Below are 144,179 nucleotides of genomic sequence, written 5' to 3'. Positions count from 1 at the left end.
GAGACCTGAGATGTGACAACTAGGCTTGTAAGGTGTCTGCCAAGTCCCAGGGATGCTTCTATCTGCACTTTTCAGTATGGGGATTACCAGTGCGTGCCACCACTTTTTCTGTGAATGTTGGAACGTGAACTCAGGCCTTCCTGATTGTATAACAGGCATTTTACTAACAAATCTACCTCTCTGACCCAAGTGAAGGCTTTTGATGAGACAGTATAAAGATGTAGGACCCCTGACCCCATAGATCTTATCCTATCGGGAAAGTACTCTTTTCCCTTGTTCCTACTCTGTCCCAGTGGGCGCTTTCAGAGCACCTGCTCACTCACAGTTAACAGTAAAGAACACATTTCCGGTTAAGGAGATGCACTTCAATCCCTAATTAGTAATCTGTAGCAGAGCCCTTCTGTGACCTTCTGGCCAGGCATTACACTCCGCACTATAGATCCTGCCATTCTTACTTGTCCCCCAACAGTCCTTTAGGTAGTAGAGGGCTCCCCTGGGTAGTTCCAGGCTGAAAAGTCTTCAAGTCCTCTGGATATATGTTTCAGGGTTTCCATTAAATCAGTATCCCATTAAATATTAACCTGTGGTATTTGCATTCTAAACTATGCTAAGTATATGTAAAAGTTGACATTTGTAGCAGAAGACCTGTGGGGCTGAAAGTAATTTGTTTTCTCCTAAACATTATAAGAACAATGGATACTAATTGGTTATTGAGATAAGTTCTAATTCTAAGAAACCCATCGTGTTATACATATTAACCCTGAAAATCAGGGCCAGTTTCTAGCGTAAAAATGAAATTGAGGGACAAAAGAAGCTATAGATTCTAGAACTTTCTAATTAATGAAATGTCATATAGGATATCTTTTGGCTGCCTTTAGGGCTAACCTGAAAGTGTTTTGCATTGCTTTGTCACTGACCCCTATGGTAGCACACAAACTCATTCTCCGTAAGGTCATGCTGCAAGAATCAAGCACACACATTCTCAGTACACCAAGGAGCTCCTGCAATCTCTCTAATCTCAGCCTTTGCTTTATTTAAAATAATTTATTGATTTTTAAAATAGCACAGATCTTTAGAAACTCTCTGTCCAGAGACAGATCAAACAGCTCCTTTGTTCTCACTCTGTCTGCCAGGAGTTCTGTGGCTGCTCAAATTTTGTTCAGTCAGATCAGAGTGGAATCACTGGTCTCAACCGTGTTTTAAAATCACCCATGCTGAATGTTATGAATTTCTAATGCAGCTAACTTCATCTTCTAGATGGTGACTAAGAGTGATTCATTGGCCACCTCTTAGTTGTCATCCTTCCCGATTGAAAGAACCTTGAACATGAGCACAGCTCCTTTCGACAACAAGAGCCATTGAGAGTGACATATCAGGTTCCTAACAGACTATCATACCACTTAGATGTTTGAGGCCACATGTACTTTTTCACCCTTAAGCTTAGTTGGGCAGGGCCAATTAGAGATGCTGTTGGGGTCAGTTGGACAACACCAATTGGAGATGCTCTTGGGGTCAGAAGATAGATGTTTACTCACCAGAGAAGGGAAATTGACAACAGACCAAAGCAATGATTCTACCTTAACAAGCCCAACCTAGTGGACCAGTGAGACTACTTATAGTGCTACTTATTGAGACTACTTACAGTGCTACTTAGGAGCATGGGTGATTCAAATGAAGTTACATCGTTAAAACGTCAACCCTACATGGACCATCTGACAGAGCAGAAAATGTTACCTGCTAAACTATCTCTCCAGCCCAGAAGTTTCTATCTTGACTGATATGATTCAATGATCTATCTACTTAGATGAGAAAATAAAAATTTCCTTCTGTAATTGTAATTTGCTTATTTGCTTTAGGGTTCAGTTAATTTTTTTATTTTTTTAAGATAGGATCTCATGTGCACTAAGCTGGTCTTGAACTCTCTATGTAGCCATAAAGGTGACCTAAACTTCTGATCTTTTTATTAAAAAAAAAAATCACACCTGAATTTTTATGGTGCTGAGAATAGAACCCAGGGCTTTGTGCATGCTCGGCAAACCTAGCCACCAGGGTGCAACCTGCAAGAGACTTAGTCATTTAGCTTGATGAATACTACAATCCTATTACTGGTTATTTTGGTTTGAAAGATAAATGTTCCCAATAGGCTCCTGTATTTGAACACTTCAAGGAGGTTTTGACACCTTCAGCAGGTGCAGCCACACTGTTGAAAATCTAACACTAGAGTTAGGTTTTGGGATTTTGCTCAATTTCTTGTACTTTCTCTACTTCCTGTACATCATTCAAGAGGTCCAGAAAGAAATGGTGGGGAAGACAGGAGCAGGAATGTCCACCATTTTGGACATCTAGCCCTCTTAAATGATAAAACAAAATAAGTATTCCTTAAGGTGTTTGTTGGTTGTTGTTTTTTGTTTCTGTTTTTGTTTTGGTTTTGGTATTGCTGTTCATGGTATTTTTATCACATTAACAGGAAACTAATACACTAGTAAATAGGCTTTCAGGATTTTGGTATATATTTGAAAAAACATAAAATGACATTCCTTTTACTCTCACAAGTGTTTTATATTTAGAAACCGCTCATTTAAAAATTCTATTATTTTTGAGCATTTCATACAATGTGTTTGATGATATTTAACCCTCTCCATCAACTCTTCTTCCCAGACTTACTCCCTTTTCCTTCCACTAAACTTTGTGTCCTTTTGAGTTTTAAAAATAGTCCTTCAAGATCAATTTGTGTTACCCAAACATGCTAGGATGTACAGTGTTCTACTGGAGTATAGTCAACTTAGCTAGGGCCTCCACATTTTAGTAGCTAACAATTGTCAGTATGTCCACAGGTTGGAGATTGATGTGGGGTTATGTGATCAATTCCTTTACCTATCTTGAGATGCTGTCTGGTTTGGGCTTTTTCAGGTTTTCTGTGTGCTTTTGCAACTTCTATAAGGTCGTATGTGAAGCTAGCCTATTGTGTCCAGAAGATAATGTTCCCTTGAATTCATCCACTGCCTTTGTATCTTACAATCTGTCTTCCCACTAGTCTTCAATGATTATCATGTAGCATTATAGTGAGACCCTATTGCTGATATAATATTGCTGAAAATATTATACTTACATCATAAAACTTGAAAAAAAAATCAATATGGTACTGACCTGGAAGCTTCATCTTTACTGGATAGTTTTCAGTAAACAGAACACTCTGAAGTCTCTTGTTCTCTGCACTTTGACTCTAGTTCTAAGTCCCTGTGTTGTCATCTGCTAAAAATAGAAGCTTCTCAAATGAGGTTTGATAGATGCACTAATCTATAAGTATGATGTTAAGTCATTAGGGGGTCTGTTTAGTACTAGATATGTGTAGCACCACAACAGTAATAGGTTCTACTCTAGGGGCAAATCTGTCTATCCATATGTTCTTGACCCAATGATGGTACCAGCTATGGGTTTCATCTTGTGAAATGGGCTTTAAATCTAATCAAGAAGTTTTTGACTACTCCAAAAAGTGGTGGCTCCTAACATGGTGTACACACCACTACACACTGTTAGGAGTGTCTTTCCAGGACAGAAATTATTGTAGATAGTAAGATTCAGAGCTGCATAGGATTGATGAGGACTTTCCTCTTCTAGTAGCTTGCACATCACCTTCCCGTTCTATGAAAACTATCTAGTAACGATGAAGCTTCCAGGTCAGTACCATATTGATTTTTTTTCAAGTTTTATGATGTAAGTGTAATATTTTCAGCAATATAATATCAGCAATAGGGTCTCACTATCAAGTTCTGAACAGTAACCAATAGTATTGGTATAAGCAATATACTTTATGTTGCTTTTCTATTGCTATGATAAGACCATGACCAAGGCTCCTTATGGAAGAAAGACTTCTTTGTGCCTCACAGTTGCAGAAGGCTCATGGACTTTGTTTTGGGGAGCATAGCCTCAAGCAGGCAGGCATGGTGCTGGAACAATAATTGAGACCTTACTTCTTGATCCACAAGCATGGGGCAGAGAGAGGCACTGGGGATGGTATAGGATTTTTGACATGTCAACCCCTTCCCTTAGGGATACACCACCTCCAACAAGGTCACTCCTCTAATTCTCCCCAAGCAATTCTACCAGCTGCAGACCAATTATTCAAATATATGAGTTTATGAGGATCATTATCATTCAAAATGCCACAATTGATAACAGTCTAAAGGGTTGAGGGTCTTTGGGACTCTACTAACCAACACTCTCTAAAGAGGAAACTCTTGGCACTAGAATGTGTATTCATTATTTCCTAATGTCTAATATTGCCATCCATGTCCAGTTACAAGGTAATTCCCTTTTAAGAATCATCAGCTGTTCATTCTAGTTTTCTCTTGCTCTATGGTTCAGTCATATGCATTTGGTACCTGTCTACAGTCAATGTCAGTTGCCTTTATATTTAAGGTGTGTGTGTATTTCTTCGGAGTGTATTTTGATCTAAACTGTTTTTTGATCATCTTTCTTTACTGTGACTGCTGATGCAGTCAGGTTTAAAGCTACTGCCTTCCTGTTTGTTCCACAGTGTCTAATACTTGTTCTTTTCCCCCTTTCTCTTCTTGTATGCCTTCCTTTGAATTGATTAAATATGATTCATTTCTTTTCTCTTATAGACTTATTTGTTGTATTTATTTCACTGCTGAAGGCATAGCACTCTGCAATTGAACTGTCTAGAGATTGATATCAGCAAGATTACATAGCAGGGAACATCAACCTTCACTCCCCTACAAAGACAATTATTCTTCTCTTTACCACCAAATTTCGATCAGGGCAGTCTCAAGAGCCCAGTTCAAAACTTTAACAATACAGTGGAGGTAAATGTAGAGACTGCACATACAAAGGATCACACAGAAGATTGCTATTCCTCAGACTCCTGTCCACAGCCAGCAGAAGGGAAGGCATGAGTAGTGTGGCAACTTTATCAGGCAGCAGGCACTACCATGGTCCCTCATGAACCTTTTGGCAAAGTTCCCCATCAACTTTGGTTATTGAGAACCTCAATGCCAGTGATTTAATAGTGGTTGGATACTTCAATAGCCCATTCTCAACAATGAGTACATCACTTAGAAGGGAAATCAATGAGGAAACATTGGATTTAAGATTCACTTGAAGACTCCTGGGACAATCAGACATCTAGACCATTTTATCTTACAGCAGCAGTACATTATGCATCCTCCCCAAGTACCTGTGGACTTTTGTACAGGACAGAGCACAGACAGGTGAGAAAGAAAATATCCAAGCAAGACTTAGGAGATTGAAACACATTAAATATTTCTTTGGGCCACAGTTCTATGAAATTTGAAATCAATAACAAGACGAATATTCAAAGATGTGTGGAAATGTTGACACATTCTTTAGTAACTAGTTAGCTAAATCAAAAGGAAATTCATAAGATTACATTTTCAACCTAACTTTATGTTTGAACTGACATGTAAAATATAAAATTGTATATATAATGATAAAGTGACCTATGCATGTATGTATTACATGATATCTAAATCAGGTTAAGCATATGCATCTTCTCAGTAGTTTATTGTTTATGAAAAATTTAAAACCACTTTCACAGTTTTGAAATGTTCAGTATAAGGAAATCCTCTATTAGATCATGAGTGTGAAATATTCCCAAGGAACTATGGGTTACACACTTGGTTCTGGCTAGTTGCAATATGTAAGAACATGGTGTAAACTTTGGAATTTGAAATACAGGAAGTGGGACACTGGGCTATGCATTTGAAGGCTACACCTAGAGCCCTGAGTGATCAGCCTTTGCCACATGTTCCCACCACCATGATATCTATACCTTACCATGAACCTACATGTTGTATCTGAATACTGTGCGCCAAAACCTCAGGAACTCTGAGATAAAATAAATATATTTCAATCTTAGGATATTTGTGTCAGGTAATTTATCAGAGCAATGCAATGTCCCAATATCTCATTGTGGTTTTGCGTTGCATTTCTCTGGTGATAACTTAGCTTAAGTATTGTGTACAGAAAGTTTATTTTAATGGTTGTGTGTGTGCTTCTGTTTGAGTGTAACCCACGTCGGTAGGGGGGGTGTCATGATGTCACAATACATAACTGGGGGTTAGAGCCTCTGCAGCTAGAATTAAAGGTGGCTGTAAGCTTTCTGAGGGGGTGCTGAGAACCACACTTGGTTTCTGTGAAGGGATAGCAAGTGTTCTTACCCACTGAGCCACATTGCCAGCCTCTGTGCATTTTTCACACACCCATTTGTCATTTGTAAATCTCCTTTGAGAATCCTCTCTTTAGGTCTCTTGCCCGTTTTCTTATTCAGCTATCTAATGCGTGTACTGTTGACTCTGTGAAGCTGTCCCTACATTTAGGAGGCCACCCCCTCACGGATGTATAATTTACATTTTCTCCCACTCTGTAGGTTTCCTCTTGACTGTGTTTATTGCTTCCTCTGCTGTGTTTAAGCTTTTTAGTTTAATGAAATTCTGTTACTATTTTTGCTTTTGTTTCTTTTTTAAGTCTTTTCTAATGTACCTCTGCACAGCTCAGCATCATAAAGCTGTCCCCCTGATTTCTTCTCGCTACAACCAAGTTTTCAGTTTTTAATCTGTTAAGGTGATTTTTTTTTTTTTGTAACTTAGCCAATAGGGGTTCTTGTCTGCATGTGGATATTTAATTTTGCCAGGGATATTTGTTGAAAAGATGATATTTTCTTCACTATATACTCTTAACATCTTTTTTTTTTGAAATCAAATGGCTACTGATACGTGTATTGACTTCCCAGTTGTCTATTAAGGTACATGATTCCATTAGTGTATGTGTCTATTATATGCCACTAATATGCTATGTTTTTTCTTTTATTATATGCCACTAATATGCTATGTTTTTTCTTTTCTTTTTACAATAATTTTCTTTGAGAATTCTGTAGATGTCTGAAACGATAGGTAATCATATCCACATCATATCACCCCATACCTTTTCATAAATTCCTCTCAACACCTTCCTCTCCCAACTTCATGTCATTTTCTTTGACCTGAAGTCAGAAAATGTACTGTCTCCTTTTTTTTGTCTTTTCCTCCCTCAAAATAGCCTCAGGAATTTTTTGGATTTGTTTTTGTCTTTGTTTGGGGGGGGGGGTGTTTTGGCAATTCCATATTGTTTAGAATTGATTTCTCTGGTTGTTTTTTGTTGTTGTAGAGATAGGCCAGTGACTATGACCACATGCTGCTCTTCTCCAGGACCCAAGTTCAGTTCTCAGCATCCCTATTGGGGTGGCTCAAATTTCCTTCTAATTCTAGCCTCTGGCATCCTCCATCTTCGTTCACATGCACAGGCACAGAAACACAGTCACACACACACACACACACACACACACACACACACACACACACACACACCACACTTTAAAATAATAAGAATAGATATTTTATTTAAAAGAGTATCACTGGTGTATGGGAAAGCCAACACCGAATGCATGGATCTTCCAGTTCAGGGCACAAGATAGCTTTCTTTTTTGTAATGTTTGCATCAATTTATTGTGGTTTTTTTTTTCCATTTTATTCAGAGATCTTTCTCTCTTCTTTGGTTAAATTTGTGAGTCTTTTCTCTTTTTCTTCGTCAGGTTAAGAATTATCTGCTTACTTCCCCTTTGCTAAGAACTAGTTCTTAGATTTGTTGATCTCTTATTTGGTTTGGTTTTGTTTTGGGGTGTGGGTGAGAGAGAGAGAGAGAGAGAGAGAGAGAGAGAGAGAGCACTGTGGGTTGCTTTTGTCATGCTAAGCACATGCTAGGGAATGTTACCCTGAGCTACAGTCTCAACCCTTTTCCATGCTTTGATTTTGAATCTAGTCTCACTGATATCATCCAGGTCAAGGTTGAAATCGCTCTAATACACAGAAAGGTCTTGAATGTGTAACTTTTCTGCTTCTGTCTTCAACCTTGGGAGCAGCTGGGACTACAGGCCCACAACATTCACTCCAGCTTATATTCTGTTTTCTAAATTTTCATCTTCACCCCACTTACTTCTGCATTGATCTTTATTTCTCTCTTGACTAAGACTAATCATTTCACATGCCATTTGTTTGCTCTTATTTTATACTACTTTAGGAGGAAATAATCATTTGTGTGACAATTTCCTGATGCTAGATTTATGCATTGATTTCTAAAGTCTCCCTTTTAGTACTTTCTGCTGTATTCTATAAACTTTGGAATGTTACATCTCAATTAACACTCATTTTAATATGGTTTTCAGGTTTTTATTCTGTTAACTCTGTCCCCTAGTTACTCTAAAGACAGTTGTTTAATTGCCACATGCCTATAAAAGGTTTATTTTTCATTATTGATAGATACTTTCATTGGTTTGCTTTTTGATAAGGCAATATGATTTCAATTTGTTTGTATTTGTTGGTTTGTCTTGTGGTCCATCATGTGACCTATCATAACAATATGAAATGTACTAGCAGGATGACAGGTGACAGGTGGTAGTCTGCTCTGTCCATTTGGTCTGGGATATGTTACTCCTGGTGCTCACTTTTTGATGATTCCCTTTCTCTATTATTTGTGTTTGAAAATGGGGCATTGCAATATGTAGCTCACTCTTCAATGGGATCTTTCCTCCTTTAGGTCTATTTTTTTTCCATTTTTTATTAGGTATTTAGCTCATTTACATTTCCAATGCTATACCAAAAGTCCCCCATACCCACCCACCCCCACTCCCCTACCCACCCACTCCCCCTTTTTGGCCCTGGCGTTCCCCTGTACTGGGGCATATAAAGTTTGCAAGTCCAATGGGCCTCTCTTTCCAGTGATGGCCGACTAGGCCATCTTTTGATACATATTCCCTTCATTTACCAGATTGCTTTTAGGGTGGGGAGACTGACTATATAATTAGAATCATGTCTTCTTGCTGATTCATTCACTTTTTCATTATTAAGACCACATACTTTTATGGGTTTTAATTGAAGTATACTTTATATTATATGAATTTGCTACATGTGTACATTAGTATTCATTGTCAATTGGACAGTGTTTACAACCATCTGACCCCTGGGCATAATTATACGTGGAATTATCTTGATTATGTTAATCAGTGGGTAAAGACTCATCATATTTGTGGCCAGGCAGTGGATCCTGAACTGTATAAAATAGAGAAACCATACTGAGTAGAAGAATATATTCATTCCTCCCTACCTTGTTGCTGATATGATGCTGCCACCTGCTTTAAGTTCTTGCCACATACCATGCTCCACAGTGAATAGCACACACTTGTGTCTTAAAATTAACAACAAATATACCACCGACACAACAAATTATTGAGTCCTTTTGTCTTTTAGTTGTAGATTTCCTTCTATTTCTATTAGTGCCACTTTGTAACTTGTTTTCTGGTTTTTGTGTTTGTTTGCTTTTGCTTTTGTTTATTTATTAATTTTGGAGTCCCATTTTTTCCACCTCTTGCTGCTCTACCTTGATTGCTGTGTAATTTACTCTAATCATGTGCTTCTTTTGTGGGGTGTGTTTATTATAGACTTTTTGGTGCCCATGAAACAATTATAATAAGCTATTTTTAGATTATAGACACTTAACATAAAGATAAGAACAGAAAGCAAAAGCTGTGGTGATACATTTCTTTTATATAAATCTTGCCTTCATAGAGACTAAATAGTGGCCAGATGTTGCAACCAATTTACTAATGTGCCTTGAAACCATTTACATGTCTTTAACCTGTTATTCTACTGTGTACTCAGCCTGCTTAAGTTTAACCTGGGTTTAAAAAAGAATATATTCAACCTTCCTATGCCTCGAATTGCCTATGTCACTTACTTTTTTTTTTATTATGTATTTTCCTCAATGACATTTCCAATGCTATCCCAAAAGTCCCCCATACCCTCCCCCCCACTTCCCTACCCACCCATTCTCATTTTTTTGGCCCTGGCGGTCCCCTGTACTGAGGCATATAAAGTTTGTGTGTCGGATGGGCCTCTCTTTCCAGTGATGGCCGACTAGGCCATCTTTTGATACATATGTAGCTAGAGTCAAGAGCTCTGGGGTACTGGTTAGTTCATAATGTTGTTGCACCTACAGGGTTGCAGATCTCTTTAGCTCCTTGGATACTTTCTCTAGCTCCTCCATTGGGGGCCCTGTGATCCATCCAATAGCTGACTGTGAGCATCCACTTATGTGTTTGCTAGGCCCCTGCCTAGTCTCACAAGAGACAGCTACATCTTGGTCCTTTCAGCAAAATCTTGCTAGTGTATGCAGTGGTGTCAGCGTTTGGAAGCTGATTATGGGGTGGATCCCTACTTTTACAGCTTAAGGTAAATTGGTAGCTTTCATCTTCAGTTGTATATTCTTCCATGTTCCTGACTCAGAGTAATATACATGTATATGTTTTAGTCATAATTTCTTAAAAGCAGTCAACCAGTGGAAAGCAACCTCAAACAAAAAAGTTTGCCATAAATGTTGAGAGTAACTTACAGATATATGTTATTTGTGCATTTTTTTTTATGTTCTTCTGAGTCTATAAAGTAACTTCTTTCCCTGTAAAAACTCTGATAAGATCTCTGTAAAAAACATTCTGGAATCATGATTTAAGTTAACAAAGGGCAAAGCCTTGGTTAGAGCCACCCAGACATGTTGATGGGGGACAGAGGATGGCAGATCAAATGCATACAACAGACAGGAAATAGGCCAAAAACTACAGTCAGGAGGAAGACAGGGAGAGGAGTGGAGAGGTCAAGTTTGGGTTTATTCTGTCTATACTCCAAGAGGAAGGCTCTTTCTTTAATTCTATGCGTGAAGTTGATGAAAGAATTCAAATAAAAAAGATACATACATTTGAACATCTTGCATTTTGAATGATTCATTTTATATCTTTGTATATTTTCCATATCATAACATGTCAATATAGTTATTATTTTAAATTACTATAGTCCTCATGCAGAAAATAGAAACAAGTTGTACCATATTTATAATATGAGAACATTTTGAACTTGTCTCTATAATTACCATTTCAGGCCTTTTCATAGTCTCTGGGTGGTCATTAATATCCCCTTTTGAGTTTAAAGAACTCTTAACACTTCTTCTATGACAGATGTTGTGGGCCTACATTCTTGTAGTTTCTATTTGTCTGGGAGTGCCTTTATGGTTTTTGCTAAAGGATAGCTTTGCTGGATACAGTATTCCTTTGTGGCATTTTTGCTTTTCATACCTTTTTAATCATTGAACATAATTGCTTTTTATTTAATGATTAGCTTTAAAGTGCTTCCTGCTTGCCCCTTCTATCCTTCCTTATTTCTAATCTTCCAATGAACTCTAACTCTGTACTCTAAATCTTATATAATACCTGTTTACAAAAATTTACTTCTGCATGTGCCAAATACAGTACAAAAGATGTTAAATTCATTAATGTCTAATCCATGGAATAACCGCACATTTAGTTAAACACTTTTCTAGATATGTTAGTGATAGCCTTTATGAATAATCATAGACTTTTAGATCTATAGATAAAGTACATTATTTTCCTTAATGTGTGTAGCTTGTTTCCAGTCAACTTAATACCTGAGGAGATCAGAAAAGCTGAGTTTGAGGCAGCAATTGCTGTCTGACAGGTTAGCCTAGGTCTTTTAGCATCAAACTGAAACCACAACCATGGTTCTTCTGGGTCACCAGCTTCCTGGCTATAAATTTTGAGTTTTACAGCCCCTGCTAGCAAAGGGCTAACTCTTCATAACAAATCGTAGAATTCTAATTTCTTTGTATAACTGAAACTGTCACAATAATTTATTTAGCCTTTGCGAAATGTATTAATAAAGTCTTAGGATTCTGATTTTAAGACTAACAGAGAGAACATGTTCTAGGGTATACAGAGAAGAGATAACATGCAAGCATATTGCTCAGAACACAAGTTCTGCTTTAACCTACTATAAGATACAGCACCCAGTGCTGTTACAAGTATAGTCAACAATGAGATTCAAGAGGTTCAGTGTGAGGTGTTGAGGCATCTTTGCACAACTCCATTTTATGCTATAACACACAACACAGCGAGATACCTTGGACTACATAAGAGTGTGATCTTATCGGCCTGCTCTGAAATGATGTTTGAGGATGCCTTGGTTTGGCAAGAAATAAAGGACTTATAGGGCATAGCAACAGGCTAACTGAAAACTCCAGAGGGGACTTTCCAGAACTGCTACAAAACATATGTCATTTTCCCCTGACCTGTGAAATACTTTCTAAAGAGTCTACTATCAGATGAACTGAGACTCCCTTTGTGTAACTTGTTATACTTTACCCCCTTGGCAATCTTTTTTTCCCATTAATTAATTAATTAATTAATTAATTTATTCACTTTACATCCAGATTGCAGTGACCCCTTTCCTCCCAGTTCCCCTCTCCCCATCCTCCCTCCTCTTCACCTCTGAGAATGGAAAGGTTCCACCCCCTCCCCCAGGTACCAACCCACTCTGGCACCTCAAGTCACTGTGGGCTCTAGGTATATCCTCTCCCAGTGAGGCCAGACAAAACAGCTCAGACGAAGGAACAGGATCCACAGGCAGGCATAGAGTCATGATAATCCCCATTTCAGTTGTTGGGAGAGCTACATGGGAGATCAAGCTACATATGTGTGTGAGGCTTAGATCCAGCCCATGTATGCTTATTGGTTTGTGGTTCAGTCTCTGGGAGTCCCCAAGTGTCTAAGTTAATTTACTTTGTTGATCTTCTTGTGGAAACTCCATCTCCTCCAGATTCCTCAATTCTTCCCCCAACTCTTCCACAAGACTTTTTGAGCTCCATCTAATGTTTGCCTGTGGATGTCTGCATCTGTTTAAGTCAGCTTCTGGGTGGAGCCTCTCAGAGGACAGTTATGCTCGGCTCCTGTCTGCAAGTATAACAGAGTATTATTAATAGTATCAGGGATTGGTTCTTGCTCATGGGATAGATCACAATTTGGGCCAGTCATTGGTTTGTCATTTCCTCAATCTCCGATCCATTTTTGTCCCTGCATTTCTTGTAGGCTGGACAAATTTTGGGTGGAAGGTTTTGAAGAAGAGTTGGCAACCTTATCCCTACACTAGGCAGGAGTCCTGCCTAATTACAGGAGGTGGCCACTTCAGGCTCCATATCTCAGCTAGAGTCAACCTTAATAGTTCTACCTCAAGATCCATCTTTACCACTCCTGGGTATATACCCAAAAGATGGTCCATCATCCTACAAGGACACTTGCTCTACTATGATTATAGTATCTTTATTTGTAATAGTTAGAAACTTGAAACAACACATATAACCCTCAAATGAAGAATGGATAAAGAAAATGTGATTCATTCACCCAATGAAATATTACTAAGATATTAAAAACAGAAACATCCTGACTTTTGCAGGCAAATGGATGGAAGTAGAAAATATCATCCCAAGTGAGGTAACCCAGACCCAAAGGGCATGCATGGTATGTACTCACAAGTGGATATCAGCTATAAATTATAGGATAAACATGCTACAATCCACAGACCCAAATAAACTAAATAACAACGTGGTCTCAAGGAAGGATGCTTGAATTCATTCAGAAGTAGAAACAAAATAGTCATTGGAGGTGGATAGATGGAGGAAACTTGGTAAGAGAGAGGATATGGAGGAAAATGGGGAAGAGAGATCAGGTGTAGTGAGAGTAGGGGAGAGTGAGCAGAAACCTGCAGGGGTGGTATCTCAGGACATGCCAGAGACTAGGGATGGGGGTGGCTCTTGGTAACCTTAGTTACCTTCTTTTTGTTCTTTCTTTGTGAGATTACTTGGTTGGGTTAAGTCTCATTGGTGAGGTCAAAGGACCTCTATTTACCTACGCAGTTATGTGCATTATATACTTTTCTGGACTTGGAGATTTTGATCAGGTTTTTTTTTTTTTCAAGGTGGTGTTGTTAATTGAGAATATTTTTAGCTCCTTGGCATTCTAAGATCCCTCACAAAAGAATACTCAGTATTTGCTCCTTTACTATTGTCTAAAAGGTCCCAAACGTTTTTCTCCTTTATTTTAAATTATTTTCAATTCCTTTTTTCTGATGAATACACTATCCTTCCCTTCCTTCATTTTAAAACATTTATTACTTCTATGAGAATTTCGTATAGTGTTTACTGATTGTATTCACCTCCCAATTCCTCCCATGCAGCTTAGTGTCATCTCATTTTTTTTAAGACTCCTAGTCCAGTTTGTGCCTCTCCAACCTTATATTTGTGGACATATCTAGAGTAGGATCAGTGTACCATGTGCTACACATTTAAAGAAATCTAACTTTCCTTCTTCCAGAAGCTGTCAATTGCCAATGACTTCTTTATCCAGGACTGGGACGTTGTGACCACTGTTCCTCTTCATGCTAGGATTTGGTCTGGTTGGGGCTTGCACAGGCTATGTGCATGTTGTCACAGCTACTGAGCATTCTCGTGCACATCTGCCCTGCTGTTTCCTTGTAGTCGTTCACCACCTCTGGCTCTTACTCTCTTTCCATCCCATCTTCACCAATGATCCCTGAGTTTTAGGAGAAGGGTATGTGATATAGATGCTCTATTTATGGCTAAGAATTCTGCAGTCTCTTATTTTGGCCAGCAGTAGGTCTCTGTAATAATCACCATCTACTGCAAATAGAAACTTCTCTGATAATGGTCGTTAAATTATGAGTATACTGATAAGTCATTGTAAATGGGTTTAATACCATGACCACTTAGTAGAATACTAGATTCTATCACAAGGTCTATGGCCTGTCTAGCTACAAGTTCTTGGCCAATGATACTAGGTATAGGTTTCATCTTGTGGAGTAAGACTTATACAGAAAAGCAGTTGGTTACCCCAATAATGCCTGTGTCACTATCGCACCAATGGGCATATCTTGCTAGGCTGGCAATTATTATAATTTACAGTGCTCACAGCTGGGTAAGATGACATTTTAGCTTCACTGTTTTCACCATCCAAAAAAATATCTGCCTGGTTTCTTTTTAATTCCTTGCTTGTCTTTGTTAAGTGTCTCTGTTGGAGTGCTGAAAAATTTCTGTGTTTTCTTCAAGCTCTTTGTGTCTCTTTGAAATAACTATTTGAAATTCTATGTCTGAGACTTTTTCTATGCCAATCAATATCTGTTGAATTTATGAAACCTTATTTGACTTCACTGAAATCATGATCTCCTGTAAACACTGTATACTTGCTGGCATGCAGTGGCATCAGGATATTGAAGAGTCAGGTTTGGATTCTAGTCTTACTATCTCCCTAATATGGCAATGTGTCTGTCTATTCAGAATTCTAAGCAAGTCCCTTATTTTCTCAGAGGTGCAGTCACTTCTTCAGTTTCAGCATTAGAAATAACTCATGTAGAATATTCATAGGTGGGTCAGTTGTTGTTTTCTATGCCTCATCTTTGGTCTTAAACACTGCCAACCTATGTCATAGCATGAAGCAATAGCCTTTCATGACCAGCACTCCACTAGAGAAAGAACAAAACTCAGGCTGCTATGGGCTGCATACTTCTTTTGAAGTAAACTTGTGGTCCAATACTTGTAGAACTAGATTTGAATTGAAAAGCCATGGATGGAATTTGCGAACCTTATTCTCAAGATGGCCATAGCCATACAAATGTTACTATATACACAGCAAGAAACCCCTGACACAGAAAGACAACTACTACACCATTTCTCCTATATAAAGTCTATAGACAGAGAACTCAGGCATAGCAAGTGGGTGGTTATTTGGGGACAGGTATTGAAGATGTGGGAAGACCTTAGTCATAGCTACATCATTGCAATTATAGGTTCTAGAGACCAATGTCAGTGTGATGAATATACTTAATAATTATATATGATTAAATTTCTATATACATCAAATATTCTCAGCATACTCACAAAAGATCATGCTGTGGTGGCATGATTATGCTAATTAGCTTGACTGTGGAAATGTGAACATGCATAAATATGTTCAGCACTAAAAAGGGGAGCCCTGGGGAAGAGGGGGGAGGAAAGACCCACACCCCACCAGAGTTCCACCTATTCTCTGGTCAGTAAGGCATGGGAGGGCTGCCATACACTTTCTACTCATCCCCAGGTGGGCATCTAGTCCTCTGACCCACTCTTCTGGGGTTGGCCAAGGGGCAACCTTACCTGGGGGCCCTGGAGCTATTTTGCTAAAGCCACTGGGGTTATGGGAGAGAGGGATGAGGGAAGAGAGGTTCCCAACACTGATGAGAGTGAGCGCAGCAGATCTTGACTGGAGCAGAGACTGTCTATGGTTTTAAGCTTTATTGTAGAAAGGCGGGGGAAAGAGAGAAGGGAGAGAGAGAGAGAGAGAGAGAGAGAGAGAGAGAGAGAGAGAGAGAGAGAAGGCTAGAGAGAAAGTGAGTAAGAGAGAGAGAGAGGAGAGGAGAGAGGGTGAGAGTGAGGAGTAAGAAGTAAGAGAGTGAGAAGTAAGAGAGCAAGCAGGGGCTGAACAGCCCTTTTTATGGTCTTTACTGTTGCTAGGTAACTGGGAAGGAGTTTAGTCTGAAGGTCAGAAGCTTGGGCCATTGCCTACCTGACTTCTAGCCATGCTTCTTTTGTGGCGGGTGTGGGGGGTGGTAACTTAGGCAGGAGCCAGAGTTTCAGGAGACATGAGAGAACTCCTTCCATCCCATGTAGATGAATTATCATCACAGGGTCCAGGGGTTCAGCATCTCAGCTCGATTGGAGACCAGCCTGTCTGTGCACAGCCCAATGCCCCATATAAATACATTGTATATTTCAGATATTTCAGTTGTTACTTCTGAAATATATTAGATAAAAAGGTATTTGTCATAGTCTACTTCTAAGTGATATACTTCTTCCTATGAAAGTCTACTTCTGTTTCACACCTATGGATTTTATGATCATAAATTTTACTTTTCTAAATGCTATAGGCCCTCAAATGTATTATATTGCTTGTTTAAAAGCTTTTAAAAATACAAATGTAATAAGAAACCTTACAGATTTTCCCATGCACATATCATTTTATGGTTTTCTTCTTTAGTCTATACACATCTTTATTTACATATATTATATATATCTGTCTGCCTGAAGGACTTTATCTTTTTTTCTAAATGATATTTTCACACACAATAGAATTTTACACAAACAATCGTTTTCTTAAAGAATATGTCTTTGTGAGGGTTTCTATTGCCAGGAAATATAACCAAAAGCAACTCTGAGGGAAAACATTTATTTCATTTTCTAGTTCTATATCACAGTTCATCATTAGACGAAGTCAGGGCAGACACCTAGAGTAAGGAACTGACACAAAGACCATGGAGAAATGCTAACTTACTGGCTTCTGTAAGGTCAATGGATAGGCATAGCACCACCATTAATGGGATAGACCCTCCAATATCAATCATCAAACAAGAAAATGCACCACAGGTTGATCATCAACCAATCTGGTAGGACATATTTTCAGTTGATGTTTCTTCTTTCCAAATGACTTGGCTTGGGACAACATGACATAAACCAGGACAAAGATCTTCCTTTGCTGTGTTTTAGTTTACCTTTTCTCCAGAAAGAAATATGCTCTAGTTGGTTTGACTTTTTGGTCTTGGCATGTAGTACGTTTTCTATGTGTCTGTTATGTACCTTCACTGCATTATCTTTATCCCTGGTTTGATGATGGCATGCCACTGGGATCAGCCCTCTTTCTGCTTTCCATGCTAGGTGTCCCTTGGGGTTTTTGTTTGTTTTGTTTTGTTTTTTGATCTGTGAGTTAGAGTACTCATCAAACTTGAACATTTTTAGCATTTTCCCTTCTTGAATCATATTTTTTCTTCTTCCTGCCACCCAAGTTTAATCTTTCTTTCTTTGCTAGTTTCATTACATACATAGAAAATTATGAAGTCATTTGATATTGTCTTATGATTCTTAAGTTCTTTTCTCTCCCTCTCTGTGTCTTCTGTACCTTCATTTTCTATGTATTTTATTTAGGGGTATATCCTAAATTCATTTTCTGTTGTTATGATAAATCAATGTGATTAAATGCAGCATAAGGAAAGGAAAGGGTTTATTTTGGCTTATGGGTTACAGTCCACCATTGATGGATATTTTCAAAGGAAGTCACGTAGGAATTTGAAGCAGTAAACATGCAGAGATACTGATTGGTGGCTCATGCATTCATTTTCTCTTCAGGCTCATCCTTAATTATGCTTCTTATATAGCTCAGGAAGACCTGCTCAAGGAACAGTGCACCCCACTGGGCTGGGCCTTCTATATTAATTAATAGTTATGAAATCCCCTCACAGATTTGTTCACAGCCCAACCTGATTTAAGCAAATCCCTAAGCAACTAGGGGAAGGAAAGTACTTGGCTTTCACTTCCAAGTCATAGTCCACCATTAAGGAGAGTCAGAGCAGAAACTAAACAGAAACCATAAAGGAACACTGCTTGCTGGATTGCTCATAGGCTTGTGTTTTATTAGTTTTTTGAATATAGGATAAAGCCACACAACCAGGAAATAGTGCTGCCCACAGTAGGCTGGTCCTTCCTCTATCAGCTAATATTGAAGACATGCCCTCACAGATATTCCCACAGCTCAATATAATCTAGGCAATTGACTCTCACTTCTTAGATGACTCTAGACTTCTTAAGCTGACAGATAAGACAACCAAGGCAGTCATGTCTCTCTTTACATTTTGTGTTATGACCTGCTGTAAGGGAATGAATGAATTATGAATACCTCTGCTGAAACACATATGACTTTCTATGTGCCGAGAATGTAGCACCAGTGCTGTAGGAATGTAAGAAAAATGAAATAAACAAATGTGTCTTTCTTCACAAGTCACACATTCTGCTGCCTACAAGTGGCCAGTCATTTATTCTGAGGGAAAATGTTGCCAAATATTTGAGTTTCTTCTTGGGATCCATCATTTTTCCATCCCCAAATCTAATCAGCCTACAACTGTAGCTATCTCTTGAGTCTCTTGAGGAATAAATTCTAAAAATTGTCACTCTTTTTGTTTTTTTTTTCTTTCTGAGAGCAGCTCTATACACACTGGCACTATCACCATCAGTCACCTTTACCTTTATCTGATTCAATGTCATAGAAACACAAGCCTCAGACAAATCTTCAATAGAGTGCTTAAAAAGGTGAACATCTGATAAATAATTCCCCACCTCCCTCATCCACACACATTTTTATGAAGTAAAAATGGTTTCTGCAGTTTCCTAACTAATGAAGGTATGGATTGGATGGAACACAGAATCCCCAATGGAGGAGCTCGAGAAAGTACCCAAGGAGCTGAAGGTGTCTTCAACCTTATAGGAGGAACAACAATATGAACTAACCAGTACCCCCCAGAGCTAGTGTCTCTAGCTGCATATGTAGCAGAAGATGGCATAGTTGGTCATTATTGGGAGGAGAAGCCCTTGGTCTTGCAAAGATTATATGTCCCAATACAGGGGAATACCAGGGCCAGGAAGCAGGAATGGGTAGGTTGGGGAGCAGGGCAGGAGGAGGGTATAGGGGACTTTCAGGATAGCATTTGAAGTTTGGAGTTGATACAAAAGGATGGACCATCTAGAGACTGCCATATCCAGGGATCCATCCCATAATTAGCCTCCAAACGATGACACCATTGCATACACTAGCAAGCGTTGGCTGAAAGGACCCTGATATAGCTGTCTCTTGTGAGACTAGGCTAGGGCCTAGCAAACACATAAGTGGATGCTCACAGTCAACTATTGGATGGATCACAGGGCCCCCAATGGAGGAGCTAGAGAAAGTATCCAAGGAGCTAAAGAGATCTGCAACCCTGTAGGTGCAACAACATTATGAACTAACCAGTACCCCAGAGCTCTTGACTCTAGCTGCATATGTATCAAAAGATGGCCTAGTAGGCCATCACTGGAAAGAGAGGCCCATTGGACACGCAACCTTTATATGCCCCAGTACAGGGGAACACCAGGGCCAAAAAGTGGGAATAGGTGGGTAGGGGAGTGGGGGGGTGGAGGGTATGGGGGACTTTTGGGATAGCATTGGAAATGTAATTGAGGAAAATACGTAATAAATAAATAAATACACACACACACACACACACACACACACACACACACATATATATATATAAAAGAAAAACAAAAACAAACAAACAAAAAAAGAAATGTAAATGAAGAAAATATCTAATGAAAAAAATAAAGGGTGGTAAATACAGAGCTGGAGTCTTACCTCCTACCGTACTTCATTTTAAATCCTGTTTTGTCTAGTCTAATGTGCTGAGAAATAGCTTCTGAGACCCCAGACCAGAGCTCCACTTGAACAATTACAGCCTGATGGAAATTCTGAATGGGATTTTAAGTGGAAGCAGAATTCAATTCTCAAAGTCAGCTGTCCATGGTGTTTAGTAATGATGGTAGGGATCTTCCACTCTCCCTCTCTCTCTTGCATCTCCCTGGGCTACACCCCCTGACCTTATCTCTATGGAGCCTATTATAGCACCTTGTCTCTGCCCTGGGTCTGCCTATTGATTGTTCAGCTTTCATGTGGTAAGCCTGAGATCTGAGATACAAAACCTCACATACCTTTCTTTCAGAGATGGCGAAGTGGAGAAGATGGAGGATTTGAGGTGGACAGGACAGGACAAATGCAGGTAACTAAGCAGATGGCAACCAAGGAATGCCCCACTTCCCAATCTGGCACCCTCTCTAGAAAACTCCACGTGGGATGGGGTCTTTGCACCCCTCCATCTTATTTTCATAGGATCTTAGATGGTCAAAATATTTCTCTGTGTGAGTTCATTATTAGAACATTTAATCAGGGTCCCAAGCCTCTGTTACTCTCCCTGATTTCTCTGACAAATCCCTTGAATACAATAATAAACGTTTTTGTTATTGACAAAAAGATGGACCATCTAGTGATTGCCATATGCAGGGATCCATCCCATAATCAGCTTCCAAACGCTGACACCATTGCACACACTAGCAAAATTTTGCTGAAAGGACCCAGATATAGCTCTCTCTTGTGAGACTATGCCGGGGCCTAGCAAACACAGAAGTGGGTGATCACAGTCAGCTATTGGATGGATCACACGGCCCCCAATGCAGGAGCTAGAGATATTACCCAAGGAGCTAAAGGGAACTGCAACCCTATAGGTGGAACAACAATATGAACTAAGCAGTACCCCGGAGCTCTTGTCTCTAGCTGCATATGCATCAAAAGATGGCCTAGTCGGCCATCACTGCAAAGAGAGGCCCATTGGACTTGCCAACTTTAGATGCCCCAGTACAGAGGAACGCCAGGGCCAAAGAGGGGGAGTGGGTGGGTAGGGGATTGGGGGGGTGGATATGGGGGACCTTTGGGATAGCATTGAAAATGTAAACGAGGAAAATACCTAATTAAAAAATTTAAAAAAATATGATAGTCTATATTGGAATAATGTGTGTGTTCTGCATGCATGTGAGTGTCTTCATCTGAGACTTATTGTCTTGAGACAGGATCTCTTACCATACAGAAAGCTTGCTGGGTAAGTTAGACTGGCTGTCCAGTGATCTCCTATACTCCCTCTATCTCTGTCCCTCTACACTAAGGTTACAGTCACACTCAACCACTTGCAACTTTGTACATAGTTACTATGGATTCAAGCCTGAATCCTAATGCATACACAGCAAGTATTCTTCTTTCACTGAGCTACCTCCCTAAGCCCCATAAAAATTTAAAAGCACTAAAGCTTTAATTTTCATAGTTGACCATGAGATGCAGTCTGATCGATCACCTATTCCCTCTCCTAACTGCAGGATATCCGAACATGTGGTGGAAATGAAAAGCTACTTCTATTGTATCATGTGATGGCTCAGTAATATGCCAATCATTAGCTCCAGATGTTTCTGCCAAGCTCATAGTATTACCAGGCTATGTCCATGTTTGCCCCTTGTATCTATCCTTCCTTTTGTACAGTTATACAGTCAAAGGAAAGTCACATGACTACAGAGTTTTCCATCAGACTCTCTCCCAGTAAGCCTTGAGTATAGTGAATCCAAGATGAAGACAAATTCAGATCCACTCATAGTGGGTTATAGTGGGTGCCAAGGTAGGACTGGGTCATAACCTGATAATTGGATGTTCTATGTGTATACTCACAAGCTATTATTCTGCTTCTTCTCAAGAAGATGGTACAGAGGTGTACCACCATCGTAGGGATTGATATTTAAAAGTTCCCTGATCTGTACCACTTGTCTTCAGTAATTTCTCATAAGCATCTTGCTGGATTTGGAGCCCCACCCCATCTCAGATGCACTTTCCTAACTAGAAGCCATCTCAGCCAGACTGACCGTAGTCTCCACCAAATTGAAAGTGTTCCCCCATAATTGTTGATGAAGTCAACACAGCACATCTTGAGTCTTGAGCACCCTCAGTTAACTGGAACACCTGTGAGATTTCCCTGGTAGGACTCACATCTGATGTTCCTTCCTCATGATCTCAGCCATATGACACCAATGCCAAGTAGAAAAGTGAAGTAGGTCTCCTCACATTTTCCTTGCTGTGACATATGCTCTCACCAAAAACATCATGGGGCTGGAAAAGGTTGATTTGGCTTACACTTCCAGGTCACAGTCTGTCTTTGAAGGAAGTCAGGGCAGGAATTCCAATAGGATCTTGGAGCAGAACTTGTAGGGGAACAGTGCTTACTGTCTTTCGCACCTGCAGTTTTGTGGCTAACTAGCTTTTTTACACACCCCATTTACACATTCCATTACCAGTTGCCCAGAGAATAGTGCCACCCACAGGAGAGCTGGACACTCCCATATCAATTAGCAATCAGCTAATCTCCTACAAACATATCCACAGGCTAATGTGATCTGGAAAGTGATCTTTATTGAGATTCCCTTCTACAAGTACTCTCAACTGTGTCAAGTTGGCAGTTGAAGCTAACTAGGACAAGTAGAGTCTGTTTACATGGAAAATTCTCATTTTTTCAGCTTTCAATTCTACAAGTTTCTTGACAACATTTTAGTAAAGACTTCATTCTTGCTGAAGTCAACTGAAATAGCGTCCTGTAACTTACAGCTAAAGAGTCATCATGATACACATCTTCACTCTGAAGTTAGGGCTGATATTAAACTTCAATTTAATATTTATAGTGAAACAGGTTTACAGGGGGTTCAGTCACTCAGTATCCTAAGGTGACATGTTAGATTTGCAGCAAAGTTAGAGCTACAACTTATTTTTCAGTCTCTAACACTATATATCATCTATTTAGATGTTGGCACCAGGTACTATATCAATGAGTACTCAATGGATGAACACTGTTGTTTCTAGTCTGGGATGTCACAGGAACTCCAAGAGAGCTGAATACATAGAGTATAGGGACAGCATGATACTAGGAAAGTAACAACAAAGACCAAGAAGGGACTATGAAAAGACCACTCTCAGCCAAACCATCCCTGTGCATTCCAAACTCCACAGTTATGGACCAATCTGTATCCCATTAAGTGGAGTCGTTAGTGCTCATTTGAAGACAGGACCTTTGAAGAAGTAGCCTAAATTGTGAGGCCATAAGAGTGGTCCCCAGTTCAGTTTGATTCTTCCTCATGAAAAAAGGAAATGTGGACTCAGGAGAGGCTCCATGAATGTGCCCATAGAAGAAAAGCATGGAGAAAAACACAACAAAAATACGGACACATGCATGACAAGGAGATAACGTGGCATCCAGAGAAACCATACCTATTAACACCTTGACTTTACATGTTTAGTCTATGGAACAGAAAGAAACCAGTCTTTGCGGTTGAAGCCACAGAATTTACATCATTTTCATGACAATCATACCCCACTGACAACTTCCTGAGCAAAACTACTGGAAGAGTGAGGAAGTCAGAACACATATATCCCAGTTGTGCTCACCGAGCCACACCCATGGAAGCAGTGACTTTTGAGATCTTATTGGAAATAGAAAGTTTTAACCCACCTCTGATCTATTAGATGGAAAAAAAATTGGCCAGTGTACTCAGCAGTGGTGACTAAGCAAGGCCTCTTTAGCTGATCTGATATCAACTAAAACTCGGGGACCCTAACAGTCAACAGTCTTCCAGCTTTGTTGGTGATAGACTGGGGCTATTCCTGGAGTGACCACTCACTCTGCACTTCTAGCTTGCCAGGTGGGTGAGAAGAGAGTGCCAAACACTAGTATACTTCTTAGCTAAAGAGTCAGATGTGCATCCAGAGGCAGAGTGGTGCATAATTGCATGGCAAGCCCTAGAGATGAAGGTGATGGACAGTGAGAGAGGTTGAGCTAGGTTTGCTGATAGAGCTAGCTGTGCAATGCTTGTTGGTCTCACATCTTCACTGATCTTTGCTTTACTGAGAGAGACTGAGCTCAGAACTCTTGGAGTTTCTCCTGGTCCCTTCTGCTGACTCAAGCTGAGGCTGAGGCCTGGCTGTCTCTGCTAGGTGGTGTCACCACTGCTGACTCATTTTTGCTATCCTGACTCTATCAAACTGGACTGCTGCTATATCCATGAAGTGTTTGCAAGTGGCTAGAGGTGCCACCACTAACCTGTGAACTGAACTGCCAATTTCCAGACAACACAGATAGGATTTGCTCCAAAGAGCCTTTCTAAACAGGTCCAATTCCCCTGGTATCCTTTCTTTTCCACTACCTCTGTGGGTGGTGGGCTACAAGGGAGGTTAAAGAATTTAAGAATCATTATTAAAAATAGGTGCTTGAAAAGATTAAAGTTATACTTATATATCTATGTATCTATGTATTATTACCCCTGACATATACTTCTATAACTTATCTACTGATATCACTCTCTTTTACCTGTCAATTATGTATATGTATGTATATATATAGTGTGTGTGTATCTTTTCTCTCATTTATTATAACTTATTATCAAGATAGATAATATCTATCTTTATCATCTACATATCTACCTGTTTTCAACAAAAATTATCTATCTATCTATCTATCTATCTATCTATCTATCTATCTATCATCTGTTTCTCCATCCACCTATCAAATATATGGACACAAAGCCTTTAACTAACTTTGTTTCTTTAATCATGTTAAACAATGACTAATATGTTCTCTCAGGTCATAAAGGTGATGTCAGCATAGCATCATCCTATGTGCGTTGCCATCATCTATTTGTCTCAATAACATATTAATTATTTCCAGATTAACTAATATCATTTCTGCATAATTTGCCTCATTTGCATTGTTGTGTTTTTTTGAGGATGAAGTCTTAGTGGCAGAATTTTGGGACTGAAACTTATGTGCATTTCAAGGCTTCTAGTACACATTGCTGATAGTAGGGGCACTAACTCTGTTCTCAGCCATATACAGAAGGTGTTTACTCTCTGCATCATTAGTGTTATCATTCTTTCACTATTTCTTCCTCCTATATATAATTATGCCCTTGTCCTGACCAGGTCTTGGGGACAAAATGAGTGTTTTGGAAAATAAAAGTAAAAAAACCACAAAGAATAAATGCACACAAATGCATATATACATACCTACATACTCTCAAATATAAATGTATCCACACATATACATATATGCATATACATACAGCTGTACATGTATACACACATATATACATACAAACATGTACACTTAAACATCCACATACATACACACAACTATACATCCATACATGGACGTATACTCAAGTGTACATATATATGCAGATGCATTCATACACATACACACATATATGTACACACAAACATAGATGTCACACACACAGACACACACACATATATATATATACACATACACACATATATACATATCACATATAAACATATATATTGCACACAACATATAAATATGGTTTTCTTCAATAACTTGTAAATTCAGTTCTTCAGCATTTTTGAAATTGGTTTTCTTCTGTGTGGCTCCATTCAGTGTGTAAAGCATGTCTTCATCCTTTGGATCAGTGCTGCCATTAGCCTCATCTTGAATGTGAGTTGTAGTGCATGTGACATATATGATGTGTATGCTCAGTAGACTTTAGCAGTCATCCATCAAACTCTGGGCACTGGTCAGTACTGAAGAAAGAAATGGGTCTCAGGTGGCCCAGTGTTCTGTGGGCTCACAGCTCAGTGACAGATGGTGGCTGTTACCAAAGGCCCTTGGGTGTGCCAAGGCTGTAACAGAGGTATAAAATTCAATGACAGAGCAGAAATATAGCAGTTGAAATACAGTGACAAGAAAATGGCAGTGACAGCATGACTTCCACTCTTAAAACTAACTCTTTAAATGCCCAAGGTGCACTGTGTGGTGCACTGATGGCTTTACAAGTCTTATTTCACTCAATCAGCACCAGTTCAGTGTGAAGTGGGCACTGCCATTGTCCATTTTTATATGTGTGTGTGATGTGACTTTTCCTTGGGCAGTATGAACAAATGTGTACTCACTTCAGATAACCACCAACAGTCCAAAACAATGACTCCATCTGACCTCTCTTAGTGAAACAGTAGGTTTATCGGAGTTACCTACAGGAGCATGGGTGGTTCAAAAGCAGCTGTATTACTTTATGGAACTTACTCCATTTAGATGACTATTCATAAGAACTGCACTCCTTGAGCTCCCTGCAAATTTGCATGCATCTGGGCTGGGTACGTCTCTCCACATCATTGCTTTCTGTTTATATAACCATGGTGAAGGTAATATGTGTGTGTGTGTGTGTGTGTGTGTGTGTGTGTGTGTGTGTGTGCTCGTGCGTGCGTGCATGCACACGTGCACACACATGCACACTCACACTTTGGGAATCTTGTAAGTTTCAGGAGGTTTCTGGGACTTGTGAGTTTTCCTTCTTGAGCCCTGTAAGTTTTCCTTAATTCTTGAGCCTTATTCTCTGTCCAGAAGAGGAGGCTTCAATTCAGAGAAGATAGTGACAGAATGGTATGAAAGCTGGGGAACAGTTTGAGGAACTGGCTAGAATTATTGAGGTTGGAGGCTGCTGAGAAAGCTCATGGGTGCAGGGCTTGGCACTTGAGTATGGAAAATGAAGTTTGGATCTGCAGAACCCACATAAAGCTGGACACGGTATCTCATGACAATTTAGCCTATCTGCTTCAAGAGGCTGAGAGAAAGGATAGTCTATCGTGGAGCCCAGTCCTGCCCTGGAAAAAGCCAATGGATCAGGGAACAGGACAGAAGAGCTGAAGAAAAGACATGTGACAATATAAGTAAGCTGGCGTTTACTTTGAAAAGTCTTAGATGTAGGTGCAACTGTTTGGATTTTATGAAATTGCAGTAGAGAGAGTGCTGCATTCTGAAACTTTTGCTTCAAGGTATATTCATGTATCTGTGTTTCACATTTGACATTTGTGAGCAGAGATAGCACCACAGAGACAAAGCTTCCTTGAGTGTCACTCACTGGTTTGCTTGTGATGTGAGATAAGATCTCACAGAGAGTTTTCCTCATTCACCAGTTCTTAGGTCTTTATGAATATACTCATGCCCAGTGCAGAGGGGAATGGATACTTGACTGCATATGTAGCTTCCTACCACTGGTCCCTTGTTACCTTTACAACTTATTAGCTTCTAGATAAACATAGAACCTTGTGAGTTTGGAATTGATGATTGACTGAATGATGTTTTGACTAAGTGCACAATACCAAACCAATGTTTCAGCATTCAGCCAGTTGAATGAGTAAACCATAAATTGGACCAGAATGTGTGATGTTCCATCCCCTGATGCCTGTGTCTGGATTCATAGTGCTGGGTCTGGGTCTCTAGCCAATACCAGTCAATGTGCATTAAAAGCAACAACACTCAGCGCATTGCTAACTTGCTAATCAAGAAATCTATTTACATTTATATTGGTGTCTGTAATCCTGTTGGTATGGGGCTCATTGTAATTTATGATGGCCTTTGCTGCCTTCCAGGAAGCCACAATGGGCACAGATTTCACTTTTGTTTCTTAGCAGAAACTCAGCCTCAATCAATATTTGAAGGAAAGACAGTTAGTAAGAAGACTCAGGACCTGATTTTAGCTAGTACATTATGATTGTTCATGTTAGAGCCAGCATCTGGATGCCGTGAAAGAATTTGCTAACAGCTTCTCTCTGAGGTTAGACCTATCTCCTCCATGTATCTTAGAGGAATAACAGACAGACGTCTTGAAGGATGAATTGTGTCCCCCAGAAGTCACTTATGAAAGGAGCACTCTAATGGAATTCTAGAGTCTATACATGATTGACAGCAGTTCCCCTGGGAGGTAGAGAAGCTAACAGTGTATTAGGACCTTGACATCACCCTAAAGCTCGTTTACTATGGGCAGAGCAAATAAACCCATTTCTATAATGTGAAACATGAGGCTAGAGAACCGGTGATAGGGCAGCTAATTAAGGTTCACGCCAATCCAGGCCTTGGGATCAGACAACACTTTCAAGCTATCACATTGACGTGTACCAATTTATAGTAAAAGACATTGGTCTTTCTAGTCCTTTCTTCCCCTTAAGTCACTATTTTAATTTTCTCCCCTTTGCTGTTCCTGAAGATCCTCTTGATTTTCACAGACCCTCAGACACTAGAAAAATAATGAGCAGTAAGGACAGAGGTGGGCTAAGTCTTAGCAAAACCGAAAGGGGGGTTATGTTAGTCCATTTTCTATCTCTTAAAGAAATCTCTGAGTCAATTCTCTTAGAAAGACTGAAAAAGTTATCTGGGCTTTCAGAACTGGGGGTTCTAGTTGGAAATAAAGGGGCCCCATTAATGAAGGACTCAGACTAGGGCTGCACTAAAACCCAGAGAGCAACAAGGTAGAGGCCAGGGGCCCATGATCCCCTATAAGATGAGTACTCTTACTAGGCAACTTCCTTAAGACCATCCTCCTTCACCTTTCAGTAGGCACCCTGGGAAGCAAGCACTGACTCCTGGCCTTCTGTGTGCTGTCTTCTTGTGTTTCTTCCATTGCTATTCTGTGCCTTAGCACATTATCTCCAACTTGATTTCTTTTGTATTTCCTTCTATTGTTTTTGCTGTGTTTGCTTATTTGAGACAGGGTCTGGCTATGTATCTCTGGCTAATTCTAACTTGAGAATCTCTTGTCTTGGCCACCTGAGTGCTGAAATCCCACCATACTTGGATCAAATATTTCCTGTATTTCCATTTTATTCATTTATCTTGCATGAAAGTGTGTATGTGTTTGGATTAACACATGTCATAGTACATGTGTGGCAGTCAGGGGACACTTGTGGGATTCATTCTCTCCTTCCACCATGTAATTCTCTCAGGTTACCAGCCCCGATCTAAACATTCCCACCAGCCAAAACGCTGGATTTCTACTGGTGAAATCTCAGATGCCACAAGAAATGGAGATGAAGAATTTCAGCCAGTGTTGCTTCAATGGTTCTATAGGTTATAGAATATAGGCCTCTGTTTATGAGAGATAAAGGACACCAGACTTTAAAATGACAGTGACTTAGGCTGTGGTGTTTGAGCTGTCTTTGGTAAATCTGCTCCAGTCCCCAGTGGGGTAGACTCAGACACTGAGTTTTCTGAAACAGCCTGGGTAGCAGGGCACTAGACAGAGACTTGAGATGTAGATCTTCCATGCAGTACAGCTCGCCACAGGCTAGACAAGCTTGGACACGTTCCTTCCAGTTCATACACTTCCATCTCTGTCTCCTCTCGGCCTGATGGGGCTGTTTGAAATGCAGCTCCTACCACACTTTAATGTGAAGATAGATGCATGCCTCAGGGTTGTGTTAAAATGCAAGATTTCAAATCAGTGTGTCCAGCGTGGGATGACAGTTTACATTAGAAATAAGCTTCTAGATAGGACTGACCTTGTGAGTCCCCAGGCCAGTTTGAGAGCATCCAAACTTGGAGAACTCTTAGGGTCAACTCTTGGTAGTCAACACACATATTCTTGGTGCCTATTATGAGCAGAGAACTTTGCTAAGGGCTATTGATACTGAGGCAAAGGGCCAATTTGTAATGACATTTGAGATGTTCTCTTTGCAGTAGGAAGAGAAATAGACACAGCATTTCAAAGCTGCATGGAGACTGGTCTGGAAGTTGTACAGGGAAAAAGAGATGTCATGAAGGAGTGATTTATTTGCAGGTGAAATAGATTTCAGAAAAATCACAGAGGCTGGGGAGAAGCTGGAGAGCTGCTAACTATTAACTGCATAAAGGGGTGCTCCCAACCTCAAAGGATGCTGGAGAATTCCTTTGACTTTAAGAGGTATGCTAGAGGAAAGAATTATTCTTATTTACAACCAGGAAGATGTCTCACTCTGTGGTTGCACTCTTCCTGCCTCCACCACGCATATGAAAGATTCGCTAGCCCTGACAGGAGGCCTGTTAGGCAGTCCCAGCAAGCAGGATGCTGTGATTGTAAGAGAAAGGCTCACCTTCGCTCCTGCTCATCTTGCAACAGGCCTAGCCAATGAGTCAGAAAAGGGAAAGCATGTGGGTGGATCAAGAAGGCGAGTGGCCTCTGTAGTGTGGTGATTATGTTCTGTGAAAGAACACCTGCACACTGTGGCCACCACCTGGAGGAGACAAGACTGTCCCTTTATGGTAGGGGTTCTGGCAAAGAGCAACCTGATTTAATGATGAGGAAAGGGGACAGAACAGGGAAACAGGGACCAGCCAGGAAGGCATTCTCCCTCTGGTTCATTGCTGGGATTATACTGAACCAGTTTTTCTCTGATGCAAAAGTTGATCGCAGAAAAGTGCCCTCAGTAGGCATAAAGGAGAGCTAGCTAGTTTGGTGAGCCTGTGACTTGTATGAGTCAATGCCTCTCTGAGATTCAGTTTTTCCAGCTGAGCAATAACAAGGGTGGGCACAGTTTCCTACATGCTGCTTAATGATGGGAGTCTACAAAGAAGGACAGAGTATGTGGCTATGGATGTGTGTGAATGCCATAAGGGAAACGTTTACTTTGTGTGGGAGCTTGAAAATAAAGAATGTATGAAGAAGGCCAAGCTCAAGGAGGGCACAGGCCTGCATTCTCAGCTCTCGGGAGGTAGAGACTGGAGGAGTTCAAGGTCATTCTTGCTAAATAAGAGAGTTTGACACAAGCCTGATCTACATGTTGCATGAGATTGTGTCAAAAGAAAAGGGGGGGGGAGTAGTCTGTGAAGAATAGAAGGAGTGGTCACCAGGCATCAAATGGGCAGATGTTAGCCAATGGGTATAACCTTAAAATTACAAAATGAGTAAGTTCTATACATCTCATGGTAGCATGATGCTGTCATTAACACTAATTTATCGAAGATTTGAAATCACTATATAAAAAATATAATACCACATGCAATAGTAGATGTGATAATTAGGTTGGTTATGTTAATTATTTCACAGTGCATATGTATAACAAGCATTATATTGGATGCTTTAAATATATATATATGTTCAATTTTCTTTCTTTTTTTCAATTGAAAATAGATTCTTGTCTCATACTCTAGATCCTGGTCTCAGTTTTACTACGTCACTTCTCCTAGACTCCCCACATCTCCCTTACTCCACATATCCCTCTGTTTCCTCTCCAGAAAAAGAATGTCCAAGACACCACAGCCAGACAAGACAAAACAAGAAAGACACAATAAGACAAGGCAAAAGCCCTCATATTGACACTGGACAAGGCAACTCAGTAGGGGGAGTAGAACCCCAAGAGCAGACAAAAGAGTCAGAGACATACCTGCTCCTGCTGTTAAGAGTGCCACAAAAGCATCACACTATCACCCATAACATATGCAGAGGCAATGAAGCTAGGACTAAAGAGTCCATGGTTAGATTTTCATGTCCAAGGTCACCCCTTCTGTTTACACTGCATGCCACCTGCTGCCAGTTCCTGAACACCACTAGATTTAGGGTCCCATTACACGAAGCTCTGAGATCCTGCTATCTTCAGCAGATCATAAATACACACCTGTCTTTATTCAGGGAGTAGGCATTCATTTCCTTTCATAGAGGAAGTTTGGCTGGCAGGTTCTCTTCAGTGCAACCATCCTAGTCCACTGCTTGAACTCTTCTTTCTGACCATCTTGGTGCCACTGGTACCTTCTGTCTTATGTGTATATGTGAAGTATGACTCTGTGTGTGTGTGTGTGTGTGTGTGTGTGTGTGTGTGTGTGCTTATATATTTGTATGAGTAGTTTTGAACTTCTATATAAGGCCAAGTAGAGGCTAGATATTGATGTTGGCTGTTTTCTTCAGTCATTTGCCACCTTATTTACTGAGGCAAGGTCACTTGAATCCAGAGCTTGCTGATTTAGCTAGATAACTTGCCTCAAAGATCCTTGTCTCTACTTCCCATGAGCTCAGATTATATGGGTAAGTTACCAAAGCCACAGGCTTTTTTTTTAATTAGCTCTTTTCTTTATTTATATTTTGAATGTTATTCCCTTTCTAGGTTTCTCCCTTCCCAGAAATTCTCTATCCCATCCTCCCTCCCCCTGCTTCTATGAGGGTGTCCCTCCAGACACCCACTCACACACCCGCTCCCACTTCCCCACCCTCAATTCCCCTACACTGGGGCATCTATCAAACCTTCATAGGATCAAGGACCTCTCCTCCCATTGATGCCTGACAAGGCCATCCTCTGCTACATGTGCAGCTGGAGTCATGTGTACTCCTTGGTTGGTGGCTTAGTCCCTGGGAGCTCTGGGGGTTGGGGGTTCTGGTTGATTGATATTGTTGTTCTTCCTATGAGGTTGCAAACCCCTTCAGTTCCTTCTAACTCCTCCTCTGGGGACCCAGTGCTCAGTCCAGTGGTTGGCTGTGAGCATCCCTCTATGTATTTGTAAGACTCTGACAGGGCCTCTCAGAAGACAGCTCCTTACAGCAAGCATTTCCTGTCATCTATAATAGTGTCAGGATTTGGTGACTGTATATGGGATGAATACCCAGGTGGGACAGTCTCTGGATGGCCTTTTCTTCAGTCTCTGCTCCATATTTGCTCCCATGAGTATTTTGTAGCCAGAAGCTGGAAAGAACCCAGATGTCCTTCAACAGAGGAATGGATACCGAAAATGTACATTTACACAATGGAGTACTACTCAGCTATTAAAAATGATGAATTCATGAAATTCTTAGGCAAATGGATGGAACTAGAAAACATCATCCTGAGTGGGGTAACCCAATCACAAAAGAACACACATGGTGTGCACTCACTGATAAGTGCATATTAGCCCAAAAGCTCTGCATACCCAAGATGTAATTCACAGACCATATGAAGCTCAAGAAGGAAAATAAAATTGTGGGTGCTTCAGTCCCCCTCCCTTTTTTAAAAAATGTGAGTACTGGAACCCAACTCGTGTTGCATGGCAAATGCTTTATCTGGTAAGTCATCTCTCAAGGCCTCTTGTCTCCTAGTTATGTGAATAAATGGGAATGAATCTGTTCTTATAGGGGTCTCCTTGTATGTGAAATCTCTCACTATGCATATAAAAACCACGACCTTCTGACCCAGTGAAACTCTGTGATCCCACACCTTATCTTTATTCTTTATTTTCTGCATCTAGCCTACAAGCCTTTCTCTAAGACATTGGACACTCAATGCTTGTTCATGTTTCATGGAATTCATCTTGATAATCTTAGCTAGAATATTCTTTCTCTAGAAAGGCACATTCAAAGCTCATTGTCATTTAATTGTTGGCTCACATGATACCTCAACTGTCCTAGACTGTAATGAGTCAGGTATTCCTGCTTATCCAAGATGATAATGAATGAGGCACTTTCCCATGTTATTCTGGATGTCAACACATGTTCCCTACCTCTAGCCTTAAACTTGGGCTTGTCTTCCTTAAAACATTAATCACCATCAAACATTATTTTTTTTTTACCCTTTGATTCATGTGTACTGTCCCTTCTGATCCTCCTCTCTTACAGTACAGCAATGACTGTCATAATGTCAATAACAGCATCTGCCTTCCTTGTATTTTTTAAAATTAAGAAGTGGGCACAGTAGATGGGGCTTGGCAAGGTTGCATATGCTGCACAAACCCAATGGCTTGAGTTTGATCTCTGAAACTCACATTTAAGAGCTGTAGTCATCACTCTCTTATAGTCTGAAGGGAGGCAGAGGCAGAAGAATCACCTGGAAGTTCCTGGCATGCTTAGTCTTTAGTGTGCAGATTCATAGAAAGAAGAGAGATCCTGCTTCAACAAGGTGGATGGAGTGAACGGAATCCCAGAAATTGTCCTCTGAGAATCTCTGATAGGCAGGCAGACAGATGTACACACATACACACACACACACACACACACACACACACACACACACACACCGAGTCACAATACACACACTCAATAATAATAATAATAATAGTAATAATAATAATAGTAATAATAATAATAAACAAGGATGGACTAATGAAAGGAAGAAACTAAGTGAAAGAGTAATAGGTAATTGAGAGGGGAAATGCATAAGAAATATACTCATGAACAAATGATAGACTCAGGTATCTCTGTTTTGATTCTTCTAGCATAACTCAATCACAGCAATGAGGGAAGGGAGGTGGAACATCTCCCTGGAGGTTGACATCCTTAGCAGCAGCATCGGGGCAAATTTGAATACTGACAAGCTGTAAACAACAGCCTCCAAAGAGTTCAGTTCAGTTCTAGGAGGAAGGACACACCCCAAGTTCTGGATTCTTTCATGGAACCCTAGCTACTCTCCATCAGGGCCCCAGGCTATAGCTTCAGACTTTGATCCCTGTGTTTAAAGCAAATCCATACCAGGCAGTGAGGTTTGTCAATTTCTTTATATATTCGTGAATAACATTCTCCATATTCACAGACAGCTTCCAATGCAGATCTGGAAATGCTGGGTAGGGGATGAAGATCAAGGGGCAAACTCTGAAAGAGTCTGAACTAATGTTTCCAGTGGTCACTGAATATTTAAACATTGGGGATAGTTTTTTTAACTGTGCATGTTGAAGGTCACTCCCAATTACTGATTGTTCTGGCTGAGGAAAGGCAGAGTGAAGATGGGTTTTAAAGCTCCTCAGATAAATTAATTGAGCGCTAGAGTCAAGACCATTCCATGATCTTCAGTTATGCAGTCTGTTACCAAGATATCCCCTGGATAGCTAGCAGTTGGCAATGAAATTCCCAAATAATTCCTAAGTCAAGGGATGGTATTTATTTACCCATGTTGTTTCTTCTTCTTCTTCTTCTTCTTCTTCTTCTTCTTCTTCTTCTTCTTCTTCTTCTTCTTCTTCTTCTTCTTCTCTCTCTCTCTCTCTCTCTCTCTCTCTCTCTCTCTCTCTGAGTGTGTGTGTGTGCGTGGGTGTGCATGCAGGTATATGTGTGCATGTTTTTATATGTCTGTACCCATATGTGCACCCAGAAAGAAGATGTCAACCTAAGGTATATGTATGGTAATCTCTCTCTGCAGTGATGATGGCCATATCTCCTTTCTACTGAGTTCTCTTCTACAAATCATTCATCTGATATATGAGGACTCCTACTTATTTGGTTATCAACTGATCCCCTCAATGATATATGCCCCTCACAAAAGTACAGATCTGGGACCTTTGGTCACTATGTTTGATGCTCTGTGGCTGACTTTCAATGCCCACTGGCAAGTAAATGAATAAATGAGTAAATTAATAAATAACCTGTCAGTATGATATCTGTTCACTGTACTGGCTTTGTCAAGCCAACATAGGAAATAAAATGAACTAAAATCACCTTGTAGAGGTCACTGGAAAAGTTTCCCAGCAGAGAGGATTCATTATCTACTAGCAGCTTAGTTTCTTGCTTCCTACTCTTGGTGACTCCCCATTACCACCACATGACACATTTCTAGATGGGGATCCATGCTGCTGTCAAATGGCTGTGCCTGTGAGGACTACAGGGAAACATGCAACTTTAGCAGTTTAGTGAAGTGGGCCACAAGGAGGAGGACAAAGTTGATTCTCCAGCTAGAAGAGGTGAAGGGTCAAACTTGAGAACAGGAGTGTTCTACTTGTATAGATTTACTGACTCTGGACCAGGGAACTCAAAGTTTACAAGACAGGGAAGAAACATCCAGAAACTTCCCCATTGAGTGAAGGATTTCAATTTTCCATTTTTTGAGGAGAACGCACACTTGCCAAGTAGGCAAGGGTTCTGTGCTCTTGGGGATTTTTGCTGATTTCATGAAACTTTTCTTCTGTGGAATTAAAGAGTCATAAAATGACAGGAGCATGGTTCCAGAGGACACAAAGCCTCAAGAGGTTGAAGGCTGTCACAGGTAGTAGTGGCCACTCGTCTCAGCACTGGAAGGAAATTGATGTGGACTGTTACCATAGCAACAAGTAAAGATGCCTACACTTAATGGATTAGGACAGGAGTTAGAAACCTCTGTGTAGATGAAGAATTTTTCTACCTCTACTATGTTTGAGGAGGTCAAATTGGGTGATTTTGCTCTGTGGGTTCCCATGTTTTCCTATTTGGGAGACAGTCCCCTCTTTTTTATTCTTTCTGAGCACTAAGTCAAGTTACAACTATGTTCCCTGGGTGAAATGGCCATTGGCTGCACACAAGCATATTTGTGCCTTGTCACCTTCTGCCTCCTCCTTACTGCTTTGCTCTAAACATGCGTTTTCTTCAGCTTTATACAGGGTGTATGGTCTCTCTCAGCCCACACTCTTCTTGCTAGCTCACTCCTCTAGATGGACATTTAGGTGCCCATAGTGCAAGTAGTTACTGCCTTCTATGTGGAGAACACACATAGTTATCCCTATAATTGTATGTGTAAGAACCATTGAACTGTGCATAGTGGCACACATCTGAATGCCAAGGGGGCTGAATTTATAGAACTTCTGTGAGCATAAGACCAGGTTAGACAAGAGGGGAATAGCCTAATTCAAAAGGAGAGCAAAGAAAATTAGAGTCCATTGAAGTAGATAAGGCAGAACTTACCTGTGACCCAGCACTCAGGAAGTGGTAGCAGGAGGCTAAATAGCAAAAATTCCTATCAAAACAAACAAGGGCCACAGAAAGGCCTTCTCAGTCACCTGGCCTGTCATTCAGTCTCTACTCACTCCTTAGACCCACTCCTAGGCTTCTGTACCTTCCCATCAGTGATGAGAGGCTGCTCTTGGGGGCTTTATTTCAATGAACATCTCATACTTGGTTTCTTCTTTGGTTTTCTTGGCATGAACTTTGTAGAGTGGAATGCGATGGAGAAAAGATAGGCTATCTCAGGCTGCTATGTCTGTGTCTTTCTATTAAGGTGACAAGATGGTCAAGTCATTGTGTAGTTATTCTATGGGGTGACTTCCTCTTGCGCCTTCAGACTTGGGTGCCATGATTGAATAGAGAGAGGATGAAATGAGGGTTCTCCCTTCTCTTCTCCTTCATCCTTGTTTTCCTTCTTCTCTTGCTTCCTTTATCATTTGTAAAGTTTCTGTACACATATGTGTTATGTGTGAACACATCCATACCCCTCATGCCCACCTTCCCACCTTTTCTTGTTTCCCACCCTACCATCAGTCGTCTTTGCCTCCTGGACACTTTCACCTTTATTTCTATATGCTATGTATGCACATGATTTTATGTGTCTATACAAAATCTCAAAACCATACATGAGATGAGTCATAGAATATTTGTCCTTCTCTGTCTGATTTAACTCATTTAATATAATTGGTTCTATTTCTATCCATTTTCCTCTAATCGATGTGGCTTAATTCTTTATGGCAAGAAAAATAAAGATAAATCCCATACTGTGTGTACACCACACCCTTTACTTGATCCTCTGCTGATGAACATCTAATTGGCTCTATAACTTAACTACCATAAACAGCACTACCCTGAACACTGAAGTGCAAGGATCTCTGTGAGATTTTGACATGGATTTACCACTGGCTAAATCCTACCAATGGCAGAGCTAGGGAATATAGGAGATCTAATTCAGGTGTGGGGAAAGTCAATGATTTGTCTTGATTAAACTCTACCTCTCAGTGTCTTTAACAATAATAATTTTAAAAAATTGTCAAACTTATTACCTATATCCACATTTCCTGTAATAAAATGTCTTCCAGAGAGTCAATTTAATTTTTTCTTTAAATTTTCTATTTATTTTACTAATAGAAAGTATATTTTGTTTGGGAGCAGAAGAAAGATGGCCAGGTTTATCTTCACACTCCACCAGATCTTTTAAAAATAAATTTTGGGTGGAAATTCCCATTTGATATAGTGAACTAGTCAGAATAACTCCTTGCTCTTTTACTAAAGGCTATATGAAGGTGATGATTTAATGCAATTATTTAAACTATGTCTTTCCCTTAAAGAATAAAATTGCACGATTGTTGAGCTACCAAAATAGTGAGCTGTTATTATAATAGAATAGAATAGCACATGACTTTAAATGCATGACCTTTCATTCACGCACTTATCCTTGATCAAGTAAGTATTGAGTGTGCCTTTTTATTTTTAAATTATACCCCCATCTTTGCAAATTCCCTTGTGTTTCATGTCTCAAGAGGCCCAGTGGTCTAATTCAGAGTCTCCTGTGTGATCCATAAATTGTCCCTGGAATGTTTGAATGGAAGCCATAACAAGTCTGCTAAGGCCACCAGAAGCATTAATAACTACTAAGTTAGCCTTTGCTTCTGAAGACTTGATTGGGAGAAAGTTAAAATGGCAACTGTCATTAGAAAATGCCATCAAACTGGATAAAAACAACTGGGAAAAAAAACCAGGAGAATCATTATTTAAATAAACAGCGGAGCTTAACAGTCCTTTAAGAAAATCCATATGATGCAAAAATGAAAAGCCGCACAAGGAGCCAAAGCATGAGACCTTTTATTCTGCTGGAAAGAGTAGTCTTCAGAGATTCTCAGACCTTCCTTACAACTTCCAGGCTTCAAGCAAGAGCACAGAGATCCCTGCCTGTGCATGTGTGTGCATGCTTGCAAAGGAGACTCAGCTCTCTCTAGTCCTCACTGGGTCAACTTTCAAAAGGGATCAGGAGTGGGCATAGCCACACATTTTCCCCACACATTAGGCCACATTAGGGCCATTCTAATTAGTACTCTTTGTCTCTGCGTAGTTCATAACAGTGCCTGCTTCCTAGGCTTGGGAAAGGAATTATAGTGTCATTCCACTCAAAGGCCATTCATTGAGAAGATATACAGAAAATGCATTAAAACAACATCTGGTAGATCAGAGAAGAAAAAGATGGCATCTGGGCTTAGATGCTTAGAAACTCATCAAACAAAACAACAACAACAAGAAATGTTCTCTAAAGGGGAGTAACTAAAGTTCTGCCTTTACTTGGACAGAAATAAAAAAACATTGTATTTATATAGAGAGACATTTCCATTTGCAGGCATACACATACATACTTGAGTTTGCATATGGAATATGTGTGTGTGTATCTGTCTGTCTGTGTATGTGTGTATATATGTGTGTGATGTATGTTGGCACATGCACTATAGTGTATGTCGAACTCAGAAGACAACTTTTTTTTCAGTTCCCTTCTGCCTTTACACAGGTTCCTGGGATCGCAGTCATATGGTCAGGCTTACATAGCAAGTGTTTTCACCTGCTGACCCATCTCACAGGTTCCCTGGATAATATTTAAAACCTGGAAAACTGAAGAGAGAAAAACATTTGTAGTGTCTTTAACCAAATTCCAGCAACATTCATTTGCTCTTCTTTTCCATCTATATTTGTTTATATTAGTTTATATTTTTCTTCGGTTTTATAATTAGATCATATTTTACAAATATTTTTATGTGCTACATTTTCACTAAACATCCCGAAGACTTCTGTCTCTGTGTTGTAATCTTCGCACACAATATTTACAATGACTATTTTTATTCTATTTCCTGACTGCAGTTTAGCAATGCCCTACCTAGGGTATGTAAATTGTAGCTAATGTTTGCCATTTGGACAAATATTTTGATGGGCTTCTTGGAGTGTAAATCTCTCTGGCATTTAGGATAGATTGTGTGAGGTGAAGCTAGTGGGTCACAGAATGGGGCCATTGCTAAATGTCTTGCCATGCATGGTGTTGCAGATTGGTTGCTAAAAGAGTATATCAATTTCTGTTCTGTTTCTCTTTGATGGAATTGGGCAGTCATTTGTTAGAACACTTTCCTGAGCAGGTTATGAATAGCCAAAGTGCGCTTTCAAATCCCTTACCACCGAGGGCTTTGCCCAGGAATTATCCATCAACCACTGGCAGGCTTAGCGCTATGAATCTGAAGCAGAGGAAGGAAGAAGAAGGCAATAAATGAGCCACAGCCTGTCTGTGAACCTCGGCATCAGAAATGTCATAACTCAGAGAGTCATGCTAGAGAAAGGATATTAAAGCAGTAAATAGTTCCCAATTAGTACAATTATCTACATCATGGGCTGCTGAGGCCACCCTTATGCTGGGAAAAGAAGGGAGACTCTCCTTCACCTTTTTGAAGAAATAACCACAGACTGTCTCTGGCAGAAAGGACAGAATACCTCTGCTCAGCCCACAGGCACCCTTTGGGCTATAAGGGAGAAACAGGTCCACAAGTAACATCCCTCTGATCCAGGTACGGTTTTAATCCTAGCATCCCATCATCAGGAAGCTGAGGCAGGAGGATGAGATTGCTATTCGAGACCAGTCTGGGCTTCATAGTGAGACTTTCTGTTCACACATGCACACACGTACACATGCAGACAGATAGACAGACAGACAGACAGACAGATAGATAGATAGGTAGATAGATAGATAGATAAAATCAGTTAAGTGTTGGCTATGTAAACAGGAGAACCTGAGTTTTAGAGTGTTCATTATGTTCATAATCCCATCACTGGTGAGGCTCCCTAGAGATTACAGGTCATTCAAACTTGCAAGTCCCAGGTTACTTTGAGAGACTTTGTGTAAGAAAAATAAGGTGGGAAAAGATTGAGGAAGATACCCAACACTGATATTTGTGCACAGACATGCGCGCGCGCGCACACACACACACACACACACACACACACATCTTCTCTGGATGAATTCTGCAATTAGAATACCCCTCATATTTCTGAAGAGGATCTTTTGTTAGAGAAGTGGAAAGTGCATGGGACACACATATAGTCACTATGTGTTAAATTCTGTATTTCTCATAACAGTATCCATCTGATGTTGAGTGAACTTGAGGAAAGTAAAGACAGGGAGTTCGGAAAGGGTGATTTGTTCGGCTTTTTATGGGGTGTCTTCCATGAGTTAGACATCATCTCTGGCTTTGGAGCTTCATCAGTAAACAAAGCAATCAGGCAGCACCCCAGTTATGCAGCATGTGACACATGCTTAATGTAATAAATAAGTAGATTACAGTGCCAGACATGAGGTGACATAGTAGCTAACTTTTAGTATCAGTTTGGTTGGGTTGTAATGCCCAAAATACTTGGTTTATAACTGTCGTGTTATTTTGTGGATATTTCTGGATGGCATTAGCATTTAAATCTATGGATTTACATAAAGCAGATTCTCTTCCATAATGTGAGTTATTTTCAGCCAATAAGTTAAAGGTCTTAATAGAACAAGGTTGACCTCTCTCAAAGAAGGAAAGCTACCAGCAGACTGTTTTGACAGTCTATAACCTCAACATTGGCTCTTAGTGGGTCTTTTATCTGCGAGACTGCTCTGCACACTTTAGATTGCACTTGGCAGCCTCTGTAATTGTGCAGTAAATCCTAAAGCAAGCCCCTGCCTCCTCTGTCAATTATCCTGCAAAACTTTATCAGTCTGTGACTCTGGAACTGTGAAGAAATTAAAGACAATGGGAAGTTGATGGAAAATCCCTGTTTACTTTCTTCTCCTGTCTCGATTATAGGGTCATGTACATCTTTGGTCATTGTTTTATAAATTATGTAGGTAGTAGACTCAAGATGTAGACACCACCATGTCCCTTCTTCCAAAACCAGCCTGAGATAAGTCTGTGAAAATGAAGATAATAGTTTCTTCCTGAGCAGAAAAATGACCATTTTTCTTTTGTCATCAGAGTCTATGACAGCTTTGAGCTAATAGTGATGTAGACCTTATGTAGATCACAGTCTCAGGATTCTGCTGGTTATGAGAATCAGAGAGGGCTGTCACAGAGTCCTTGACCTCAGCACCAAGTTGTTGGCATTTCTGTTGTGACTGGCATGCAGATGAAGCACTCTTGAGAGGACCGAGTGGGACATGTGTTTAAGCTGAGATTTAGAACTAGTCTAAGTTGAAAACTTGAACCGATAACCCAATTTGAATATTGTTTTCTCCTTTCTCACCTGAGGTCTCTTACCCAGCTCGAGTTGGGTCTTCCTGAGCTAGCTGGCTTCTGCAGTCTCTGCCCTTTTTCCAAATAGCATCCTCAGGCTCAGACTTATTCCCAGTGAGTGACAAGCTCTGGACTCACAGAACCAACCTTTCAAACATGTAATTCTCGTACATAATCGTGGGAGTCCCTGCCTGACTCTGCATCTCTCTGAGAGCTGCCAGCTTCATCCTCAGGAGCAGAAACATGCCCACATAGTACTTGATGAGAGTGTTGGAGTTCTCCTGATTTGAGGTGCCTTAGTCCCCAGTGCCCTAGTGCTAACAGAAGTCATGATGGACTCTGCTCCTTTCTCAATGCCAGTCCTCTGCATGAACCATGATGCCAGCTGGTCAATCTGTTCTTTAGGTCCACCGTGTTCTCCTGCTCTCAGTGTCAGCACCAGGTTAGTGTTTTCTTATCTCCCCAGAGTTTCAAAGAATTCACAGAAAGAACAACACTAATAGTGATTAATGAGCCTGGCTCAGAAAATCAAGTGTCCAATCACCTCTATTGCTTCATGTTGCGCTTGCAAGTGGCAGAGACCAATGCTGTCATTTTCCTCAGAGGGAATCGGGACCAGGCTTTTTTCATTCTGAACAGAAAAATGACTATTGCTTAATGATAACGATAGCTCTTTTCATCTAAATAACTCTACAAGTTGAATTCATGCTCACCTTGGCTTAAAACATACTTCACAGCATCCCAGGGGAATCGCCCTCCGAGTCTCATAACCCCTATGTCTGTTAAGGGTTCTGTGTCTCCCTGCTTACATAGCTTGCAAAGAAAGACAGATAATGAGCTACAGCATGCAGTAATTAAGGCTGAGGGTGAACATGAGAGGTGGCTGCTGCTGACTCTATTCCATGTCACTCATCCAATTCATTGATGTACTTCTCCGATTTTACATCTGTGTCCAGCTTTATCCAGAGAGAAAGATAGCAAAAGAGCACAGGAGATGTGCAGTGGGACTTTTAAAAAGCAAATCAGTGTGGCTCAGGGCTTTTGTTGGAGAGTAGAACGCTGTGGACTCCGAGCTGTGATGAGTTCATTGTTTGCTATTGGCTTGCCAGCATGCAAGACTGGGAGTAAAAAATGGAGTGGATTGTACGCACTTATAGAACTAGCTGTTGGGATAGTCTGTCACCACTAATAGGAACTCTTTGTTCCTTTAAGAGTTCAAATATTGAAGTAGTGAGATGGCTTTGGGGTGGACTGTTGCTGGCTTTGTGTTTTGCTAACCTGTGGAAGGAGGGTGCTATAGGAAGCCCAAGGAGATTGGTGGAGAAGGCCTATCTTCTCCAAAGGGGATTGATGGAAAAAACTTGCCTTCTGCAAGAGGATTAGTAGACAAGATTGACCTTCTACAAGGGGGTTTGTAGAAAAGACTGAACTTCTGCAAGGGGATTTATAGAGAAGACCTTGTCTTCTGTAAGGGAATTGGTAGAGCAGACTGACCTTCTGTAAGGGGATTGGTGGAGACCTGCCTTCTGCTGGGTTCTCACTTCCTGTGTTCTTCATAAGAGAGTAGAAAGAACAGAGGAGCAGACAAGCTCTCAGCTCATAGAATGAAGCAGATCGTGGTAATAAATGTGAAACTGTGCCAGACACTGGGTGCAAAGATCTTTTTATAATGCCGTTCATGCTTACATCTAGTTCCTTATATAGCTCAAAATTAAACATCAACAATAAGAAGATTCTATAATCACAGACACCTAAATAATTCCTTTGTATCCTGTGATATACTTTTGAGGAACTCAAGTGACTCAAAATTCCTCTTCTGCTTCTAGGTATATTTGGGATTCAGTCCACAGATCACTCATTCTAAGGAAGATTACCATGACGTCAGGACTTTTCTACCAAGTATCTGCCCCACACTTTTTATTTTGATGCCCTGTTTCACCCATCTATAATTTGTGTCGGTTTCATCCTTGACTTGGGCTAGTCAGAACAGTATTGGCGATACTGACAATGGGCATTTATTTTGTGTGAGGGGCTATGCCATTTTCACATTTAACTTTCCCAACTATTCATTTTGTACTTGTAGAAACTGAGCTTGGAGATTAAAACTACTTGTTCTAGACGACATAGTTACAAAAGACTGAAACTAAGATTTGACTCTAAGTAAACTTGACAACTGAAGAAACTACATTGGCGACAACATTGATGTATCATGACTTATCATTTGATGTTTTTCAAGTTCCTTGATGATAAGACAGAGCCAGAAAACAGATGGAAAAACAAAGGCCAGCTTCACTAAATCAGTAACAGACCATCCCTATCTCCTCCTCCTTATCGGGACATTCTAGGCTACAGATAGCTCACCATAAGCCCCTCATTTCTTACCCTGCTTTCTCTAAGACTCCAAGGTGTCTAATCCATTCCACCATAGAATGGTCTCTTTCTATCCCTTGGCTACAATTCCTTCCCTAGGGTATGTGACCTAGTTCCTTCCTCTCTAATACAAAGTGATGATGAGGGGGATTTATGGTGAGACTGTACAACCTGCAGCAGGTTGTGTAATTACCTTATAGTCAATGGCTAGGAAGGAAGCTGATAACTAAGGAGGAACCACAAGTCATTGGGAATCTTCTTCAGGAAATCGCTTCCTTTCCTTGTTTGGTAGACACCACTGAATTGAGCTAAACATTTCTATCCCCTTTGGGTATCCAAGCATGCCTACTACCAAAATGTGAAGCCTCTTGGCTAAGTCCTACAGCAAACAAAGGTGGAAGATATATGTGAATTAATATAGGCAATGTTTCCCATAGGTGAAGTCCCCTTCTTGATATACATGTGGTAGAATAATTCACGAACAGTTTCCAAACCTTGTTACTTATTTTATGGATATTTCATAAAAAGAGGCAGGAATATTAGGTAGTATATGAGGGCATATGTTTAAGTAGAAACAAGTTAATATTTATTTATTTATTTATTTATTTATTTATTTTTGGTTTTTTGAGACAGGATTTCTCTGTATAGCCCTGGCTGTCCTGGAACTCACTTTGTAGACCAGGCCGGCCTCCAACTCAAAAATCTACCTGCCTTTGCTTCCTGAGTGCTGAGATTAAAGGTGTGTGCCACCATACCTGGCAACAGGTTAATTTTTTTTAATCGAAAATAAAGACAGAATTGAAGAAATTATTCACCACTAACAGAAATATAGGTGGAGAAACAATGTATTAGTTTGTAGTGAGTGCTGTTTAAAGTTGATAATTGTTATGGTTGGATGAGAAGCACTTCTCACTCAAACAGAAAGACTTATGTGTTGAAGACTTCATACCTTCTTGATGGTGTTATTCTGGAAGTTCAGGAGGTCGGACTTAGCTGGAGGAAACGGTCACTGGAAGCATCTATCTCTTTTGTTTGTTTTGTTTTTGTTTTTTTGTTTTGATTTCCTTCTGTGAGCCCTTTGATTCCTGTCTGTCTGCAATGAGGTAACAATTTTTTTCCTCTATCCACTCCTGTTCCCTGAGTATTATGCCCAAGTACACAGGACCAAGCCTTCATGGGGTGAACCTAATGACACCATGACCCAAAAGGAATTCTCCCTTGAGTATTTTGGCCATATGGCCACAGACTTAATAAAATTCACCCAATAGCTTAAGGTGAGGATAGGATAAGTCTTAAAAACAGAAGTCTTTTGAAAAAAATGAAAAAACAACATGTGTGAGTCTGATGTGAGGGAACACTGGCTTCCTGTTTGACCTATGGACTCTCATTATCTTCTCTCTCTCTTGAGTAGTGTGTGTAACATGTATTTGTATATGCACAAACATGTGTAACTATGCATGCATATTTGTGTGCATATATGTAGAGACCAGAAATCAACATCAGGTGTATGCATTTATCACCTGGCTGAACTGACCCCTTAGCAATCTTGGGGTGTCTTTTTGTGAACACCTCCCCAGTACCGGCTTTGATGTGCATGGCACACAGGAGCTAAAAGAAGCAAAGGGTGGTTCTGAGACAGTCATTCTTTAACAGTGTTTTGACCTCAGACTTCCGTATAATAGAACTCTGAGACAATCTATTGTCTTTGTTACCTGGCTTGTGGCAATTTCTGTATTAGAACAGACATTCTTTCTTTCTAGAAAGTAAATGGGAGGCCCCTGCATGTCAACACTACAATGATGAAGTGGATAGATTTTGGAAGGGCACAGCGGGATTTGCATCATATCAGCCAAGCCCACAAATATTTCCTGTGCTCTTGGTCATGTTCCCATTGTCCCTACACTCAGTTCCATCATGTCTACCCATTCCTACTTTCTCTTTCCTTCTGATCTATAGGAATGGTGGATGTTCTAAAGAGCTGGTTCTTATGTTGTTTGGTCCCTGAAATCCCAGCACTTATAGGAGGAGGTGCATTTTAAGTTTGAGACCAGGTTGGACAAAATAGCAAGACAGTAAAGCAGACAAGATGCATACAGTCTTGCGTAATGACAGCTCACATAATTTTAGAAATGCTTTATATTATTTAATAAAGTTTTCTAGTGAGATAAAATTATTCCTATGTTAACATTTATCTTGGCATTACTAACTAATGATGCAAAAATAAATGAGGCATTGCTTCTGGTTTTATGAGTTTACTTGGATATCAGCTTAATTTTGATGCAGTGATCAACATCAATGGGGGACACAATAAAGTGAAAACTGGATCTCTGTGGAATGTGAAGGGAAAATTCCTGTCTTGGTTTCTTTGGTGTGATGAATTGGTGAATACTGTGACCAAAGCATTTTAAGGGAGAACTGATTTTTGTTTGTTTGTTTCTGGCTCATAGTTCAAGGTATCACACCACACCACACCACACCACACCCAATACCACACCACACCACACCACACCATATCACACACCATACCACATCACATCAAGAGAAGGAGTGAGTGAGAGAATTCATGCTGCTGCTCAGTTCCCTTTCCTACTAAAACTGCAGAATCCTAACCAGGGAATGGTGCCACCCACAGTGGGCTGGCCTTTCCATCTCAATGAATGTAAGATCATCCCCTCAGGTGTCCCTAGAGGCCAATATCCCTGGTGATACCATATTCTGTCAAGTTAACAATTCACACTAATCATCACACTCTATGAGACAGCCCTTCACAAGATGAAATATCATTCTGGGACTGTATTCAGAAATGCAGTTAGTCATCTTAGGTCACTGGTTTCCTTACACTGATGTGTCAAACATAACTGGAGAGAATTTTTTAAATGCGGATCCCAGCCCATTTCATAGTCATCCATTGAATCCATCTTGAGAAGACTGGAAACAGAATTGAAATTTTCATACAAGTTCTCCAGATGTTTGTTTTTATTGCTGTGTGTGTGTGTGTGTGTGTGTGTGTGTGTGTGTGTAGTTCTGGTTGTGACGGTTGGGTGGTGTTGTCAGTGTAGTACATCTTTGGATTCTTCACCTTAGCACCTTTTCATGGAGTTTCCATGATGGCGTGTGAGGCTTGAAATAGGAAATGTCATTGAATATCCATCCCTGGCTAGTCTTACTGAGGAGCATGGCTGTAAGTGAGACTATCAGGTATACAGACGAAATTAGGCAAATATCAATGTAATTTTACACAAATGTAACATTTGTGTGTGGATATGTGTGCGTACATATATGTACATGTATATGTGTGTATTTATTTATATGTGTGGGGGTATGGCTGTATGTGTGTGTATATGTCAGTGTGTGTGAATGTGTGTAGGTGGGCTAGATGTGGGGAGTAATCATTTATTCACTGAGCTATTTCCATAGCTTCTGTTGTAATATTTTGTTTATGAACTTAGTATTCAATGGTTCTGTTAGCCAGCCTAAGAGAATAGAAACATCAGGCTTGTTTGTAAAGATGCTGCTTTGTCTCCCAGACCCATCGCTCCCCTCCTGAAACCAGCACTGTGGGTAATTCTGCACATTGACTATTTTGTCTCTGTAGCATTGTTCCTACTTAATTACCTAGAAGGCAACAGCATAATCAGCTATTAAAAACAATGAATTTATGAAATTCTTAGGCAAATGGATGGATCTGGAGGATATCATCCTAAGTGAGGTAACCCAATCACAAAAGAACACATATGGTATGCATTCACTGATAAGTGGATATTAGCCCAGAAGCTCAGAATACCCAAGATACAACTCATAAACCACATGAAACTCAAGAAGAAGGAAGACCAAAGTGTGGATACTTCGATCCTTCTTAGAAGGGGTAACAAAATACCCGTGGAAATAGTTACAGAGACAAAGTGTGGAGAAGAAACTGAAGGAATGACCATCCAGAGACTGCCTCACCTGGGGATGCATCCCATATAAAATCACCAATCCCAGACACTTTTGTGTATGCCAACAAGTGCTTGCTGACAGAAACATGCCATAGCTGTCTCCTGAGAGACTCCACCAATGCCCAACAAATACAGAGGTGGATGCTTGCAGCCTACTATTGGACTGAGCACAGGGTCCCCAATGAAGGAGCTAGAGAAATAACCCAAGTAACTGAAGGGGTTTGCAGCCCCATAGGAGGAACAATAATATGAGCTAACCAGTACCCCAGAGATCTCAGGGACTAAACACCAACCAAAGATTGCACATGGTGGGACTCATGGCTCCAGCTGCATATGTAGCAGAGGATAGCCTAGTCAGTCATCAATGGGAGGAGAGGCCCTTGGTCCTGTGAAGGTTCTATGCCCCAGTGTAGGGGAATGCCATGGCCGGGAAGCAGAAGTGGGTGGGTTGGTGAGAAGGGGGAGAGAGGAGGAGATAGAGGGTTTTCGGAGGGGATATCAGGAAAGGGGATAACATTTGAAATGTAAATAAAGAAAATATCTAATAAAAAAAGGCAACAGCAATTCTCTGTTAAGCAGAGGCTTATACATTAAAAGCATATATGGTAGACAGTCATTATGTTCTGCAACAGCAAGTTGCTATCTTATGTTTAGTGGAGAAATTATTTGGATAACACAGATCATGTATCCATGCTCAGTTTGAAAGTTAATGGCAAAAGAAAAAAAAAAACATAGAGGAAAGAAAAAGATCATTTTCTACTTCTGATTCAGAGACCTGCATGGCAGGACACTCCTCAAACATGGAAGTTCAGATGTCAGTACCCTAAAGGAATTGAAAACTTCTACCTGCTTCCTTCCATCCTTGGCCTGACCCATTGTTCAGGCACTGACATAAAGTTTATCTCCTATGAAAGTTTCTCAGTGACTCAAATCACATTGATCTCTCCCTCTTCTGATCCATCACACTAATAGACTGAGTCACACAAAGCAAGATCTAATTATAAACCATTCTGCTTTATTTGCCAATTGCCTCATGTGCATATGTCTCTTTCTCCCCCAGATCAATTGTAAGCAAGTACAAAATAGACTCTGTATTGACTACTTGTGTGGCTGGACATCAGGGAGCATTTGGGGCCATAGTGGAGGATGTCAGGTAACACTTGTTGTTTGGATTCAGTAATACCTATACCTATAGTTATACATATGATAGTATATATGTATATATGATGTGATTTATATTATACTATATATAATTTCTATGTTATATAATTTGCATATTATACTACATATGATTTATACATCATGTAATTTTATATATTATATATCATACAAATATATGATATATCAAATATCTATATTTTGATATATTTATATATTTTAATAGATAGCATTAGATATTAGTATAAGTTGAAATTTTATTTTTATTTTATGTTTATTAGTTTCTTGGCTGCATGTGTGTTTGTGCATGACATTTGCGCAGTGCCCTTTGGAGGCCATAGAAGGGCGTTGGATCCTCTGGAACTGGGGTTACAGACAACTGTGACCATTCAGTGGGTTCCAGGAGAAGAACCAGAGTCTTCCGAGAGAGCAGCCAGTGCTCTAACTGCTGAGCTATCTCTTCAGCCACATATCCTTTTTACATGCATAAGCGGCAGCCTGTGGGTGGTGAGATGAATATACATGTAATAAATGCAATGACTAAAAGAGAAAGGATCAGAACAACACAGTGTGGTTTTAGCTACAAAAGAAATAGATTCTTGAGTAGGACTTAGAAAAGTCCTACCCTAACTAGACCATTTTCTGAGGGACTCAAAAATAATACATATCTTAGAGAGAAACATGCTTCTACCTAATCAATTAATCCCTCCCAGCAATCCCACCGATAATTTATCTGTGCTCTGGGATTTACAACCCTGTAGAGGGACATTGCTTGATTCATTATATAAAAGTCACTGGCAACAGTATTTACAGTGTCTCTCTGAGTTAGTCTTTGATAACATAGAGTCTTAGAGACTTCCCTATTGCTGTGCTTTGACCCCAGGACCAAAGAAACTTTTTGAAGACACAGTTTACTGGAGGCTATAGTTTATGAGGGGGAGTTCATGACCATCATAATGGGCAGCAAGGCAGTAGGCCAGCAGGCAGGCTGGCATAGTGCTGGAGCAGTGACATAAAGCTGACATCTTGATTGACAACCATAATGTGGAGACTTGGAATGACTTGGACCTTATGAAATATCAACTACTGCCTCTAGTTACACACTTCCTTTAACAATCCTTCTCAAACAGTTCCACCAACTAGGAACAAAACATTCAAATATGTGAGCCTATGGGAGCATTCTCATTCACACCAGCACACATCTTTGGGTAGTTATGTCCCTACCTTCTTTGATAGACTTCTCATTGTCTTCCCTATTGATTGGCATCTCTTTTTTATTTAAATCTGTTTTTAGTAGATAACTTATTAACTGAGAGAACTAGGTTTTCTTGATCCATAGCCCATGGGAACAAAACATAATTTGACAATTCAATTCACATCTTACAAAGACTCTTCCCTCTGGGAGAAAGCCCACCAGGATCCCTATAGAATTTTCTATTCTGGTCCTTCCTTCTTACATGTGGTATGTACTCTCAAAGCTAGACACAGGTGAGCAGGGCATTCTGATCCTTCCCAACCCTTCAGAGCACAGAACTGTGAGAACCTAAGCCTGTCTACTGCAACTTCCCTGAGAAGAGCTGGCTGCACAGGACTGTTGGCAATTTTACAGTTCATTGCTGGTATTGCAGATAATGCTGTTATTCTCAATGCTGACTCCCTTCCAGTCAAATAATCAGAGTCTTCATAATTTAGGGTCACCATCAGACCTACATGATACTCCCTCTCTACTGTGTTGAATAACGTTTCTCGTTGCCTTGACAAAAACACCTGAAAAAAGTAATCAAAGAAGGAAAGATCTCTTTTGGCTCACAGATGGAGTCTATCATGTTATTGAAAACACTGCAGTACAAGTTTGGGGCAGCAACATCCATTATCAGGAAGAAGAGAGAGAGAGAGAGAGAGAGAGAGAGAGAGAGAGAGAGAGAGAGAGAGAGAGAGAGAGAGAGAGAGAGAATTCTGGTGCTGGTGCTCAGTGCCTATTTGCTCATTCTGACCCAGCCCAGGATTCCATTCTGTTGAGTGGAGCCACCCACATTTAGCATTTGTCTTCTCACCCAAATTAACCTAAACTAGTAATTCACTGAGAAATTCATGTCTACAGGCTTGTCTCCCAGGTGTCTCTAGATCTTCCCATGCTGACAACCAGTATCGGCCATCCAGATCTCTCTCCCTGATGAGCCCAGGGCTAGGTGAGGTTAGAACACAGGTATGCTTCATAGTTGCCCACTGTGTTTGCCTTTCTCACTACATCAAGCTGTTTCTACTTCATATCTTCATTACATGAATTCTGCCTTCCAGAAGGAAGCCTCATCCTCCACCATGTTCTCTCAAGTGCTGCAGAATGGGATCAGTAAGCTGATGTCGAGCGTTTGAGGGAGCTGAACCCTCCTGTGTCCTTCTGTGCTGAGGAGACATGAACCTCTGCTTCTGCAAGAGCATGCCCCAGTTCTCAGTCAGCATGTGATGAACAGTCTGTTTACTTCTAACCCTGATCAAAGATATTGTACAGATTGATGTCTCACAATGGCCGCCTTGGTATATCTCCAACTAATTTTATCATCTTGAAGTAGCAGCTTAATGTTAAAATCTTTAATCCTTTGAGACGGCCATAAAGACCATAGTCACTGACTGGCCAAATTTCATTAAGAAAATGTCAGTTTTATCTATCACATTCCCCATGCCTGAGCCATGTAGTCATTGAGTATTGATTCTATGGCCTTCTTCCATCTCTACATTCCAGGCTGCTCAGGTGATATCCTTGCTTAGTATCCTTGGATATGATGCCAATCTTAGATTTTTGTCAGCACAACTGTTGTGGTTTGGATAGCAAATTCCCCATGTAGCTCTCATGTTGAAATATTTGGTCCCCAGGTTGTGACACTGTTTTTTAGAAGATTATAGAACCAGTAGAGGGTGTAGAATAGCCAAGGAAAATATGTCACCGAGGTGACTTTTGAGGTTTCATATCTTGGCCTTCCACCCCTTGGACATTCTTCTTCTACTTGCTGAGTACAGAAGAATGTGATCCACCAGCTTCCAGCGTCTATTGCCGTCCCTGCCATGATAGACTATTCCTGTGCAACTGTGAGCTAGAACAAGCCTATGGCTCTTTGGTCAGGGTGGTTTATCACAGTATTAGAAAAGAAAATAAGAGAGCAGAGAAGCAGAATTGGGACCCTGGAGACCAGTACAGAAGCTTCACCAGACATAGTTGGGTTACGGGGTCAAAGTTCCAATAGGTCTTCTCCACCTGACACAGACAAGGATACAACTCAAAATCCCCCTCTTAAGGACCTGCCCTCAATCTGCATGACAAGTTTCATTTTATTACATTTTAATATTTTGCTGTGGGAGAGCTCAGGTGCCATGCTGAGTACTTGTTGGAGGAGTTGGTCCTCACACTACTTGATGGGAACTGCCTTTACCCACCGAGCCACTGAAAGGTCTCACTAACCCTGCCTGATCACTTTCTACCTCTTGTTTCCAAGTTTTATCCTTGCTGAATTTCCTGTTTCTTCAGACTATCTCTTTTGTCTAATTTAGTTTAGGAGGAATAAAAAAACGTATAGGATTGACACTCATTTTGGCTTTGGATATTTTTCCATTGTCTCATCTGGAAGTTGTGTTGTCTTTGAAATTCTTATTGTTTTATGTTCATATAAAATGTCATCTTATTGATGTACATATTGAGTCTCCTAATTAATTAGAACTTTAAACTTGGCACAAATAACGATGCTGATTTTCAGTTTAAGCCGGTATCACAGATAATACTGTGAAAGACATTCTTCCCTGATAAAAAGTTAAACTGAATCCTTGATGTGAATAAAGAAGCACAGAGACCCTTCAGCCTTTACTGAACTTACAGCTAGAGGGTGAGAAGGGAGCACATGCATCTATGTAGGGGAGCAAGTGCATCTAGGGTGGGCAATACATACATGCAAGGATGGACCCCATACATTGAAGGCATCAAAATCTTCCACATGGCCTCAAATATTGAAATATTGTTCAGATGTGAAATAAAAGCCAATAAAGTTTATTGCATGGACTCTCAACACTTTTTTAAAATCTTATTTTATGTGTATTGGCATTTTTTGCCTACATCTTTGTATATGCACCATGTGTGTACAGTGCTTACAGAAGCCAGAAGATGGCATCTGATCTCCTGGAACTAGAGTTTAGAAGGAATTGTGGGTCACCATGTGGGTGCTAGAAATGGAACTCTGCCCCAGAAGCCAGTGCTTCTAGCTGTGGAGTTATCTCTCTAGCCTCAAATCTTTGACATTTTATATGATGTATTTTATATGATGTATGTTCATAGAGATGCCTTTGCTCACCAATTCTGTGTCCTTTTACGTAAGCTCTTTTAATAATTTTATGTATTTGAGTGTGCTTCAGTGTGTGCACTGTGTGGAAGCCAATCTTAAGTATTGTTCTACATTGAGTTTTGAGACAGACTCTCTCACTGGAATCTAGAGCTTGCTGATGAGAATTGCTGGCCAGTGAACCTAAGAGCTCTTCCTGTCTCTGCCTCCCTAAAACTAGGATACTCAGCATGAATCCCCTGCATATGTGGCTTTTTCACATGGTTTCTCCAGATCAAACTTAGGTGCTTGCTCTTGTGTGGCAAACACTTCACAGACTGACCCTTGTATAAACTCTTCATTTGTACATAGACGCATGGATTGCTTACCTTAATCTGCCATGTTGTTCAATAACCAATAGGTGCTCTCTGCCCCCAAACTCTGACTGACAATTATTTACCCAGCATTCATAAAAGAGCCATCAAAACTGAGATATTAATTTTGTTCAGAATTAGATTTTTAAAAGGAAGGATGAATTTTATAATATTTCAAAAATCACATGCCTTCCAATCTCTAGCCTCCAGCCCCTGTGGCCACTTTAAATCCAAACTTTATTCCTGATTTAAGCTGTCAAGCAACAAGTTATAACTCATCTCTACATCTCTACATCCCTCGTCCTCTCTCCTGAAAGGTGTTCTGTTTTGAAAGCTGCCTTTCAGTCACACCTGGCTCTGTTTACCTGGTTATTCTTGCTCATGTTTGCCCAGGGCTGGTAACACTTCTCACAGCAAAGAGGATGGCTTTTCAGGGTGGCTGAAGTCACAGTGAGGGAAGGAGAGGACAGAGTGCTCTGAAAACCTGAGGCAGGTGAAAATGTGATTTTAATAGGTGTGACCCTTCTGGCGTGGAAGCACCTCTTCCATGGAGTGACCTGTGTACCCTCTCCAGTTACGTACATTTCTTCAACATATTGCTGTTGAGAAAGACCCAGCAGTACCATGGGTTCTGCCACATGGAATTGGATTTCACAAGTGGCTGAGGGCAGGATAACTGTGCTGATAAAGGATTTGGGGAGGGAGAAAGGCAACAAAAAACAACTAGATGTTTCTCTCAATAGATTCCTGGGATTTTCTGTTGAAAGATATGAAAGAAACACACAGTTTGACCTGGGAATGCTGATATTCAAGTAGAATAAATGGGCCTGAGCAGAGTCAGAGAGGTCTTGGGAGGCTGGCCTTGCCCTCTGAGTGCCTGCTGCTGCTGCTGCTGCTGCTGCTGCTGCTGCTGGAGCTGGAGAATTCCCTTTTTCTCCAGGGTCTACTAGACAGAGTGAGGTCCCTCTGTTTGCTTTATCACTCCTTAATAGTAGAAGGAGGAATGGGGGAAGCCTTCTTGTGCATTTCCTTGAGGCTGGAGACCCCTGAGATACAGGACAGATCAGTTAAAAGAAACCCAGTATCCAGTGGCAAGTTTATTTCTCTGATATAATCATCAGTAGTCATCCCAAGGGTGTGATCATAGTCCCCATATCAAGCAAGTGTTGCAAGGTCTTGGCCATGAGGTTTTTTTTTTTCCACACAGATTTATCATCATAAACTTATATTTATTAAAGGGTTATTTTTTGAGGCAATTTTGAATGTTGTTTTATTTCTTCTTCAATAGACTTGTTATTGATATATAAGAAGGCTGCTAATTTTTATGTGTTAACTTTGAATCCTGTCACTCTGCTGAAAGTGTTTACCATTGCTAAGTTTTCCAGTGGTCCCTGTAGAGTCTAAAATGCCATCTCCAAATAAGGATGCTTTGAAAGAGAGTTTGTTCTCTTCTGCCCTCACTCCCCACCCCCAGCTAAGGTTTTTAAGCACTATAATGAGAAAAGACCGTGGACTCCTCTTCTTTTTTCTCCTTCCCCTGACTGGTGGAATTTCTGCCCTATTCTCTCTTCTGTCCAGTCATTGGGTGATCAGCATTTATTGACAACTCAGAGAATAAATGCTAAGAGTTGTTTACACAAACTTGAGACAGGAGATTTTAGACATAACCATTACAATGCTGTGTCTGGATTGAAACAAGATACGAAGGCAGCGAAACCAGCATGTAAATAACACAAGGATAATTTTACACAGTACACACAAACGTTATGCCTACAAGAGTGGGGAGCTTAGGTATGCTCATCTTGTTCCTGATTTTTTATAGAAACACTCTCATCTCCTCTCTTGTGGTTTAGTGGGTGTAGAGGGGATATACTCGGAGGATATTCTAGCTGGGTAGGGAAATGGTCAAAAGTGGAAAGGATAAAAATAGGAAATGTATGGATTTGTTAGCCCCATCAATGCTTTTCAACCAGTAACTAACTCTATAGTGGGGAAAGAAACATTCAGTTATACTTCAAGTAAACGCCTGAGTGCAGGTCCAGCCTCTGAGGAGGATGCTGTAGTTGGCTTCATTAGCAAGAGTAGCTTACATTCTCTCATAGTAAATCTATTTCTCTTAGTAAATCTATTTCACTTGAGGCTTTTGAAGTGTGGATATCCTCATCATTGACTGGAGGGAGAGTATATTTCAAATTAATAGAAGTTAAGACGGCCTCTTGAATTGAGGTTATTAGTCATGCACCTCAAAAGAGGCAAGAATATTCAGCTATGAATAATATACAGGACTAGTTTTAAGAAGCCTGGAGTGTTGCAGACACTGACCTAGCCAATCCTACAGAAGATGTGTGACCACCTTTGACTTAAATGTTTTGGAAAAATAAACACTATCACCACCTTGCAAAAGTATTTTGTTTCACTTTTAAGTTTGTTGTTTGTTTGGTAGTTTTTAAGGCCTGGCCTGGTCTCAAAACTTATTGTCTAGCTGACAACTTTGAAAATCTGGTCCTTTTCCCTCAACCTCCTGAGTGCTGGGGCTACAGGCATGCAAGACCACAGAGCATAATGGGTTTATGTGGTTTTGGGGGAGAAACAGGGCTCCATGCTTGATGGGCAAGTGCTCTACCCAGTGAGCACATCCCAAACCTACTGCAGTGTTTGTGATGTTCTTCTTTTTCTCTAGTGCTCGTTTTAGAGAATAAAAATATATGCATTTTCTTGCTTCCTTGCAGTAAGGGAAATACCATGTGATCAGTGCTGGCCACAAGAAGCTGAGCATTCTGAGAAGGTGCATCTGGGAGATGTCTGTGTAAAGTCATCTCTGATCCGAATGTGTAAGCCTGGAGCCCTGGTGGTTCCTGCACCTGCGTGGCTAGCTCATTAATGTAAGGGAGAATGAGAAAGAGAAAGCAAGAGGAAACCTCATGGGATTGCTGAACACCTGCACAGACTCCAGAACCCACCTGTGGCTGTGTGTTATTCGAGGAACACATTTCTCATTGTTGAAACTATTCACCTTACAGCTTTCTCCTGTTTCCAAGTTTCCCCAAGGATCTACTTTGCTGCTGCCATGTAAATAGTGAGTATATGTTCTCTATGTTAAGATGGTAGAAATAAACTTCCAGAAGAGGGACTGGAAGAGCAGGAGGTGGCAAAGGAGAACAGGATAGCCACATTTGTGATATGGACAATGGAGTACCATGTGATAGGACTTATAAATGGAGGACGATGGTGTGAGATGAAGATGGACAACTCAACCGATACCTAGTTTAGAGACCACCCAAGGGTCTGACCATGATCTAGAATGGTTATTGTATAGGTGGAGAACTGACCAGCCAGGAATGAAAATCAGTGATCCTAAAGCTCAGGGAGAAATTTTCCATACAAAATGAAGTAGGAAGAAATGGAGGAAGAAATCCAACATCAACCATTGGCCTCCGCATGTACACCCTCATACTAATGCACATAGGCACCCCCACACCCACACACACACACATACACACTATTTTAAAAGGGAAGTGGTCCACATAGACCTGTGAGGTGTCTTGGATGAAGTTGATCTAGATTTGGATTCTTTAATTATACTACTGACATATTTTAGTCAATTAAGTATTTGCTGTGGGAGGTTTTTCTGGCTTTTGTGGGCTGTTTAGCACTGTCCCTGACTTTACCTGGAAGATTTCCACTAGTAACAACTTCTGTCTTTGCAAAAATAAGAATGGTTGAAGCAAGGTGGGAAGAGATGTCTGTTACTAGAGGAACATTTTCATGTCAACAGGTCTAGAAAGAACACTGTCTTATTGCCAAATTTTCTGCCAGTTTGCATGCAAGCAGGATTACAGAGTCAACGAAATACCATCAAATATTTATGGGAAAGGTGGTGTGATACTCTCTTGGGAGTCAAAATAACTGGCTCTGAGCAGTTCACCACCGAATGAGTAAGAAGGGAGCTGTTTTCCCAGAAGACATCTGAGACTTCCTAGAAGACAGTTACATCTCGATACAGGCTCTATACTAGCTGTGCAGGGGTTTTTGTTTGTTTCTTTGTTTAGTGCTGAGGTCCTCTGATTCCAGAGGCCACCTTGCTCTGTAGGATTAGATGTTCTGATCTCTGAAGATATTTAGGTTTCATCCAAGAGCTGGAAAGAGGACTCAGGTCCACCATGTTGTCAGGGAAACTCAGAAGGGAAATGGGAGGACACTGTTTTACTTGACTTTTCTTTACTTAAAAAGTAAAGAATGTTCATTGTTTAACATCGTTTTATATATCAACATCATTTTATATATTAACATCGTTTTATATATGTAAGATTCCCAGGTGACTTTGGGGTGATGTGAAAGCAAAGTAGACTTCAGTTGAAAACCATTGCCTTAGCTGAGAAGCATTCATTTAGTTGAGAACTATTGGCTTAGTTGAGAACCACTGGCCTAGTTGAGAACCATTGAGCTAGCATGAATGTGGTTGAAATGGGACCATGAGAGAGACAAAGGTGACGTCAAGTCAGACAAAATCTGGGAGAAATCCCTGGGGGGCGGGGGGGAGCAAGCTGTGTTCACATAACATTACTTTGGGGTTTAAACTCTTCTTGTGATTAAGAGCTCAATGGATTCCTACTAAATGTCAGTATTAGGAGACTAATATTCAGATAGAATTATTAGATTCCAAATAAACAAGTCAACTTTTACATAGCTCCCCTCTTATCCTGTTTTGCTAGTTAGAATTACACTTCACAGGAGACCTCTGTCAGACTTCAGTGGCCTGTCTTTTGCTATCTGTCTGTGTTTGTTTTTCTAGAAGTTGCTTTTCACTATCTTGCTGACTGTCTTCCTTCAGGAATGATATTTAGTGATCTATCTATCTATCTATCTATCTATGTTCATGATCATCATCATCTATCTACTTTATGAAGCTGATATATAATTACACTTCTTTGTTTCTTTTACAGCACGGTGTCAGATTTAAATATGGTAAAAACCTGGTAAAGTCTAGACTGATCAGAAATGACTACCATTCTCTCATATTAATTAAAGGAGACTGTATGTCATAAGATAGCAGAAATTTCCCAGAAAGAACTGAGTGCCAGTCCCTGAGCATTATGGGATATGAATTATGATTATAATGAGAGGAATTGGGGACAGACTAGATCATGTTAGGCAATGGGCCATGCATACTCTCTTTATGCTTCTTTGCTTAGGGGTAGGCTTGGTGATAGGGTATTCTTTTGCCCTCAAGTATGTCACTGAAATCTCTTGAAAAAAATGTGTTTGTCTTTTTCCCACTTTTATAATATTGAGATGTCACAGCCATAGGAAAAGGATTTGTTGAAGATTCCTAAAATAGTGGAACTTTCATTTGCCATGCCAATGTGCCTCACACTGACAGGGGCCTGAATGTCTCTGGACTCTGCTCCATGCACTTGGCTCTGCTTCAGTGCAAGCTCACAAATGAGAACTCCTACTTAAACAGCTGTAAAGGAGACATGTGCAGAATGCAGAAATGACTACAGACAAATCTCACACAGAAGATTTGCATATTGTCAGTACCTGTATCTCACCACAAACCAACCCCACTCTGCCTGCCCATATTGTCACAGCTTCTCTTTGATTCAATTTCTTGTAAACAGGAGCAATGTTATCAATTTTGTTTCATTGCCTTGGCAGTCTGAGAGATTTCAGGGTTAAAATATTGTCCAGGAGGGCTAGGCTTTTATGAGCTGATAACAATTTGCTCCCTGCAATTTCTAAGGAGTTATTTTCAGTTTATAGTGTGGATGAGACCAGCAGCCATTGAATAATAAATTTATCAACTAAGGTGATTGGCGGAAGGGAAGCCATAGGTAGCAATTCCAAAATAAGTGATTTAGATGTGAGGCTTTCCTGATTGACAGAGTCATCTCTACCAAGAATATGGAAGGGTGACTTAGATCTATGAAAACAAACAAACAAACAAATGCCATTCTAGCTGGCTTTGCTTCCACAAAGCATTGCTTCACTGAAGAATATATTTCTTTGGCAGGGCCATTATCTTTCTTGATGAGAAATGAACATATTAGAGTTGATTCTCATAGAAAACTGCTGATGGTATTAGATTGAGAGGAAGATCAAATGAAAACGAATTCCAATCAAACTAACACAACGTGGCATTGGAGATGAGCAAGATCAGTGGGAATCAGCCTCCTGCCTTATGTTTAATGCATATGGGTCATCCACAAGAGAGTGTGTGTCTTCTATTCAGGTAGAAAGTGAATATACAGTCTATTTAGAAGCACCTGGGGGCCTGGTTGCTTTTACTTTTGGAGAGATGAAGCACTGTTAGTAGAAATGATGATGAATTCCCAGGGTTGTGAAATCACTAGGAAATAACCATCTCTCATACAGGACAATTGCCCCACATTTTGAGATGCTCTTATCATGCTAATAACACTTGAGTGAAGCTTATACTGAAATGTGCATGGCTCTTACAATGGTTTCTTAATTTTTGGTGTGAGTTCTATACCTTGGCTGAAAATAAAATTTTGATCCTGTTGGGTCAGTTCATGAGAAGACTTCAATAGAACTGTTGTTATTTGAGGTATTTCTCCTGCCAGATCTCAACTTCTCAGATGATTTTTGCTTCTAACTAGTAGTTCTGAATATTCTATGTCCTAACGGGGTAGAGTGGTTTGCTCTTTCTGTTGGGACTTTAGGACAGCCTTGGGAAGTCATTTTCAGACTGTTAACCCTCAAGCTGTCAAAATAAAGGCAGAGAGGAATGCCACCCTCTTTGCTAGTTTTATTTCTGTTGACTTGACACAATATCCCAACTAAAATAAACTTCAAAGAGAAAGGGGTTTATTTAGCTTAAGTTCAGGCTACAGTCAATTATTTCAGGGAAGTAAAGACAGGTTCTCAAATAGCTAGTTATATCATAGTCCAATCCATACATTGGAGAAAAACAAATGCACCCATGTTGCCTGCTTGCTTCCTTCTTTCATTCAGGGGCCAGCCTAGGGAATAGTGCTGCTCACCATGGGCTGTGTTAATTAATAATAAATACAATATTGATGTACATGACCACAGGCCAGAATGATCTAGATAATTTTTCACTTGAGATTCCCTTCCCAGGTCACTCTAGCTTGTAGCAAGGTGATAGTTACACACCAGTGAAGAAGGAGGAGCCATATCAGTAAGGTAACCACATCCCTTCATGCTGCTAATATGTTTATTGAGCACTTTTGGTGAAAATTGTTGACAAGGATGAGAGGTTTACTGATAAATTTTCAAAGTCAGGGCTTATATTTGTATCCTTCAAGGTGAATTGGTAACTTGGAGATTAAGCAACAGCTCATGAACACATCCCTAAACATTCACCAATTCATGCCAATACAGGTACAGTCACTGGAAGCTCTACCAAAATGCTCATGAACTTTCTCCAAAAGTCACCCCACCCACATTTTTTAGTCGACTAAAGCTGCCATTGCACACATTGCCATTTTTCCTTCCATGCTTTTATTCTCATAGGGCCATTGGTGTTTCGTTATGAGAATAGAGGGACAAATGACAATTAGGAAGGATGAGGCAGGACAACAAATGAGAGCCGGGGAAGAACTAACACAAGGGAACACATTATCTAAGGAGCTTGATATTCTAAGATATAGTTCATGCAGACATTTCTAGTTAAAAAAAAAAAAGGATACCCCATTCCCATGCTAATGAGTTGTATGGTGGTAAGATAATCAGTAGTGATTATACATCATCCCATAGTGTTAGCAATAGAAGGAAGTGAATATTTTAATTAAGAACTATGCTTCCAGTTCAGAGGAATGTGTACAATTTTGTTCTCTGCCAACGTCTGAGTTCGACCCAAAAGTGATAGGAAACTCCTTGGAGAAAAGAAATGTGCAGAGGTGAATATGGCCTCCCATACGCTCATGTGTTTATTCTGCTGGTGGCACAGTGTAACAGAGATTTTTCAGAATCAGGAACACTAGTATTCATCCTTCCACAAGTCCCACTGTTAAGATAATGTCAACTGCTCTTACAGAGGTGTAATTCTGAAATGATCTTTCTCCTTTAATGTTATCGTATAAATCAGATTTAATACCCCATTAAAATAAGTGAACATATGTTAATGATGCCAACGTATGTCTCTTTCCTGAATGGTGATCAAGCTTGGGATTATGAAACTATTCTGTGCCCGATGCAATGTGCCCATGGAGACAGAGCTGCTCACTGTTACAGACAAGCTAATCACACACAACTTAACTAGAAACCCCAATGAATCTTTTCATTACTGACTCGCTCCAGTAGTTCTAGTTCCTATAATCAACTTGGTAATTGCTTCACCTGGAGGAGTCTTGTGGGCATGACAAAGTTAAGATCTAGTGCAGCTGACAAAGCCACATGAATATTGGAGAAAGCTGTATAGCATTCTGCAGGAGAGATTTAACCTTAGCCGTAGTGTTCAGTTCAGGTGGTTAGCCGAGAACAAGTAGGCAGGGTCTCCCAAGAGATTTTTATAAGGAAGAAACTGAGGTTAGAAATTGCATAGCCATTGAGCATCACAAGTAGATTGCCAAGACAAGTCTGTTCTGTGGACTTTATGCCTATAATTCTGTAGTCTGTATTCATAGATCAGAGAGAACCTTGCTTGAGAATGGAGCTAAGACATGTGTTGTGTGGGCAGATTGGGTAGCATCAGCATCCTATGTTGGAAAATTCCCAAGACTCCAATCAATGCCTCTTTATTAATCCATAATTGTTTATTTATATAGCTTGTTTATGGAAACTGATAACAAAATTAATGGCTTTATATAAAACAAGAAAATGGGCCCCTAGGACTCCCCTTTAGTTTAGTATATGTATGTGCCTCTTTCTCTCCTTTCTTCAATTGTCTGTTTTCTCATTCAGTATTGGTCCACTGGTTAATATTATTTTTTAATAAGAAATTTTCTCTCACCATTCCTGAGGTCTGGGATTGGTAGGATAATGTGCTTCTTCTTAGGGGTGAATAAATAAGATGTCATTTGCTTTTACTTGCAAGTGTTTCTTTTTATCCTTTCTAGGGGAATCTATTACCTATACAGCATCATCTAGCTTATAAAATGTGATGCTTATTCAGAGAGCTGACATCTATAGAGGAAAAGCCTTAGGTAGAATAATACATACTTGACACTTGTCACATGAAGCAAATATACAACTGTTAGCCCCTTCCAGGGAGCAATTTTATCAGGAGATTTGATTGGGACAGGAGGCAGTAGAGATTTTCCTCTATAGATACTATTCAACCTTTTAGGTGTAGCTATTCCCCATTTCAGGATATTTTTGACAGTCAGAATTACTGACCAGAGTGTTTTCTTTGGACCGATAATAATCCCATGTAGATGAACATCCTGGCCAGCTCATTAGATACTGTGCCTTGTAGCCAGGCCTCTTGTCACCTCACTCATCTGTTTCACCTCACTGGACAGAATCACCTGCAGCTGCGCAGCGCATTTGGTTATCTTCAATTAAGAAGTATTATAAGCCCCTTTCTTATGAACTCAATTGACAAGTAGATATATAAAGTTGGTAAGTAGAAACAAACAAAATATGTATTATACTATTAAAGTCGTGAGGGTGAGTTCTGGAGAGATGGTTCAGCTGGTACAGGCACTTGCTGCTTTTGCAGAAGACCTGAGTTCCCTTCCAGCCACTGAGTGTCTGATAATTTCCTGTAAATCCTGGTCCAGTTGACCCAATGTCCTCTTTGGACCTCTCCAATTACAGTACACATGCGCACATATACTTGTGGATACACATACATGCACATTAATAAATCTTTTAAAAGTTAAATAAATAAAATAAAATTATGAGGTTAGCTGTATTGTTTACTTTTCTTGTTGCTATAACAAAGGACTTAGCAGGATAAATTAAAAAGAAGGGTAGTTTTGGTTCATTGTTTAAGTAAATAAAGGATAAGAAAATGACATCCTGGAAGAAGGCAGTGGGGGAAGTATGTGACTAGGGTTCATTTTTATTCTTTTTTATAAAAAATATTATTTATACATATTAATATTCTGTTTGCATGTATGCCTGCATGACAGAAGAAGGCATAAGGTCTTGTTATAGATGTCTGTGAACCACTATATGGATTCTGGGACTTGAACTCAGGACCTCTGGGAGATCAATCAGTGCTCTTAACCACTGAGGCATCTCTCTATTCCTGTGACTAGGGTTCTCAACATCTTAATAGATCTGGAAGCAGAGAGGGGAATTCTGGAATTGATCTATCTTTCTCCTTTTTGTTCTTCTATTCATTCTGTGACCCCAACCCAGAGAATAATACTACCCACCAACATTCACAATATATCTTCCTGCTTCAATTAATCCTCTCTTTTAACACCCTGAGAGACACTCAGTGATGGTTTGTATGTTTAGCCCAGGGAGTGGCACTATTTGGAGGTGTGGCTTTGTTGGAGCAGGTGTGACCTTGGAGTAGTTCTGTCACTGTGGGCATGGGCTTTAGAATCCTCTTTCTAGCTGCCTGGAAGCCAGTATTCTGCTAGCAGCCTTCAAATGAAGATGTAGAACACTCAGCTCCTGCTGCACCAAGTCTGCATGAATACTTTCATGTTCCCGCCTTGATGATAATGGATTGAAATCTGAATCTGTAAGCCAGCCACAATAAATGTTGTCCATATAAGAGCTGTCTTATTGTTTATCGGTCTTTTGGCTAAGATCAAGTGAAGAGTTGTTTTGGTCATGGTGTCTGTTCATAGCAGTAAAACTTAAACTAAGACAGAAGTTGGTACCAGGGTCTGCGATATTGCTGTGATGTATCTGACCATACTTTTGTTTGGAGAAATGTGGATTTTGCGTCTTTGGATTTGGGAAGCAGGAATGCTTTAAGCAGGGCTTAATTGATCATCCTAGTAGGAATATGGAAGATATTGGTGCTGAGGATGATTTGAACTGTGCACACATGGCCCAAGAGGGTTCAGTGGGGAAAAAAGTTAATATGTTTTCTAGAGACTGTTTTTGTAATATTTTGGTGAGGAATGTGGCTGCTTTTTGCCATTGTCTGAAGAATCTGCCTGAGGCCAAGGTGAAGAGATTTAAATTAATTGTTTTGCCAAGGAAGTCTCAAAACAGCCTGGTATAAATTCTGTTGTGTGGTTACTAAAATTCACTCTTATAAAGAATGTTTTAATGAAAAGGAACAAGCAGGGAATGGAAAAATACAAAATGTGATTCAAGTATTAAAGGGGCACCAGGAAGTAGAATGGAGCTGAATTCTATGTTCAAGGAGATAAATAGATTAAGGGAGTGGTGACCTCAAGGTAAGATCCCAACCAGTTAAACTTATTTTTTATGATTTTGCAGTTGAACAGGCAATAGTTATATCAAGGTGTTATTACTTCTTAGTTAATGTTTTCATTTGGACTTTTAATCTGAAATGAATTACAATTCAGAAATGGAGATCATACTTATATGATTGTCGAGGCTGGAAGACACAGGCTGGTGGTCCAGATCTCGAGGAACAGTGACCATGAAAAGCTAAGGCTCAGGGGTGATGGTACATACTTTTAATACCAGAAGACAAAGGCAAGCCGATCTCTGAATTCAAGGCCAGCCTGTGACAGAGAAAGTTCTAGGTGAAGAAAAGCTTAAATTGGGACATGGTGGTACAAACCTTTAATCCCAACATTCAGGAGAGAGAGCCTTGCAAATCTCTGAGTTCAAGGTCAATCTACAAAGTAAGTTCCAGAACAGCCAAGCTTAGGCAGTGAAGGAGCTGGAAAACAGAAAAGCTGGTGATGATGTAATAGAATAAGAGGACCTTGTTCCAGCTCAAGCAAGCAGCAGAACTCAGCAGCTTCACACATGTGGCTCTGGCTTTAGAGTCAAGAATAGAGGTGACTACTAGAACAATAGATGCAGGTTAAGAGGAGCTAAGAAATTGGAAACAATCACCCATGGAAGGAGTTACAGAGACAAAGTTTGGAGCTGAGAAAAAAGGATGGACCATCTAGAGACCGCCATATCCAGGGATCCATCCCATAATTAGCCTTCAAACGATGACACCATTGCATACACTAGCAAGCGTTGGCTGAAAGGACCCTGATATAGCTGTCTCTTGTGAGACTATGCCGGGGCCTAGCAAACACAGAAGTGGATGCTCACAGTCAGTTATTGGATGGAGCACAGGGCCCCCAATGGAGGAGCTAGAGAAAGTATCCAAGGAGCTAAAGAGATCTGCAATCCTGTAGGTGCAACAACATTATGAACTAACCAGTACCCCGGTGCTCTTGACTCTAGCTGCATATGTATCAAAAGATGGCCTAGTCGACCATCATTGGAAAGAGAGGCCCATTGGACACGCAAACTTTATATGCCCCAGTACAGGGGAATGCCAGGGCCAAAAAAATGGGAATGGGTGGGTAGGGGAGTGGGGGGGAGGGTATGGGGGACTTTTGGGATAGCATTCTAAATGTAATTGAGGAAAATACGTAATAAATTAAAAAATGTTAAAAAATATTTTTAAAAAAAGGAGCTAAGAAATTGGAATTATGAAGAAACCAGCATCACTGAGATGAAACCTTCTGGGAAGTGTTTTCTGAGATCACAAAGAATCTTTATTCCAGAGATAGCCAAGGTTGTACCTCATGTTAGTAGCTAGACTGGGTAATGTGTAGGAGTCACCCAGGTGGTACTTGTTTAAAGGTATGAAGGGATTAATGGAGAGGAACTGAGGCTTGGCACTTTGAGAGACCAGAAAAGGTCATCAGTAAAAGTGTCACCTCAGGCCTCAGTTGCAGTTGATGGCTTAGGACTGTAGTGGTCATGCAAAGAAGTTGAGGCTTGGCATCATAGAGGGAGCCTATGAGAGACTGTTGGTAAAGCTGAGTTGCCATGAAAGACTCCAGTGTATTAGAGATGCCAAGTACCATGGGATGGCCAGGAAAAGCAGCAAAAGTGGAGTGGAGAACCTAGAGTTCAACAGAGGAGCAGAGCTGGAGATGTGACTCAAATACTATGGAGCAGCCCAGAGGATAATATGGGGATTCCAGACACTGGAACAAGAAGCTGTAAAGTTGAAGTTGCCTTGGATATTCCAGGATCTTAGAGCTGCCTAAGCCATGGGCTACCTGCGGAGGAAAGCTGCTAACAGGAGGGGGAGCTAGCCCAAGAGAAAGAATTGTGTTGCAGTCAACAAAGCTGAAAGGAATTTGGACATCAAACATGGAGATGCAGAATTTGGAGTTTGCCCGGCAGGATTTTAGTCTTATCTTTTTCCAGGATTTCCTCACTATGTCATTTTGGAATGGTAATGCATATCCTGTGATGTTGGAGGTATGTGATCTGTTTTTTGACTTGATGTTATGAGATTACAGTTAAGAGATTGCATGAATCTCAGAAAAGACTTTGAACTTTGGACTTTTAACATGGTTGAGACTGTTATAGACCAGGGATTTCTGAAGCTGAATTAAATGTATTTTATGCTAAGTCTAGGTATGGTCCCCATAGACTCATGTGTTTAAACAAGTCTATGGAGGCCAGGGAGTGGAATGTGGAGGTTTGAAGATGCTTGGCCCAGGGAGGGGCACCATTAGGAAGTGTGGCCTTGTTGGAGGAGGTATGACCTTGTTGGAAGAAGTGTGTCACTGTGGGTTTTAAGACTATTCCTAGTTGCCTGGGAACAGTTTGCTCCTGGCTTCCTTTGGAAGAAAATATAGAACTCTCATCTCCTCCATGACTGCCTGGATGCTGCCATGTTTTCTGCCTTGGTGATAGTGAACTGAACCTCTGAACCTGTAAGCCAGCCCCAATTAAATGTTGTCCTTTATAAAAGTTGCCTTGGTCATGGTGTCCATTCACAACAGTAAAACACTAATGAAGACACTTACCTATGCAAATATAATACAGGCTTCATGGTGTCAATCATATATCCTGCTCCAAGCTGAAATTACGATCGCTGGTACTGTGATAGGCCATATAATCATGTAATGGCCAAGCCTGTGCACTGACCCTGGAAACAATCTACTTAAGTGATGATTCTCATGGTTCTGAAAAAAAAAATTTTTGCTGATTCACATTGAAGGGCTGGGACCCAGTGAGCTACTAGGCAGGGTGGTGCCTAGGGAACTTCTCAAAAGTTTCATTTTCAACCAGGTCAATACCTGTGTGTGGGTGTTTGTGTGTGCTCTCATGTGCAGGCATGTTTGTGTTGCCAAGTACATATGGAAGCCAAAGGAATAGCTCATGTATCAGTCCTTACCAACAAACTTGTTTGAAGCTAGGTCTCTTTGTTCATTATTGCTGACTCTACCAGCTTAGTTGATATGAGCTCCTGGGGGTTCCTCCAAATCTGCTTCCCTTCTCACTCTTTTAGGTGCACTCTGAAGACAAACACATGCTGCATAATACTGCTGTATGGATTCTGGGAATCTGAGCTCAAGGCATTGTGTTTGCAAAGCAAGGCTCTTACCCATTGAACTATCTCTCTAGTCACCAATCAGGTGAGTGTCTTAATGAAAAAATAGAGAACAAACCGAGTATACTGAGAATTGAATGGGTGGAGGATGCAAGGACAGGTCAGAAAAGAGCTTTATTTTTCTAAAGGGAAAAAGCTTACTTGTAGTTTACCACTGTAGGGGTAGCTTCAGTTTGGACCTTCTACCCCTAGACTTTCCCGTGGACAGGCTCTCAGGCTGGAACAGAAATTTTGTTGAGTGGAATCATGGAAATTTTATTCGTGTAGTTTTTATTTAACAGGAGCTTATACGACCATCAAGGTCTCTGGTGGAAAACAAGTGAGTAAGAACTGGAGGCTGGAGGCACACTGGATTGAGGATGGGCAAGATGGTGGTCACAGCCTTAAGCTAGGAAAGGCTCATGAAGTCCTACGGAAGTAGTATCTGAAGGATCACCATACCACCAGGCAATGAGAGAAGCAAGCCTCTGAAGGGAGATGTCTGCACAAGTATGAAGGACTGAAAGGATGTGTGAAGGAAGCTGCAGCACAGATGGTAGTGGAAACAGTCTGAGCTGTGCCAGCCATAGCCAGCAGGTAAGGATGGAAGAAGCCGCAATGTTGGCAAGTCTGACTGATTTGCCTTTTAAAGCTGTAAATGTGTACATGTACTTAAGGAATATGCTATAAAATCAATGATTGAAGTGTGTGAGGGTTACATGGAGTAGAGAGAGGGCTGTCTGGAGCTGATGCAGGAGCTCTATAGAGTCTTCAGGGACTGAGACTCCTGTCTTCTCTGCTGCCTTCATTCCCAGCTTCCATCCTCAAAAGCATTAGGCAGTTGAGAAGGTTCCACCATCCACTATCTCCCTGACAGTGCTGAGAAGTCAGAGATGGACATGAATGACAATTGACTGTTTCTTGGTATGACTGTTAATTGTTAACTTGGCTGCCTTGGAATCAACTGAGAGACATATTATTTTAAACAAAATCTCAATCACTCAATTTTACTAATGAAGTCTCTAGAACCGGGGTGAAAGCCTGGTAACCCAGAGAGGCAGAGAAAGCACCATGTTGACCATCCTTCATAGCCAATGTCCCAAAGGAAGTGCTCTTTCTCCATGCCATCTCAAAACCCCCTTAGACTTAAGTGCCCCTCCCTTTTACATCCTGTGAGTCTCTTTGTCCATCCTCCTGACTTTTCTCAATTTCAATGTTTTTGTTATGTTTTCATCCTGTCAACTGGTCGCTTGTTTTTGACCCATGGTTGACTATATTAAACCCTGTTTACAATGAACAAAAAGCTCTTGGATTATAGGTGTGTTAAGGGTGAGCCATACCATCACTAGAAATGGGTCTTTCACGTAAATAACACAATCTTGGGGTTCACAGTATGATCAAATATCTTACAACAGGGACATATCTCTAAGGAGTGGTGTGTCTGTGAGCGAGTTTCCAGAGAGGCTAACCTGAGGAGGAAGACCCACCTGAGCATGGGTGGCCTGGGGTCATGCACTGAATAAAAAGAGAAAAAGGGAGAGAATGAGCTGATTGTCAGCATGTGTCTCTCTCTGCTTTTGGTCTGTAGATGCAGTGTGACCAGCCACCTCACAATTCTGCCTCCACATCTTCCCTGTAGTTATAGACTGTATCCTTCAAACCATGAGACAAGCCCTGTCTTTCTTTCTTTCTTTCTTTCTTTCTTTCTTTCTTTCTTTCTTTCTTTCTTTCTTTCTTTCTTTCTTTCTTTCTTTTTTTTTTTTGAGACAAGGATTCTCTGTGTAGCCCTGGCTGTTCTAGAACTCACTCTGTAGACCAGGCTGGCCTCGAACTCAGAAATCTGCCTGCCTCTGCCTCCCAAGTGCTGGGATTAAAGGCATGTGCCACCACGCCCAGCAAGCCCTGCCTTTCTTAAGTTGCCTTTTGTCACATATTTGGTAATGGTGACAATAAATAGAACTATATGCTTGCTTTCATTTTGAGGAGTTTGTGCTAATTTCCAAATAATTTGTTATTTCTACGTGCAAAGAACACTGACAATGTGACCCTTTAGAGAAGATTGTATTGCTACAGAAGAAATAGAGGGTTCTATCATGAAGTAAGAATCCTTACCGATTCTAAGGAGGAATGAAGTATCCACCCATTGGTCTTCCCTCTTCTTGATTTTCTTGTGTTTTGCAAATTGTATCTTGGGTGTTCTGTTTCTGGGCTAATCTAAAGGATGGACTATCCAAAGAATACCCCACCTGGGGATCCATCCCATAATCAGCCACCAAACCCAGACACTATTGCATATGCCAGAAAGATTTTGCTGAAGGGACCCTGGTATAGCTGTCTTGTATGGGGCTATGCTAGTGCCTGGCAAATACAGAAGTGGATGCTCACAGTCATCTATAGGATGGAACACAGGGCCCCCAATGGAGGAGCTAGAGAAAGTACCCAAGGAGCTGAAGGGGTCTGCAACCCTATAGGTGGAACAACAATATGAACTAACCAGTACCCCTCGTGTCTCTAGCTCTATATGTAACAGAAGATGGCCTAGTCGACCATCACTGGGAAGAGAGGCCCCTTGGTATTGCAAACTTTATATGCCCCAGTACAGGGGAATGCCAGGGCCAAGAAGTGGGAGTGGGTGGGTAGGGGAACAGGGCAGAGGGAGGGTATAGGGAAATTCCGGGATAGCATTTGAAATGTATATAAAGAAAATATCTAATAAAAAAAAAATCCTTACCGAGTAAGGAATGGGCTACTCCTTCTACTCATGCTGGCTAGTAAATGGACTCAAACAGGCAGACTCTTCAAACTCAAAGGGGAGGTTGGAAAGTTATGTTTGGTTTTCTAGGTCCCCAGGTGAAGTTTGACAAATGCTGTGTTAAAAACAAACTATACCGTATTACACATGCATTAAGTTTCTTGGCTAATATTTCAACTTAACACAGTGAAAAACACTTCAGGGTTGCCCAAATCTATAAGAGCATGCTTTGGTGCTTCCATCTCTATGACTGAAATTATTGAGTCAGTAACAGTCAGAAGAAAAAGGACTGCAAAGCTGGAAGAAAGAAAGGAGTGATCCCAAGAATTATTTGGAAGCCTAACTTACTGAGAGTTTCTTTCTTCTCAGGCACACAACTGCAGAGTTTAGGATGTCTCAAATTTTAGTATAGTCCTTTCTCATTTCCTGCTTTCATAGCCTGAGAGAAAAGATGTAGAAAATTACTGGACAGGATAAGGGGGTGAGGGTGGTGATGTGCAATGTGTTTATTTGTAAATAGCACTTCTGCATAAAAGGAATGAGCAGAGAACCATGTTCCCTGCAGATCTAAGGGTTCCCCCCCCCCTCTGGACTGGCTCCCTGGTGAGGAAAGAAACTCTGTTTTAATCCCTTCTTCAAAGTCTGAGATTCACACTATACTGACAGCTTCCCAGTATAGATAAACTTTGTAATTGCTTTGATAACAGACTCAGCAGAGTTAGAAAAGAAAAGTGTGGGGTGGGCTTGGGAGGTTGGGGATTGTAGCATTGTGTGAATTTAGGGATGGGGGTGTCTAAGTAACTTTCAATTTATTTGATTAAATATAAAATAAAATTTCCTTGTGTCAGGTACAGCTCAACAGATACTAAACAGTATTGTCATGGAGCAGAGAAAAGCAGGTTAAGCCAATCTATGAGTCCTGATAGATTGACGGGCCTTGAAATTGGAACTCAAATATTTGAGCAATAAACTGTGCTCTTGCAGACTGGGATGACTCCAAAGGGCTTTTCAATATAGTAAACTGAAATATTAGCCAAAAAATTAATGCATGTGCAATAGAGCATAATTTGTTTTCAACACAACATTTGTCAGACTTCCACCTAGGGACTGGCAAGGCCAAATAGAACTTTCTTCAAGAATGAAGATTTCACACGGAACCCTCTTAGATTTATGTTCACTGATACCAGGTAATTTGAGATGTGCCCCCAGAAAATCCTCAGCTGGAAAAAAATTCTAGCTGAGTGTGCAGGAGATTTGGGTTTGAGGGGTGTTGAGATAATACACAGTCTTTGTGACCCTGAAAAATTAGCATGCATTCACTCCATCGCTCTCCTCCCTGCTACTCCCTCCTCTAGCCATATGAGCCTTAGTGCATATGTGGAGGTTAGAGGATAAACTTGGAATTGGTCCCGACTCTCCACCTTGTTTGAGGCAGGGTTTCTTATTCCAGACAAGACCTACACCAGGCTAGCTGGCCTGTGAAATTCCAGTGATTCTCCTGACTTCACATCCCATCTTGATGTAGGAATGCTAGGCTTATAGAACATACTTGTGATGGGATTACAGACATGCATACTACCACATATAACTTTACATAGGTTCTGTGGATCCAAATGTAAGTCTTCACACTTGCATAGAAGTGCTTTACCCACTAAATAGCTCCCAGGACCTGTATTATCTCTCGACCCTTGCTTTCCACTTATTTAATTGGAAATAGGTTTTTTTTTTTCCATCCATAGAATACTTCTCTTAGCATGGGTACTTTGATCATAAGAGGCAATGTTGAGTTATTGGTGCTCTTGAGAACTTAGAGGGCTGAGTAAAGAGAGAGAAATCTTCACAAACTAGTATCCTCACCACCCTCTTCATAGAGTAGATTAGATTGCTACTTAGTTGAGGGGTTAGAATAAGAGTAAGAATGTATCATCTTTTAATTTTTTTAAGGGCTGAGATAAAACTCAAGGCTCCTGCATATTATTCAAGTGTTCTGCCACTATGCTACACCCAGGGTAGTGCAGCATTTTGAAGAATACGTTTATTTTTACAGATCAGCAAAAGTGAATGCACACATACAGATACATATCTATAAATATGTATATTGAATATCTACGTATGCATAAATAATGCATACAAACATATGTAAATTTAGATCAACTTATGCCACTTAGTCGTGTGTTTACACACAGATGCAGACTCAGACACAAGGCTAATGTATACACACATTTACATGTGCATGCTCCTCTTTACGGTGTATTATCCAATGATAATCTTAAAGCATTGAGCCATTGCCAATGAACTTCCTAATCCTATACAGGTTCTGAGCTTGATTGACAGTATCGCATCTTTTTGAATGGCTTCAGCTGAAATGGCTTACAGAGAATAAGAATGACAGTTTATCATAGGTTAACTTTGCCCACCAGACTCCTGAGAATATTCACTTTCTCTTTCTGTCATACATAATTTATGATTTGATTACCAGAACACTTATAGTCAGAGCCCGGATCCTGGCAGCTCCAATGATCCTGGGTTGGTCACTCAAAGAAGTGCTAGTAAAAAAGTAGAGGGAAGAGACTTATTCACATGACCACATTGGCCAGAGGAGCAAATAAAGAGGTCCAATGAGCTATGCCCACCCTAAGTCAATCTTCAGGGTTTAGCTTAGGTTTAGGTTTAAATGGAGTAGGAGAGGTACATGTAGTAATTCTGGTCAAGGTGTGGTCCTGCCCACCATCATTGTTTTAGCTCAAGTATCTTCTTTCAAGTGGTCCAAAAGCCATTAGAACCATGTGAGATTCCAGGAGACAAGCTCCTCGTCTGGCTGGCACCAGACTTCAACACTTCCCTTCTAGCATGGGATTGCTGGAGAAATTCCAGTTCCCCAAGTATGGATCATCATTTCAATAGTCTGATAACTGACTAAAGGAACATGGGTATCCCTTAATTTTTTTGTATCCCCAGAACCCAAGTAAAAGCCAGATATGCAGCATAGCTAGCACCAAATTGGGGGGCAGGGCTGGGCAGAGACAGGTAGATTCCACCTAGGTTTTTTTCCAGCCCTCTAGCTAAAGTGATGACCTCCAGAATCAGTGAGAAACCCTATCACAACAAGTAAAATAGTAAGGTAGTTTTAATTAGTCTTGTTAGCTATTTTATAAAATATCTGTAACCACTTATGAATATGGGATTTAGTTAATTTAAGCATTTTCCTTTTTCTATGATACTTTTCTTTTCTCTTCGTTTCTTTTCTTTCTTTCTTTTATTTTTTGTCATGGTAGAAAATAATTTGAAGAAATTCCATCAGCTTACACATTGTTATAAGACATCATTCACTCTGTAGTTTTCTAGTGCCTCATTAGAGGAAGTGAGTTAGCTCAACTCTTTTGAAATGGCCTGGATCTGCCTAGGGATCTTGCCTTCTCTACTGTATACTTCCCTTTGTTGGGATAAAAGGTGGTGCCTCTGAAGCTAACTATCCATGGTAGTTTTAATTAGCGACCTTGGCCAACTGAGTCCTGCTTTTATGCTTCCACTCAAAGTCGAACCCACAGTGAAAGTCCCTTCCAATACATTAATATTTATGCCAAGCGAGATTTTACAGACTCAAAAAAAAAAAAAAAAAAAAAAAAACACCATCTAGGGAATCAAATGTACAAGCAGTCATGGATGTTGTATTTTCAACTAGAATCGAGTTTAATATAAATGTAAAACAAAACAGTTGCCTATTTCATTTTACTTAAAGCAGAGCTTCTCAGTTGGAGGGAGTTCTGCCACCTATGGGGCCTCTGGCATTGTCTGGAGATGTATTTATTTCTGACAGTGGGAGGGATATGAGTGTCATGGATACAAGCATCTATTGGGAAAAGCCACGGATGCTGCTACCCAGCCAGCAGTGCACAGAACAGCTACTGTAGCTAGGAATTTCCCAGCACAGTGTGAATAGGAAGCCCAGTTTAAGGAATGGATATCCCCTCAGAATTTTCTTATTTTTCCTATTATATAAATATATTTCTTACAAACTTTATTTTATTGATTTTGTCCAGTTAATAGTTAAAATAATGAGTTTATTATTTTTTGCCAACATATTATTGTAATGCAGATGTTAAGGAGAGATTTTTTTCTTTATTGTTATATCTACTGGTTAAGTCATCCACACTCTTGTACATAACCCCCTACAGAAGCAACTCTAGCTAAATTCACTGGTTCATTAATAGCAGCAACAATAAAAAGACATGAAGGTAGGAACGGGAGCAGTTGGGCAGAGGAAAGGGATCCATATAGTTGGGAGGGGACAAGAGATCTTAATAGGGAGTGGTTATGGCCAAGATATTTTATATACATGTATGAAAATGGCATAGTGAAACACATTAGCTTGGATAGTTATAGTTTGCCAATGAAAATAATATTTTAAAATTAAGGAGAAGGTTAGACAGATTAGTGTTCTGTTCAAGGGTGAAATTTGATGACATACTCTATAACATTTCCTTCTGCTAAGTTCTTTCATAGTAATGGCGGCCTTTGTATTGTCAATTTTGCCAAGTCCAACATGTGCTTCTCAGAGTCTTCTTTTCCCAAAGTAATGCATTGACATGGTCTACATGACACATTCTGCACGAAATTTGGAAGTCAGCATTAGAAACATGAGAACTGGGGAAATAGCTCAGTCAGTAGGGTGCTTGCTATGCAAGTATGAAAAGCCGAATCTAGATGCTCAGAACTGTTTGAAAAAATTCAATGGAATGAAAAGAGAGTTCAATAAAGAGATAGATCTACTGAAGGAAGCCCAACTGTGAAGGCATGCTGGGAGTGAAAACCCCAGTATGAAAGTAAGAGCCTCAGTGGGATGCCATGAAATGCTGCTTCCAGATACGGCATGACTGTTGCTCTCATGGACATACAGAACTGTATTTACAGTGTGAGACTTGTACAAGATCAAACCTGTCAGCATTCTAGCACTGGTGGTCCTAAGGCCTTCCCCCCGCACCCCTGACCCCAGCTGGGGAGCTTTGGCAATTGGTGGTTTCTGGGAGGAGAGTCATTTCTCCTTAGGCATGTGGCTACTAGCAGGCCAGTATTCCCGTGCCCCAAAGAAGGGCCCCATACCTTTGTCTATGTGGACAGCACTAATTAGACTTAACGGCTTAAAAGTAAATAAAAGATTATACATGGAGAGAGGAAGATGGGATAGAGACTCCTGAGGTAAAGTTCAGGGCGTGAGGGGTAGATACAAACAAGATATATTGTATACGTCTTTGAAATTTTCAGAGAATAAATAAAAAGCAAACATTTTGAGAAAGGAAATCATCCCATGCAGGCTTTGACCATGGCACGGGTGCTCCATGGAACATTTCAGAAACACTAAACTCTCATTTAGGTTCACATTCAACCCATAATATACACACTGAGAGTCACTCCCTGTCTCGAAGGATCTGCTGCTTCTGCCTGGAGGGAGGAAGGCAGCAGCCATTCCTTGGGGCCTTTCTGCTCTGTGTTCTGATACAATCCACTTGTTAGGAGAACAAGAATGAGAGCAGGAGAAAGAAACAGCAGGCTTAACAAGACTCTGACTTTTGAAGATACATTGCAAACACTGATGAATCACACTGGGAATTCTAATGCAAGTCAATTTGCTTTTGCACCCACATTGGGCTTATAAAAAGAAACATGTGTTCATGTTATCTAATTAGTTACTATAGTCCTCAGTGGAAATATGTAACAAGTATCATTTCAATACAAAATAATAATATGAGTGATGGAGCTGGTGACCAAGTAGATTTTCGTTTGTTGTTATTGTTGTTTTAATGAGACAAAGGTTATGATGAACAGGTGTGTGTGTGTGTGTGCGTGTTTTCAGAGGAGGAGCAGAGATCCTGAGTACCAGGGTCCTGTTGTCCACACCTTCTGTAGTCCTAACATATCTGTCCTTCTGCTTGTTTGTGAAACTAGTTTCCGACATGACAAGCTACAAGTGTTTGAAATAAAGGAGTAAACTAGGGACTATCTTAGTCAGCAACCATAATATATTAGTCAGGGTTCTTTGTTGTAAACTCAAACCAGCTTAGGAGTCAGAGGGACTTATTAAATTAGGTTGATTTTGTTCTGTATTTTTTAATTTGTTTGTTTGTTTCAAGCCAAGGGACTTGCCATGTGTTTATGTGGTTCTGAATAGCACATTGGAAGGTCTTCCATCCTGTGATTCATCTAGAATCTGCAGCCTCCTTGGGTTTCATTCTCAAGTGGCTCTTTATGTGATACATTTGTCTTTACCGAGGACTGCACCTATCAGTGAACCAGACCATGACTGACTGTCTTCCCAGGTCAGCTGGCCTTTCCTGACATGATTTAAAAGAGGTTTCTAATCGCCAAAAACAAGAAGGCTGGGCAGCTTGGAGAATTGCCACCCCTTTCCTATTTATTTATTTATTTATTTATGCACTCACGCACTCACTCACTTACTTTCATGGGCTTATTACACATTTTAAAGATAAGAGGTGATAGATGTTACTTACCCAAGGCTGTACAATATTAGAAACATGGGACACAAACTTACTACTGACTCCTCAACTAAAGATCTTTCTACCATGTGGTTTTTCCTCCAGTGAGAGGAGCAAGTATATGTGTGGGTATGTATGTGTGTGCATGCCTGTGTGTATGGGTATATGTGTGCATGTATGTGTGTTTAAGTTTCAAAAGATGTGTAAAAGTGAAAGGGTAGTTGAGATCACTCCCCGATGCCAGAACAGCCCGGAACACCATAACTTTCAGTGCATCAAATGCTCAGACTATGGATAAGCAAGCAGAGCCACTTCCACTCCACGTAGCCTATGCTATTGAATGAAAAAGTGGAATTTCTGAAGGGTTAATGGACAGCCTCTTGCCAAAAATAATTCAAGAAGACCATGGCAGATATTACTAGGAATTTACCCAAGCCACACGAATAATTTTGAATGTCTTGTGACTGCATTGAAAAAAGGTAAAATTTGTCTTGGTAATAGCTTTAACCCATTACGTCCCATATGTTAACTCTGTATGTAATCTATATGTAGTGCTTGAAGAAGATTAGAGTTCATTTCTTCCTAGTAAATATTTATAATTCAGAGTGCTTTTTTAGCTTAGAGGAATTTGAGTTTGGACTTTGTTTCAAGTGTTTAGCAGCCTCTGTGGCTGTTGCATGGGGTCAGACAGTGCTAGAGAGTGTTTTAGCACTGAAGGCTGAGGCTGGCAGATAGCATACTTAAATTGCTCCTTCCAGTCTGAGCATGTCTACATCTGCAAAAGGAGCATTGGTGCTCATTCAATCCACTTCCTTTTTAAAAACATATTTATTTTACTTGTATTTCTGTATATGTGTCTATATGTGCATATACATGTTTTAGTATCTATGGACACCAGAAGCAAGTACCCCATAACTTGAAGGTAAAGCTATAGGCAGTTGTGAATTGCTTTATATGAGTGTTAGGAAACAAATTTAGATCCCTCACAAGCAAGCACTCTTAAATACTGAGCCATCTTTTCAGTCCCACCCTCATTAACTTCTTAAGAAACTTTAATAGATTATTTTAGTGTATAAAAGTTTGAGTGAGAATGCCCCTCTAGACTCATGTACTTGAATGCTTGATCCCCTTAGTGGAATTGTTTGAGAAGTATTAAAAAGTATGGTCTTAAAGGAAGAATGTCACTGGGGGTTAGACTTTGAGGTTTTAAAAGCCCAAACCACACCAGTCTCTGTTTCTCCATCTCTCTCTGTGTCTCTCTGTGTCTCTGTCTCTGATCTCTCCCTAACCACCCCCCTCCCCTGCTTCCTACCTGGGATCATGATATGAGGCACTCAGCTATTGCCCCAGCATCATTCCTGTCTGCTTCCCACCATAACAATCGTGGGCTATCCCTATAAAACTGTCAACAAGATCCCAAATAAGTACTTTCTTTTGTAAGAGTTGCTTTGCTTCTGCTGTCTTTTCATGGCAATAGAAGAGTAACTGATAGACAATAGTAAATAATAGGCATTTAGTAACTGAAGAAACAAAGTAGCAGGCACATTGAACCCACTGATTAACCTCTAACTGGTCTATAAAGCTTAGGGCCTGTTTTGTTAATCTTTATTCCCCAAAAGTAGGCAGACACTAGAGATAAACACAAACTGCCAAATCAAATGTGTACGCATGTGTGTATGTGTGTGTTTGTGTGTGTGCATGTGTGTGTGTGTGTGTGTGTGTGTGTGTGTGTGTGCGCGTGTGTGTATGTGTGTGTGTACATGGGTGAGACTATGTATGTAAATGTTCCCTGGAACTGCCAACTCCACTAAGATTGGCCTTTTTGTATCTATTCCATCCTTTATCCCCTCGCACTCAGCAAGGTGCAGGGCAAGCAATCAGTGCTGCATGAATAAGCCTGAGCATGATGGCCTGATGGCCCATTTGTCATTTGGCAGAAAAGGTGGAAATTTCGCCTGAAATAAAGAAAAGAAAGCAGGGTCTCCTGGATGCTTTTCTCTGAAAGCACAATCACGCCATTGGAAGTTGCCTAGATAGAAAGTGAAATCAGCAGAGTGAAAAACACTTTCTGGGTGATTAGAGACCTTTGTTTTGAATGAGCTGACACCTTTTAAAACTCGGAGAGGAAACTATTTTAGAGCCAGGTGGCACCAGACAGCCTGTTTGCTTCTTGTTTCCTTTCCTCTCTTTTCAGTGCTGACTGATTTGCATAATAACTGATTCTTTGTTTTCTTGGAGTTCAGGTTTCTGCCTTGGGTCCCACACGAATCCACAGTTCTTCCTAGAATAGTGATGGCAAAGATTTTTGCCGGAATTGCTGGAAGGTTCTACATAGATGTGGGCCCCAGTGTGGCTCAGAGACACCCTGATTTCTAACAACCTTGGGGACAAAGCTTGCATTTCCCCTCTTTCTAAGCATGGCAGAAGACCTGGCTCTGGTATTCTGGTGGGTGCTTGGAACGAAGAGAGAGTAGTCACACTGCTTGTGCATGTGAATACCATGTTAGAGGACATAAAGACAAGGGCAGACAAGAGGACAGAGGTACAGTGTAGCCACAAGGGTGGGAGTGGCACCTTCCACTGTTTATCTAAAAAGTAACTAATGCTTTTGAGAGATGAATAGCTTAATTCTCTTCTGGTCATGTGAGGTAGTAGTCCTCTCAGAACTTTGTAGAAGAGTTGCTGGCTGCCTATGTCACAAACTCCTTCATTCTGGTCAATTTCTGAATTAACTCCATGAAATAGAAACCCACTATATTGGGTTCTTATCCACTGCATTTTAGACACAGCACTCCATTTAAGGAGCTACACTGAACAAGAGATTTCTTAGCCCCAAATCCTCTACTGATACCAGCAGGAACTAATTGAACACAGAGGTTATAGTGATGATGTCAAGAGTTCAATTTGTAACTGGAAAGAGGAGTGTGTGGGCCTGTGTGAGGGTCCAAAAATCTCTGAAGGAAGGCCCCAGACTCAGATAGTAAGCCAAGACAAAGAGTGTTTATTCTGCAAAAACATCCAGCATATGGGGGTCAACCATTCTCCAAAATGGCAACAGGGCCTTCTTACAGGAAACCAGGGGAACTTTCTAAAAGGATTAGGCAATCTAAAATTTCATTGATGGGTACTAGGGGGGTCACAGGTGGTCAGTGTCTGAATTCCTATGTCATGAACATTTAACCATAGGATGAGATGGGGCTGCCCACCACAGATGGCCCATTCTGAGATAAGATATTTTTCCAGTTTTGTGGTTATTCCCAGGTTATTCTTGGTAGGGGGTTCTATGGTCCTGTTCTGGAGTTTATGGTCTGTTCCTGGAGCTGGTGTCTTATGGCCTAGCTTCTGGGGCTTATGGTCTGTTTTTGGAGCTAGTGCCTATGGCCTTTTTGAAGTCAGATCTGGTCCTTAAATGGAGACAAATAGGGTTTATGCCTTCGTTTCACCTGAATCCCAGTATAAGGTTTGAGAAATACATCATTTAGACCCAAGTTACCAAGTGAAGAATGCAAGGTGGAATATCCTATAAAGGCAAGAGGTTCTGTGTGAGGTTACTGGGACAGGTACATGGTCCTAGCTAGGAAGAGGAGGGAGTGGAGAGCCAGTTGTAGCTAGAGACATGACAGGAGTAAGCCGCTATAGGCCTTGGTGAGGACTCAGAGTTTCAGCTCTTCTGTGTTGGTGTATATGAGAAACGTCAGCCCTATTCTCAGAAATCTGAATGGTTGGTCTTCAGTCGATGGCATGTGTGGCGGTTTAAATGAGAATAGTTTCCATAGGTCCATGCGGTTAAATGCTTGGTCCCCAGTTGCTGGAACTGTTTGAAAAGGATTAAGAGGTGTGGCCTTGCTAAAGGAAGTATGTCACTGAAGGTGGGGTTAAGGGTTTAAAGCTTTGTCACTTCCAAATTGCTCTCTGCTTCATGCTTATGGTTCCAAATGTAAGATCTCAGCTTTCCTGCTCCTGTTACCATGCCTACATCCCATGGCCATGTCTCTGAACCATGATAGACTCTGATACCCTGGAGTCATAAACCAAAACAATCTCTTCTTTCTGTAAGTTGCCTTGGTCATACGGTTTCATCACAGCAGCAGAAAATTAACTAAAAATTCTGCTACTCTCCTTCTTATCTATTGAGGCTTGGGGCCCATGTTAATGGTCCTGGGTACCTCCTGCTCAGTTGTTAAGAAGACACTGAAGGTTGTCCCCACAGAAAGTTTCTGCTTTGATCCACCTCCTGTCAAATGGCTAGTGCAGATTTATCTTCCCAGCATTTCAGAGCTCTTGTCTTCATAGAGAAAAATTAGGCTGCACTCCACAAATGCACAAAGCTGAACCCATTTCACTATTTCACTCCTCCTCATTCCCTAGACCAAATATTGCCATTTCCTCAATAGAACTACTTAATTTTTATTGTTTCAGATAAACAGCAGTGGATATAAGAGGTGCAGAAGTTTAAAAAGACATAATTCCTTAGGGAGTTTGTGTTTTAATAGAGAGATGGGCAATAAACGTATAAGTGTCAAGACAATGATCTCATTATTATTTTGAGAAGTATGATAAAGATGCTAACACAGTTCTGAAGGTCTAGAATGGTCAGCTTTGATACATGCTACTGAAAACATGATAGGGGTGGATTTGAGAACTGGAAATATAGCTCAGTGCTAGAGTACTTGACTATGGTGTATAAGGCCCTGTATTCAAGTTCAAGCACAAAAACCAAAATATGTATATGAGGTAAGAAGACTAAAGAGACACAATAATGTTGGATTAAGGCTTGAACTTGTAGGGATTAGAAAAAAGAGAGTACAGCTGGCCTTGGATTTTATGGTGATGGAGAAAAAGAAGTTAGAGTCACAAGGAAAGGCTCTGTTTGATAGCAGGCAGAGATTGAAAAGTAAATTCTTAAGATTCCTGATGTCCCATCAATGCTGCTAAAGGCCACCTGGGAATGGAAGGCTGATTACCTGAAAGACCAGTGGGGAGGAATCTGAGAAACAATTCATCACTGCAGCACAGCTTTGATGCTCTTCCCTGTCAGCTATGGGAACACAGTGAGCACACCATTCACTGGAGATTGAGGAATGCTATATTCCTAGACATTCTGTGCTAGTTATCCCAACGGGAGCAAGATTCCAAAAGCTGATCAAAAAGAAATGTGCATTTAAAAATATAGGGATAAACTGCATGAGCAGCTGGAGAGAAAGTTTGAGTTTCCATGGAAACCTCTCCTAAAATGTCTCCCTCCAGCAGTGGAGCCAACTTCCCAAATGCTGAGGAGGAGAAAGAGTGTATGGGCCAAGGGCCAAGTAAGTCCCCAATGGGCTATCACACAGGGTGCCACAAGGATGCCATCGTGAGAAGTCCATGATGGGGAAGGGTGTGTCTGTCTGACATTTCTCTCTTCAGGTGATTAGATGAGTAGAGATGAGGCAATAACCAGCACCAGGGGTCCAAGGCAAGGATGACCAAGGTGAAATTGCATTCAACAGCAAACTAAACTAGGCAGGCTGGGGAAACAGCTCAGTTGGCAACGTTCTTACAGTTGCTAGGAGCCATGTAAAAAGCTGAGCAAGGTATGTGTTTTTAATCCAAGAGTTGGAATAGCAGGCCTGGTAGGTCTCTGGAGCTTGCAGACCAGCAACTCCAGTCTGCATTAGCAAGTTCTGTATATTTTCTTTGAGACCCTGCCTCAAAACGAACAAACAAACAAACAAAACAGACAAGCTGAACAGCTCCTAAGGAACACCACTAGAGGTTGACTTCTGGCTTACACACACACACACACACACACACACACACAGATTGAGAGAGAGAGAGAGAGAGAGAGAGAGAGAGAGAGAGAGAGAGAGAGAGAGAGAGAGACAGAGAGAGAGACAGAGACAGAGAGACAGAGAGAGACAGAGAGAGACAGAGACAGACAGAGACAGACAGAGACAGAGACAGAGACAGAGACAGAGACAGAGGAATTAAAAGAGGAGCCATCCTTAGAGCTTTAAAAAGTACTGATATACGACTTGGTGTAAACAGTGTGCTTGGAGCCTATCTGGATTAAAGCCCTCCCTAACTCTTCATCGTCTTCTTTGGCATCATAAGATCACGTGTTCCCTCATGCTCAGTTTCCCTGTCCTCTCTGCATCATAAACATCAAGATGATTCTTTCGGAGGATTTGTTCTCCTTTCCCTGTTTTTCCTTTGCATAGGTACCTGTGTGTTTCTGACAGCTGTGTAGATGGCTCCTCCTCTTTCATCTGCCAGGACCATTACTTACTCTCTGGATCCCATGCCTTACTCTGTCTCTCCTACCCCTGATTATCTTTCTTCAGCCACCTGGTTAGCTCACCCAGACCATCTACTACATGCCACTTTTATTTATTGGTGGTCTGTTGACAGGCTTCCTGAGAACTTAAGCTCCTGGAGAGCCAAGGGAGCCAGCCTGTGCAGAGCCTCACATCTGAGAAAGGCAGCCAGAACAGGGAAAACACTCAAGTGGTGTTGAATGGATGGTCCTGGTTCCTGTGTTAGAGCCATTATTGAACTGACAATAGGACCCACACTTGACATAGGCTGTTATAATGACCTAGGAGATAGTCAACTGAACTTCACAGCATCAGGAAGAATTATTACAATCCACTAATAACAGTCACAGAAAAAAAATATTAAAATCAACAGTAAAGGATTCTGTTTTACAGATAATTTCTTCATGGCAAGCTCTAATAGGTGTTTTGCCTCCCTTATTTTTCTGTAAAGTGCTCTCTAAATTAAACCATTTGAACTCAATCTTCTGTTAAGGAAACAGGCTCAGAGAGGCTAAGCTTGTAGAATTGAACTCAAAACTAAATTTGAGCTAATTCTTAGCTCTAAGTAAGAGAGTGCAATTTTTGGTATAATTATAAAACTTTGGAGATGAGACATGACAGTTTCTAAAAAGAGGAGTGGGTAGTTGATAAAATGCAAATGTGCTTTTGGCAATACTGGTGGGCTAGACTTGTGTGGTAGGTCCAAGATTAGCATTAGATTTCTTCCTCCCTTTCTCCCCACTTTATTTTGTGAGGAACATCTCTTTCTGAGCTTAGGGAACACTGATTGACAATCCTGGCTGGTCAGTCTGTATCTGTTAAGACTTACTTTGTGACTGAGTATATAGTCAACTTTAGAGAAATTTCCATGAGGTGCTGATAAGAAGGTATATTCTTTTGTGGTTGAGTGAAATATTCTGTAGATATATGTTAGGTCCATTTGAGTCATAATATCAGGTAGTTCTATTATTTCTCTGTTTAGTTATTTATGGATGACTTGTTTGGTGGTGAGAGTGGGGTATTGAAATCTCCCACTATTAACATGTGGGTTTGAATGTGTGATCTAAGCTCTAGTAATGATTCTTTTACAAATGTGGTTACCCTTGCATTTGGGGCATAGATATTCAGAATTGAGAAAATATTGGTGGATTTTTTATTTGATTAGTAGGAAGTGTCCTCCATCTATTTTGATTAATTTTGGTTGGATGTCTATTTTATTAGGTATTAAAGTGGCTACTTCAGCTTGCTTCTTAGGTCTGTTTGCTTGGAACAAGAAACTTTTACCATCCATTTATTCTGAGGTAATTTTGTCTTTGATGTTGAGGTGTGTTTCTTGTATGCCACATAATAGAGGATTCTGTTTTGCATTCATTCTGATAGTCTATGTTTTTTAATTGGGGAATTGAGTCCATTGATGTTGAGAGTCAATAAAGACAAATGATTGTTCATTTCTGTTATTTTGATGTTGGTGGTGGTAGTGTGTGTGTGTGTGTGTGTGTGTGTGTGTGTGTTTACCTCATTTTGGTTTTACTTGTGTGAAATTATTTGTTTTACATGTTTTCTTGGGTATAGTTAATCTCCTCGGGTTGGAGATTTACTTATAGTATCTTCTATAGGAATGAATTTGTGGATATCTATTGTTTAATTTTTGTTTTGTCCATATATGGTGATTTGAAAGTTAATATAGTATAATAGTATTGGATGGCATCTGTGGTCTCTTAGGGACTGCAAGACATCTACCTAGAACCTTCTGGCCTTTAGAGTTTCTGATGAGAAGTTGGGTATAATTCTAATATGTCTGTTTTTATATATTACTTAGCTTTTTCCGTTGAAGCTTTTAATACTCTTTTGTTGTTGTTGGGAGAGTTCAGCTAGGAGGGTTCTTTGAAGTTATATAGAATGATTGGTCTGCATGTTGGTGTCCCTGGGCATGAGAACACAATCTTCTCTTAAAAGCAGGGACCACATTTGTCATGATGGAAGAATGACTCCATTCCAGTTCAGCATTTGGAGCTGAGGTACCTAGTTAATATAGCTAGGGCCCTGTGATGATGCTGTCTGGGACTGAGGATGACCTTTTAGATCCTGTGTAAGCATGAATTCAAGTTGGGTTTTACACAGTACAAGATCATCTAATGTAAGGTGATTTAGACATGAATGCCTAAAAGAACAGTTTCCTCTAGGGTTGCAGTTCTGAAAGGAATCCAAAGTATGACTGGAAACAAAGGGTCCACCACACAATTATAACCTATCAACCAGCCCATTTAAATAGACATTAACCAGCTCAACTCTGAGTTGGTCAAGATGGAATTACCAAGTAGAGCAGTTTCCAGGAAAATTTCTCCTTGGACATCTTCTTTATTGTAGAGATCTATGAGTCTTTTCTCCCATCTATGTGTTTTCCTTGTCTGAAGGTACTGAGCTGGCTCAGACTGTCCAGATATTCATATCTTCTCTATGAATAGACAGCTTGCAAGTAACCCTGGGAGAGTACAGGTTTTCTCCTGGCTATACAGTACCAACTTGACTGCAATCCATCTTCTCTGTCACCTTAAACTTCCATACTTTTGTCTTTTCCTCGGAGCATTGACAATCGTAAGGAGGTTTGCACATTTTAATGAGAAAGCCCTCCAATCCCCTTTGGGTATTTTTCTGCACCTCTATGAGAAGTTAGGTTTCAACTTCAGGAACTTTCCTATCACTTGCCACAGAAATTCCATGGCAACATCTATACAATTCCCAAGAGACTACACTCCTGTTGAAATCAGGAGTTCTGTCTTTCATTCTGAATCTTCTCAGGCCAGTGACTAATGCCCTTCCTGGCTCATTAGTGGCAAAAGGGTATTTGTGGAAGAGATAAATGCTAATGTATTACCCAGCCTTAAAAAAATAAGTCATTTTCAGAAGACTGACAGGTGAGGGCAAGGAAATCTTAAGTGTAACATGTAAGTGAAGTTTCATGGGGTCATCAGGCAAAGATAGGTCCAGGAGGCTTCTGGTCTCTTTGTCTTCTGAGACCCCTCTCCAGAGTCCAGCTCTTTCCCTGTGCATATTACCACTAGAATCTCCCACAAACTGGGCATGATATCTCTAGGATAAAATGATTCTATCCCAACCACATCCTTAAGATGGCTCAAGACTGAGTTTAATTATTGCTGCACGATGATCTAGGCAGTGAAGCTCTGGGGTTGGGCTATTGATTGGTTCTGCCAGTTCTTCAGATTCATCTTTGAAGACCAGCCAACTCCTTAAAATGAGGGCTGAGGAGTAGGGATGCTATCCTTCAAAACAGAGGGGCTATTACAAGAAGGGAGAAACTAGATAAGCTGAGCTCAGTGCCCCCACCCTCAAGCAATTTGTGTTTTCTTAGAACCCATGGATATGTTCTTGCCTGCAGCTGGAATTAATCTATTCCTCAAAAGGGATGCCTTGTCTGGCTCTGCAGAAACCTGAAACACCAGGCTGGGCTTATACTCAGCATAGACCCTACCTTCTCAGAGAAGACTGGGACAGGGGATGGGTAGGAGGGAACTGAATGAGAGGGCAGCAATAATATAAATGGTAAAAAAACAAACAAACAAACAAAAACCCAAACAAACAAACAAGCAAAAAAACAAAAGCAAAGAACCCTCAAGTGAGAGCAGTATGAATCAAAGGTGGGCTCTATGTTCATGGCAGGTGTTCACAGAAGAGAAGCAGGCAGCCACACTTCTATGGCCTTGTGAAGATGGGGCTATACACTGAGGCCTTGTGTGTATAAGCATGGGGTAAAAAGGCTTGCCAGCACTCCCCACCAGCTAGGAGTAAGTCTGGGAACACACTATCCCCACAGAACTTCTGGAAAGAACCAACACTGCTGACACCCGGAGCTTTGGCTCCCTGGATCCAAATGTAAGCACATAAATTTGACTGCTTTAAGCTGCAAGTTAGTGGCTATTTCTTTATGGAAGACCTAGAATTTATACATGGCTGCCTACCGAGAATGGGTTGTTCTGATTGGGAGCTATCACCCCATGAGCCAGGTGTCTGCCAAGAGACCAGGCTAGCATTTGTACTTATTTCAGTCAACATCTATTCTACTCTCAAACCAGACCATATGGAACCCAGTGATGTCATGAGCCTCTTTGTCCTTTACTAGGCAGTGTAGAGGCCTTACATGGTGGCATATATCTATAATCCCAACCCCTGGGAAGTAAAGATAGAAGAGTGGGTCAGAAGTTTAAGGTTATCCTCTGCTACCAAGTAATTGAAAGACCAGCCTAGGCTCCAGGAGATCCTGTTTCAAAACAACAAAACTAAACAACTGACTTTTCTATCTATAGTGGAGAAGACAGAAAGGCCTGAGAACCCAGGCCAACTGAATGACAACAGGCATCTGGCATGTGGGTGAAGAACAGGGTTACAGAACAGGGATAGAGAACATTGACCTTGACAAGGCCTAGACTCCAGACTCTAATTTGTGCTGTCATCTCTCCATATGCACATGTGAATGAAGGCTGGGTCAGTCAGCGTGAGAGGGGTAGGGAGAGGCATGAGCCCAACTTGCTGTGAGCTGTGGTGAGCTGAGTGCTTTGGAATTAGGGCTCTGCATTCTGTCTTTTTCCATTTTCCCCCTTTCCCTAAGAATAGGGAGCAGCTCATCTCTGTGCTGGTTCTTACAAGTGTGTTATGTTTCCAGCTCATTAGCAGCATTTGTTTTCCTTGTCTCCAGCCCACAAGCAGTCCTGACAGCGGCAAGGGTGCTGGAACGGCTTCCTGGAGGCTGGCAGCCTGCTCACTGACAGCCCAGGGAAGCCAGCCAGGTGTGCAAAGTGCCAGGCAGGATGAAGGCACCATGGATTTGGTTTTGGGATGCTCTGGAGAGGAACGAGGAGTGGAGAATATGCACAAAAATGATTTTTTAAAAAAAGATGAAACCATCACCCACCTTCAGGATCTCACATTAACTTTTCATGAGTCAGATGAGTTTTCAATATGTGAATAGACCCTTCATGAGTAAGGAAGCGAACAGGAAGAAGGGAGGAGAGAAAAGAGGGAGGGAGGGAGAGAAGGAGAGAGGACTAAGGAAAAAGAACAAAGCTGCTCCCTTCAATTCTTCCCCTCCTCTCCCTTTGTTTCTCCTTCCCTCACTCCCTGGTTTCTTCTCTCCCTCCCTCCCTCCGTCCCTCCCTCCCTCCCTTCCTTCCTTCCTTCCTTCCTTCCTTCCTTCCTTCCTTCCTTCCTTCCTTCCTTCCTTCCTTCCTTCCTTCCTTCCCTCCCTTCTTTCATTCCTCCTTCCCCCTCCTTTTTTTCAAAATAATAAACTACCACAAATTAGCCAAGCTGCTATTTTTCAGTTAAGTTCCCATCACAGCACCTTTTCTGTGCACTGTATGCAAGTAAACCAAGCATACCCTGTGTCTCAGATAACCTACTGTTGCTGTGATAAAACATCATGACCAAAAGCAACTTGGGAGAGAAGGGTTTGTTTTAGCTTTTAGTTGAGATGAAGTGATGTCTGGTCAGGAACTCAAGGCAGCAATCTGAAGACAGGAACTGAAGCAGAGGCCGTGGAGGATCACTACTTACTGGGTTGTTCCTCATAGATTGCTCAGCTTGCTATCTTACCCAACATAGAACCACCTGTTTAGGCATGACTCGCATACAGTGAGCTGGGACCTCCAAAATCAATCATTGTCAAGAGAACGTCCCATGGACTTGCCTATAGGTCAATCTGATGGTAGTATTGTCTTATCTGAAGCTCCCTCTTCTCAGATGACCCTAGCTTGTATCAAGTTGATAAAACAAACAAACAAACAAACAAACAAACAAACAAAACCTAACTAACTAACTAACTGACTGACTGACTGACTGACTGACCAGTATTTCCATGATGAACTGAAGTTGAATGTCATTCTCAGCTACAAAGCAAGTTCAGTTGAAGACCATCACCCAACATCACTGTCAATCAATTGTCCAGTCTTATCAGATGCAAGAAGTGCTGGCTAAAAATGTAAAACCCAGACATCTCAGTACACAGAAGTTTGAGACAAAGCAAAAAACTGTTGCCAAAAAAGAGAAACATTTTAAAACAAATGAAAATTTGCCTACAGACTGTCAAACAAAACAGTACTAAGTCACTTGGGCCAGCCTTTTACACTGTGTAGCTACGCTGTGGGTATGTGGAACGTGAATGCTGAGATGTTATATCACATGGTGAAATAGCAAGTCAGGCCAGTGCTATACCACACCTTAACATCTTCCCTCAGCATCCCGTGGCTCCTGCAATACTACCCACCCATAGTCAGCTAGATAGTTCCCACACTGATGCTTCTTGCTGTCCTCCACTGCATCCATGTGTCCCTTTCTCCTACAGACTGTCCTTGATGTCTTTAAAAGTGGCTCTTTTGTTGTTTTATTTGAGACAGTGATTCACATAGTCCCAGCTGTCCTTGAACTCACTATATAACTGAGGATGACCTTGGATTTCTGAAGATCCTCCCACCTCCACTTTGCAAACGCTAAGATGACAGGTATGTGCCACTACGTCTGGCTGTTTGTTTTGTTTTTCTTTTTGTTGTTACAAGCCAGAGAAGCTTAAAAAAATCCAAATGTCACTTTTAGGGCTAGTGGGAGCAAAAGACAGTTGTATCTGAAGTCAGAGTCTCTTGGCTCTTGTCTTTAAGACAACTTTATTCTTTAACATGTTATCATGCCTTGAAGGACTGCCAATGAAGTGCTCCTAAGCAGAATTCTGCAGGGCTTTGATGTAATGAAGCCCTTAAGTCCTTTCTAATGACAACTTTCTTTTGACCATAGGGTGCTAACCCCATGTGACTCATTAATGATAGAATTTCCTGGATGAAGTTACCTGGAAGACAAGAAGCAGATGGCTGAGTGACCCCAGAGTTGTCATTGTGCTTTGCTGAGTCTCTTTCATTTTCTGGGAAATAAAGAACTACCTTATGTGACTGCTAAGGGCTCCAGGGCTCAAAAAACTCTACAGTCCATGACTTGAGTTATTCCAAAAAGCTATTACTAATAAAAATAATAGCTTCCATTTTTTTTTTTGAGTACCGGCTCCAGTCTGGCAATTACACTAGCAGACCCTACATATGACTCTTTCCTCTAGGCATAACATGATTGCCATCTTGAAATAGAGATTACCCTGGCCTGGTAACTATAGCAACTAATTGAGCAGAGCCCCACTAAGATAGCAATGGCTATTATAAGAGTGACTGAGTGATTGACAACCCTAGTAGAAAAAAGAGATGGGAGGGACATAGGATCCCTACCAGGAATTCCAGCCATTACTCTCCTCTGCTCTCCCCTGGCTACCAGTGATCTTGGGAGATGCTGACATATATAAGAAGATTAACTGAGAGAGGGACTCCATGATGCAGCTCCCAGGAGGCCACCATCCTTGATGGGATGGGGTTGAGTGATGCAGATATACGGGGACGAGTGACCCCCTGACCCATGCCTTGTAAGGAAGTCCAGAAAACTCCTTGATTCACCAGATTGGACTTTGATAGAATTGTTACTTTGGTCTGTCATTGATGCCCTATGTGATCAGTAGACATTTGTTCACATCTACCCAGGAAGTTAACACCATCCACCACATCCAGATATTAAGACATTGCCCCTAGTGACCCCCATTAGCTGTGGATAACACTAAGATGCAGAGAAGTTAGTGGGCTGGTCATAGTCCCAGGATGCTCTGTACTATAAGTTTCTTTCTAGCTTATGGTCAATTCATCAAAGGGGATTTAAAGTAATGAGGATTGGCTGACCTTGGGAACACCTCTCTCCTAATATTTGCCCATCCATCCTGCTAATTGGTCTTACAGTTTTCAGCTCAAAAGCTTTCATCCTGCTAGACTTAGGAGGATGAGGGCTGACAAAAGGGCAGGGAACCTGGTGTGCTAATGTTGACCTTGACATGACAGCATTCCTTTGCAGCCAAATTCCTTTTTGCTAGGGACATCAACCCTTGTATGGCTGCTATCTTATTCCAATCCTAAGCATCAGGTATGCATCTATTCACAAATATGGTTTTGTTTAATTAGATAAATGCTATCCCCTTTCCTAGTTTCCTCTCCGAAAGTACCCTATACCCTCCCCTCACCCTGCTCCCCAACCTAGCCACTCCCACTTCCAGGCCCTGGCATTCCCCTGTACTGGGGCATATAATCTTTGCAAGACCAAGGACCTCTCCTCCCATTGATGGGCGACTAAGCCATCCTCTGCTACATATGCAACTAGAGACACAAGCTCTGGGGGGTGCCAGTTAGTTCATATTGTTGTACATCCTATAGGGTTGCAGACCCCTTTAGCTCCTTGGGTACTTTCTCCAGCTCCTTCATTGGGGGCCCTGTGTTCTAGCCAATAGATGACTGTGAGCATCCACTTCTGTATTTGTCAGGCACTGGCATAGCCTCACACGAGATAGCTATATCAGGGTCCTGTCAGCAAAATCTTCCTGGCATATGCAATACTGTCTGGGTTTAGTGGTTGTTTATGGGATGGATCCCCATGTGGGGCAGTCTCTGGATGGTCCTTCCTTCCATCTCAGCTCTGAACATTGTCTCTGTAACTCCTTCCATGGGTATTTTGTTCCCCATTCTAAGAAGGAATGAATGCATGAAATCAACTGGTGTTCTATTCCTGTCTCTGATCAGGACTCTTAAGTAAGTAACTGCACTTCTGGGTATCTCCTTAATGTGTCCTTCTTCTTTGTAAAGGTGAAAGGGACGCACATTATCGGTGCAGGTGATCCATTACCCACTTCTTTAGTGGAAAAAAAGTGCTCTGTGGGTTCCCCTATTAGATGGCAGCACAGGCACTCGGTGTGGCATGATCTTGCTTTCTCTTGGCTTTGTTTCTCTCACTCAAGCATCCCACTCCCCTTCTTAGCTTCCCTCCTACTCATGTTTTAAGTGCTGGCATCTCTGTTAGCATCCTATAGAGAGCTTTTCATTTCTTGTTCCCGCAGCTTCTAAAAAGACAGGCAGCCTTGGGGAGGAGCAGTAGCTTTTGCCAGGTTGATGCAGGGCAATCAGGAACCTCCAGGAGACTCAAGGCGAAGGAGTGGGTGTTATCTTGGAGATTTCTTTACCTCGGTGCATTACTTGGAGTCTTAATTCAAAGAGCCCCTGTGATACGTTCTTTAGAATAGTTTTCTTTTAACAAAGAGAAAAAGAAAAAGCAACCCCCATGTATAGTTTTGGAGCATAAATTAAGCAAGATACATTTGCATTTCTTTGCTATAAACTGTAACCCTGGCTCTCATACACTGTGCTTTCTTTCTCCCTTTGTGAAGCTTCATCACTTGGGAAAAGTTGCTGATGAAGTGGCTGAGGCCATGGTAGCTCCTGCATCTTCTGAACTGTTCCTAAAGCATCTTGGGCTCTACAGTATGAGGAAAGGAATGAGCAAGCAAACAAACAAAAATGCCAGGTAAGAATTGTCATTTCAAGATTGCAACTAGGCTTTGAGTACACACAATTTCCTTTTATCCTATAGTGACTCTGTATAAAAGTTATGACTCCAGTTAGAGAGATTACTGTGCCTAGACTGAAGTCACAGAGATAATTGTCAGATAAAACAATATTAAAACACAGGTCTCTGTTGTTTATCCATCACTAACCCTGGACAGTTTTGAAGTGAGGTAGTGTTTCTCTTGACTCTCATGTAGAAAGTCACCCAGTTTGTGGTAAGGAAATAACAGAGGCTGGGACAGATGTCCTCTGCCAGCAGGTATGAGCAGTGTGTACAGCTTAGGGAAACTGAGGTATTGTACACTGTGAACAATTTGGCAAGACCCAGTGTGGATGGTCATGCCCATGCTCTGTTACTCCAACAGTATCCTTCATGCTCAACATGATAGAAAATAACAAGTTGTACTTCAGGGGGAAGGCATACCAACAAATGTCCATTACCTCATTGCTGCCATATGAAATGGAAAACACTTTAGTCTGTGCAAGGGCTGATAAGGCGATCACTTTGCACAGGGCTGTACTGTGTGGCATCTGTAAATGATGTGGCTCTGTATGTGTTGAAAGAGCTGAAGCTCAAATGTGTTGTATTGAAACAGCAAGTGACAAAAGGATGTGGCACACGTGACACTCAAACTATTACAGTGATTACCTATGAGCACAAATAGCACGGGGAGACAGGTAGGAAGGGGTGCTGGTGACTTTTCTTATGCCGTGAGCAGATACTTGATAAGAATCAATGGAAACTTGGACTTGGACAAAGAAGAAGGAAGGAAGAGGAGGAGTCATGAGGTCGGGATGAGGCTGTTGTAGAAGGAACCTGGAAGGAGTTGAAGGCGATTGCAGGGGATGTATTCAGGCATGATGTAACCAAAGGAATTATTACTGTAATTAAAAAAAAACCCAAACAACTTAAGTCACGAAGAGCTGATTGAGTTTCACACTTTGAGAAGATGCAGCCCATTATGGGAGAAGGCACAGTGGTAGGAACAGAAGGGAGCTGATCGCATTGTATCTGCATTGAGGAAGCAGAGAGCTTAGAGACAGGATGGCCAGGCTAGAAAGTCTCCAAACCCGCCTTGTGTGATTCATTTCCTCCAGTGAGGTTCCCACTAAGGTTAGACACCTTCCAGTTCAGCCCCTCCTGCCAGAAAAGAGTGTTCAGACACTTCAGACATGGAGGACACTTCACAATCAAACTAAGACAGACGGGTGGATAGACATCTATGTTGGGTTTCATTCTCAGAGGGGGAAGAAAAAGAGATAGATAGGATAGATAGATAGATAGATAGATAGATAGATAGATAGATAGATAGATAGATGGATGGATGGATGGATGGATGGATGGATGGATAGATGGATAGATGGATAGATGGATAGATGGATAGATGGATAGATGGATAAATGGAATGGTATGGTGGGATAGGGGAGGCACCATGGTGGTCAAGACAAGAGAGATTCCACTGCTTTTAATATTTCCTTGTTTTCCCAGTAAAAACTTAGGTAGAAAATAAATTAAAAAAGAAAAAAGTAAGAATTTCAGACATGGATGACAGAAAAATACCTATTTCTTACCAGTTTGTGCTTGTTTGAGTTTTCCTATGTGCAAATAGTTTATAACTACTTTATTCAAGTGGAAAGGAAAAAGTTCACCTGAAGTGTTTACATAGGCAAGTGTGTGTATGTGTGTGTGTGTGTGTGTGTGTGTGTGTGTGTGTGTATGTGACCTCTCAGACCTCATTTTGTGTCATCTGTAGGCAGATGGTGGCTGTACTTGACATCCCCATGGCCACCTCTTTGCCCACCAGGACAGCTCCTTATGGCTGACCTGCTAATCTTTCTCTGATTTGACTTTAAAAGGTCATCAACAGGAGGAGAGGCCTTTGGCCCTGTGAAGGCTCTATGCCCCAGTATAGGAGAATGCCAGGGCCAGGAAGCAGAAGTGGGTGGGTTGGTGAGCAGGGATAGGGGGTAGAAGGTTTTGGGAGGGGAAACCAGGAAAGGGCATAACATTTGAAATGTAAATAAAGAAAATATCTAATAAAAAATCTAATAAAAATAGAAAAATAAAATAATAAAGAGTAAAAAATTAAAAGTACTCTGAACAAACAAACAAACAAACAAGCAAAACCAAGCCAAAGCTTCTTGCCCCTGCTGTGAAGCACTCAGTAATACTTGGGATCTTTCCTTTCTTGCTTGATGCCCAGGCTCAACATGGCTCTCCTGTCTTCTCCCATTCTGTGCACGGTTATTAGGAAGGCTGAGCAGTTGGGGGAGAGAATGTGTCTGCCTCACTGCCGGCAGGGCATCTTGTGGCTCTGTCCTCTAAACCTCCAAGTTTTCCCTTCCCTAAGGTAAGTGAGCATGCTAAGGAGCATAGCTTTGTCTACCAGGCATTTTCCTCCAAACTCATCTTGCTGTTTTGCAACCCCCGCCCCCTTTTTTTCAATTGAAACAGGACTTACTGGTCAGCAGCCTCTTCTGAGACCCCTTCCTTCTTTTGCCTCAGCCTATTTCCTTCCCACTCCCAACCCTCCTCCTCCCACTCTGTTTCACCTTTTCTTCTGCCCTTTCTTGCTCCTCTGCTCTAAGATGCCTGTCTGAGCACCCCAGGAGCTCCTTCTGCTGGTTCCAGCCAGCACATCCATATCAATTAAGCACTATTATTATTTTGTTCTTTCTGGTTGAAAACATTCAAAATGTCACAGAAGCTATGGCCTAAGTAGACAAAAAATATGTGCTTCTGGTGTTCTGTGAAGCTTTGAATTCATGAGGTGTCCTTCGCCAGGTATTACAAGGACTAGTGATGAGTGTTTGTCGAACAACTGAAGTACACAGAGAATGATGTGGAAATGTCAGCTTTGACTGTCCTTGCAGTGTTAAGTTGACAGAACCTCAGGACTGCATGCAAGCCAAGCCTGGGTTAGATTCTCCCATTTGGCATTTCTTGTTTCCCTCAGCAGGGATCCTGCATGTGGTTTAGGAATCCCCAAGGGAGGTATTGACTTTGTCAGTAAAGTGTTTGCCAAGCAACTAGAAGGACATATATACCCACTTAACAAAGCTAAGCATGGTGGTGCATGTTCCTAACTTCAGTGTCATGGAGACAGAGAGGATATCCAGACAGTCTAGCCCAATGGATAAGGGGCAGGGCCCAGTGAGAAACTCTGTTTCAAAAAATAACATGGAGGCCTCCTGAGGCACCACACCTGTGGCTGATCTATGTCTTCTGCATGAATGCACACACAAATGTATTGCATACATACGTGTAAACACAGAGGGGGGGGGAGGGAGGGAGGGAGAGAGAGAAAGAGAGAGAGAGAGAGAGAGAGAGAGAGAGAGAGAGACTGGACACAGACTCAGATCGAGTAAGAGAGAGAGACAGAAAGATAGATAGAGAGGGGGGAGAGGAAGGGAGGGAGGGAGGGAGGGAGGGAAGATAGATAGAGAGGGGGGAGAGGAAGGGAGGGAGGGAGGGAGGGAGGGAGGGAGGGAGGGAGGGAGGGAGGGAGGGAAAGAAGGAAAGAGAGAGAAACCTAGAGAGAGAAGGAGACCCTAACAAGGCATTTTTGATTGTATGCATATTGGCGAATCATTTCCTGCTATTCTTGACATAAACAAGATAAAACTTAGTTTATTCATAGTATAAGCACATTTGTAGGTGGTTGCCAGGAAAACACGTCTTCCTAGTGAGTCTTAAAGTGATTCCTTCTTACTCATTTCCAATTCAGTGAGACTCATCCAAGTAATAATCTCTAAAACAAGGTGAAAAACGAGGCAATAAAGGTGTAATGCAATTGATTCAACAGAAAGTACTGTGCTGTCTGTGTAGTGCGAGCAAAGTTCTGGGGAGGCTAGGTGATGCTTCAAGGAGCTAAAGCACTCCCTGTCTGTCTCCCAGCTAAAGCAACCCGTGTCTGTCTCCCCACTGCAGTGGGGAGTCCAAGGTCTGCTCTTCCAACGGCTCAGCTCTGCACCAGACAAGCGACAAAAAACCCGACCAGACCATGGCTAACAGTCTTCCACTGAGTGTCCAAATCCCATGTACACTTTGTTTAATACCGTGAAGGATGCTGGGATATCCCCTGGGCCGAGAGGTATGAGGGAACTGTGTAATCGTGTAATTTAGCCTTTTCATGCCTGGGTCTTGAATTCTCAATTTAAAAGTAACTGGACCAGAACAAAAATCTCTTAGACAAGAAAAACAATTTGGGAACCATATTTCCATGTATACATACTTGAATTTCAGCATACCTTGGTTATTAATGTACTGCTGAGAGCACTAGGACTGAAACTTTAGGGGGAAAGCCATTCACAAACTTGTTAGAACTAATATATCCAGCTTAAGGCCATCCTAACATGCCAATTAAAGGCACAGATAAAGGCAAAAAGAACAAATTAGAAAGCAGAGAAAAAAATTCATGACTTCTCTGAGGATTCTCTCCTAAGCTTGGAGATGGAGACACACTCTTCAGAGGGACAGACCACAAGGTTTGTCTTTGAGGCACTGATGAGAGCTGGAGCCTGTATAATGAAGCAGCCCAGTTGAACTGTGACTGCTCTGACATCCCCTCAGCTCTTGTCCTGAAGGAGACTCAAGACTGTGATACAAAGGGCAAGGAAGCAAGGTGGCTCCCTAATGTTGCCCTCTTCTCTCTGGTAGCAATCTCAATTAGAAATGACAGTCTAGATTTGAGAAGTGGTCTCTTGGCTCAGCGGGGCCTCGCAGTATTATTGCTCTGTTATCATCAATATGTTTATCACAGTCCTGTTGTTTCTAAAATCCATATGGGGTTTTGGCTTCTGTTAGACAAAATCTTAGCTGAAAGTACAGTTTCAGTTGTGATGGTTACTATTGTCTATGAGCTTGACAGTATCTAGAATCATGAAGAGACATGATACTCAGGGCATGTCTGAGAGAGGTTTTCTAGACTTGGTTAATTGAGATTGGAGGAACCACCCTAAATGTGGGCTTTGTGAAATGGACTAGGTCTTCAACTTAATAAAATGGAGAAAGCACCCGTTGTTAATTTCTCTCTAACTTCCTGATTGGGGATGCAATGTGACCAGCCACATCTTGCCCCTGTCACCATACCTTCCTCGCCCTGATGGACTATATCCCTCCTTTCTTAAGTTGTCTCAATCAAGTGTTTTGTCAGTCACAGCAAAGAAAAAAAGATTTACTGATTCATCAATAAAACACATAGTTATGAAATGAAGGTGGCAGCCTCAAGTTCATATCTAACTTTAATTTCTCCAAGGACCCAAATGAGAACACAGTGCTTTCTGTCAAAAGCAGCTCCTACTTAGTAGATTTCTGTGGCTTCTGGGTGATAAAAAACATTGATAGTTATAACTCAGCACTAAACCCGGTGTAGTACAGTATTGACCTGCCTGTCACGTTGTGCTCACCGGCTCATTAGTGGCAAGAAGTTTGTGGGGGTGACCAACTAACTGCTTCCTGATCAGATTGCAAAACTTGCACAGAAGGGATTTTATGTAAATCTAACTAAAACCTTCAGTCTGAGGAGATCATACTTCCTACATGAGAACCTATTGTTATTCTGTTAGACATATTGCCATATCACTCAATCTTAAGGGGAATTCAGAGTTACTTTGTGTGATATAAACTCCAGAAAACTGGGATGGTGATCGTTGTAAGACAAACTTGGTCATGACTCCCAAGATGAGGCAGACAGAGGTGGTAAGATGGCTCAGTTGGAGGGGATATTCAGCTGTGTTAAGGAGGAGCTTCCTTGGGTAAGAGGTTCTGAGGAAAATGCTCTTTTCAGGAGACCCAGGTAGATTTTGTCCTGAAATTCCTTCATTGTCTTGTGTCTTAGTTAGGAGTTCTATTGCTGTGAAGAGACAACGTGATCATGGCGACTCTTAGAAAGGAAATCATTTAATTGGGGTGGACTTACAGGTTCAGAGGTTTAGTCCATTACTGACATGATAGGAAGTGGGGAGACACACAGGCAGACATGATGTGCGGGAGAAGGAGTTGAGAGTTCTACATCCTGATCCTTAGTCAGCAGGAAGAGATACTGGGCCTAGTTTAAGCATTTAAAACACCCAAAGCCCATACCTAGTGACACACGAATACCAGCAATGACATACCTCCTCCAACAAGGCCATTCCTCTTAATAGTGCCATATCCTGTGAGCCATTTTCATTCAAATCACCAAGTCTTGTTATTAGAATCTAACTTCTGAATTGTCATAGCTCTTCTGAGAATATAGGAATACAAAACTTAATAGAAGGAAACAGGTAATTCAGGACAAGTAGCAGAGATGCATATACGAGAGACTTCTATCAATTCTTCTATCCAAGGCCAGAGAGAGGCAGTGCCAGGAGGCACACACGTGTGGGTGAGCTCTTAGTGTCCAAGGTACCATCTCTCTTATCTTTAGAAGTGTGTTGGGCTGCTAACATCCTCCTCTGTATTTGAAAGGCTCTGGTAGGTCCTCTCAGGAGACAGTTATATCAGGCTCCTTTCAGCATGCACTTCTTGGCATCCACAATAGTGTCTGGGTTTGGTGACTGTACATGGGATAAATCCCCAGGTGGGACAGTCTCTGGATGGCCTTTCTTTTAGTCTCTGTTCTACACTTTATCTCCATATTTGCTCCAGTGAGTATTTTGTTCTCCTTCTAAGAAGGACAGAAGCACCCACACTTTGGTCTTCTTTCTTATTGAGCTTCATGTGATCTGTGAATTGTATCCTGGTTATTTGGAGCTTTTGAGCTAGTATCCACTTATCAGTGAGTGCATACCATGTGTTTTCTTTCATGATTAGGTTCCTCACTCAGGATGCTGTTTTCTAGTTCTATCCATTTGCCTAAGAATTTCATGAATTCATCATTTTTAATAGCTGAGTAGTACTCCATTGTTTATATGTACCATGTTTTCTGTATCCATTCCTCTGTTGAAGGATATCTGGGTTCTTTACAGTTCCTGGCTATTATAAATAAGGCTGCTATGATCATAGTGGAGCTTGTGTTCTTATTACATGTAGGAGCATCTTCTGGGTATATGCCAAGTAATGCGGGGTCCCTAATAGAGGAGTTAGAGAAGGGACTGAAGGAGTTGAAGGGGTTTGCAAACCCTTAGGAAGAATAACAATACCAATCAACCAGACCCCCCCCCCAGAACTCCCAAGCACTAAGCCATCAACAAAGGAGTACACATGGTTCCAGCTGCTTATGTAGCAGAGGATGGCTTTGTCATGCATCAATGGAAGGAAAGGTCCTTGGTCCTATGAAGGTTTGATAGATGTTCCAGTGTAGGGGAATCAAGGGCAGGGAGGTGGGAGTGGGTAGGTAGGTACAGGGACATCTTTATAGAAGTAGGGGGAGGGAGGATGTGATAGGGTGTTTCTGGGAGGGAGAGAAACTGGGAAAGGGGATAACATTCGAAATGTAAATAAAGAAAATATCTAATAAAAAAAAAAGAAAAAAGAAAAAAAAAAAGAAAAAAGAAGTGTGTTGGTCTGGGTCTGGTTGTTAGGCTTGTAATTCCAGTCACTAGGGGATGTTAAACCTGGAAGATTACAGATTTCAGGCATGTCTAGACTACAAAATATTAGGAAAAGAATGAGGTAGGAGAAAAGGAGTTCTCTGGCTCTGTAGTAGTCCCTGGCATTCTACCTTCATGAGACATTAAATACAATAGTGACCTGCCTAAGGTGACCAGGACCCAGAAGAATTATGCAGATGAACAATATCAAGCTTCCCTTGGAGAAGCCCCTCTTCTGAGAGCTTTGGCTACAGTGTGCACATTCCTTTTTCATGTATTATATAATTTGATAGCAGGAAATTTAACTTTTGCATCAAGAGGGAAGTTGAATTAAGGAATGCGTTATTGAGAACTCTTTATAACATGTGCCTGTATGTGCCTGTGGGTGCCCCACATATGCTAAAAGACTGTTTGATCCGCTGGAGCTAGAAGGTGGTCTACTGCCCTAAATAGGTACTAGGAACAAAATTCTAGTTCCCCATAGGAGCAGTGGGTGCTTTTAGTAGCTGATCATGTTTTCCAGCTCAAACAAGAAGTTTTATACCAAGTGTAAGGGTAGAAAAAATAATTATGAGACAATTTATCCCACATAGAATGGACCCAAAGAAAGAATAAGATAGATGTTAATTGGATTGTTTTCAAAATTTTCTGGCTAGTTTGGGAGAAATTTTTCCTTATGAAGAATCTGGAACATATCCTTTAGTTACATTTTGGTTTGCTTATTTCAATTTGTGTGTAACACAACAGGCCTCTCTGTGGGGTAAGAATGGGTTTATCTCTCAACTGCTGCTGCAGCTAGTAACTAGGAAAATTATCTAACATTAGCTCTTCGCCCCTAAATTGTGGGCAAGAATCTAGTACTATTTAAGAGACTCTGAACATGTCTAATGAGAGGGACTTGTTCAGAAGATAACTGATGTGTGAATTAGAGTGTCTTTAGTGAGCACACTGTGTGTGGGGCCGTGGGGCCGTGGGGCCGTGGGGCCGTGGGGCCGTGGGGCCGTGGGGCCGTGGGGCCGTGGGGCCGTGGGGCTGTGTTCCAGTTCTTTGGAAACCCCCCCATCCCTGCTTCCTCTCTTCTTAGAAGAGACAATGTATTCTACTGGAGCAGAGTCAACAGTGAGAGGCTCAGGTGTCACGGGCTGACTGTGTAATATTCTTTTTAAGTATTTACTGTGAAGCCTTGTTCCAAGCACTATGTTTAGGAGTCAAGAATCGATGATACACAGCCCATGATTTTCTTCTAAAGGATATTAAATTCTAGTGCTGGGGACCTTAGCCAAGGCAGGAAGTCCAAGCACAGCGGGCAATGTTTGAAGTAAAGTGATTTTTCTGACTTAGTGTATGAACTAAAAGAAATAACACGGCAGTGTCTCCAAACACTAAAGAGGACAAGTTTCTGTTTTATTTTCTTTTACTATTGGTGCATCCTTGCTAGACTTTCAATTATTTGTTTTAATTTTAACTTAGCTTTTTTCCCTTTTGTCTATGTGTGTTAATGAACCTGTGTGCTGTATTGGTGTGTAAGGGTTAGAGGCCCATCTCCACTTCTTTGCTCAGTAGCCATCCATCTTGTTATTTAAGGTAGGATCTTTTTCATTGGCATAGAGCTCCATGGCTTAGATAGGCTTCTTTGCCAGAGAGTCCCAGAGATCTGCCTCTTCAGTCAAGAATTATTAGTGTAAGTTCTGATTTTTGTTCGTGTTGTTGTTGTTGTTTGGTTTGGAATGCTGAGTGTGTGTTCTGATGTCTACCTGACAAATGCTCTGCCAACTGAGCCTTCTTCCCAGCCTGTCTTTTCATGTATATATTCTTGAATACTCAGTGCCTACCACGGTGCTTAGTGCATAGTAGGTACATAGTAATATGTGTGTGTATGAATGCGTACCCAACACGTAGCTGTGGGGCTTCACAGACCCTGGTCTTTTCGTTTCAGTGTGTATGAGGGCTTTGCTCTCATTTGCTCAGACTAGCATGTTTGGTGTCTGTGGAGGGTACAAGGGGATGTTGGATGTCTTGGGACTGGAGTTACAGGCAGTTTTGAGTGGCTACCTGAGTACTGGAAATCAAACCTAGGTCCCTTGTAAGATCAGCCAGTGCTGTTAACCACTGAGCGATCTCTCCAGGTAGAGTCCCTAATTTTAACACTAATAGGAATGTGTTTTGAGTAAAAGACAGGGCTCACCAGCTGTATTCACCAATCTTCTATATGTCAACTTGACACAAAGCTAGAGTTATTTTAAAAGACAGAACCTCAATTGAGAAGATACCTCAATAAGGCCTGGCTGTAGGGGATTTTCTTAATTAGCAATTGATGGGGAAGGCTCAGCCTTTTGTAGGTGGTGCTATCTCTGAGAACCTGGGTCCTGGGTTTTATAAAAAAGCATGCTGAGCAAGCCATAAGGAGCAAGACAGTGAGTAGCACCTCTCCATGCCCCCCTGCATCAGCTTCTGCCTCCAGATTACTGCTAAGTTTGAGTTTCTGTCCTGGCTTCCTTCAGTGATAAACTACAATGTGGAAGTGTAAGCCCACTACCTTCTTTCCTTCCAAATTTTCTTTTTTTGGTCATGGCGATTCACTGCAGCAATAGAAACCCTAACAAGACACAGTCCTATCCACAACTGAGGAGCTATTGACTGTTGATGGATTCTGCAAGAGGGAAAGTGTTTTGTTGTTTGTTTTGTTGTTGTTGATGATGATGATGATGATGGTGGTGGTGGTGGTGGTTATTTATGTGGCTTCTTCTTGTTCAGCCATGCTTTGCCCATGAGGATATGACCAGCACAAACCAGACTTAGTGGATTATTATTCTTTTTTTAAATGACATGAAGTTAGAGGAGGAGTTAAGTGGGGTAGATCTGGAAGGAACTGAGGACTGGTTTGTTTGGCTTAAATTTTATTTTAGAGATAGTGTCTTGCTATGTAGCCCAGGCTGCCTGGGAACTCCTGGTGCCCCTGCTTCAGGCCATTAGATTATACAGGCTTGTAGCACCACATCTGGATAGAGCTTTGTGTCCTTTCTAAATAGGGGTTTAAGACTATAACTTCTAAACCGTGTGTCTTACAAAGGGCATTGATGAAGCATTCACACTGTGGCTTAACATCGAGGCTGCCTTCTCCTGTTGACAGAGATGTTATGAGTCACAGTGCGTAAATATTTCCCAGGAAAGACAGTGCCATGCCTTTGACCTCACAGTTACTGCCTCTCAGAAAATGTTCCCACAGTGATCTCGCTTCACTCAAAGCCATGAAAACTCTTCATGCTTAGGCATTCAGTTCAGGAAGCCAGAGAAAACACAGTTAATGTGGAGAGCAAAGCATGGCTTGTGGAACGTATCAGCCATGTAAAGAAATCATTCTACTTAGGGTGATACTTGTTTTAAAAAGGAGTTCGTGGCAAAATCTGCAAAGCTCCTGATGTGTTAGAGAAGCAACAGAGAAGAGGGTTTCTGGTTACAGTTTCAAGACGTGAGCAAGAGTTGACTAGGCAGCTAGAATTCACAGGAAGGAAAAAAATATCTACAATTAGACTGCTGGCTTCAAATTGGATTTTTATCCAGGCTTTCTCGAAGTCACCATGACATGTTTTCCTCACACAGGCATGGTTAACTACAGCTTGAATATGTGTGAGAGCTGATGCTCTTGTAGGTCCTTGTCAGTTTCAGTGAGTATATTTTAAAACTATGGGTTGATTTGCTGTGATAGTTAGTATTGTCAACTTAACACAACTTAGAATCCTTTGAAAAGACTGCCCCAATTAGGGGATGGCCTGGACCAAGTTGGCCTGTGGGGGATCATCTTCAGTGTCTTAATTCATGGGAGATCGAACCTGGAAATGGGAAGCACCAACCCCCTCATTTGGGGCAGTCCTGTATAACAGTAAAGAATGAGAGCTGTCCATCGAGTGCTCATATGTTCATTTCTCTCTGCTCTTGATTCTGGATGTCATTTACCAGCTGCTTTGATTGTGTATTTCATGGATTTCCCTACAGTAATGAGCTAGGAGTTGAATCGATTTTTTTTAACCTATTACTATACAATATATTTTATCATATTTACCTCCAACTTCTTTCAGATCAACGCCTACCTTCCCACCACCTCCCAACTTTATGCTATCCTCTTTGTAACTAACCCACTAAGTCTCATTTGTGTTGCCCATGTACTCATGGTGGTGGTTCCTTCCACCAGAGCATGGTGAGCCTACCAGGCCTCACTCCTAAAGAGAACTGACTACCCTTCCCCTAAAAGCCATCAATTGTCCATAGCTCCTCAGCTGGAAGTCAGGGTTCGTGAGCCCCTCCACATTCCGTGTTATAATGCTGACTGGCTTGACTTGTGCAGCAACCACAGTGCTGTGGGTTCGTGAGTGCAACATCCCTGTCATGATTAGAAGACACCCTTGTGCTACATTCCTCCTCTATATTCAGCTCTCATAATCTTACTTTCCTCCTCCACAGTCATGTCTGATATTGGTGTGTGTGTGTGTGTGTGTGTGTGTGTGTGTGTGTGCAGATGCTCCGTTTTTGTCTGTCAGACTCCACAGATACTCATTTTCTGCACTATAATCATCTGTGAATGTCTGTGTAACCTACAACTGTGAGCTAAAGAAAACCTTCTCTACCCTCAATTGCTTTCAGTCATGGTATGTTATCATAGCAGCAAACATGAAACTAGAACTCGTGTTCTACCAGCACCAAAGAGAAAGCAAGATCTGTCACCCCTATTTCCTTCAGTCATTGCTTTATGTTCTGATAGCTGTAACTATGATGGCAGTGAATTTGCTTATCTGCTTTGTGTCCACTCAAGATCCAAGGCAAACAACACACACACAATCATCATTTCTATTTATGCTGCCATTATAAAGAATGGGAATGTGATAATTATTTTTAAAATGCACACAGAAATTTCATATAACCCAATACATTAAAAAATACCAAGTAGGGCGTCACATCCCTATGCAATGTTAGCTTTTCCTTGGGAATTAGAAGGAAGGAGTAATAACTTGGAGAAGAAAAGAGATTGCATTTTTTTTGTTTTGTTTTTTTTTTTTTTTTGATTGACACCATCCTTCCCTGAACTGTCTGCACCAGTGGTCAGAAACAGATTGTCCCGTCATTTTAGAGTCAAAGGTCCAGCTGTATGACAGTGGAGTCAACCTTGACGCCTTAGAACATCAGCCTCCATTCATTCAAATCCCTAGCCTCATTCTGGGACCTCCACTTGCTCAGGTCTTCTGCCTTGGTTTCTCTCCCTGGAGAGGAGGATGCTAAGAATCACAGGAACACTGAGGCCTTGGGAAACAAAGTGCTCTACAAGATCAAGATATTATTAGAAGGCAGAGTTCTCACAAACGAAGAACATTCTCACTTGCTTCATACACTTGCTGAGGTGCAGAATGGCCAAGAATTCCTGCTAACCAAGTATGACCCAGAACAGGACCACCCCCACCCCTTTCCTTCTCCCCTCCTATCCTCTCACCTCCATTCCCCACCTCCTATTTTACCACAATCTCAGTATTTAAACTGTCAATCTTTTTCCTGTCAAAAGCATTGGTGAATAGACTTTGTTTGCCCCTGTAATGGATTTTTCAGATGCATCTCTTTAATATGTTTTGATACAGGTCTTAGATTATATAAAAGTTTACCTGATCATGCAGGTTAAAAATACACCCAACAACCTCAATGGTTACTGTGTTGAATCTGATATTATATAGTTTTTCTTTTTCTCTCTCTCTCTCGGAATCTATTTCCTTGATAGAAAACTCCCATTTTCTCTTTCTCAGTGATCAAAATTATCCATGAGAGATGGATGTCCTAGACCACTCTGTCCATCCCCTAGTCATAGTGGTGGACTTGGAGATGGCTATGAAGCCATACCTGAAGATAAAATTTTGAGAATTTAGTAAAAATAAATAGTCGTAAGACTAATGAAATGAGTATGAATGTTCATAAAAAACTAAAAAGTAGAGATCTACCCTATAGCCCAACTATATCATTCTTGGATATTGTCACTCAAAAGATACCAGTCAACACATTTCTCATTTGTAGGTCTCAAACATTACTTTAAATCTCTCTCTCTCTCTCTCTCTCTCTCTCTCTCTCTCTCTCTCTCTCAAACAGACACACACACACACAGACACACACACACACACACAACATGAAAGCAGAACTGAAATGAAATTGTCTGGCTAACAGGCATAACTAGTGGGAGGGGTCAGAGAAAGGAATAATGATCTCACAGTTATAACTTACTAAAATATAACATTTTGGTTTTTTTGTTTTGTTTTGTTTTTGTTTTTGTTTTTGTTTTTTTGTTTTAGTTTTTGTTTTTGTTTTGTAGAAAAGACAGGCCCAAAGTGGGATCCAGCTCAAGGGGAGGTCCCAAGGACTGACACTATTACTGAAGCTATGGAGTGCTCACAAAAAGGAACCTTACATGACTGCCCTCCGAAAGACCCAACAAACAGCTGAAAGAGTCAGAGGCAGATATTTGCACCCAACCAATGGACAGAAGCAGCTGACCCCTGTTGTTGAATTAGGGAAGGCTGAAAGAAGCTGAGGAGAAGGTTGCTGCGATCCTGTAGGAGGACCAGCAATCTCAATTAATCTGGACCCCTGAGATCTCTCAAACACTGGCAAATCAACCGCCAAACAGTCAACACACACCAGCTGATACCAGGGCCCCAACGTACATACGGTAGAGGAGTTCTGGGTCTGTGTTCATTCGGAGATACTGCATCTAACCCTCAAGAGTCTGGAAGCCCCAGAGAGTTTAGAGGTCTGGTGGGGTGGGGGATGGGGACATCCACATGGAGATGGGGATGAGGAGAAGGTATGGAATGTGGAACAGTCGGAGAGCGGATTGGGGGGGGAGATAAAAGATGGAGTGTAAAAAAATAAAATAATTTTTAAAAAAGAAAAGACATTTTTTTTCTATTCTGGCTAAGCTCTAAAAATTTGACTCAGAGATTGTTGGAGACAGTCTTTGGTGATGGGAGACTATTTGATAATAAAGTATCAGATTAAAGCCCATTGGACATGCAAACTGTGTATGCCCCAGTACAGGGGAACGCCAGGGCCAAAAAAATGGGAATGGGTGGGTAGGGAAGTGGGGGGGGGAGGGTATGGGGGACTTTTGGGATAACATTGGAAATGTAATTGAGGAAAATAAGTAATAAAAAATATTTAAAAAATGAATTCAAGGCACATGGTGCTGATAGGTTTTGTTTTCCTATCCTTCTGGATAGGAATCCATTTTGGTGCTCCAGCTTATATATAGTTTCTCAGAGCTACACTGAATCCTTCAAATCTGTCAAATGCATGCCTCTTGCCTTCTCTGCCTCATTCATAGTATGCTTCAGTACACACCACCAAAACAGAGATTTGTACAGAGATTTTTTTGTGTGTGTCTACTTGGCACAAATCTAGACATATCTGAGAAGAGGTACCACGGTAAAGAAAATACCTCCATTAGATTGGCCTGTGGTCAACAGAAAACAAATAAGGTGTGAATCCAATTGTTTTTGTTTATCTGCTTTTTAAAAATAGCTTTTATATCATTGATGGCAACTTCATACATATTTATATTGTATCTTAATCCTATGCCCTCCCAAGCCCGCTCTCTACTCCTCCACACACAGGCAATACATCCCCTTCCCATTGTCCTGCTTCCCTCTCTCCTAACCTACTAAGTCCAATTAGCACTGCCTGGTTGAATTTTGACTGATCATTTGACTTGAGCTTGTGCATAACTATAGGTAACTGTGGTGTTTCCTGATCCTTGGAGGAGATGACAGATGCTCTGTTTAGGGCTGAACACTCAAAGGTCACCTATTCTCAGCACTTTGTCCAGTTGTCTATTTCTGCATTGACTGCTGTCTGTTGTAGAAACTTCCTGACAGCAGTACTACTTTAAGGCTATAAACATATGGATTTAGAAGACAGCTTGACAATGTAGGCATTTATTTTGCTGTCGTCTTGAGCCAATATCTATATTGATCTTGATCTATATCATAGATCACCACACCGCTGTTTAATCAAATGTTCAAATCTCCAGGTAACATTAAGGAATGTGTTTTGTAAGGAGCCCTCTAGGTGACTATGATTTATGTTCCTGTCTGTTAATCACTGCTCCAGGATAAAGACACTGATATTTTTATCTCATAGGTTATCCTGAGGGGGGGGGATCAGTTTTCTCATTAGACCTGTGTCATCAAAGACTAGTTCATTTATGAATAACAGAGGCCAAACCTAGGTGGGATGGAACATAGCTAGGGCTACTCATTACCAGCTATTTCTGTAATGATGTCTATAGGGCAGCTCAGGCTAGTTTCAGGCCTGGCTGGACTTGGAAATTCTGCTTATGAGGCACCCCTCCCTGGCTCTTATCTCCACTGTACTTATTGGATTCTCCATCCAGTTCCCAGCAGCTCTATAGCTCTGTATCTCCAGTCTGATGCTCTAGCAGCCTCACAGAAGCCAGAGAAAATAATATTCCGCCCCTTTAGGGATCACAGTTGTCTTCTAGGGATTGGGCCAAATGACCTCGGACAGGATGCCCAGTGTTTATTAGCCAGGACAATACTAGGGGCCACTGCTGGAGCTCAGAACATTGTTTCATTCAAGAAAAGGGGCATGGCTGTTCAGAGCAAATCTAGGGCTCACCCATAGAGTGAAAGAATAGATGAACAAACCCATACTCATATCCCTGTAGGATCACAGTAGGTTCGAAGAATTTGCCTGCGTGACCCTTTTAGCCTGGACTGGAGGGACCATCTAGTCTCCATCTTTTCCAAAGATCTTAAAAATGCTTAGTACTCGATGTTCTGCCACCCAGATGGTTTTGATCTGTGGTGTGTGTGTGTGCCTGTGTGTGTGTATGTGTGTGTGTGTGTGTGTGTGTGTGTGAGAGAGAGAGAGAGAGAGAGAGAGAGAGAGAGAGAGAGAAAGAGAGAGAGAGAGAGAGAGACAGACAGACAGACAGAGACAGACAGAGACAGAGAGAGACAGAGGGGGGTGGAGATACAGAGAGACAAAGAGAGAGACAGAGAGAGACAGAGAGAGACAGAGAGACAGAAAGAATGTCAGTATACGTGTGGATGTGAGAGGATGTGATCATGTGTCACTCCTCATATTCTAACTTTTCTGAGATTATTGCTTACCACTGCACACACATGCTTAGCTGGTAGACCAGCCAGAAGACACCTACCTCCCATCTTACCACAGGAGTGCTGACATTGTTGATAGGAGGACTAACTTGGGTCCTCTCTTGTAGCAAATACTTTCCCCAGAAAGTCACCTTCTCAGCCTGCTGTCCCTGATTCTTGTGTGATGCTCCCAGCTCCTCAGTGACCTGGATTTCCGGTCGAACCTCTTTTATGTGCAGTATTTACCATGTCTGTGTGAGTCACATACCTTGTGTGTGTGCCTCTCTGATCTGTGAGTTTGAGACAGGAAGACTGCCAGATCTTCAAAACCAGCTCCTGCCTCTCCTCCTTCAACCTGTCCCCCATCCTGAAATGCAAACAAGCTGTCAGGAGGAAGTTCCTGATAACTCTTCCCTTATGGCTAAGAAGCACTCAACCCATGACCCATATTTAAGTTTCTTTTACTTTTTTGTGATGGTTTGTTTTATTTGAGGCAGGGTCTCACATAGTGAGAATTACTGTCAAACATGGTTGTGAGACACCATGTAGTTGCTGGGAATTGAACTCAGGACGTCTAGAAGAACAGCCAGTGCTCTTAACTGCTGAGCCATCTCTCCAGTTTCCCTACTCCCCTACACCTGGTCTGAATTTTTAAAACTCAACCATTCATTTGGTCTTTAAACTTAGATGTTTGAGAAAGAGCTCCAGTGTGTCAAAGAGGGATGCCTACAGTGTGATTCCAGAAGCAGTACTTGCAGTCTCCACCTCATCTGGTACCTTGTGTTAGAAACTACAAACTGCCCTGAAAACAGGCCGCTGTCTGCATTTCTGCTGTGAGATGCCGCCTTACCCACTACAAGCCAGTCTTCAGCTATGCTACTAGATTCAGAAGATCCAGAAGTCCTGCAAATATAAAGTGTCAGAGAAGCTGCCGGAGACAAGTCTCACCTCAGGAACTGCTGCGGGCTAACTAGGGTCACTTGAGTGGAACAACCAAAAGAGTTGATTTTGCAGAAGAAAGCAGAGCTTCAGTGCCTGAGTCTCCCCAAGTGCTCAGCTATCAGATGTGATGCCTGCTTGTGAAGCAGTTTCTAGCATTATCAATTTTCACTGTTCTAGAACATATTCTCTCCCCTGTCTGGCTCCATGAGAATTACCAGATGCCTGACAAATTTAAGATGTTATATCTCTTATTCTTTTATATAGTTCACTGCCTTTTCCATAAGTGAAGTACCTCTTCCACTGGGGCAGCAGAGGAGGCAAATGCAGGTGCTAACAGACAGGAAGCAAATAAGACATTCCATGGTAGGACCACAACTTGCAAGAGGTCACAAGCACACCAAATATTTACTTTAAAATGGAAGGCCAAATGTGAAAAATATGTAACAGAAATGAGAAATTATAAAATGGGATTGCAGTGGATATTTGTCACTGGGATTTCACAACAGACACACATACACACACATAGAGAGAGAGAGAGAGAGAGAGAGAGAGAGAGAGAGAGAGAGAGAGAGAGAGAGAGAGAGAGAGACTTATACACAAATACTGGAACTTCTTCACAGCAGAAATTCAGTACCTGTGGAGAAGTTGAATGCTGCAGATCCAGAGCTAAATAATCTTGGTGTTCGTGTCCCCTAAAAATCACCATTTGTTGTCTACCTTTTATATAACTTAATATCCTGGGTACAATTAGGTAACTCTACTTACAGTATATGAAAAGAACCCTAGCTTCCATCAATCTAATAGCTAAGTATGCCATCAAAGGGAAAAATCTCTGCCCATAGCAGAAATGGCCTTGCCTTCCTGTGACCTACCTACCTCATGGACCTACCAGTGAGTGTATTTCAGACAGTGCTGATTTATGAGTTCCTTTGCTGTGTTGCAAATGACAAAACAAAACAAACAAACAAACAAAACAAAACAAAAACAAACCCCCCCGCAAAAAAAAACTAAACCAAAATTACCTATTCATCAAGCTGTTACCATGTTGGAACATGGTATTCGGTGTAACCCCAATCTGTGTACTCAGGCCATGGTCACTCAATTTTGGCTTCACAAAAAGATTTCTCTTATCCTTGGTGAGAGATCTGGTTTTTACTTGTGAATGGCTTTGTGCTGAGAGATGAAGATGGTGCTGAACTGACCAGGAAGAGGCCTGAGTAACCTAACTCTGGACATAGTTACATCCAAAAGAGAAACGTGAAGGATAAAAGCCAGAAGATGGAGGAACTTGTATACAGCACTCAGCTCTTCCCAGTGGCTCAACCCCATAGAAAGTACTGGAAGAAATGAAAGGTCTATTCACATTTCCCAAACAGTGTTCAGGGCAATGTCCACCAAGGCCAAATTCCTCCCCCTAGTCTTTGGGGAAATGCCAAGCTTTTTAATGGAAGTCAGAAAGATGTGTTTTAAATGTGCACCTTTGGGTCCAGCTTAAACAAGTTCAACCAAGTCTCATTTCTCATAAATGAACCAGTGAATGGAAACAATTCCATGTTTTAAGGGTGTGATGTGGAATGTGGATTTAGGATGAGTCGTGCTGGGGTTCTTGAAGAGTCTATTTCAGGGCTTTTCCATTATGTATGCTGGCTGGCTGGCAAACACAGCCTCAAGGATCTCTCAGTCCAGGCAGGCCCAAGAGCAACAAATGTAGTTTCTGCCTTAAGTTTTAGACTGAATGACTGTAATCACAAACTACCTTCAAGACAGTAAATCTTAAAGAGGATGGAGTCACAAGGCTTAGGAAAGATAGGGATGGAGCTTGGCAAAAGCCTTGGAATCCAGGGTTTTGAAGCTAAATGGGTGATCAGAGAGATGTACTAGCCTGGAAGGGTGAGTAGGCTCTGGTTTTCCTCACATGTGCATCCTTTACCATCCCTTGACATTGTTGAACACTGCATAATCCCAAAGGCCTAACTCAGCAGATTTGTCTCCTTTGGCTGTCTGACTTTTTCTGGGGTGATGTGAACTAATGACCTTTTACTTCAGATAAGAAATTCATGATATCATCAAATTTAGAGGTCAAAAACAGTGCTTTAAGTTAGGTTGGGCAATCATCCTCAAGAAGCAATAGGAGTTATTCTCTTGGCTTTAATGACATTAATTTTTTTTGTTTTGTTTTTCAAGACAGGGTTTCTCTGTGTAGCCCTGGCTGTCCTAATTTACCCCCCTTAACAAAATAATAAACCATTTTATAATGCAATATATTAATATACTTCATGATATGAAACATATATCAATTTATTATAGTATAGAATATATACTTATTATAAGGTTTATATATACTCTGTGTATATGCATCTATTACATATAGTATATTATATATACTATAATATAATGATATAAATTACTATATGTGTCATGTGTTATGTATTATGCCTATTATAGTATGCTAACCTATTTGCTATACATATTGTGTAACATGATAAATTATTATATGTACCATATTACATATGCATTATATTTTATATACTATATGATGGTGTACTAACAATGACCACAACAGTGTAGTGCTGAGTGATTTACGATAATTATCTTCCCCATTTCACAAACATGGAGGTGGTCACTGGAAGCTCTAATCTATCTGGCACAAACAGTGATAGCATTTTAAGGTGACAAGTATAATTAAGAAAAACTCTGGTTTGAATCCACTCCCTGATACTACTTTTCAGTGTAGTTCTGGAATTGTATTAATTCCTTAGACATTCAGTCTGTGATTGCAGAGTCCATTACAGAGGTAGCTTCTCTCTGAGAAGAATGGGGATGTTGTAGGAGTTCTCAAAATAAGTGTCTCAGTGACTCAAGGCATAGTGTGGATGTGATCCGCCAGAGCCTGCTGTTTCCTGCTTTGCAGAAGCAGGGGGAGTGAGTAAATCATTTGATTTCAAAGTCCTGCAATGATGGTTACTAGGTGAGCAAGACTGATCTCAGGCAGGGGATAGATTTTGTCCTTTGTACAATAAATGTTTTTCTTCTTTTAAATATGTGTGTTTGCCACATGAATGCATGCACACACATGCACACACACAAACACACACACACATATACACATACACACACATATATAATTTGTGTATCCATGTATGTGTACATTGTATGTATGTGCAAATCTGTGTGCATAGACACTTATGTGTGTATGACCATATATGTATACCGGCATGTGTATATGAGTGTGTATGAATGTATACATGTGTATATGCACGCACATACTTGTGTAGCATGTGAGTGGGTGTGTAAATTAAAATAAAAAATTCAGGATCTTTGTTCCCAGGGATCTTCAAGTAAGTAATGGATTTTATGTCTCCAGGAAGACAAATTCTAGTCTTTAAAAGACAAGTGATTTACCATCTAAGACTGCACACAACCGGGGTGAAGTCGTGAACTTAGAAGAAGGAGCCCAAACTTTTGTAGATAATGCTGTTCGATTATCCCTAATGCCTGTTAAGGGCTCTGAGACTCTTGTAATAGTGTGGCTAATACTGTCAGAGGGCAAGGCTGATAACACAGACATGTGAACAGGACTTAGCACATTGCCCAGCACATTTCTTCTGGTAATGCCATTTAAGATGTTGGATTAGAACACAAATTCCCACATATCTGGGATTCTAGGAGTGGTATTTTTTTTCTTTTTGTACAGTAAAGAGAAGTAAAAAGAGGGAGGGAAACCAGTGCTACTCCCCCTGTTAAAGTCTCAAACAACAGACAGATTGTACAGCCATCTGCAATCACCACAACTGTTAATGGCACGTGACATTTTATCACCTCGTTATATAAGAGTAAAAGATATAGACTCACAAGGAATATTTAATTATTTGAAAAATTTGTCAAGGTTTTGGCCAAGAAAGGAATGAAATAAGGCCACCACTACCTGTCCATCTTTTAGGAACTATGAGCTTACATGTCTGTATTGACGGGGTTGCATGACACACCTCAGTGGGAACATATTGTTTAGCTTTCCCTCAGTGCATGAGCTCCTTCCTGTCTAGAGGTCCTGCAACACATTCTTCCTTACTTTCTTCACTGCCATTTATAAGATACATTTCATGGCTGTGTGCACACATTACTGATAGTGAGTCTCATCTCGGACCAACACTTGGCCATAGGAAAAACCCCAAATGAATCTGTTAATAATTCAATCTGGGCTCTCTAGGGGAAGGACTATTCTGATAATGTCTGTAATTTCATTTCTGTGGAATTGATCTGGTGCCTCGGACGTTCTAAACAAGGAGATGCCCTGGTTAGTGAGAAGAAAAGAATGGAATTTTCCTGTATGACCTTCCTACTGAGTACGCAGCCTTCCTGTCTATCTTCACGGAGGAAACAGAGAGACTCCATTCCTGTACAGTCTGGTTATAGTTACTTACTGGGGTGTGCTTGTCTCAAGCTCATCTTGTGCTCTCTAACCATCTCTATCTCCCAGGAGAGCCACTAGGGCTCCAAAAGCTCTGTGTTGCATCAGCTAGCAGCCACATGGAGACAAACATGGTCTATGTATTTTTCTCTTGGTGATTCTTTCTATTCCATGGGCCACTTTGCATCTCACCCTTTATCTTCCTGTTACAGGTCTGTCTATCTCTTTACCATACAACCCCCTACCAGTTTCTGTCATCAACAGAGAGCATGCTGGGAGTAGCTGACCAACAAAGGACAGTGGTTCCTAACACTGGTCCCCCAGTAGCCTTGGATGGCTTCTACCACTATGCCCTCATTTCCAGACCAGAAAATGAGCGTCGTGATAGCACCTACCTCACAACTTTGCTGTGAAACAAAAGTATAAACAATTAGCTCAATCTATGCCCCTGTGACTGTCTTTGGTGCCAGCCTGTGCCTTTCCTTTAAAATACCTTTGATAATGGACATGTACTGTACCAGGTCATGGTGGTCCCAGTGATGCCTCCATCTGTGCCCCCTCTGTTCCCTTCCTAACACACCCAATAGTCACCCTTGACTTTTGTTTTTTCTTATTTCTAGATTCTACACATGAGAGAAGCAAATGAAATTGTTTAAGTTTTGTTTGATTGATGACAGGTGATTCCTTCTATTTTTACACACAGGATAGCATTTCATCTTTATTTAGGGCTGAATAAAATTCCTTAGAGTATATGCATCACATTTTTGTTGTTATTCACTCATTGATGACTATCTAGGCTGATTATAAGGCTTGGGTGCTCCATCTCCAGTTGCTTGTTGTCCCACAGAACTGCCTGTCCCCTTCTTTCTGAGACCTTCTGTCTCTATAACAGAGACATTAGACTGCATCCTCTATCCCAGGGACAAAAGGTAAATTGTGGACACAACCCTCTCACTAACTTGAAGGACATGGGATGGATGAACGTCTACCATAAATGGTCCTTCAAACCCAGTGACCTGCATGAGGAAGTGAGCTGGTGTCTCTGGGTCTCACCTGCATCTGTCTTGTTCCTGGGAACTTCTAGAAGGACACTCTGTTGCTGTTGCTTTTCTCTCTTCCATTTTCTGCATCATAGAGTGATGTTGTAGCTGAGAAAACACCTCAGGGGTGTGACTGTGCTGAAGGATTTCACGGCTTTCCCAGGGTTTGGCTCTGGCTGACTTTTTGAGGACATAGGCAAGGCAAAGCCATGTGCCTGAGGTGGGAATGAAAGCTTAGATGTGACCACTGAGAAGCTGGCCAGTGCCATGAGAGTGGCGTAGGGGTCAACTAATGCATGGTTGAGAAATTGTACATTTGTGAGAGAGTGTCCACTTCAACAACTTTAAAGCAGGTTTTGTGTTGTGATTTGAAAGAGCAATGTTCCCATAGGTTCCAGTATTTTAACAGTTCGTCAACGTTTGGTGGCGCTTTTGGGGGCAGTTATGGAATCTTTCTTTGCTACGGGCTTATTAGAGGTTACTGAGAGTAAGCTATTGAGACCATATGATCTGATCCCATTTCTTATTCTCTGTCTCTAATTTTTGAGTGCGGATGAAATGTGACCAGCCAGCTTCCTGATATCATTAGGACTTCCAAGCCCTAGTGGATATTCTACCTCTGGATCCATAGGTTAAAAGAAACCTCGGGGCACCTTTCAAAGAGGACCTACTACAAGTCAGAAGAGGGGATTGGTAAAATCTGCCCTAAAAATACGACATTAGCAGTGTGATATCTCATGCCAACCATCCCAGCACATTGATGCCAAGGCAGGAGGACCCTGAGTCTGAGGTCAGACTGAGTTAAACAGTGAGACTCAGTCTCAAAAAAAAAAAAAAATCAGACAAATGGGAGACAAACTGAAATCTGGAAGGTGACTAAGAATTAAGAGCTTGAGTAGAAAAGACTGTTTTAAAGAAAAGATACTACACAGATTGGAGAGGTCATGCAAATGTCCTGTGGCCGGAGAAAATAGACCTGAGCTGTGGGCTGCAGTGCACAAAGGTTATTAGGGAAGTCAATGGGTGAACAGACACATAAGGTAATTAGGACAAGTCCATTATAGGGAGCCTGGCTTTACTCAGAGTGGCTAACATGCATGAAATCCATGTGATCATCTTGCTGACATAAGCCCCAGAGAGATGAAGTAAATGTGTTTTCAATTGGCATAAAGTGGAACCCCTTGCCCTGGCTCCAGGGAGGTCCATAGGAAGGCATCTAAGAATTGCTCCCATTTGAGCTGAGCAAACTGGAAACAGGAAAAACAAAATTTACCCCACCAGATACATTTAATCAGCACAAAAGTTTCAATCAACAGCATTTAAATTAGGGATTTAATATAATCCCAACATGTAAGAAAGTCATAAAGATGTATTCCTACCAACTCTGCCAGCTATTTGAAAATTACACCCTCACACCTTCAGGGAGTAGACTGAAATCATGAAAAAGAAAAGAACGTGTGCTGGCGAGGATGCGGAGGGACTGGAGGCCCTGCTGGCTACTTACAGGGAGGGAAAGTGATACAGACACTGAGAAACAGGTTATGATGGTCCTTAAAAACAAAGACAGGGCCTCACTCTGGAGGCAGAGGCAAGATTTCTGTGCATTCATGGCTAGTTTGGTCTAAATAGAGAGTTCCAGGGTAGTCAAGGCTGCATAGTAAAACCATGTCTCAAAGACAATACATGAAACCCAGAGAGGGGGTTAGATATGATGAAAAGGCACTCCGTTCATGAGTGGAATAATAAATAAATAAATATGAGAAAACCATTAATCTCCTTAATTTTGGCTCCAAGTATTAAGGAAACAACACACAGGAGTGTGTTTGGAGTGTAGTATCTAGAAGAAAAGCAGGTGAGGCTGAAGAGATGGCTCAGGGGTAAAATGAGAGTATGTTGCTTTTGCAGAGGACTTGAACTCTCTTCCCATCACCCACTTCTGGCAGCTCACAACCAGCCACACCCCAGCTCCTGGTAATCTAATGCCATCTTCTGACACCAGTGAGTAGCTGTGCTCACGTGCACATAACCACACACAGGAACATACTCATGCACACAATTTAAAAAACCAATAAGATCTTTAAAATAAAAGAAGGTGCTTTACCATAGACACACAATATGGGGAAAATGAATGATTTTTTTCTACTAGATATTTTCTTTATTTAGATTTCAAATGTTATCCCCTTTCCTAGTTTCTCCCTCTGAAAATCCCCTATCCTCTCCCCTCTCTCACTGCTCTCCAACCCACCCATTTCTGCTTCCTGGCCCAGGCATTTCCCCTATACTGGGGCATAAAACCTTCACAGGACCAATGGCCTCTCCTCCCACTGATGGCCGACTAGGCCATCCTCACTTACAGATGCAGCTAGAGCCACGAGTCCCTCCATGTGTTTTCTTTGATTGGTGGTTTAGTCCCAGAGAGCTCTAGGGTTATCGGTTAATGATTTAAAAAAAAAATGAACAAGCAAGGAATTCTATCTTCAAACAGCATCAAAACCTGAAGGAGAGCACGTAGACCCAGCTTGCATTAGCACATCTGCATTTGGATCAACATTTTGGTTGGGCAAGGAAAATGTGGTCCATGCCCTAAGTTAGGTATTGAGCCTTAAAATGAACAAAATATTGATGTGTGCTACATGAACGGATATGGGGAACAATAAAACAATTTTGAAAGGATTGATGTTTCAGTACTGTGATTGGCTATCGCAGTATGGCTAGAGTGATCAGTTCATAGGACTGAAACAGAGTAACAGCAGGGGCCTGGGAGGCATTGCTTCATGGATGCATGTCTGAGTTTGGCAAGAGGAGTTGTTTGGGAGATGTGGTGATGGCAGCTAGGCAGGGTAGCTGTCTTTAGTTGCCAACACACTGTTTCCAGTGGTGAGTTCTATGTTGTATCTATTTTACCACAATAAACTGCTCTTAAAAAGTAGTAATATGCTAACTTATTACTCATATTTTAGTTTAAATTTTATAAAGTAATTATTACCTCATAAAAATAAAGTACAATCATATGCTTTGTGTGTTGTGTGTGCGCCCATGTGCACACATGCACAAACACATATGTGTATTCTTGACATTGTTATTGAGACAGGGTCTCTCACTGAACCTGGAGCTGGCCGATTAGACCAGACTGTCTGGCCAGCTGGTTTGGGTTCCAGGAGTCCTTCTGTCTCCCAGCCCTGGGGTTATAGGCACACACTGCCATATCTATCTTTTGTGAGAGTACTGTGAAGTTTGGGCTCAGGTCCTCATGCTGTGTAGCCAACACCTTACCACTGAGCTGTCTCCCCATACCCTTCTTTTAGGAACTTTTTGCATCAACCAGATGCCCTGACTTCTGCACAGAAGCTGAAGTCTTAACATTTTTGATGTTAATAATAGGTGATGACTCAAAGAAATAAAAGCCCCATGGCCTTATGTAATTTTCTATGTGGTTTGCTTCATGTCTTATGATGACTTTGTTAAATAAGCATAGTGCACATTTTAGACTGCTCCATTCTGAGATTATCTCAACCTAAGTAACTTAAAACTCAGTGTTTGGCATGAATATTGAAATATTCCTAAACCAGCAGTGTTTCCTATTTAAATTAGTTATAACTGCAATTATTATTATTATTATTATTATTATTATTATTATTATTATTATACTTTAGGTTTTCCTCACATGCTTTGTGCTAGAATGACTTTGTTAGGAATTCCTATGTTCCATGATGGCTTCCACCAGGGACAGCACTGGGAAAGCAGCTATAGGAACCTGTCTTCTTCTGGGATGAGTGTCTGCCTCCATGTGGTTGGTCTGAAAGGAAATAAAACTTGAGACCTGTGATTCATGTAATTTATGTCAAATAGCCCAAAGAATTGTTTGTGAGCTTTGAAACCTGGGGCTGAGAACATAGCAGAACAGGCCAGGACATGCCCGGGCAGGCCCGTCGTTAAGACATTCCTGAGGCTGCTTGGCCATAAAGATAAAGAGAATGACATGACTGGATTGGCCCCGTGCCTCCTATCTCCTGCCCTTCTGACCTAAGTTAAATGTTATCTGCATGTACAGTCTGCAGATGTTTAAATGAACCAATCATGTGAAATGGCACCAATTCCTCCCCCAGTCCCAGCCCCTTTTCTATAAAAACCCCTAGCTTCCAAGCCTTGTGGTCGAATCCACTGTCTCCTGCGTGAGATACGTTTCGACCAGGAGCTCCGCCATTAAACTACCTCATGTTTTTACATCAAGATGGTCTGTTTGTTTGTGATTCTTGGGTGCACACCGAATTGGGAGTTGAGTGGGGGTTTCCCCTCTAGGTTCTTTCAGGTCTTCTGAGGCACCCAGGCTTGCTTGGCCTTGCACTCCTGCAGACTTGTGTTCACATGCTGGGGTTCTATGCCCAGCTGTCAGTCAGGGGATCTATGTTATAATCACCAAGTCTGGAGAGCACACCCTCTCCAAAGAGTTCCCACTTTGCCATTGGATATGAACACCTCTGCAGATGTGATCCCCATGTGCCTAGGCCTCCCAGGCTCACACGTTCCATCCTGCTACCCTTCTGCCTTTCCTTCACATAGCCTTCAGCTTTATAACAGCCACCATATCTACTATTCCTTTAAAAACTAAAGCAGAATTATTTTCCCCAGGAAAGCCCCTTTGTGTGTGTCCACTAAAGAAGACAATTTTAATGTCATCTCTAGAGAAAGAGTCTAGGCTCTCCAGTTGTGTGTGCCCAGTATCTTGCAGCCACCATAAATAAGGAGGGTGAAAACGAACACTTTGGCTTAAAATAAAAACAACCCTAACAAAGCACTTTCAGAGTCTAATTTCTCCCTTTGGGGGGTTTTCCTCCTCTGCATCTTAATTTTGATTGTTGGAATTCATATCTGGGGAAAATAGGATGTTTTAAGATGTTATATTTTTCACCCCCTCCTCTGCTTGCTTTAATAGTTATGCCCATGATTGTCTCCAGGGACAGCCATCCCATAATAAACATCCAGGGCAATGGTAGGGTTATATAACCTCCCAGAGGAAGCCATATTATCTTGAAAATTTGAATGTAAGTATTCAATTGTTTTCAGAGACACTATTACTCAAGTCCACTGAATTTTGCAGTGGGTTGAAATATCCTAAACTTCTGCTTCCAAGCAATGCCCTTTGTTTTTACACAATGGTGTTGTTCATTTGTATGCACATCATTCAATGATTACTTTTACATATTTTGTCTCTCCACACCTTTTAACAGTTTTCTCGAACCTTTGGGAATCAGCACTCCTGGTTTACTGCAAAGGTTAAGGGTGCTTGTTGCACAAATGTAGGGAGCAGGGTTTCAGATCCCAGCACCAGTGCAGGGGGTGAGCATCCTGCACATGACTGTAAGCCCAGGTCTGAGAGCAGAGCAGAGACAGGGGATCACTAGAGCTTGCTGCTTTCCCAACCTTGAGAAAATGAGACCCTGTCTCAAAGGAGTGGGTGGAGAACCATAGAGAAGGATACCAGATGCCCTGTTCTGGCCTCAATCTGTGTCCAGAGTTATATGTGCACATATACCCATAAATTCACAAAGGGACATGTGAATAAATCTTTGGCATACTCATGTAGAAAGAATAAAGGGAAAATAGGAAAGTATACAGAAGGTGAAAAGTCTATTGATTTTAGTATTTACTGAACCATTGTTAAGATTTTAGTGTACTCCTTCTAGGTACACACATACACACACACGTGCACATACACATGCACATGTGCACACACACATGCACATAAGTACAGGTGCCTATAGAAGCCATAGAATATCATCAGATCTTTTGAAGCCAGAATTACATATGGGTGATTATAAAGTGTTTGACATAGGTGCTGGGAAGGGAAGTGATCTTCTGGCTCTCAGTAAAACAGTAGACATTCTTAACTGTGGAACCATCTCTTCAGCTCTGTTCATATTCAGAATCTGCTAATTTGCAGAGCTGTTGCCCCATTAAACCCCAATAAAACTGGGTAGACCTGTTAATTCAGCTCAGAGAACCATAAGAGGAACCTGTATATCTTCATTTTTCTTTTCTTTTGAAATTGCAATAGAATTATATATTTCCCTTCTCTTTCCTTATTCTAAACCCACTCACAGAATACATAGCTTCATTTTAATTGATTGTTGTATGTATTTGTATACACACACATATACACATATCTCAGAGTAGCATTGTATAGAATGAGCAGGTACGTACACACACACACACACACACACACACACACACACACACACACAGACTCGTGGACACACTTTTCAACCTCAATAGTCATAGTAGATAGATCATGGTAAACAAACAAACAAACAAACAAACAAATGAAATAAAACTGTTACGGTCTCTTCCCTTTATTTTTATTTTTTGTTCCATTTTTTATTAGGTATTTAGCTCATTTACATTTCCAATGCTATACCAAAAGTCCCCCCCTACCCACCCACCCCCACTCCCCTACCCACCCACTCCCCCTTTTTGGCCCTGGCGTTCCCCTGTACTGGGGCATACAAAGTTTACGTGTCCAATGGGCCTCTCTTTCCAGTGATGGCCGATTAGGCCATCTTTTGTTACATATGCAGCTAGAGTCAAGAGCTCCGGGGTACTGGTTAGTTCATAATGTTGTTCCACCTATAGGGTTGCAGATCCCTTTAGCTCCTTGGGTTCTTTCTCTAGCTCCTCCATTGGGAGCCCTGTGATCCATCCATTAGCTGACTGTGAGCATCCACTTCTGTGTTTGCTAGGCCCCGGCATAGTCTCACAAGAGATAGCTACATCTGGGTCCTTTCAATAAAATCTTGCTAGGGTATGCAATGGTGTCAGCGTTTGGATGCTGATTATGGGGTAGATCCCTGGATATGGCAGTCTCTACATGGTCCATCCTTTCATCTCAGCTCCAAACTTTGTCTCTGTAACTCCTTCCATGGGTGTTTTGTTCCCAATTCTAAGGAGGGGCATAGTGTCCACACTTCAGTCTTCATTCTTCTTGAGTTTCATGTGTTTAGCAAATTGTACCTTATATCTTGGGAATCCTAGGTTTGGGGCTAATATCCACTTATCAGTGAGTACATATTGTGTGAGTTCCTTTGTGAATGTGTTACCTCACTCAGGATGATGCCCTCCAGGTCCATCCATTTGGCTAGGAATTTCATAAATTCATTCTTTTTAATAGCTGAGTAGTACTCCATTGTGTAGATGTACCACATTTTCTGTATCCATTCCTCTGTTGAGGGGCATCTGGGTTCTTTCCAGCTTCTGGCTATTATAAATAAGGCTGCTATGAACATAGTGGAGCATGTGTCCTTCTTACCAGTTGGGGCATCTTCTGGATAAATGCCCAGGAGAGGTATTGCTGGATCCTCCGGTAGTACTATGTCCAATTTTCTGAGGAACCGCCAGACTGATTTCCAGAGTGGTTGTAAAAGCCTGCAATCCCACCAACAATGGAGGAGTGTTCCTCTTTCTCCACATCCATGCCAGCATCTGCTGTCACCTGAATTTTTGATCTTAGCCATTCTGACTGGTGTGAGGTGGAATCTCAGGGTTGTTTTGATTTGCATTTCCCTGATGATTAAGGATGTTGAACATTTTTTCAGGTGCTTCTCTGCCATTCGGTATTCCTCAGGTGAGAATTCTTTGTTCAGTTCTGAGCCCCATTTTTTAATGGGGTTGTTCGATTTTCTGAAGTCCACCTTCTTGAGTTCTTTATATATGTTGGATATTAGCCCCCTAACTGATTTAGGATAGGTAAAGATCCTTTCCCAATCTGTTGGTGGTCTTTTTGTCTTGTTGACGGTGTCTTTTGCCTTGCAGAAACTTTGGAGTTTCATGAGGTCCCATTTGTCAATTCTCGATCTTACAGCACATGCCATTGCTGTTCTGTTCAGGAATTTTTCCCCTGTGCCCATATCTTCAAGGCTTTTCCCCACTTTCTCCTCTATAAGTTTCAGTGTCTCTGGTTTTATGTGAAGTTCTTTGATCCACTTAGATTTGACCTTAGTACAAGGAGATAAGTATGGATCGATTTGCATTCTTCTACATGATAACAACCAGTTGTGCCAGCACCAATTGTTGAAAATGCTGTCTTTCTTCCACTGGATGGTTTTAGCTCCCTTGTCCAAGATCAAGTGACCATAGGTGTGTGGGTTCATTTCTGGGTCTTCAATTCTATTCCATTGGTCTACTTGTCTGTTTCTATACCAGTACCATGCAGTTTTTATCACAATTGCTCTGTAGTAAAGCTTTAGGTCAGGCATGGTGATTCCACCAGAGGTTCTTTTATCCTTGAGAAGACTTTTTGCTATCCTAGGTTTTTTGTTATTCCAGATGAATTTGCAAATTGCTCCTTCTAATTCGTTGAAGAATTGAGTTGGAATTTTGATGGGGATTGCATTGAATCTGTAGATTGCTTTTGGCAAGATAGCCATTTTTACAATGTTGATCCTGCCAATCCATGAGCATGGGAGATCTTTCCATTTTCTGAGATCTTCTTTAATTTCTTTCTTCAGAGATTTGAAGTTTTTATCATACAGATCTTTCACCTCCTTAGTTAGAGTTACGCCAAGATATTTTATACTATTTGTGACTATTGAGAAGGGTGTTGTTTCCCTAATTTCTTTCTCAGCCTGTTTATTCTTTGTATAGAGAAAGGCCATTGACTTGTTTGAGTTTATTTTATATCCAGCTACTTCACCGAAGCTGCTTATCAGGTTTAGGAGTTCTCTGGTAGAATTTTTAGGGTCACTTATATATACTATCATATCATCTGCAAAAAGTGATATTTTGACTTCCTCTTTTCCAATTTGTATCCCCTTGATCTCCTTTTGTTGTCGAATTGCTCTGGCTAATACTTCAAGTACTATGTTGAAAAGGTAGGGAGAAAGTGGGCAGCCTTGTCTAGTCCCTGATTTTAGTGGGATTGCTTCCAGCTTCTCTCCATTTACTTTGATGTTGGCTACTGGTTTGTTGTAGATTGCTTTTATCATGTTTAGGTATGGGCCTTGAATTCCTGATCTTTCCAAAACTTTTATCATGAATGGGTGTTGAATCTTGTCAAATGCTTTTTCTGCATCTAACGAGATGATCATGTGGTTTTTGTCTTTGAGTTTGTTTATATAATGGATTACATTGATGGATTTTCGTATATTAAGCCATCCCTGCATTCCTGGAATAAAACCTACTTGGTCAGGATGGATGATTGCTTTAATATGTTCTTGGATTCGGTTAGCAAGAATTTTATTGAGGATTTTTGCATCGATATTCATAAGAGAAATTGGTCTGAAGTTCTCTATCTTTGTTGAATCTTTCTGTGGTTTAGGTATCAGAGTAATAGTGGCTTCATAAAATGAGTTGGGTAGAGTACCTTCTACTTCTATTTTGTGAAATAGTTTGTGCAGAACTGGAATTAGATCTTCTTTGAAGGTCTGATAGAACTCTGCACTAAACCCGTCTGGTCCTGGGCTTTTTTTGGCTGGGAGACTATTAATAACTGCTTCTATTTCTTTAGGTGATATGGGACTGTTTAGAATGTCAACTTGATCCTGACTCAACTTTGGTACCTGGTATCTGTCCAGAAATTTGTCCATTTCGTCCAGGTTTTCCAGTTTTGTTGAGTATAACCTTTTGTAGAAGAATCTGATGGTGTTTTCGATTTCTTCAGGATCTGTTGTTATGTCTCCCTTTTCATTTCTGATTTTGTTAATTAGGATTTTGTCCCTGTGCCCTTTAGTAAGTCTAGCTAAGGGCTCATCTATCTTGTTGATTTTCTCAAAGAACCAACTCCTCGTTTGGTTAATTCTTTGAATAGTTCTTCTTGTTTCCACTTGGTTGATTTCACCCCTGAGTTTGATTATTTCCTGCCGTCTACTCCTCTTGGGTGAATTTGCTTCCTTTTTTTCTAGAGCTTTTAGATGTGTTGTCAAGCTGCTAGTATGTGCTCTCTCCCGTTTCTTCTTGGAGGCACTCAGAGCTATGAGTTTCCCTCTTAGAAATGCTTTCATTGTGTCCCAAAGGTTTGGGTACGTTGTGGCTTCATTTTCATTAAACTCTAAAAAGTCTTTAATTTCTTTCTTTATTCCTTCCTTGACAAAGGTATCATTGAGAAGAGTGTTGTTCAGTTTCCACGTGAATGTTGGCTTTCCATTATTTATGTTGTTATTGAAGATCAGTCTTAGGCCATGGTGGTCTGATAGGATACATGGGACAATTTCAATATTTTTGTATCTGTTGAGGCCTGTTTTGTGACCAATTATATGGTCAATTTTGGAGAAGGTCCCGTGAGGTGCTGAGAAGAAGGTATATCCTTTTGTTTTAGGATAAAATGTTCTGTAGATATCTGTTAGGTCCATTTGTTTCATAACTTCTGTTAGTTTCACTGTGTCCCTGTTTAGTTTCTGTTTCCACGATCTGTCTATTGATGAAAGTGGTGTGTTGAAGTCTCCCACTATTATTGTGCGAGGTGCAATGTGTGCTTTGAGCTTTACTAAAATGTCTTTAATGAATATGGCTGCCCTTGCATTTGGAGCGTAGATATTCAGAATTGAGAGTTCCTCTTGGAGGATTTTACCTTTGATGAGTATGAAGTGTCCCTCCTTGTCTTTATTGATAACTTTGGGTTGGAAGTCGATTTTATCCGATATTAGAATGGCTACTCCAGCTTGTTTCTTCAGACCATTTGCTTGGAAAATTGTTTTCCAGCCTTTCACTCTGAGGTAGTGTCTGTCTTTTTCCCTGAGATGGGTTTCCTGTAAGCAGCAGAATGTTGGGTCCTGTTTGTGTAGCCAGTCTGTTAGTCTATGTCTTTTTATTGGGGAATTGAGTCCATTGATATTAAGAGATATTAAGGAAAAGTAATTGTTGCTTCCTTTTATTTTTGTTGTTAAAGTTGGCATTCTGTTCTTGTGGCTGTCTTCTTTTTGGTTTGTTGAGGGATTACTTTCTTGTTTGTTCTAGGGCGTGATTTCCATCCTTTTATTGCTTCTTTTCTGTTATTATCCTTTGAAGGGCTGGATTCGTGGAAAGATATTGTGTGAATTTGGTTTTGTTGTGGAATACTTTGGTTTCTCCATCTATGGTAATTGAGAGTTTGGCCGGGTATAGTAGCCTGGGCTGGCATTTGTGTTCTCTTAGTGTCTGTATAACATCTGTCCAGGCTCTTCTGGCTTTCATAGTCTGTGGTGAAAAATCTGGTGTAATTCTGATAGGCCTTCCTTTATATGTTACTTGACCTTTCTCCCTTACTGCTTTTAATATTCTATCTTTATTTAGTGCATTTGTTGTTCTGATTATTATGTGTCGGGAGGAATTTCTTTTCTGGTCCAGTCTATTTGGAGTTCTGTAGGCTTCTTGTATGATCATGGGCATCTCTTTCTTTATGTTTGGGAAGTTTTCTTCAATTATTTTGTTGAAGATGTTTGCTGGTCCTTTGAGTTGAAAAATCTTCATTCTCATCCACTCCTATTATGCGTAGGTTTGGTCTTCTCATTGTGTCCTGGATTTCCTGGATGTTTTGAGTTAGGATCCTTTTGCATTTTGTATTTTCTTTGACTGTTGTGTCGATGTTCTCTATGGAATCTTCTGCACCTGAGATTCTCTCTTCCATTTCTTGTATTCTGTTGCTGATGCTCGCATCTATGGTTCCAGATTTCTTTCCTAGGGTTTCTATCTCCAGCGTTGCCTCGCTTTGGGTTTTCTTTACTGTGTCTACTTCCCTTTTTAGTTCTAGTATGGTTTTGCTCATTTCCATTACCTGTTTGGATGTGTTTTCCTGTTTTTCTTTAAGGACTTCTACCTGTTTAGCTGTGTTTTCCTGCTTTTCTTTAAGGGCCTGTAACTCTTTAGCAGTGCTCTCCTGTAATTCTTTAAGTGACTTATGAAAGTCCTTCTTGATGTCCTCTATCATCATCATGAAAAATGCTTTTAAATCTGGGTCTAGATTTTCGGTTGTGTTGGGGTGCCCAGGACTAGGTGGGGTGGGAGTGCTGCGTTCTGATGATGGTGAGTGGTCTTGATTTCTGTTAGTAGGATTCTTACGTTTGCCTTTCGCCATCTGGTAATCTCTGAAGCTAGCTGTTATAGTTGTCTCTGTTAAGAGCTTGTACTTCAGGTGACTCTGTTAGCCTCTATAAGCAGACCTGGGAGGGTAGCACTCTCCTTGGTTTCAGTGGGTAGAGTATTCTCTGCAGGAAAGCTCTCTTCTTGCAGGGAAGGTACCCAGATATCTGGTGTTCGAACCGGTCTCCTGGCAGAAGTTGTGTTCCACTCACCAGAGGTCTTAGGATCCCATGGGGAATCCTGTGTGGGCCCTTGCGGGTGTCAGGCAACTCCGCTGGCCAGGAAGCCCTGGGCTGGAGTGGAGCGTAAGGGGCTTTTGTCCCGGGTCAGGCCCGGGCAGTCTGCTTCCCTATGTACCTCAGTCTCAGGTTCTGTGCGATTGGATTGGGGCAGGCGCTGTGTTCCACTCACCAGAGGTCTTAGGATCCCGTGGGGAATCCTGTGTGGGCCCTTGCGGGTGTCAGGCAACTCCGCTGGCCAGGAAGCCCTCGGTCTCTTCCCTTTAAAAGATAGAAAACATCATTATGCTACTAAGATTTGTACTGTGCTGTAGTCCAGGAGTTGGTGTGTGTGTGTGTGTGTGTGTGTGTGTGTGTGTGTGTGTGTTTGTGTGATAGAGAGGGGGGAAGAGAGGAGGGAGACACATGTGTATGCTGATGCAAATGTCCATAAAAGTAAAACCCAAAAATAAGATATAAGATGCCCTTATCCATCACTCTCCTCTTTATTCCTTTGAAACAGGGTCTCTCACTGAACCTGGAACTGAGATGGTGCCACCAAGTCTCAGTGACTCCTCTTGTCTTCAGTTTCCACAGCACTTGCTCAGTCAGGCTCATCTTTCTCTGTGGTGATCAGGTCTAAGTTCAAGTCTTCATGCACAATGAGCATTTTTGCCTACATAGTCTTAGCTTCAACACCCAGAACCACGGGTTTTAAACTACAAGGTTTTCTTCTTGTTTTTGCAACACCGGGGCGATTATTTTTCTATTTGACATTTAACTGACTGTACCACTGTCAGAAAGATTTCCTTTTTGTTTGTTCTTTAGGGTAGTCTCTTGGGTAGACCAGGCTGACCTGGAACTTGTCATCCAGCCAAGGACAATGACCTTGATGGATAACCTTGAATGGATCCTTCTGTCTCTTCCTCCAAAGTGCTGGGTTTCCAAGCCAATGCCCCTGTGCCCAGCTTCCTTTTCTGCCCTATACCATATTTCACATCATCTTTAGGACCCCTACTCATGAGCCTTACATAGCTCCCAGTCAATATTTCATGAGTTCCTTCATGGTAGAGGTCTTGTCCACACCATCTCATTTAACTGGCATGTCCACACCAAGACCAGGCATTCTATCCAGCTTTGTTTTACAGTTGTGCCCACATGCCTACTTCAGCAGCAGATACAGCAATCTAATTCATATTTGTCTTCTCGAAAGCCAATTCTCAGACCAGGCCTATTATACCCATGATTTAAGAGAGTTCTATAGGCCAGCCCTCACGTTCATTAGTCCCTTTAATGAATGCCACCAATGTTTCTGCTTAACTCAACCTCGGTAGATGCAGCAGAAGGGTTGCTTTCATGGAGAAACAGAAGCACCCAACTATTCCTCCCATTTTGACTCTTGAGCTCTCTGGTGCTCTGTGATTTTTAAATAGCAGTTTGATCATGCACAGAGGGGCCTCAGCTGATATACCCTCTTTACATTGCTCTACCCCACCTGACTTTGGTGCTTTGCTTCGGTTAGTGCTTAAAACAATGGAGGAGATGAGCCATAAGCACAACCCTGGCGACTGAGTTTTAGAAGGACATGTGCTTTCCTACAATCTTTCCCCCATCCTTTTCAGTGGATAGTAAGAAAAAAGCCACATGAAGCCACATTTTTAGAAAAAAAAAAAAGAAATCTAAAATCCCAGAGAGTTTCTGAGTGTGGTGAAGGGAAGGGATACTGATAGCAGTGGCTGGCAGATCATAGGGCAAGGCTTAGTCCGGAGATGAGCTGTGAATCACAGATCAAATCAGCATGGGCTGTGCTTATTCTAAAAACAATTTCACTCCATTTGTAAAACACTGCCTCTAAATGTTCATCCAAGATAGTGGAGGCCTTACGCAAGAACTTGGTACTCAACCCATGACCTCTACCTCCCTAGGATTCTCATCAGTGTGATAAGACTTCCTGTTTCCCTTTCCTCCCCCTCCTTTCCCTCCCCTTCCTTCTTTTCCACTTCCTCTCCTCTTTGTTCTATTTATCTCCCCTTAAACACCCCTTTATCTGTGCTTCTGTGTATGTCTGTGGTATAAAAACATCTCTCTCTCTCTCTCTCTCTCTCTCTCTCTCTCTCTGTGTGTGTGTGTGTGTGTGTGTGTATCTGTGTGTGTGTGTGTGTGTGTCTGTGTGTGTGTGTGTGTGTGTGTGTGTGTGAATGCATGCACCTATGACCCACAGGCAGAGAGGTCACAGGAGGACATTGGCTGTTCTGTTTAATAATTCATTTTCTGCCTTATTCCCTTGAGACAGGTTCTTTCACTGAACTTAGTATAGAAGACAGCAAGCATCAGGTATCCCCCTGCCTCTGCCTCCTACAACCCTTGGGTTGCAGACACATGCCACATCTGTTTTGTTCATAATGCTGGGATCAGACCTTCAATATTCATGTTTGGGTAACAAGTATTTTTTTTATTCACTGTGGTATCTTTCCAGTCTCACTTTTTGTTTTCAGTTTGCTTACTTTTTTTTTTTTCCTGAGGCACAACCTCAGGTATCCCAGGCTGCTCCTACCCTTGCTATGTACATGAAGATAAGCACCTATTCTCCCTGTATTTACCTCCCAAGTGCTGGGATTACAGACATGTGGTATCATTGTAGCTATGTCATATGATTTTAATGAGAGAATTTTACACCTTTTATTGTATACATATAGGTATTTTGAGTAATATATACATATATATATATATATATATATATATATATATATATATATATATATATATATATTGCTTCTGTGATTTGTGCCCATGGAGGCCAGAAGATGTAGTTGGATCCCCTGAAACTGGAGTTGCAGAAGCTTGTGAGACAACACATGGGTTCTGGGAATTGGACCCAGGTCTTCTAAAAGAACAGCCAATGTCCTTAACTGCTGAGCCATCTCCCCAGCTCCTCCTAATGACAGAATTTTAAAAGAGCTTTTGGGCTAGGAAATAAAATTATAAAATAGAATTGACTAAAGAAGCTTCCTGAAGTTATAGATATTAAACAAACCCCCCAGGGCCAGGATAGGCTTCCCACAAAGCCCACAGAATAGAATAGGAAATGTCACCATGGTAGGTTAGCCACCAGAGCCCTTCTATTGTCCAAGACACCACATGCTCTAATCACAGGATACAGAGAAATCACTGTGGTGAGTGGACTGGAAGCTTTACCCTCGCTGGCTAGCCCTTATAGACTCAGAGCTTTAGCAAGACAGTGACAATTACATCCATTTAGATGCTTCGAATTTTCAAGAGACAGATCGCTGACTGAAATTAACTCACATGGCAAACACTTCTAATTCCATTTAGCAGATGTTTTGAGCCAAGAGATGTCCCAAGCTACTTAGTTCAACTGCTTGACAGTTTCGTGGCTGATATTTTTTCTTTTTTTCTTCTTCTTATCTGTGAATCTCTTTATTTTTCTCTCAAGGAGCCAAGAAGCTGCCACAACCACAAACCACCCCTCTATGAAATAATAGTAATGCGGTTGTCTTTATATAAAAGTGAGAATATAAGGACCAAGGTCAGGGCAGCAGGGAAGGACAGAAGGAAAACAGACCTCTGTGACCTGCTTATCTGTCTTCTGTCTTTGAAGAAACATTTCCCCCTAATGGCTATCCTAATTTCCCCCTAGTGGAGTTCTGGAATCTCATTAACCAGAACCCATTCACATCAACTGCTAGCAAAGAGGAAAAATTGTATGAACACAATTGGAGAGGGGGAAGAATGTATGCACCAACAAAAAGCAATGCTAGGGTGAGGGTAGGGCTGTCTTCTCGAGACACTCCCACTTGCCAGATTACTTGAGTTTCTGTCAGCTATGCAGGGGGATGACACTGTTGAGCAGAGCTGAGAATGTGTGAATAGGTTGAGTCTATACACAGTAGGTGAAAGGTTAGTGGCTTTAACATACCATTTCTAAGCCTTTCACACTGCCATTGAGCAGAGCCACTTACTGGATAGAATTAGTTCAGTATTTGTTCTATTATGGCAGTATTAAACATCGAGCCTATGATAGGTCATGTTCTAAAGTCCTGAAATGCAGCAGTCAGGAGGCGAGACTGGTACTAGCTATTGATGTTATCTTGTCAGTGAAACTTGTTGTGGCCATTGTCTCAATCTCAGGCGGCCCCATGGGGAGGACCCTATGCCTACTAACACTTTTGAAATGAGAAATCTAACCCAACAAAGTTAGAATTCACAATCAAATTAGAAGGTTGAAATTCAAGTAAAGTTTGATTTGAGCTTTCTAGGAATTGTGAATGTGTGTGTGGGCATGCTTTCCTTCTTGGAGTAGTAAATTCTCTGGCCTTTGGGTTCATTCTGATTTGATGGTCAACTTCATTATGTTCCCTTGACATTTCTGAAAGTCGCTGAGAGCTCCCTGTATCTTCAGGATTTGAGGACAAGTCTATTTATCTGAATGTCATTTCAGATGGCCATTCCACCCCATCTTCCTGTGGTTCTGCTGTCCTGTGGCTTACCAGCTTGGCTTCAAGCAAGCCACAGGAAGCCTGAAGAATTCAGCACAGCTGCTACTCTCCTGTCTCCTAGGACTCGGATGTAAACAGTTTATTCTGGCTCATAAGTGGTTTATGGGCACAGTCACAGGAAAACTGGAAAAAAAAACACAATACTTAACATTCACTATCAAGACGGTCAATGATAGATTATTGTCTTCAGTGTAGAACATCCTAAAAACAAACTACACAAATTTAGAACACAGAGATAGTTAGCATAAAATATGAATTTCCTCCCAGTGTTGAAGAATAGGGTTATCAGCACTGGAGAGTCAGATACCTGGGCAGTGCTAGTAGAGCCATGGCAGCAGGCTATGGTATGCTGCTACCTGTCCCTGGGTGGTAATGAGATGCCCAGTTTCCCACAGTGACAATATTCAATTGGCTGATCAGCTTTCCCATGGGTATCTGCTGGAATGAAAAGCACTCCTTTTTTTGTAACAAGAGCAAATGTGTATTTTTTAGAATTTTATGATATGATGTCATATAAGGCCACTTTCGTGTATAATATGCTATGAACATAATGTTGTTCTGTACCAGTTCACTAATTCTGACTCCTTTAGTCCACTTTTAGTTATTTATTTACTTATTTTTTTAGTATAGAATAGAGTTTATTCAAGGCATGGGGAGGGGAGCTAAGAGGGTAGCAGAGGCAGAGAAAGGCTGAGAGGGACAGAGTAGAGAAGTAGAGGCTGCCCATGAACACATGGAGAGGGGGAAAGGAATAGGGAAGGGAGGGGGAGGGAAGAGCCCAAGACGACAAGAGGAAAGCAAGAGTAAGCAAGAAGAAAGAGTAAGAACCTTTTAGTCCACTTTTATGCTCTAGAAATTTTCCCACTTTTCAGGTATGATTGTCTGTATGAAATCTACAACCCACAAATGATGGAAAATGTGCTCTTTGTCTTTCTGCATGTGATTTAATTCACTTAATATGGTCATCTCCAGTCACATCTATTTTCCTTCAATTGACAGAATTTCATTCTTCTTGATACCTGTAACTTTGATAGTGTGAATTGTGTGCAAGAGGACATGGATGTAATATATGTGTATCTCTGTGATACGTTGGTGTAGAATCTTTTTCTCACTACATCCTATAAGGTGATGTAGTGGTTATTCCTGGTAGTCGACTTGACTGTATCTGGAATGAACAATCCAGAATTGGAAGGCTCACAAGTGATCCTAATCTGGAGGCTGGGAAATAGAGGTTTCTGACCTGTATCTTGGCATGGAGATCTTGAGGCATAGTGGCTATGAATTCCAGAAGATTAAGACAGGGAGATCTCTGAGTTCAAGATTATCTGGTATTAAAGGAGTAGTGACACACACCTTTAATCTAGGCAACACCTTCTGCTGTAGACCTACATAAGGACATTGGAACAAGGAAGATTTACTCTCTCTCTCTCTCTCTCTCTCTCTCTTCTTTGTCGACTTGCCTTGTGGGACTGAGCAACTGCTAGATCCTTGGACTTCCATTCATGGCTGCTGCTGACTATTGTTGGGATTTGGACTACAGACTGTAAGTCATCAACAAATTCCTTTACTATATAGAGGCTAACCCATAAGTTCTGTGACTCTAGAGAACCCTGACTAATACAGGTGACATCTAAGCTGGAGCTTTTGACTGAGAGAATCCCCCCAACTACCCCGCCAAAGGCTGTGTGACCTCAGAGTATTGGGATGGATCCAACATTTTTGATGGCATTCCTCAAATTGTTTGATGTCTTCACTTCTTCTCCAGAGCCTTCAAATTATGTTAGCAGGTCTACTGAGTTGTCTCACAGTTCAACACAAAAGAGCCTCTGTCAATGTACTCTTTCACCCTGGCAGAAAATGGGAGATAAGCAAATGGGGGCAGCTGTCTGTAGAAACTTCCAGTAGGGATTGGCAAAGGACCTCTTCTCACTGGTCACACAGTCACTGGCCAAGCTATGAGTGAGAGCCTTCTCTTCCTTCAGAGAAGGAATCCTGCAATCCTGGTCCAGTCAGGCACAGGACCCCTCATCATTGAGGCCATATCAAGTTTAATCTGTCAAGGTGATAACATGGTGAAAGACTGTGTGCTCAGTAGGATAGAATGGCCAGTTATGGAATTGTTAGGACAGTATTAAATGATCTGGATGGAATCAGCTCACCAAAAATGGAGGTCTACGTTTTTCAAAGTTACAAAATCAAAATGTGCAAGCTATAATTTTTTTTGTAGCAAAATTTCCTTGTTCAATTTAAAGACTAATTTGAGTCTTGTTCACAACGTGCCTTGAGTCATTGACTGTGTTTAAGTATTAATCTGTCTTCATCATGAGTGTAGTAATATTTTTCCACTTGGTTTTTCAAGTATGAGATGATAAAATTAAACAAATCAACATACTACTTAAGTTTAATATTAAACTTGTTAGTAGAGTGCTATTGCTCTCTAATTCTATGTTCGATCCCTGGTGACTTTGGGAAGCATCAACATGATAAATAACAGAACCACAGGACCAAAACCCTATAGATGGCATCATTGCAGTGATCACGGCAGGGATCGGATCTTATGAATCCTTGTAGAAAGAATATGAGCTGTATGTTGTAACTAAAGAATTCTGAATGTCTCTGGAGGTATGTGTGTCATAGGAAAAGCTATGGTATACACACACACACACACACACAAACAAACAAACACATATTTATGAATCTCTTTACCAACTTGCAGAATTAGTAATCACTGTCATGTAACTGCTAGTATGGGCACTTCTGGGATATCATCACTCATGTGAGTGTGTGTATGTGTGTGCTTTGTGTGTGCATGTACATGTGTATGTAGTTCAGGGTTCAAAGCCATGTGTCTTTCTCTATGTCACTCCACTTATTTTTTGAGGCAGGCTCTCTCACTGAATGTGGAGATTAGCAAGTTGGCTAGGCCTTTTGGCCAGTGAGCCCGAACAATCTTCCTGTGACTACGTCCTCCATGGTGGCACGGAAGGTACATTGCTACTTCTGGCATTTACGTGGGTGCTGACAGATTGAGATCTTGTAATCATGATTTTACAGCAAGCATTTTGATGAATGACTCATCTCCTGGCTCCAGTGTGTCACTCCTTTGATCACAGACATGCATGGATGTGGAGGAGGGTGAGACTTGTAAGGAAGTTAGCATCCAAAGAAATGTATACTGATTATAGCATGAAGCCCTCACCTAGTGGGCAGGAGACCCGGTTTTTAAACCCAGTAACAAACATAAAAATGAAACAAAAATTAATTAGCCCCAAACTGTAAATTTAATGTCATCATTCAGTTCCTAAACTTGTCTCCATGTTCTTTGTCACGGTAACTTGAAAAAGTGATGTGACTTTGCTGGCTACCAGTACATGATGCTATACATAGAGGACACTGAAGCACCCTCTATCTGGTTTAGAGGACATTAGAGTCATAGGTGGAGAACCCTGTCATGCTCCAACTTAGAATAATGACAACAATTCCATGAGGAATCACAGACCTCCTGAACTCGTGTAGTTTCATGTCCTAAAGACAGCGTCCTGGTGATTCAGGCAGCCCCTGGTATCACCATTTCTGTTGTACAAATAATCAAAAGCTTAGGGTAATTAAGGCTGGGTACCAAGGGACAGAACTCCTGGGATGCTGTGTGTGGCTTTTATTTTGCTAGTGTTTAGCTTATTTCCTTTAAAGGCTCCTTATTCTGTGTACATGTGCATGTGTAATGTCTGTGCACCACATGCAGGCAGGAGACCCACAGAGGTGGGAAGAGAGCTTCAGATCTGGAGTTACAGCTAGATGTGAGCCACTATGTGGGTGCTGGGAATTAATCCTGGGTCCTCTACAAGAGCAGTAAATTAACCTCTGAGCCATCTCTCCAGCCCCTTATCATGTCGGAGAAGTCATGATGGCAGAGCTGTGAAGTAACTGGTCATGGTGCCTGTGGAAGCAGAGAGAGCTGGATGCTGGTCCTTACCTCTTTTTTTCTTTTATTCAGCATGGGGCCGCAGGCCATGCAGTGATGCTGCCCATGTGCAGGGTGGATCATCTGATATCAGTTAGATTTTTCTAAAAACTGTTTCATACAGTTGATGTGAGGTATGTTTCCATGGTAGTTTTAAGTCTGGCCATGTTGACCATCATTACCCATCTCCTTCTGGTAGAAACTATAGAATCAATTGCATTCCTGAGATTCCTGTGCACAGGCCTTGGCTGAGTGTGAAGCGCCAGAGTACAGGACTCTGGCATTGAGTCCTCTGTACTGAATTTTGTTTGCCATGCCAAAACACTATAGGCTGAGTGGCTTATAAACAATAGTCATTTGTTTCTAACAGTTCCACAGTCTGGGAAATCTTACCATCAAGGTCAAACTGATGGCTTTTCATAAAACACCCTCTATCTGGTTTAGAGGACATTAGAGTCATAGGTGGAGAACCCTGTCATGCCCCAACTTAGAATAATGACAGCAATTCCATGAGGAATTACAGACCTCATGAACTTGTATAGTCTACATTTTCTTCTAAAGCCCCAACTCCTACCCTGTTATCAAGTGACATCCATGTAACTATGAAGGAGTGGGGGTGGGGAGGAAGCACATGCTCACATTTTACATCGTAACTCCAGTCCACGACTTGCCATCTGAAAGATGCAAAGAAATACATACCAGAACCACTTCAACTCTTCAGTCACATGAGTTCACATGAGTGTTATAATGATAAATGCTTTGAGTAGTTAGGAAGTTGATGTTAAATAAGGCATGACAAGGATTTTAGTGTGGTTGTCAGAGCCTAGTTCACATGGATATCCCTGCAGGGGCTAAAATTATCACCCTATTTGCTCTTTGACACAAAAGCAAATTTGGCTTTAAATTAAATTTATGAAATGAGTTTGCAAACTTTGATAACTCTGTATTGGCTTCTGGAGTGGCTTTGTTTGTCTAAGACTCCTTTCACACACAAGATGTGCCAGCCATGGTGCTTTGGTACCATGGGAAGTATCTGCTGAAGGCTTATGGATTGAAGATTTGGTCCCCAGGGAAAAGGTCAAAATTGCAAATTTTGGGATGGAATTAATCCTGAAGGCTCTGCCCTAATCCACTCACAGATGTATAATTTGATGAGCCTTCTGGGAGATGATGTAACTGTGGGGATGGAGTATAGGAGGAAGAAACTGGTGCCAGGGAGTGAGGCTTTGAAGAGGACATCTGTCAGAAGCCTTTCCTGGACAGTTCTGGATCTTCACATTCTTCCCACTGAGTCCTGTGATGGTCCTGGTTTGTCGCTGTCCCACACCCCTCACAGCCTTTTTCATTCCATGTCATGCATTTTATTTCTTATTGTTTGGATTTCATAATTCAAATGTTCTGTCTCTGAGCTCAACCATTGTTCCTTCAACCGGATGGGGCTGGATGGCGAAGCTTTCAATTGAACTATCTCTTCCAATCACATTATTCTCTGTCTCCGGGATTTCCATTTTTGTTATTTCTTTGTTTCTGGATTTTTTTTTTTTGGTCAAATTTGCTGCATAGTGTCTTAGTCAGGGTTTCTATTCCTGCACAAACATCATGACCAAGAAGCAAGTTGGGGAGGAAAGGGTTTATTCGGCTTACACTTCCATTCTGCTGTTCATCACCAAAGAAGTCAGGACTGGAACTCAAGCAGGTCAGGAAGCAGGAGCTGATGCAGAGGCCATGGAGGGATGTTCTTTACTGGCTTGCCTCCCCTGGCTTGCTCAGCCTGCTCTCTTATAGAACCCAAGACTACCAGCCCAGAGATGGCACCACCCACAAGGGGCCAAAAAATCCCCCTTTATCACTAATTAAGAAAATACCTTACAGTTGGATCTCATGGAGGCATTTCCTCAACTGAAGCTCCTTTCTCTGTGATAACTCCAGCTGTGTCCAGTTGACACAAAATTAGCCAGTACACTTAGTTTCTGGGTTGTTGCCCAATATGTATGTATGTATGTATGTAGTGTTTGGATCTTGAAGCTCAGTAATGCTTTTGAATAAATTGGTCTCTGATTTTTGTCATTTTTGAAGTTCATCTTTCTGTTTGTCACACTTTCTGTAGTCCCTCACTTCCATCTTTTCTCTCTTTTCTCCATCCTTCCTCCTCTCCCCCTTTCTTTTCCATCTCTCTCCTCCCTTCATATTTATATCCTTTTATCTCCTTCCATCCTCCTCCAAATTTTCTCCCCCTTCTTTCACCCATTCTCTTTCCTTTGTTTCCTCTCTCTTCTTCCCCTTCTTCCCTCTCTCCTACTTTTCTTCCTTCCCTCCCCACTCCCTTCTTTCCTTCCTCCCTCCCCTCTCTCTTCTTCTTTCCTCCCTTCCCTCCTTCTTTCCCACTGGAAATGCCCACCCATCCAGATCTTATGAATTACAGTGAATATGTGGATTGCCTTGGGTATTAGACATTTTAGCATTATTAAGTCTGCCAGTCTGTGAAAACAGATGTTTCTATGTATCTGTGTCTTATTTAATTTGTTTTATAGTTACCATTACAAAGTCTTTCCTTTCCTTAGTTAAGTTCCTTGTATTCGATTCCTTTTGAAGACGTTGAAAATGGGATCATTTAATTGAGTTCAGTTTTAGATAGTTGTTAAGATATCAAAACACCACTGGCTTTTATCTCTTAATTTACAGGACTTGTTCAAGACACCTAACAGAATTTTACGGAGCATTGTAAGTTTTTTTTTCCCCCACATCTAATTATATCATCTGCAAATCCAGACAATTTAACTCCTCCTTTTATTTGGATTTCATTAATTTATTTTTCTTGCCTAGTTTTTTGGCCTGGACTTCCAGTACTGTAGGGAGTGGATGCTCTTATCATGGGGCTGGTTGAGGAAAAGTTTTCCCCTCCCCCTTTGCTTATGTTAGCTGTGGGATTTTCATATGTGGCCTTTACTAAGTTGAGACATCTTTCTTTTGTTTCTAGTTATTGAGAAGGTTTTTTGTTGTTGTTGTTGTAGAAGAACATTTGCTGTTTCCAAATGACACTTTCACTCATCAAAATGATTACATAATTTTATCCTATATTATGATAGTATGCATCATGTTAACTGATCTTCTTCATACTGGACCATTTCTTGTATAGTGATTGATCCTCCTTGATTACTGTTGCAGTCTTTGGATGTGCAATTTTCATTGCTATAAAACTTTTAAGTACTTTCCTATTCATAAGGGATACTGGTCTTTAGCTTTGTAAATTATGGTGTTAAGGGTACTGGCCAGTGGTAGAGTGCTTTCCTAATATATATAAACGCTCTCGGGCTCAACCATGTCATCATCAAAAGGTTTTATCTTCTGTGTGCCCTCAGCTGGCTTTGCTCTCTGAATAGCATTGGATTTAGAGGCATTTGGGAGAAATTGGCCTTCAGTTTTAGAATTTTGTGGGGTTTTTTTTCTTTTTTTCTTTTTTGTTTTTAGTTTTGGGAGCCAGCACAGGCAATTTGCTATTGTTCTTGGTTGCTAAGCAGAACTGGATGATAAGACCTGGTTTCTGAAGACACTTCACACTTTGTTTACAAGATGTAGAGAAGTATTAAAAGGCAGGACTTTTAATATTTGAAAACCCTTTGCTTGAGTTATCATTTTGTCCACACTTTGTACTCTGGATCTATTTCCTCCCCCATCAGATGACTCACAGCCCTCATTTCATTTGCACCTGCTTTGGGAGATCTTTTCTTATTCCTTTGTTCAAAAGATCTTCAGGTGATTCTTCATTTTGCCTGACTCTATTTTTGGGTCTGCACAGCGGATAACTCAATTGCTTCACCTTTTCTTCATAGAGGGGGCTCAGAGAGACTACACCAGTCATCCAGCCCAGAGACCCTCGCAGCCTCTTCCAACATTTTTTTTTCCTTTCTGTGCAGTAGAAGGCAGCTGCAGACACTGCCTTCTTGTGCACTGAGTGGGAGACTGGAGGAGGTTGGAAAAGGAAGCAATGTCTCCCAGACAAAGCCAACCAATTCTCTCTTTTTTCCCCCTGATTCCCATCATAACTGTGAGGCTGTGAGAAAGGTGACTGTTTTTAGGGACTGCTGCACATGGAATACACAGACCATATCTTTCTCTCCAATGTACAATTTAAAAGCTGAGGCATCTCATTGGCTTGTTCTAAATTTAATACAAAGAAAACCCCATCCTTGTCCTCCACCAGTCCACAGGAGGTCGCCTCCATTGTTCCCTGGAACAGTTAGAGTAGGCTGAAGCCACCAGAGCTGTAGGGATAGTCAACAAAAGTCAGTATTCTTGGCGCCTCCTTGGAAAATTTGGGACACTAGAGAAGAGAACACCTTCACTCTCCCTAGACGATGGAACTAGGAGGCTCTTTCCCTACTTTCGTGGTCCTGAGCCAAGGTCCTCTGATAGGAGATGCTCAAATTTCTGGTCTGGTTTGACATTTTTCTTAGGATGTAGATTTTTTAATTCATTTCTGATTTTTCTCTCAGAAGGAAATTGTTAATGTATTTATTGGGAAAGAAGGTCTGTAGTCTCCTGCTTCACCAAGCTGCCCCATCCTGTCTGGCTTAAGTTGATTATAAATAAGTCACTTTGAATATTTTTTGTAAGTTTTGTGTGTCTGTATACTCTCTTTCTGTCCATCTTCTAATCTAAGATGTGATCCCCAAACAGTTGGTCCTGAGCAAAAAGGTACGCAGGATATTTCAAATATCTATTTGAGTGCTTCTGCATGTTTTCTATCTTGAGAAATTGATACACACACACACACACACACACACACACACACACACACACAGCAAGAAATTTCTTTGAGGGCTTAAGAAGCAGGTCAGAGTTTAAAAGCACATTGCCTGGAGCTGAGTTACCAGCACTGTGTTAGGTGTTTCAAACTGTGTATAGTTCAGGGACAAATTGCTTTGAAAGGTACTTGCACTCATACTTGCATAGTATACACCCACATATACACATAACTGTTTTATTTTTAATGATATTTTATTTTTTAAATTATAATAATCATATTTATTATATATTTATAATTATATAAATGTCCTCTCTCCTCTTCCCTTTCCTCTCTCCAACCCAACTCATGCATCCCTCTTACCATCATTCCAGTTTATGGTATATATATATATATATATATATATATATATATATATATATATATATATCCATCCTGCTCAGTCTGCATAATGTTACCTGTATGAATATGTTTTCAGAGCTGACATGGCCTCTTGGTATTGCATAACCAACTGGAGGCTCTTGCTAGGAGAAGACCATTTCTTCCATTCTCAGCTTTTCCCAGTTGCCTGTAGTTCTTTGTCTAGAGTTGAGGGCTTATCAGCTCTCTCCTCTCCACATTAGCATGCGCACCGATGTTCTTCTCATCATTGTTCATCATTGTCCTTGTCTTAGTTAGGAAGCCTTGCTGGTGAACCTTCACAGGTCTAGACTCCCCTGCATTTCTAGGATATATAATCCCAGAGCAAACTTTCTGTTTCTCTAGCTCTTACAATCTTTCCTCTCTCTCCTCTGCTATGATCCCTTAGTTTTAGGTGCAAGAGTTCATATATATATATATATGGTGTGGCTTTTGTAAACCTGTGAGATTAAATTCTTGGTGGGCTTAGGAGCAAAAGGAACTAATTAAGATGTGAAAAAATATGTATGCATGTGTATACATATATACATATATACATGCATATATATATTATATGTGTGTATACATATATACATATGTATATATATGTGTGTGTGTGTGTGTGTGTGTGTGTGTGTATACACATGCATATATGACACAGCAAGCACTTCTTTGAGGTTGTGGAAACCCTAAATAATGAAAAGTACAGAAATGAACCATAATGGCGATGTTACATGAACATAAGAAATGAAAATGTTTGAACTATTTAACTAGAGTTAATAAGTTTCAAGTGAAGCATGGCACCCAGCAGGCACCTGGGAAACACTTACAGGGAATGTTTATCTTGAATTCATTTCAGCACATAAATATGTAATATGTATTGAATGTGGACTGGGTGCTAGACACCAGGCCTTTGGCAACAGCTAAGCACGCGGATGAGCACAGAGCGTGGCAGAAGCAACTGCTGAGAGCAGGAGACAGAAGTTCAGTACAACAAGCATCTGTGTGTCTTTAATGAGGTTGTCATGAAAGCATGCTCCTGGGGACATATGACCCTTGAAGTGGTGGGGGAGTTCTAGGGGAGGCTTCTGGGAGGGTGTTTGCACCCTCCCTCAATGACGGGCAGGTTAGCAAGAAAGAATTGAAGGATTGGGGGGACACAGACCATAGAGAGTATTGGAATAGCATATCTGAAGTTCCAAGAAAGGGTGAGGTCTTGGGGACATGAAATTTTCAAGTGCTGGAAATACAACATGCTTAGATGAATGCCAGAAATGTGGAGGCTTATAGTGTCATGCTAACAGTTTTGAAGGTGAACATATATACAAATGGTTATAGGTTGTTTTATACTGGCTTGGTTTTAATAAATAGTGAAATCACAAAAGCATTGGTGGTGGGGGGCAAAACAAGAATAAGAGAAAAAGGGTCAGAGAAATGGCCTTTTGGTAAGAATGATAAAGGTGATTGCCACCAAACCTGATTCCTAGGACCCACATGATGGGAGGAGCGGACTGATTTCCACCGCT

The 144,179-nt window shown here is 41.1% G+C and overlaps 2 long non-coding RNA genes across 4 annotated transcripts; both read left to right on the top strand.

Annotated features, from left to right (window-relative positions):
• The first annotated feature begins 51,543 nt into the window (after positions 1-51,543).
• On the top strand, positions 51,544-92,440 carry Gm46261. 3 transcript variants are annotated; one of them, XR_001780132.2, is made up of 7 exons: positions 51,544-51,783; positions 51,893-52,129; positions 56,999-57,345; positions 68,620-68,746; positions 69,003-69,297; positions 90,647-90,751; positions 91,038-92,440. It is a non-coding gene; the product is annotated as a predicted gene, 46261 (long non-coding RNA). The 3 variants fall into 3 exon arrangements; XR_001780131.2 differs by having other exon boundaries at positions 51,544-51,800; XR_001780130.2 differs by having other exon boundaries at positions 51,544-52,129.
• Positions 92,441-93,256: 816 nt separating this feature from the next.
• Gm32649 lies at positions 93,257-97,710 on the top strand. Its single transcript, XR_388667.1, has 3 exons — positions 93,257-93,677; positions 95,923-96,069; positions 97,617-97,710. It is a non-coding gene; the product is annotated as a predicted gene, 32649 (long non-coding RNA).
• The last annotated feature ends 46,469 nt before the right edge of the window (positions 97,711-144,179 follow it).

The sequence above is a fragment of the Mus musculus genome, chromosome 11 (assembly GCF_000001635.26).
Source record: "Mus musculus strain C57BL/6J chromosome 11, GRCm38.p6 C57BL/6J".
NCBI lineage: Eukaryota > Metazoa > Chordata > Mammalia > Rodentia > Muridae > Mus > Mus musculus.
Note: the sequence above shows the minus strand (reverse complement) of the source record. Positions and strands in the feature narration are given on the sequence as shown.